Raw genomic sequence first — 123,554 nt, 5'->3', positions numbered from 1 at the left:
AATTCAGTTACAAAGACTCATTCAGAATTACAAAATATTACAACTCAGATTGCAAAAATGAGCCATAAAGAAACACTTCCATGTGACAGCAAGAAGTTTTAAGCCCATCATCAAAAATTCAATTGTGTAACATAGGGACAGAAGCTGGTTGCAGGTGTAGCTCTGTCATTGGATGACTCATTTCATTGACTCATTTTAATTATTTTAATGACTCATTGTGATGATTCCAGCAACATAAATTCAGTTTGTTTTGTCAGCAACACACAGATATCAGCTAAATGCTCCAGAGAGAATCAAATAACATAATCAGTTAAAATTAAATAAAAAACAAATCTTATTTTTTCAGGGTATTAGCATTGATGTCACATGCATGCAAACATTTTTCTTTACAGTACTCCTTATTTGCTTGTGGCATTCCTCCCAGAAGACTGGCTGTTGACCTGTTAAATGATGTTTCGCAGACCATACTTCTGCATATCTGTTGACCTTGATTTATGAAGGCAAAGCTCACAAAGCCCTTGGCCATCACCGTTTAGCTACTACAACTCTCAGCATGTAATGTCAAAGCATTTGTTACAACTGGTGTGTTTATGCTAGTAAACTTGTTCCTTGACTGAATGCACTAATCAACCTCTCTCTTTGGGAGGGGGGTGGTGAGACAAAGCGGAAGAAGAAATTGTCACCCATCTCCTCCCTTCTGCAGACTTGCCATGGAAGCCGACAGATATGCACAATTTTCTTGAACTACCTGGGTCTGCAGCATCTAGTCTCCATAATGGGTTAGTAAAACCCCAAACCAAGCTGTGTCATCATTTCATGATGGAGCTGAGAACTTCTAAGACAGGAAGTATTACAGTCATGTACCAGTTTAATGCAGCTTTTTGAGTGGCATAGCAGGAGGACACACACCTTGTTCCCTCAACTGCTGGTGCTTGCAAAGGTTCCCCATAAGAGAGGTCCCCCTGACTGCCAGAAGAAAGATGGTTCCCATGCTTAAGACACAAAGAACTATTTCCTAAATAACATGTGGGCTACCAGGCAAGTTGGGCATCTACACAATTTCAGCCATAGCTACCAATAAGCTACAACTTTACAAATAAAATAATTAACCACATTAAACCTTCTATTTAGCTCAGAGGCAAAAAGAAATGTGCCCCAAATGCCTTCAACTAAGTGGGTCTTATGGCCCTCAGCCATATACCGTCCTCTTTTAAATTTTCAGCACCCAAAGTTTCAGCAAATATCACTTTTAATTATGCCATTACAAAGTAGGACAGTTGGTGTATTCTTAGACATGCATCATGCCAGAGATTATCTGTTATCCATTTTACCAAAATCACTGATGAGGATGATATGCTTATTCTAATTTATTATTATGATATCTGAAACAATATGCAAAACCTTTTATCATATCAAAAAGTCATTATGTTTACGGTACTGGTGAAGAAAACAGTAATCTGTGAAATATATCTCTTGTTTTTGTTTTTCCCCATGACATTTAACAATTCTAGAGTTCTTATGCTGTTAATGTGAACTACTTCTTTTTTCAAATTGCTTTTTTTTTTTTTTTTTTTGGTCAGATGGTGATTCTTGCTATTCCTCATTAACTTTTTTCCATCTCAGGGGAGAAAATATTTAACAGTAAAGCAGGCTTCCTCAATAAATAACTGACTATTTGAGTACTAACTTTTTGGTCTGATCTGTTTTCCTTTACTTTCAATATTTTTACATAGTAGTTTTACTGCAGGTCTGTGGGTAACACATCTAAAGAGTATCACATAGCAGTTTGTGGTAGAGACAAGAATCCGAGCAAAAAGAAAAACTCTTCAGGCCAGCACACTGCAAACTGTCATGCAAAATGGTGTGTTGCAAAGACAGTTCTGGAAAATCAGATCAAAATGCATGACACAGTTTCACTGCTGAAACCCCATCACTTTGATGTGAAAGCAATTCCCAGTCTGATGAGGAGGAGTTACAGGAAATAAAAGTAACAAAACACACACGGCTCTGAAAGTTAGTATGAGAGGTGCTGGTTTTTTTTCCTAGTACTAAACACATTGATGCCTGACTCTGCTAAAACCATTACTGTCCAGACTGCTTTAGTATACATCACAGTAATTTCATTTAAACAGCAATTCAATTGCATGATCTATTAATTTTAGTTCAAACATTGCACCCCCAATTCCTGACACCAGCTGTCCCATGTGCCCTACTCAGTAGATAGAAAGAAAGAAAAAATAAAAAAAAAGGCATCAGAAGGACAGGACACTCCACCTTTGTCCAGTAACAAAAAAAACCCAACTGTTTCCAAGGGATAGAAATTATTTTCAGTATTACTGGTATAGTATTGATTGATTGATCTATGAAGATTTTATCTTTCATTACCATTGGGGTGCATGGGGTCTACTTGGACCTACAAATACCTTATTGATTTGCTACTCAGTCACTAAGTTGTCATATCACTAATTTAACTTCTACTTATATGGGCAGCAGAGTACTACGAAAGCCAAAGGCTCTGCCATAAAATGCTTTTGTAAAACTTCTTTTCCCTTTTTTAATTGTAAATTGAAAAAGGCATAGCCATCACATGAGGATTAAATGCTGTGAGTGCACTGGGAACACTATCCAGATAGATTTCTTTTCCCATCTTTTCATCATTACAGTCACAAAGCTACTGAAAAGTTGCATACAATTCAAGATGAGTCCACATCTTCCAGGAATGGAATGAATCAGTGTAAAAAATTTCATGACTGACCTTAAACCTCATTACCGCCAGCTATTCTTGGCAAACAATTTCTTGATGGATTCATGTGCACTCTGGATTTTTAGTCAGATTTCCTTGATAAAAATGCATCTCTGCATTTTCTGTGCTTGTCTGTCCATAAAAATATGTCAGATGACCAAAAGTATTTAAATATAAATTTGTTGATATCAGACACTTTAGAATCTTCATGGTCTTGTTATATGTAGAAAATAAAATTATATCTCACATCCAAGTCAAACTATCTTTTGTTTTATATTCTCTGTTTTCTTCCGTTGCCAGATCAGGTTAATAACATTAAATGTTTCATTTCACCAAATAAACAGTGTCCTAGCCCTATTACAGAAAACATTCTGATGCCTCCTCCCAACTCCACTAAGAGGGACAATACAAAGATGTCCTCCCAGGAGAACCCTGAAAGCAACTGCACAGTTAGTCACATCCAGCTTCTTTAGTACTGTTCACTGGGTGCACTTTTCACATCTTCAGTATGGAGCTCTACATCAGCAGAGGAGTCTCTAAGGAGCAGCAGAGGAGGTAACACCCTGGTCTAATCCAGTTTTTGCAACAACAAGGCAAAATAAACCTTTGGTCTTTCTGATTTGGTACCATGATGGGTTTTATAGACAGAGAATTTCCAATACTTTGTTTTGGTTTTTGTTTTTCTTGAATATACATGTATGGTTAGGAAGATAATTTTTGTGAAGGATTTATCATTCTTAGAACCTCTTGCTTTGTGTACATTTACCACAGCATGAGACCAGAGCGCTGTTGGTATGGGGTAACAACGTTATGAATGGTAGCTAGACTTTAAAAATAAAGGTTTAGCTTACCATGAATAAGCAGTCTGGGTTGCTGGGCATATAAACCACATAGTCTCCCACCAACTTTAAGAATTGCATCCTTTGAAATAAAAGAATTTATTCTATTTTGCAATACCCTTAGCTGAGGTCAGCACTTTCACCTGCTGCTGCAGTAGGCTGAACATTATGACAGTATGTGGTGAGATTGCAGGTGATTTTATTTATTTATTTATTTATTTATTTTGGTGGTTGTGTTGTGTTTTTTGTTTGTTTGTGTGTTTAAGCTCTGGCCTTGCCCACTGATACTTGCTGTCGAGGACTGTACTATAGTGCAGAGGTAGGTTTTTAATGAATAAGACCAGACCTGGCATGTTTGACTTCAGGAGGGAAATATTTGCTAACTTCAAAGCATGAAGTAGGAGCAATTCATATCTGCTTTCTAAATTTACAGCTAACAATTCTGATGTAGGACATTATTCTGGGGACAAGAAATCAACACAATTGCAATGAGAGCAGAACAAATGATTTAGAAACCCTAAACTTTTTTTACTTCATCAGTCAAATAAAAGTAAAGCACGTTTATGTGCATTAATGACAGCAAAATGCTTAAGTTTTCAAAGCACGAAATGCACTGAAAAGTTGCAGTCCTATTGCTTGTGCTGTATCTACTGATGACCTCTAGCAATCACCAAACTGGGGTTAGGGGGAGGCCTTCAGAAACAAGACACTTTTTTAAAACTTCTTTGAGATTACGTTTAAACTTAAAGAGAATTAAAACAAAACTTTAAAGTGGTTTCATCAGAAAGAATTTTGAACAAGCCCTTCAGAAAGAGCAAATCATGTGTAAACTAACATATTTATGTCCTAAAGATCATGAGTAAGTCCAGCCCATATTAGCACTGGCCAAAAAACATAATGGTATGGGAAATTTGATGTTCAATTCATTTTCCAAGAAACATAGCAGAGAAATGGTGTAGATTTTGGCACAGACAGTAGAAAGTCAAAGAGGAAACAGTTCCTACAGTCCTTTGAGGCCAAGAGCTGATGGCATTGTGCCAGCCTTCACCCATGCTCCTCCGATAATGTGGAGGAAGCCTGCAAAATTCTACCATGCTCACTAAGTAGACAGCAGCCTCCAGAATTCAGAGCTTCCTTTTTGTTATTTTTTCCACATCAGAGTTAAAATATATTTTTACATTGAACACAGGGAGTAGTAGAGCAAGGTGTGTGTGGACTCAATTTGGAAGAGACTGGTTTGCTTTGCAAACACTGAAAAAGCTCAGACATTGAGGTATACTTACCTACAAAAGCTAAGAAAAGGTCATCAACCTGTAGACAATTTCCTGGAGATTTTACAACAATCAGGTCAGGTAAGATCATTTTCTCAATTTAACATTTGGAAAACTGAGGCAGAAGATACCCTACAAATCTCTCTGATTTATATAATATACATCTCTACTGGGAAATTTTGCTCTCTTATTTCCAAGCTGACTTCATCATCCAACAAATTCTTTGAAAAGGCAACAAGAAGTTAAACTAAAAAATGTTGAGAATAAAATTTAATTTATTGATGAGGTAACCAATACAGAAGTTTCACCAAAAGAATAAATATTCAAAGAATATTTGAATAGTAGTTTTAAAACAAGAGTCCACTGGCATACAGTAAACAGATTTTTGCAGTACCAAGCCAAATAGCATTAGAGATAGCAGTTAAAACCCACTCTATTCTGTTCATTTTTAGTCTATGGAAAAGGAGTTTTTCCAAAACTGCAAAAAATGTAGTATTTTTGCACATTTCTGTTCTATTACTACTTTTTCTAGCAATTAGGATAAGGAAAGTCTTTAAAGAGTGCAATCTTAAGAATTTCCTTATGATAAATAACTGAAAGCCTCCCATACAGAAGGAAACACTTTTTATATGTCAATTTAGTCAGTTCAGCCATTAATCTGAAGTGTGTAATTGCTTCAGCCAGAGAACTAAGAAGCTTCTACCAATGAAGACTATGGCAGCAAATTACCCAGTTTATTATGATTTGTAGGGGAGATAAAGAAATTGAAATACTGAAGGATTGCCTGGTAAAGGCTATCTTTTCAACCAAGTGCAAGAACAAAATCTCAGCTGGAATCACTCTGTCTAAACTTGCTTTAATCATTCACACTGCATTTTTTTTTCTCTAAATCATAATTTCCTGTTTGTTTTTTGTTTTTTTTTTTCACTTGTACATAAAAAACAGACAGTATTTCTGAAGATTAGCCCTGCCTCCAAAGCAACAATTCTGGATTACAGTGTCAACAAATATTCAAATTTCCTTAAAAGAACAGGTTAAGGTGGTTAGGAGTGGGAGGATTATGTTTCCAACAGCAACCAAAAAAAAAAATATCCAATAACAAAAGAAAAGTGTTTCTCATTCAATTAAGGTTATGTAACTGAATTTTAAACTGATCTGTGTGCTACTACTATAACTGAAAAACATTTCAATCAGAACTAACTGAGGCTTAATTTTAGCCTTTGTATAAACATAAGGAAGTCTTAAATCACTGTCTATTTAAAGGTAAACCACAAACCCATGAGCTTCTGGAAAGCCATCTGCAGTGCCCAGAAGGTAATAATTAGTTTGACTCTTGCTGTTTTGTCAGTCCATTTGTAAATCACAAGACTTAAGCATCAGATCTGCATTACATGTACAGAAGAGTACAGTCCCACAGAAATACTTTATCACAGTAAGAAAACAGGCCGACAGCTAAGAAAGGATATTAAACACTTCATTCAACAGCAGTGTAGGCTGTATTTTAGGTCTCAAACAATTATACAATTATTTACACTTTTTTTTTTTTAAGTTAAGCTTAATTTGCTAGTAGTTTTGCTACTATTTTTGGAACAGGTTGCTCTGTGTTAATGGTTGGAGGCAGCTTAAAAGAATTTCTCTGAGCATTTTTATGTATATCATTAAGTCCTTTAGATTTTTCATAGCCACTAACCCATATTGATTCATCAGTGCATTTTATTTGTATAACCTTGTCTAACATCTAGGTAGAATTACACCTATGTGGAAAAAAAAAAAAAAAGTCCATTTAGATGTTTTGCCTTACAAGACTCTTGTGGTCTAAAAGACATTGTAGTAGAATACACAGAGAAACCAGAACATCACTGCCACACACCCACATTTTAACAGCGCCACTGGTAATGTTACACTGTTACACTGGTACACAGCAGTAGCTTGTGTGAATGACAGAAGCCACCTGTAACTTCATCAAAACAAAAGAATACTGATTGTGCAGAAGTAAAATCTTCAAGTTACTTCAAGTTTTTACTTGAAGTAAAGTAAAGTGCCAATTGTAAGCACCACTGGTCAGATTATATCCACCCTGGAGAAAAGCTTACAGGAATGGGGAAAATGATGCTTAAAACTTCTTAGGATTTTTCATGGTCTTTTCTCCAAAAGTTCCCCTGAATGCACATTACTGTAAGGGATGAAGCTTCCCCATCCAGCTCAATTATCTTCACCTGTAATAGCAGCTAATCCCAAGGCTACCCACAAGTCCTCACCCACAGCTTTCTCAGTTTGACTCACACTATCCCATCAGCCTGAGCTGGGCTGCTGGTTGCAAACCAATGCCTGGTTGCAGTCTTGCAGTTTTCCTCTCCCTTTCTTGACTGATGATCTGAGAACATTTGGCTTATGTCAGTTCACTGGGTAGAAATAAACTTAACCTATGTCATTACTGCCTGGAACCTTACAGAATCAAACCTGCGTTTGCCTGAAAGTACTGAATATACCACTACTGATGTACCATTACTCTAGCTGGCCCAAGACTGACTCTGAAGTCAAAACAATACATTTGATGAACATGTAGTTGCTGTAATTTTCACACAAAGTCATTTCAAAATGCCGTAAGAGCTAGGGGAAAGGAAAGGAAAGGAAAGGAAAGGAAAGGAAAGGAAAGGAAAGGAAAGGAAAGGAAAGGAAAGGAAAGGAAAGGAAAGGAAAGGAAAGGAAAGGAAAGGAAAGGAAAGGAAAGGAAAGGAAAGGAAAGGAAAGGAAAGGAAAGGAAAGGAAAGGAAAGGAAAGGAAAGGAAAGGAAAGGAAAGGAAAGGAAAGGAAAGGAAGGAAAGGAAAGGAAAGGAAAACATCTGTTTTAATTTACTCTTTTAAACTATTTCCTTTTTTTTTTTTTTTTTTTTTTTTTAAGGATGCTAAAAGGAGAAAATAGTTTCCTCTATAAAATGTTTCATACTGAACTGTTTCCAAAGAAAATGTGGCACATGTTTGGATACCTGAGAAAAAATATGTTTCCACCTCTATTTTTTTTTCAGATATTTTCACACTTTTAAAACACCACTAGACCTCATACTTCCAGATGACCAGTTGCTTTTGTGGCCACAGTATCACTGTAACACAAGCAAGAAAAAGCTCTATAATGTACTGTTGCAACTGCAGGTTTGGAGGCCAGACTTTGCCCAGTGTCCAGCACTCTAAGGTTTAAAGATTTCCTGATCCAGATATTATATTGATATCTTCATATAAAGATTTATCTTATTGAAGTAAGCAACACAATTTTACTATGCTTTTGGGAAAAAAATAAAAATAAAAATGTTACTATCTTTTGTTTTGCATTTGCTGCCTAGTAATTCCACTTGGTTGTCTTTTTTGTATTAATCAAGACAAACGGTGAGTAATCACTCCCTGTATATAACTGTATGTATGACTCATGTTTCAGACACAGAACATGGATTGCTGAGAACAGCTTTCTCCTACAGTGAAAGAATGAAGAAATAATTTAAAACAACCTGATGTATTCTAAAAAAAAAATACACATCAGACACCTCAGATACACATATTAGATATACACATATCAGATACACGTATACACAGATACTTTGAAAGAGGAGGAAAACACTGCCAGACACATACCCGATCCCTCCACTGCAACTATTAAACAAAAATAAGCAGTATAGGCTGAACTGTCATTGGAAATAAATATCACAGCCCTGGGGCATGAAGGATGGTGTGCAGTTGTGCTGTGGCAGAGTGACAGAACTTCTGCCCATCCCAGCTGGGACCTCATCTAGCCTCCATTTCAGCTGCCTTGAGGTCATAAAGGGGATCGTCAACTGGTGTCATTGCTTGCCAGGTGTCACACCAGCTTCAAGTAGCTCTTGCTTCTGGGCACCTGAGCCCCTGGTCATACACTGCAGCTTCACCTAAGGAAATAAGATCTCATCCACTTTACAATTTTTTTCACTCCTTTGCTGTCCAGGTCTCATTTCCTCTTTTTGAATCCAAAACTCTGCTTGGCACCGTGAATTTTGTCCTTGAACTTCTCTCCCCAAGCCCTAGGCCCTCCCATGGACCTGGCCACCTTGGCAAGTGTCTGAATTTCAGGAAAAAAATCAAAGTTAACTCACTGGGACAAAATGATAGCAAAATCATGAATTAATATATGGTTGCAGACTGCAATCAGTAGGGCTGCAGGCTGGACCAGGAACCTGTAATCACTGTGGATGTTAACACTGCTCTGAAAAATATTGGTTTTGATTGATGGTTGTGTTTTTTTTCAAAAGAAAACATGAATCTCATAACCAACCAACAGCATGGCAAGTCTGTGGGTGTGTTGTAACACAGAAATGGAGCTGGCGGCACTAGAGTGAAGCACTGACCAGCAACGTACTAGCCACCAGGCAACATGTAGTTCATCAATGACCAGTAGGAAGTGAAGGAGGAGGAGAGCAAGAATTGTCAACTATCGTGAGAGTCCTCTGTAGTCCCAAAGTTCAGAAAACATGAAATTGGGTTCTCATGTAAAAATTGTCAGACTTGGCCCAACTAGGATGGACCCCTGACAGCTTATGACTCTGTTGTGCTTGGACATTCAGGCTATCAGGGTTTCAGAGCAAGTAAATTAAGTCTTTGTATGCCTTTGCATTCAGTTGAAACAACTCTCTAAAAGCTTTGCAAAACAGACAGTGCAGGTACACTGTAGGATATCTAGAGTGAGGGATACGATTTCCTACTTCCAAGACCTGTATCTCCAGACAGCAATTCATAACCCTACAACAGCTGGAGCAGTCCAAGGCCTCTCGATCTCCTGAGGAGCACAAAAAGATAGCTCTGTTTAGTCTCCAAGGCAGTCACAATCCCTTCATGGTTTTACTTAACTGCTGTTTATATTTTAAAGCAAATAATAAAAGCTCTTTTATACAACCTAGTCAACAGGGATAAACTCTGACGCAGAACAATGAACAAGCACTCCCTGACACACCACTGTATTTCGTAATAAAGATACTATTTACCATTTCCTGAATTGGAGGCCTCCAGATCAACAACAAGGTGATTGTAGCTTCTCAATACCATATTTAAAAACCATGGAAGTAAAGGTCATGCAATAGTTTTATAACTGGTTTTCCCGTAACTGGTGATCTGTAGTCATCTAACACTATGTTGATAATATAACGTGTGACACTATTTATAGTGTTTATCCGATGTTGGGAAACTAGGGGGCAAATTTTCCTTACAGAATTTAAAACAGTTATAGGAGGAGGAAAGAGTATGAAAATTTATTTCTGCATCACATTTTATAATAGTTTCTTCTCAGAAACACGAGTGTTTCATTCATGATGGAGGCCTGCAAACTCTCCTGCTTGCTTTGTCCCTCTTAGCACCACAAGTATCCTTTCTCTGAGTTCTTCTTGCTAAGTTTGTCAGTGATGAAATAGAGATTACCTCACACCTCTGTTCTACTCAAGGCTGTGTGTTGCTCATAACCCCAATTAAAGAGAATGCTCTTACTCTGCCTTAGAAGTTTCTACAAATTTACTAATTTTCAGTGTACTGTTTACATGTTCCTCCTGCCATAGACAGTCCTGAATGTCAGTGACAAAAAGAGACGGACAAACATAGGCAGTCTCAGAGAAACACTGAGGATAATCAAACTTGAAAATAAAACTTGATCATATGAAGTGAGACTGCAAAAAATAGCCTTAAAAAGGAGGAGAACAGTTGGTGTTGTGATGAAAACATACAAAGTAACTGTTATGGAAATAACCAGTGCTCCAGAAATTGTAGACAAATTTCTGTGCTCCTTCCCTGTTAACACAGGAACAAAGTAGACTTCAATAGCTGCTTCAGTCCATGTACAATTAAAGCATAGATATGCTGCCACAAAAAGCTGTCAGAAAATCTGCAAAGTTTGCTGAAAGAACAGTCATTTCTGTGGATGACAAGAACATCCACAGAATCGTAATTCATTGCAACTGATTCACTGCAAGAGACATTAAATCCCAGTCCTTGGGATTTAAGATAATTTCAAATGATTACAACTCAGTATAAGCCTACAAATGTCTGTGGAGGAACAAAGGCCATGTAATCCCATTTTCTTCTGAAGTATACAACGCTAATCATTACTGAAGAAATGGTATGGGGTTAGGTGGATTTGGGACGTAAACCAGGATGGCATTTCCTATATGCCTGCTCAGTGCTACTTTTAGCTTTTCTGTTAACCCACTTCAAGGTGGCCAGAAGAAAAGCAGCTTTTGCACACTGCCTGCATTTGAGTTCACAAGATGTTCACAAAAACCTCCCAAAGTTGCAGTACCTCAGATAAGGGTCAGGAAATAAATCTTTCTCCCTGAGGAAGAACATGCTATTAAAATGCCCCCTAATTTCCGTAATTTTGAACAATGCCAAGGGAGAAGCCAACACTCAGGGAAAACTGTTGTTTCTGTGTTGTTTCCCCATCTTTTTCATGCTGGACTTGGAGGGCAAGGGCACAGATCCCTAGCCAACTCTGGCAGAGTCAGGAAGCTTAGTCTTGAAATCCATCAGGATTTGAGAAACCTAGGGAGAACCACAACTGGCTATTCCTAGCATTTCGGTACTTTGGAACAGATCTCAAAGCATCACGATAGGTTTAGAAAGATAAGAATTAAATAAATAAATAAATAAAATAAAATAAAATAAAAGACAATTAACATTCAATTTATTTCTCTTATGAAATTAAAAGATTTAGTCAAGCTGCTTTTTCAAATTTATGCATACACATAAAGCTTTAAATTCCATAGTTCAAGATTTAGGAAAAAAAAAAAATCACAAGATTAAAAAGGTTGGGAGTTCTCAGTTCTAATGCCACTATAAAACACCCAGCATACCATTTTTTTTCCCTTTTCTTCTCTGCTCTGATCAAGCTGTGAAAAAAAAAAAAAATGAAAAACCAGGGTAAACTCCTGATATCAAATAAAAAATTCCTATTTGATCTCCTGGAGACAGACTTTCATCTCATGAATTGCTATAATACATCTAAGAATTATACCCAGACATTGTCCAACTAATCCAACATCTACTTGATAGCAAACCTATGAGATCCAGTGTAAATCATCATCTACAGCTATGAAAGGATTCTTGGAAAACCCTTAAGTCATCAACTCCATCAACTCTGTTATAAATAAAGAATGTGATTAAAGAGAACAAAAACATAAACATAATATCGTACATTTCTTCCTGGAGCTTTTTCTTTATTGTTCCAAATAAAACGATTTACTTGATGCTTTTTTTTTTTTCCTGTTTTGCACTCCCTGTTTGCAAGCACATATTGCATCTGTTGTCTCTTCCAATTTCCTTGCTGCCTCTGGAGCTGCTGAAGATTCATCTTGGTCTCTGATATTTCTTGACTACTGGTATACTTCACACGTGATTTTTTTGCAATAACAGATGTTGTTGCTTGAGGAAGACAACAGTCTGCATGCTTAGGCTAGTAAGTGCAGAAAAAGCAGTTAGAGCTAGTTTCTGCTTTTTCTCAGTAGGTGTTTCAAAAATATCAGTTCCCTAAATAAAATATATTTTCAGTGCATATGTTCAAAGTTTACAAAGCATAGAGAACTGCAGTGGGTCTAGATCAGTTTTGCTGCTCAAGAAGGCAAAAGGCAGCATCTTCTTCATATATATATATATATATATATATACACGTATATAAAAGGCTTTAGCCCTGAAGGTGTCGTTAATTGCATTCAATTAACTTCAAAACAATTATTTGATTTTGAACAAGATATTAATATGTGATGCATCAAAAGAATATCAAAAGAAGATATTAATATATGATGCAGTGCTTGTTGGGCTACAGACACTGTATCAAAAGAAGTATGTCCAGCAGGACAAGGGAGGTGATACTCCCTCTACTCTGCTCTTGTGAGATCCCAGCTGGAGTGATGTGTTCAGCTCTGGGGCCCCCAGCACAAGAAGGACGTGGACCTGTCAGAATGAGTCCAGAAGAGGGCCACGAGGATGAACAGAGAGCTGGAGCACCTCTCCTGTGAAGACAGGCTGAGAGAGTTGGGGTTGTTCAGCCCAGAGAAAAGAAGGCTACGGGGTCACCTTTCAGTGGCCTCCCAGTACCTAAAGAGGGCCTACAGGAAAGCTGGGGAGCAACTCTTTGTCAGGAAGTGTAGTGATAGGACAAGGAGGAATGGCTTTAAATTAAAAGAGGGGTAGATTTAAATTAGACATTAGGAAGCAATTCTTTAGGTGGTGAAACATTGGAACAGGTTGCCCAGAGAAGCTGTGGATGTCCCATCCCTGGAGGTGTTCAAGGCCAGGTTGGATGGGGCTTTGGGCAACGTGGTCTAGTAGAAAGTGTCTGGGGGGGTGGAACTAGGTGATCTTTAATATCCCTTCCAACTGAAACCATTCTATGATTCTTATGTATTGATGCTTACTGATTTAATTAATGCAATTCTGCTCTATTCTTTTATATTCTGTTTTTGTGCCTTCTTGCTCACTAGCCTACTGCATCATTTAGCAACAAAATATTTCAGAACAGAGACAGAGAGAGGTTTCAACAGACTTTCAGCAATCCTGCCAGAAGCACTCAGAGATTGCCATTCTGCTCATAATCATTATTTTAATGTATTAAATGGGTGTGTTTCCTTTCCTGAATTTCATATGCCATTGTAACACAATCCATATATTTTTCTTCAACACAACCACAGGTTTGTCCTATATGAAGTCATAAGTGCTGCTAAAGTGACATGACCATGCTAGAAGCTGGCACACACATTTCAGTTCAGTCAGGAAGCGAGGGCTCTGAGCGGGCCTGCAGTTTCCCTCACACATTCAAAAATGTGCATCTGATACACATCATGTCTGCAGACATGTATGTCTTGAACCAGGGGACCCAGAAGAGGACATGCTATCACAGCCTCAGCTATGCCAAGGATGCAAAACAAAACCTTTTTGACAGCCATGCTTCTCTTAAAGTAAACCAGCATAGGGTTTACCTTACTAGTGATGAGAGACCACTGTTGCCTCATATTTAGTTTGGTGTCTGCTGTAATGTCTGTTCTTTTTTAGCAGAGCTGCTGTTCAGCTTGTTGTGCTACAGACGCTACTGATACTTGGGGTTATATCTCTGGGGGAGCAGATTTTGCATGTCTCCCTGCTGAAACTCATTAGGTTTCTATTAGCTCGAGCTTCGCTTTTCTCAAGATCCCTCCTCATTCAGCGTCACTTACAAATTTGTTGAGGGTGTGCTCTGCCTCAGCACATAGGTCCATCACCTTCCCAGGAAAGGAGGTGAAGCAGCCTATAGCTCCCCTAATTCTGCGTTTGCCCTTCCCATCCAAGTTCCCTGGTGCATCACTGGATGGTTCTCAAACCTGTAAAATGTTTTCCTTATGCCCCTTACTACTCTTAGCTCCAGTGGGGCTTTGGTCTTTCCAATTTCACATCTACACGCCCAAGCAATGTTTTTATGCAACACCTCTGCAGCCTGTTGTTGTTTCTCCGTTTTATTTTCTCTCCTTTTTCATTCTAGTTGATTGAAAAGCTCATCTCTTAGCCAAGTAGACCTTTTGCCAGAATTATCAATCATCTTTTATAACTGGTTTATGTACTCCCAAGCTTTCAGAGCATTTTCTTTGAAAATCAGCTGCTTGCCTAGGTGCTATAGCAGCTTCTCATTAGTTTTGCCTGGCCATCTCCTAAACAAGCCAAAGATTGCTGAGGCTCATCTGGCTGTCATTCTAACACCCCTTTAAGAGAGCAAAGAACTGCCCCTGCCTTTGCGATATCACGAAGTATATTATATGCCCTTTCATAACATTAGATTTCCTGAGTTTTATGTTGACACAAGAGAAGTTCCTCACATACCACTGTGCTCCATTTGCTGCTTTATGTTTGTATCTTTCCCTTTATGTATCTTCTTTCCAAAATAGACATCCCATTTTTCTTTTCCATTCTTGTTGACCCACCTCAAAAACACTAATACCTTTTCCTCCTGTAGCCTTGATCATCCTCACAATGCTATGTGGAACTGCCCTCATATCCTACAGAAAAGTACAAAAAACTGCTCTTTATCCAACTATTTCCCCACTGGCACCTTATATAATGATTGTTGGCAAAATACTAGGAAGTGTATTACCGGGAGAGATGTGGCATTTCTTGTAGTGACCACCATGCAGCATTTCCTGATATTCAGCCTGTGTGGATCAGGGGCAGAGCTGCCCGTGCTACAATGCACTGCCCAGTGCAGTCGTACCATACCTGCTGCCGAGGGTTTGCTCTGCAGTGCAGTGCAGGGGAGCACTGAATCCTTGCTCTCCCCAGGTATGCTTTTGGCTGTTGGAAGACATTGTTCAGTCTCCTGCTCCAGATACACCCCAGCTGCTTCTTGGATGGCTCTGCACATTAAACAGAAGATTTTATTACATGGCCCACAGACAAAGGCCATCTGTCTCTTAAGTAGGGATGTTAAAATAATATAAACAATAGAAATGTAGTAAAATACTTTTTAAGACTTCCTTAGAAGTAAATGTCTGTAATCCTTTGGCTTTATTATCTCATTTTCTTAGAACTTTGCTGTTTGCCACTAGAACTTGGGTGCACTTGGAAAAAACTAACTGTTTGCCCACTTGTGTTTATTCAACAGCTATAATAAGAACTTCCTGAATTTCTGTACTCCTTATGTGGAAAAGGTGTCACAGCACTCAACTGAAAATATTTTTAGATGGTTGTGATTTTTTTCCCTTTATAGAATCTTGCTGATTTTCTAATCTATCACATTTTGAAGGCTGCAAGTTGTTTCCCATAATACATTTTGCAAGATATTCCCCCCCATCCATGACTTCTCTAACTCATTCTGCTAACTATGCATTTTTAAGAACATTGTTTCAGCTTTATCCTCACTGGTCTCCTCTGTTTACTATTAAGCCTACTTTCTCCTATGTGTTAATTCTTGCTGTTCTGCTGCAGCACTTTTTTTTTTTTTTTTTTTTTATTGCCCACGTTTGGGTAATAATCCTTCCAATGTCATTTGCTTATCCCTTCCAACTTCAGGAAGAAAGGATAAAAAAACTGGGAAAGATACAAGAGAATGACTAAAGTTATGCACACAGTTCTTCTTGGCAGAAGGTAATTTGTCTCCAAACTCTTGATATTACTATTTTAAATCTGCTCAGTGCATACTATATTTACACAACGCCTTAAAGTCAGATCATATCTATTTTGTATTCACTTATGAGGACTATCATTTTTCTAGGAGATAATTGTTTTTGAGTTGTTAAACAAGGCCAATAATTTTCATGATAAACATATACAAAATGTATAATCAATATATATTTATGTTGTATCCACTTGCTACTTACTCATTTGTAATTTAGTCTTACATTTTTTGAACAATCCTGAAAGTCAGACAGTGAATCCATAAAAAAACATTATGCCATCCACTGAAAACACATCCTCACTCTCGTAGCACTGGAAAAGCTGCATCTTTCGCCTTAAAATGGTAACGCAATAGAAACACAATACTGCTCTCTGTTGCCAAACTCTCATTGCTCTCAGCAGAGCCCAGACCTGTTCTCAGTTACAATATAGCACAGATATCTAATACAACAAAATCCTATATTAGTCAAATATTTTATAAATACAGGTCACATCTGTGCTATGATGAACTTTTCTAATGCACTGTGATGCACTTGTCTCTAATGTGATAAAACTATCAAAGTTTCTTGCAGACAGTTTACATTTTGTGATGACGTTCTTTTGAATCTTAAGCATGGCAGCATTTCTTGTTTGTGGGCTTAGAGCTCTCCTCTGGGAATGGAAACATTAGCTACTGATGAAAATATTCATGAACTCTTTGTCATGCTATTTTTATGGAAGGAAATTCCATCTATATCATGATCATGAACTGACAAGTAAACTAATCTTTGCTCTTATGTATTAGTCATATTTTCCCTCTTGTTCTTTGCAGAACAAGTGGCACGTGTGTATTTAATTTAATTTGTGCATACATATTCAACAGGGCCTTTATCATATCACCTTGATAGCTCCTTTGGGCTAGTAGATTTTTAGCCTTGAAGTCAGAAAAAGAATCAATTTTTTACAATTAATACAACAGCATGTGATGCTTAACAGCACTCAGCCTTGCAGAAGCGGGTCCTGAATTAAGAATAAAAAATCCTAAATATGAATGTCTTATTAAGGAACTGATCGATGACAATTGGAAACTCCACTTTATTGTTAACTTTCTGCTACGGTATTCATTGATTTATTGGCAGTTTTTCCTCATTACTGAGTGTAACCGTTATTCAAAGAAGCTTTCAAGAGATGATACACAAATACATTGAATTCTCCAGTTAGCATGGCAATTGTTTTTCTGTACATTGCTGAATGGTTGACAGGGTAGAGTATACAGTATGGATATATCCTGTATATGATGGTGATAATTATTTAATATTCAGAACAACTTTTTTGTGACATAAGGAAAATGGAACAAAACCTATTAGGTTCACAACCATATTACCTACAGACCAGTCTCTGCAACTTTCTTAAGGGATGTGTGTTTCCTGCTCACCAGAGACCTGTGGGAAATTTTCATATCTGTTTTGCCTTTTATATATTGCAGAAGGAGCTCTCCATACTCTTCATCAATGGAACACATTTGTGCACCACAACGAACATTACATTTGCTGTTAACAGTGCAGGGCAAACACCTTCACTGCATGTAGCTGCACAGCCTTCCTAGGAAGGGATGGCGGGGGGGGGAAGCTTCCTACCTAGCTCGGCTCTTCTTTACAGGATTACCCCAGCTAGTGCTCTGCCCCCTCGAAATGCAATACCTAACAGGCCTGGAAGGGGACGTAGTCATGACCATGCAGCTACACTAACTGCATGTTGGATGGGGCACAGAGAAGCAGCCTAGAAGCTCTGTGCATGAAGCTGAAATCCCTGGCTCTGCTCCTGCTTACCATTGCCAATATTACATCATTCCACAATGAAAGCCAAACCAGTATTCAGACTGCCATTGAACTGGAAGAAAACGGGATTTATCTTTTCCACCTGTGCTGTTTATATTCAAGATTTTTAGCAGAAAGTATATTACACACCAATCTATTTCTGACCCAAACATATGCTGAAAGGCAGCCTACAGTTATGTACAGACTAGATATACAGTGGGATGTAGGAAGGAAAATATTCTTACGTGAGCTCCAGCATCACTTACACTGTAATACCAATTGAATTTGCCCTACAAGCCAATGCTGGGTAGTTCAGAGTTATCAAAAGTGAGTTCAGCCATCTGAGGAATGCGCCTGGGCAGTCGATTTCTGTGATTCTGCTCCCCGATGCCTTTCTTACGTGGGAAGATGCTCTAGCTGTTTAACTTCATCTCACTGGAATGTGTTTTGCAAATGTTTTAATAAGTTATGACCCTACTTGTCTATGTAATGCAGTTCCTCAAATACTTCAGCTGTGCTCTTCTCCTCTCAGCTGTTTAAGCTGCAAATTCCTTAATGCCTGGGATGTTTAGGAAAAAGGGAAGTTTATACCTTGCTAAATAGGGTTGTTGTTGCCCCAATGATAAATTCTCTGGCAAGATGAATATCTAAGACGACTTAAAAAAAAAATCCATATGTTTATTATCCTTTATGACTCCTGGGAACCCTTCAGGCTGTGTTGGACGTTTCCCACCTCCTACAGTGCGACTGTCTCAGGAGATGTAACCTGCCTGCAGATCTCTCCAAGTCTGGCAGCTGGAGCAGCTGCAGACATGCAGATGGAGAAGAGCACAGGATCTCCCCTTTAGCTGCTCCTTCCCAGCACTGGCTTTACACCCTGCTTAGGAACAAAACCCAAGGCATGGGAAGCCCTGCCCTTTGTCAGCTATCAAGGTGCCTCTCCTTCTGCAGTAGCTGTCAGAAGTGTACCAAGTGTGTTTGAGACCTGATGTTGCCATATGTGGTAGTTTTACTCGGGTGGGCAGCTGAGTTCCACCACGGCCGCTTTCTCACTCCCCCTTCTCAATGGGGAAGTGAGAGAAAATGTGATGCAAAGGGCTCAAGGGCTGTGATAAGGACAGGGAGATTGCTCAACAATTATCGTGATGGGCAAAACAGACTCAAGAGTACAGAGACAGTAAGATTTATTCCCTACTAGTAGCAAGCTAGAGAAGTGAGAAACAAAGGAAAGAAACCAAAATCAACTTCCCTTCATTCACGCCCTTCCACCTCCTCCCCCCAAGTGGGGAAGGGAACAGGGAACAGGGGCTGCGGTCAGTCCCTGATGCTTCGTCTCCGCCGCTCCCTCACGGTCACTCTCTGCCTCTGCTCCGCGTGGGGTCCCTCCCACGGGATGCCGTCCTTCCCAAACTGAGCCTGTGGTGACGTGCGGAAAACGGACTCCACAATCAGCAAGATTGTAAAGTAGGTATGTTTATTCAGCGCTGGGCAGCACGGGGGGGGGGTAGCCCCTCCAATGGCAATTTGCCATGGTTATATGCAGCAAAGAGTTACATATGCATGAAGTTTCACAATACACCTGTACATATTCATAACCTGTCCCCGCTTCATATTAAAATTAGTTCCAATGAGTCATTTCCATAAACTCCTCCCATCTGCGCTTGCGCAGTGTATTCTGGTGGTGGTCTTCGGGGGCCGTGGGGAGGAAGATTGATGACTCTTCCTCGTCACCGCTAGTTGACCTCTTGTCTCTGCATAGACTCAGATGCTTCTTGGATCTTGTCCATCCGCAGGACCAGTTTCTACCAGTTTCTTAAGATAGGCTCACACTCTTATTAAGAGACTGACCTTGGTAAAGGGGCCCAAGGCTTCTTGCTTTAATTAATTTGCACAAGCACCATAGTTAGTAAAGACACTAAGTAGGATCCTAGTTTCATGCCGTCAGCACTCTCTGCTCGATAAGATTCCCCTAACTCCCTCTCTCAGTCCCCCCTTTTCTAAAAGGTTAGTAAATAATTTTCTAAAAAGTTAGTAAGTTCTTTTCTAAAAAGTTAGTAAATTATTGTATTCTCCTAACTCCCTCTCTCAGCGGGGGTTGCCCACAGGCAGCAGCTCTTCAAGAACTGCTCCCACATGGCTCCGTACCACGGGGTCCATCCCCCAGGAGCAAACTGCTCCAGCACGGGTCCCCCACGGGCGGCAGCTCCCCCCAGACCCCCTGCTCCTGCGTGGGCTCCTCTCCACGGGCTGCAGCTCCGGCCCGGGGCCTGCTCCTGCGGGGGCTCTCCATGGGCCGCAGCCTCCTCCAGGCCACATCCACCTGCTCCACCGGGGGCTCCTCCACGGGCTGCAGCGTGGAGATCTGCTCCGTGTGGGACCCATGGGCTGCAGGGGGACAGCCTGCTCCACCAGGGGCCTCTCCACAGGCCGCAGGGGACGTCTGCTCCAGCGCCTGGAGCACCTCTCCCCCTCCTTCTTCACTGACCTTGGCGCCTGCAAGGCTGTTTCTCATTTCCTCTCTCTCTCTCCCAGCTGCTGTTCCCTAGCAGTTTTTTTTGTTTGTTTGTTTTTGTTTTTCCCTTTCTTAAATCTGCTCTCCCAGAGGTGCAAACAATATCACTTATTGGCTCGGCTCTGGCCAGCGGTGGGGCCCTTGTCTTACATGGGGCAGCTTCTGGATTCTTCTCACAGAAGCCACCCCTATGGCCCCCCCACTACCAAAACTGTGCTGCTACACCATACTGTCAAAATGCTTGGGTAATCATTTTGTTGTAACAAATGCAGAGCAGATAAAGATCAAAAGCTAAAAGGGGCTTCATACCAACTTAAGGAAAAACAAATTAAAAAAAAAAATATATGCCCATCTCATTTTGAGAAGGCCAGCCTGAAGACAACATCAAATACTATTTTGAAGGAGCCTGCAAAGAGGAAATCAAATCAGATTTTGGTTGCTGAGCCAACAGTAACAAATGGCTTTGAAGACCTATTATGATGACTTGAATACTAAGAGTATAAGTTGAGAAGCGATACTTTTCACTACCTATTACTGCCTTGATTGTTTTGATCCTGCTTACCCCTTGGTTAGGCAATGAGAATCTTCATGAACTGCTTTTTATATGATTTTAAAATTTATATTACCATCTCTTTCAACGAGACTAAGCCAGGACCTCATGACCATAACGAAAGACTGAACTTTGGTCTTTGCAGCTTTTGGGTAGCAGAAGTCAGTCCACCCAGTTAGTGGAGACCTGATTTTCACAGTGCTTCACTGAATAGAAACATCAGCACGGGACATGGAAGCAAGATTTGTCAGTAGGAGCTAGATTCTCAAAATTATTTTGTTCATGCTAAGCATCTGGCAACATGAATAATACTAAGGACAGCCAAAGAGGTAGGTATAAGATAAAATAAATTCACTGAAGCCAGCTCATGGGGTTAAGGTCCAAACACATCCAGAAAGAGAAGTGGAGGAAAAGCATGAGGAGTCTTGGGGAACTAGGTTTTCTTTAGGCAACACACAGCTGGGCAAACCTGGGGTCCCTCCTAATGACTCACATAACCAACTAGTCATCCTGACACCCACAGAACTGGGACTAAAACAAATAACTGTTCATAAAACAGCTGTGAAAGGAAATGCCACTTACCCTCTTCCTGTATAGAGGTTTATATCACAGGCCTGGGTAACAGGAGATGTGAAGTCAGCTCCTTCTGGGCCTGAGGAGACCTGAGCAACGTTTCTGATAAAATGCTTATTTACTGAAAATAACCTAGCATTTCTTTGAGAAGGAAGGCCATCACAGGCCTGCAGCTGACAGAATAGAAAGGAGATTGCGTCCATGAACAAGCCTGGAGATAAATCAAACTGTTGGCCAATTTAGGCTATGAAAAATACAATGTAATATAAAAATTCAGGTCCAAAGTCCTGTTTTATAACAATTAGACTCCAAAACAAATGGGAAAACTGAATTTCTGTCCCTGCTTGAGGGGATCTGACTCCACCTCTTCCACCATTTAGAGCATGTTTTGCTATTACATCTAACTGATGTCTCCTGGGAGGTTTGTCAATCACCTTTGTATATCCCTGTGTACTGACAACCACAGCACTTCATTCAATCATGTAAAATATTACCTTTCTCATGAAAAGTGCTGCTGTATGAGGCAACAGCTCTCTGTGAAATCTTGTCCCTGATACCAGGCCCACAGATTACTGCAAAAAGACAAAGTCTACCTATTGCCTCTTATAAAGTACAGGTTTTTACGGAGAATAGGAAACAGATTAAGTGTCAATTCAAGCTGAGGCTTACAGTCCTCGAGAGGAAATTTGTTCCATGGATCAATAACAGAGCTCTAATCTTGTTAGTTTATAGTTGGCTGTTCTGCAGCTGTTTTAATAGCAATTTCTATAGTAACAAAGAGAACTCTGCAGAGATCAGCAGTGCCTAATACCAGATATCAGGTTTAGGAAAGCAGAATTTTTTTTTTTTTTTTTTTTTTCCCCCAAACTGTCAAGGAGATAGGAGAGATTTTCTTTGGGACAGTATGCTACTTCAACAATACATGTATGACATGCAATGTCTAGCTTATTGTCAAAAGTTAGCTCACTGTATACCTCATACAAAACAGCAAGGATACGTACTAAGAAGAAAAGTGCAATTTAATTAATTAAATTGTAAAATATGGGTGGGGAAAATAAAAAAAAAAAGAAAAGAAAAGAAAAGAAAAACTACTAAAAAAAAACAGAAAATGCATAGCTGATCTGAATGGAGATATAGGCCGTTTTTGTTCTTGTTTTTTAAAGAGATCACAATTGTCATTTTGGACCTAATAGTGCCATATTAAATAAGTTGCTGTACAACCTATATTAGCAAAGCTAGGAAAAAATCATTTGTATAGGACAGGTATTGTTACAGCCAGCAGAGCTTTTTTTCAGTCTTCTGAAATGTGTCCCTTGTAAATTGGTATTTAACTTGCACAACACACTGGTTTTGGTTTACACTTTTATGTTTATTAGGGACTAATTCTAAACATTTGACATATTGACATATTTCTAAATACATATTTCAGTGTAACATCTACACTTCCAACACAAGAGAGCACCTTCAGCTATTTCCTCCCCTGGCACTGAGCCAATGCAAAGATGTCCTACAGACAATGAAATATCCACCCTCAGGTTGTCAGTCTGCTCTGGGATTTCTAGTCACAGAGCTAGAGGCTGGACAAACACCAAGAAACACATTCACAGATATACACAGCAGACACAGTAACAGGACCATGCGCTCCCTCATTAGCGATGTGGAGTCTTTGCCCTTGGAGGTAGCCCTGATTAGGGCTGTCAGTCTGAGTGGTAGCTATTCACAAAGAATCACAGAATTGTAGGGGTTGGAAGGGACCTCAAGAGATCATCGGGTCCAACCCCCTGCCAAAGCAGGTTCCTTAGAGCAGGCTGCCCAGGTAGGTGTCCAGACGGGTCTTGAATATCTCCAGAGAAGGAGACTCCACAACCTCCCTGGGTAGCCTGTTCCAGTGCTCCGTCACCCTCACCATGAAGAAGTTCTTTCGCATGGTGGTGTGGAACTTCCTGTGATCCATTTTGTGGCCACTGCCCCTTGTCCTGTCCCCACAAACCACTGAAAAATGTACCTCAGATCCCTCCCTGCTGCTCTCCCAGTTAGAAAAAAGAACCTCATAAAGACCTGTTGTGGTTTAACCCGGCCGGCAGCCAGGACAAGACTTCAAGAGGTCAATCTATGTGGTCAGTCAAGAAGAAAAAGAAGATGTAAGCATCTTCAAGAGGGAAGATGCTTTTCTGCTTCACATAGCCCAACAAACACAGCGTGGTCACTCAAATAATTCTGCATACTACAACTCCCCTTGGACACTGTCTAACGTGCCCTGGGCCACAGACCAGCAGAGCTAGACAAAGGGCTGGAAACTGAATTCAGGCCCATCATTTTTGTTCTTATTTTTAGAAAGCAATTTTAATCACTGTAACAAATAGTGAGGTGTTACTTACAGTCTTGACACCAAGATCAAGTGTCATTGTGGAAGACAGGTTCATGATTTAAGTCATTGTTATTTAGGCAGGTTATTATGTTTGATTCAGTCCAAATGAGGAAAAATATGATGATCTTTAATATGCCAAAGTAAGGTCAAACTAAGCAATCTAATCATCTGACTTAAGAACTTTAAAATCAGAAAAACAAACAAACAAACATGAAAACACTCATTAGGACAACAGCAGGAAAAGTCATCACCAGAATTTCTGGCAGATGGAGGAATTGATTATACTGGCTCAATGTCCACTCATTTTAAAGCCTTCAGCACTGTAAAAACAGATCAGATGGTCTAAACAAAAGTTATTTACTTTTTAAAGAGGATCATCTAATGAATCATGTAAAATAAATCCATATTTGTCCATGAACAACATACTTCATCACCATGAAATTACTCTAAGAACATACTTTCTAGTTAAAGTTTATAGCTTAAAAGAACTTCAAGCTATTTAGCTTGGAGTGAACGACCACTCTAAAGCAGTAACTTCCCAGAATACTTACCTAGATGGATAAGTTTATTATAATTAACATACATTTGTTTAGTCTCAGTACAATGCCGAGAGATTTACAATATGTTCATTTGAGTTTTCCCAAGATAAATCAAAAACAGACAAACAACAACAACAACAAACTTATGCTTTCTTCAAGAATACTTGTACTTTCCTCAGTCATTGGAGGTGTAGAGGAAATGTTTGGCTTAAACCTGGGGGGGGGGGGGGGGGGGGGGGAAGTTTAGGTGAGATTAGATGTTTTTGTTTGTTTGTTTTTGGTTTTGAAAAAAAGAAAAAAGAAAAAACAAGCATTAAATTAGATAGAACAGATATTGGGAGCTCTATCTCATACATGATTAAAAACATTCCTTTAAACTGGTATACCTCTAATAGAATCCCAGAAGGCAGCCCTTCTCATGAACTGTTATTTTATTTTGGCACATGCATTTTCTTGCAGATGGTTGCTGGCTACTTCATTATTTTTAAAGAAAAATGCTAGAGAGAGGCAACAACTATATTTTTCTGACCAAGCTAACCACTGCATGATCCCGCAACATGTGTGCTTTATATCAAGAACTGTTTGAATTCTTGCAGAACACTCCATATTAGTTAACAGAATACCTTGTTCATGGCATTGCATGTGTTAGAGGAGTCAAAGGTTCCTCTCAGCAAGATGCTATTAAAAAACATTCTTACTAAAGATAAGGCTTCTAGTGAATAACGGAAAAAGAAATCAAAGGAGAATTCATCAGTTGTCTTTTGGTTTATATTTCCTGTCACAGATGACTTTTTCCTAGTCTGGGAAAGAAAAAAAGGAAAGAAAGAATACTTCAAAGCAACAGTAGGTTTTTGATTATTTTGATAACTTCATAGGAATTTACCACTCTTATAGCTGTGATAATCAAGGATTCAAAGTACTGAAAGATATCTGCTTTGCTCACTGATACCCATCCAATTACCATTGCTTTCACTAGCAGAAAAATCTCTATCCTGTTCTTCTGCCAATGGAGAAACTCAGTTACAAATTCCATCGTGGCTTTCTGCTACAGGAAAAACAAACAAAACAAACTCTGCCTCCTAAAATTTGGCAAAAATAGTTCAAAATTCCAAATGGTTAGAGTCCACTAAATTAAGTTTATAGGTGATTTGTTGTTGTCTGGACTTGTGGGTCTTCCTTTAAATAGAAGTGCTCTGCTATCAGGAGGCATTACATTCATTTCATCCAGCACCACATGACCTCAGAGAGAAGGAAAAAAAAAAAAAAAAAGTTGCTTTTCTCCACCAGGATGGAAGACTGGCATTTTTAATTCACTGCTCTGTGTATCTTGAAGTAACGTAATCCTCCTACTTGCCGCTCTCTGAAGATAACTTTATTTTCTTAAAAGGTTATCTTGTTTGTAAACACAGTTATCAGAAAGCACCACCTTTCTCCCTGCACACACAAAGCATCATTCTTCTGCCGCATCATCAGATGCTGGCATCCTAAAGAACCACGGATTTTTTCCTGTTGATGTTTTTAATCAGTCTGTTTTGATATTTGTACCTGTCTGTATTCCTTTAACACTGGTTTCTAACATGGTTATTCTGGGTTCTCTGTTAAACACAAAGTTAGCCTGTAACATTACAGCAAAGCCTTAACAAGAAGAATGTTTTAAGAAATCAAGGGTAAAGGTGTAAGGCAAGTGCCTGTTTTTCCCCCGTGCAACACAAACTAGTCAAGCTAACTTTGATCTGTCTTTAGCCACCAGCTTGGGCTCTTTTGCTTGTCTGTATTTTTAGCATATACAACAAAGCCTTGAGTGTTTCCTGACAGGAGTACATCTAGCCAAGTCTTTATGAAAACGCCTTCTCAAATTTTTGAACTGGTCAGACGCTTATGTATTTTTTCATGAATATGTTAATGTAACGTGAGGGATCATCGTTCCGGTCCAGAATGAAATAGGCATGAAGGATCAGATGTCTTTCATTAAATACTTCACATATTTACATAATTAACTGTGAGGATTATGGAAACTTTTTTTTTTTTTCATGCTAGAAAACTAAGATACTGGGAAAAACAGGATCCATAGACGTCTTTAGTGAAGCACACAGTAGCCTTCAGAAAACATCCATAATCTTCAGCAGAAGCCAAGAAGCACAACGGAACCTGGAACTCAGGAGGCTCCATCTGAACACCAGGAGGCACTTCTTTACTCTGTAGGTGGCGGAGCACCGGCACAGGCTGCCGAGAGAGTCTATGGATCTCCCTCCTTGGAGATCTTCAAAAGCCACCTGGACACGGTCCTGGGCAGCCTGCTCAGGGTGGCCTCTGCCTGAGCAGGGGTTTGGACCAGATGGTCTCCAGAGGTCCTTTCCCACCTCTGATAGTTATTCATTGAACTTGCACTGAGCCATTATAGGGCTGTGTATTTAGCTGATGGTACCAGCACATAATTCTCTCACCAGGGTGGAATGACACATTAGCAGATCTCTCTGGCGATGTCGCACCAGCAGGACATTGTCTTCAGGAGCTTGATGGCTTTCCTCAGGGTTGCAGTCACTGCTCCACTGCTAGGCTTGCTCCTCCCAGAGGTCTCAGCCAGCAGTCCTGCATCCTTTTGGCTGAGGCAATAGCTAGAAATTGCCTTCCCCCATTCAAAGCCAACAGCTGTTTCTATTATGAGACCATGAACTTTTGGTATTATTCTAGGAACTATGTTGCATTTCTAGTTTCCACCTCAAAAATGAATTACATCATTTTCACTCAGTTATTACTTACAGGCACTGAACCTTTTTCAAGCAGCTAATACCACGAATAATCAATTTTCACTCTTACCCTGAGGACAGCAGAATTTTTCTTGCCTCTTCATAGCTTTAATATCTTCCTGAAATGGAGCAGCCATTTCCTCCTTAAAATTGCCTTAAAACTTAAAAGAGTCTTAAAAACTTAAAATTGCCTTAAAAGAGTCACTCAGAAGTTGTGAAGTCTTCAGGTCAGAAGCAAGCTATTGAGAGCTCAATTGAGAGTAGTCAGATGAGCTTCAGCTGTCTGGTGCCACCCTGCTCCTTCTGTTCTTCCATAGTTCAAGACTTTTGAGAAGTAAATGATATAATCTCAAGAGAAAAAAAATCTATACGTTGTCCCACAGTACCTAATAATGGAGATGAGAAATCAGGAGACAAGGAAAGGAAGGAGGGCTAGATGTACAATGGAAACTGGAAAACCTTACAGATGGGACAAAAAGAATAAGATGTAGAGCAGCTGGAGGTTGTAAGGCTTAGTCTATGTGAAACATGGACCTGGAGAAGCAGCTCAGCCAAGATGTTTATTTCCATCTACCAAAGTGTTATACAGAGAAGTGAATAGAATTACAAGTAACCACTAATGCTAAGAATCAGTGGCACTACAATATAGTAATATTATTTATAAATATCATTTATTATTATTTATAAAATTATTAAGAATACAAGTTCTCCACCAAGTTACTTTTTAGTCCAATAGTCAGGAAGTTAATTTACCCATTAGCTGTAGCCCTTCTTTTCTTTATGATTTGTTCTAGATCTACATTATTTTCTTCTATTTTCTTCCTCCAAAGCATAAATGTAGTCTGTATAGTCCCATGCTTCTTTGATACATATATATATTTTTTAAAACGGGAGTTACATTCATTCAAAAAACAAAAGTAGAACTTGGTGGAAAGACAGGAAACAGGCTATTTAAACTAATGCTTTGCAGGATTTTATTTTATTTTTTGATGTCTTTCTTCAAAATGTGCAACTTTTTAAAAGCAGTCCTAGAGGAAGTTCTTCTAGTGAAAAGTCTAATCTTGAATCGGACAAACAGGCAGCAGAACTACCAGCTTTACGTTATGCCCATTCAGAAATGTCACACATGTATAGCTACACACATAGCAACACTGCTTTCATGCTACATAACCTCTACACAAACATAGGCTAGAAGCAGGGTGTGAACACATCTCAGGTTTACTGCCTTAGTCACAACAATTTCCTAAAGGATGAAACACGGCAGGAAGAAAGCAAGTAATTTTATTGTAGCTGTTAGCATATTGTTTATTGCCTGCTTTTATTGTTCATGAAATAAACACACATGAAAAGGGTCTAAAAACCAGAAAACACCTGTTTAAATATCCTGCATACATAATAACATGTGGTTCAATAAGAAAACTGTAATTTAATTCCAGTTTTAAAATATGAAAGCATCTAATTCTTTTTCTTTAAAAATAGATTTAAACATTACTTATGTCAAAAAATTGTATGAGACTAATAGTTTGCTTTCTTTCTCTTCATTGAAGTAACCCACGGATTTTGTGTTATAAAAAGGCTCCTGAATTACAGGGACACGCTTGAAATAGCAACTTATTGAGAGCCATTTTATGACTTAGAAAACCTAATAATTAGTCCTCTTCTGCACTGGAATTTCAGCAGGTTTTTTTTTTTTTTTTTTTTTCTCATTTTAAATCTATTCTGTATGTGAAAATACGAACCAAATCAACTAGTTTGACTTTCATATTCTAATCATATGCTTGTTTTAACAGGAACAACTATGCGTGCAGAAATGGAAGTGCTACTATTGCTCTGTCATTTACCTAATAACTGTGTTCATAGACTTAAAAATATTCCCTCAGAAAGAACCCAAAGGAGGTTATGCAACAGAGACATCATCACCCTGTAGAAAATATTTGTTCATTTGGAAGAAGCTAGAAGTGTGGAGAGCAGTTTCTGGAGATGTATTAAAGATACGTAAATGCCACATCTGCAAGTAGGTGGGACTCTGTGAGTAGTAACAGATTTTTTTTGTTTGTTTGTTTTTAATTTTTGCATGTTAATGAATCACTACCTCTTGCAGCACCACACTGTATAGGAAAGGACATAAGTTTCAAACACTGTCCTGTTGTGGCTTTTTTTGTTGGTGGTGTTTTGTTTGTTTGGTTTGGAGAACAACAGTGCAAGAACTGCCTTACCATTGATTCTATAGACTGCAACCCACAGCGCGGATCTACCTGGAGCACTCAGTTGAAGGATGAAATTAAACTTCAAGAAAAGTTCCAGAAATTCCGCCTTCTGTTCCTTGTACATACATTCAGAGGTCAGTGCAACCACAGCAACCTGCCTCACAGCATCCTAAAGCCCCTGCCTGTTGATCCTGCATCACATGCATGGTCAGAGGCCAATGACACGGCTCTGGTCTCTGCACAGCCTGTCGCTCTGCAGCACATACTCAAATACCTGCTCCCTACTTTGCTCCTTTAAACTGGCTCAGTCGTCCGAAAGAGCTTACAATGACATGGATGGGACTCATAGTATAGAAACAAAACAAATTCCAGAAGCAATGAAGCAGGATTTGGTAAGCAGGTCAGAGGGCTAAAGAATCATATGGGAAAGAGCATTTCATTAGAAACAAATATTTAATTCACCACAATGCTAACAAAAGTGATAGGATAATTGCAGCATGAAACAGGCAACCTTAATATTAAACTTATAACCTTCTGTGAAAACACATCAAACAAGTTACTTGGGCAGCAGAACTGGCCATGAAAGGCACGTGCATTGCTCCTGGGGATGTGTACAAGGTGCCTTTGATGAGGAAAACTAAAGCACTTTAAAACCAGTGCAGAGCAGCAAGAGAGCTGAGAACATTCTGCTGGCGCTTTTCATTACAACCCAGCCCAAAGCCATTGCACTTGGTCTGCAGCAAAACAGTGCTGCCATTAGCTTGCCATCTGTAAATTCAACAAGAGGATTACAGTACTGAAGATAAAAAAGGTACGAGCATAAAAGAAAATAGCATACAGCCTGTAGCAAAATGATTTCAATTTCTTCTGCAGAAAACCCCTATAGCAAACTCAAAATCCCACCAACCCACAGAAATAATGAAAATAAAGTTAAATATAACAAATATGGAGCAACTGAAAACATGAAGGGAGGGTGAAGAATATTTATGGAGCCTGGTGGAAAGTCTGCAACATGTAGAAAGGAAAAGGCCATTCCTTGGGCCATTTCTTCCCTAGTTTTCCCTTTTTGTTGTTGTTGTAGTAGCACTGCATACACATGGATACTGAACAAAGTCACTTTAACCTCTTTTCCTTCTCGTAATTTCTTGATATAGCTATTAAAATAGTTGGTTATGAGAATGCCTTGTAGGTAGGAGAGGAACTGGGGGCACTGATAAGTCTGGCTAATAAACAGCTATTCCATTTCATTGATGGTGTTGCAGTTTTTGTGTTTAATTCTTGTAATCAGCTCAGGGAAAAAAAAAAAAAAAAAGAAGTGTGGGTCCCCTCCAGAGGTCTATTTAATCAATGGCCTAGTAGAAACACAACAAGGTGGCTTAACAGCAAACCCCTCCCTCCATGCCATATTACACTGTGGCATATCTGCTCCAATGTTAATAAGAAAAGTTTCCTAAATGTTAGATGTACTTCTATGGGACATTTCAAGTATGGAGAAGTTGGCATTTTACAAAAAAAAAAAAAAAAAAACCTGCTAAAAACTTACAACTAGAGCCAGTGTACAAAAGCTTACGTGCTATTCTTTGTCACCATAGGATAGGTTAAGCTACATACATACAATGGAAATTATGATTCATCTACACGAGGCAAAAACATTTGCTTCATTCTGCCATACAGGGATAAAGACAACGAACTTCGGTTATGAACAATTAAGTTTCTCTTTCCAAACTCATTGAAGAAGAGGAGAGTGAAGAGACTAAAAACAAAACAAAAAAAGATAATCGTAAAGAGTCAAAAGGTACCATTTAAAAATTAAGGCTTATCCTAAGTTTCCTATGCAGTAAGGAGTCAGAAGTTCAACATTTTACAAGATTATTGCAAAGGAACTATATCCATAGAAAGACTAAAGTTTCAAAATTACTCTTGTAGATTAGGAAAAAAATAATTAATTTGGCAGATGGAGAAGTACTGAGATGAAAAAAGATAAAGAAGGAAAAAAAAACACAGGAAAATGCACAAGATTCCAGTAGGCAGAAATTGAAACCTACAAAACTCAGCTGAAAATAAATTACAGATCTTTAATCAACCATTCTAAAATTGAATTTCCTCCTGCGTGTATAATCTCAGAGAAATTCTAAGCAAGTTTTGTGTGATTTGCTACAAAACATCAGGGTACAATCGCATGGCTCCCATTGTACTGGATTAGAGCAAGAACTGGCTCTCAACATGCAGGCTTTCAACACAACAGCTTGCAGGGGTTCCTGACAGCAGAGTCAGAAACATCAGAGGCCACAGATTCACAGCTGCAGTTTTTTGTCCTGGTACTTTGTTCCTTTGCACACATTGTTTTACCTTCTAATCGCATTTTCTCTCTTACATAACAAAGCACAAACAGCAAGAACACGGTATTTTGAAGCTATAAACTACAATGCTCTGAAACAGTCCACGTGCCTCAATTTGGTCACCTTGGTTTTCAGGTACCAGGTATAAATGGAAACTAAGAAAACTGGAGACTCTCATTTCTTACCTACGAGGCACATAGCAAGTATTCTACTTGAAAATTGTCAACATAAAAAGGACAGGAATGTAATCATACATTTAAGACAAGGTTTTAATGTAGAACTGTGAGAAAAGATGTGAAAGAGAAGAGCAGGAAAATAAGAACTAATTAAAATGTGCATCCTCACGCATATGAAAGGAGTTTAAAAGTTTGTCAAGCAGTCAAATTGAAATTTCCTAATTTTTCAGAGCTTTAAAACTAACATTGCAAAAATCTAAGTGCATTCCATCAGACTACATGCACACAAGGCAAACATACATAAGTCTAACGAGATCTGGTATTCTGGACTGCGGTCACAAATCAAGCGTGTAACTATATGCACTTACATTTTAATGTCATTTAACAATTTTTACAAACTCTACAGTACGTTGTTAGAAGGTCAACACAAGCATATTTAACTGCATGCATCATGTTTGGATAATTATTTGTGCTTACAGAAGTTCACTTATATCCAAGAGCTACAAACAAAAATTATAAATACAATGAGCATGACAGGGTCTAGACTTAAAAGAGGGCATTTTACTTCTTATCCATTTTCTTAAATACTTTTACAGGTACAATCTCTGAAAAAGTTATTTTAGCTTGATTCAAGAAAGATTAGTATTAAACCAAGAAAGGTTATTTCCAGTTTAAAGCCTTTTAGGCACGTTCAATTTAAACAATCCTTTTTCTTTTTCTTTTTTTCCTGTGTAATTACATAAAATAAAGCTCTATCACAAAGTTTAAAAAAAAAAAAACAGTCTTCTACAGCAATATAAGAAACTTCTTTGTCAAATTTAGTATTCATCATAAACTGTTTCTACAATTTCAGTCTGAAAATACCCCCCCTCATGAGAGTCATGGCAGTCAATTTATGCTGAACGGTCCCCTGTGAGAAGCAACACTCAGCAGTCTTCTGATTACCATTGCAATTACATTAGATATTTTATATGCTTATGTTTCAGTTGCTTAAATTAATACAGGCTCAGAGATGAAATGGTTATTCAAATACTTTAAATCAACTTATTCTCCTTAAGTGTCCAGGATCTTTAGGTCACCTTTGTTCTTCCTCAATATTTTCTCTGCAGAGACTGTTGAAAGGATGAGCTGCCAAGTGGTAAACTCCAACAGAACAGAAATCCTTCAGCAATAGAAACACATAGGTCCTATTTCTGTAGTTAATCTTCGCACAAAAATCTTGAGAGGATATATTTTTATTTTTTTTTCCTCCAGACCTCTGATACTCCCCATGCAGGTAAACGGGACCAAAATATAGCAAGTAGGTCAGTATCACTCAAGCATTTGTTGCACACATGTTCAGACTAGATAGATCTCACGCAGAGATCTGGGGCAGAAACAGGTTTTATTACTTTATATGAATGTGTCAACCTAACTCCTAACACCCCCGTGGTGAACTTTACAAGTTCTTGATTATAAGACACCTTCAAAACTGCTCCTATTACAGAAACATCAGCTTCTTACACAATATTTTTCCTATTTTTTCTTTTCCAGTACAAGTTTTTCAGTACAAGGTGAAAGCAGTGCCTTAGGAAAAGTCCCAAGATAAATAGGTAAAAGGCAAAATTTAAGTCCAACAAGCAAAAGGTCGGGAAGGAAAAGAAAAGCAAGGCTGCCACCCAGGAGCAGTTTCACAGGATTAAAACAAGAATACGGAGCAGAATATTCAGCATATTCAGACTATTCAGCACTGCAGTGGCAAGCCATATGTTTATGGCTTGAAATATACTACAACTATGAAACAGAATTAACATATAGGGCAAAAAATTATTGTATTTGCTGGGAGCAGCCGTAGAAATATTAATTGGCAGCCAAGTTTGTTTTACTTAAGAAAAAAATATTGTAAAACAAAAACATGCTAAAAGCCAGTATTTACCTATGATGATTTTCTTTTTTTTGAGGGGAAACGTAGAAAACTTTAAAATTACCCAAATTATACCATCAGTTTCAATCCAGCTTTCAAAACAAAGGAAATAAATTGAACATTTTGAGTTTGTTCAATTGAACAAATTAGTTTTAATCTCAAATCCTCTGGTGAAAATGTCCCTGCAATTCTGCCTGAGCAGGGGTTTGGACAGGCTGACCTTGAGAGATCCCTTCCAAACCTTAACTGTCCTGCGATTCTGACACCACTTGAGCATGTTAACACTGAATTGAATTCTTTGCCAGTAGCTACTTGGAATACAGGACTAGACTTTCCCTTACTCCTCAGTATTATATATGGATGTTGTTAATACAAGTGATTTAATTACACTGAGTGCTAAAGGAAGTAACTGTTTAACATTTCTAATTTATCATCATTGCTTTAGGACTGTGGAATGGCTTGTAAAGTGATATTAAGACACTGTGACCTTAAAACACAGCACCGAGATAGCTTACTGAAGTTTAATAGCCAAATCTAACTTGAAAAGGGAACAGGTCTTGTGTGGTGAATGCTCCATTTCTAAAATTACTAAAATTAACCTTTGTACAATATGAAAAAGTAACTCCCTGTATTACAGCTTATTAATGAAAAATCTACCAGAATGAGTAAGCACTACAAACTACTATTCAATTTTTGCTGTTTACAGCCAACGTGGTTTCCAGCTGAAACTCCACAGAAAAAGAAGGGCTGGAATATTGGGTATGGAGGAAGTCTTGTACTACAAAACAGCACAGAATAATTTTGCAGAGCGAAGGGCATACTTTCCAGTCCTGCTATACAACATATGTAACGGCAGCTATATTTAGGGAAACACGTATACTTCTGTGTATGCTTAATCAGTCTTACTCATGCTTAATCAGTCTTACTCATTGGCCATCTTAAGATTCAAATGAACCACAAATGAATTCTTAACAGCACAAGCGCCTGACTGGAGACGTACAGCAGCAGAGGTGCAAAAGCCACGTAACTCTCAGAGCACTCAAACAGATACAGACTTCCAAGATTTTTTTTTTTAAAGTCATTTTAAATTATCACCTCCTTTCTGTTTAAGTCTACAGGATAAGATTTGCTCTTAATCAACTTTATCCACTCTTCATGTTACTTTTTGCACTTCAAAATATAGTTGCTATTGTTAAAAGCCAGACTTACAGACTAAATATATATTAGCAGTAGCACAAGAGGGTTTGTTTTTAAAAAAGTCAAATACATTTCCAACACACAGCCACACACAAAACAATGAAAGAAATCTCTCATGACCTAACTAATTCCCGGCCTTCCCCTACCACTTCTGAATATGCTGTTCCTCCAAATTATATAGCTATATACAAAGTTTTATTATGGAGCAAGATGAAACACATAGGTGGTGCATAACAAGCATAGTTTCAAGAACCAGTAAGGCTGTGACATACAAAAAATATGTAAACTAAATTTTTTTCAATGACTGTTCAGAATCATTACTGAATATGTTAGGAGTTTGTTTGACAGACTTTCCATTTTGAATATACATAGATTATAAAATGAAACACATGACAAATATTCCTAAAAACCAAAGCCATTGCTAGTTATTTATATTTTAGAAGTATGATGTCATGTAAAAATAACAGCTATATCCTGGTATTCTTTTAAGTGGCAGATATCAGCAGGGAAGGACTTTTTTCTGCCCTCATGGTTTGCATTACAGTACTTTATTTTAATCAAAGTATTTAGGCTAAACACAAGTTCACACTCAGAAATTGCTTGTGTGTTTCTTGGTTCTATAAGCATCAGTCACGTTTTTGTCTATGATAAGATAGAAATCAGAAGGAAATCAAGCAAACTTTTGTAGCACCATGCATCACTACTGCTACTGTCCACATAAAAGTTACATATAATTTCAATCTGCACAAACAACTTTGACTAATTTCAAATGAAAGCACAGACTTTTAAGACAAAGATAAAATGATTTTATTTTGTTAAAAAATTCCCAGTATGGAGTTGTACACTCAGGAAGATAATCCAAGCAGCTGAAATGACCTAATGTCATCCAAAATGTAGCAAGATAGAGACCTTGGTGCTGTCTTAAAGGTTGGAGTACCAGAAACACAATTTAATTTTTGAATGCCCTAAAAGTAGAGTTTTGTAGGTGCATAGTTCTGTAAGCCCGTAATAAAGTTGACAGTTTTATCCAATCTAGAACTTCACAAACACATCCTTCTCTCCATGAAGGATCTGGGGAACCTTTTACTTATCTTTGAAGTAGGCAATTCAATAATGGCAGAGTGGGATTTACATTGTAGTGCTGAACTACACACTATTATGCAGATCCATTGCTACTCAAGGAGTAACCATTCTCCTAGAAATAGAAGGACTCTGTCTCATAGCTAGGCCTAGTGGCTTCTAGGAGATGAGTCCCTAAAAGACAAATAAGGCTCAAAGGAGTAGGAAGATTATCTAAGGACTGGAGAAATTTTTTCAGTGGAGTAAAAGTATCAAGGCAACTGAACACACAGCTTATTAGAAGGAATGAATAGTGCTATGTGTGTACCTTCGCAAACCACTTGACCCAACTGACTACAGGACCTTTAAACTTGCTTTATAGATTAATGTTATTTACATATTTGACACTGGGTAATGCTCAAGTATGGTAATATTGTTCCTGAAGAACAAGGAACTTTTTTTTTTTAAACTAAGTAGCTTTAAAAAAGTCCATCCATCAACTAGCAAATTTAAGAGTCAGGTTGGAAAGACACTTGGCGAAATGCCATCCTATTTTCCAGAGATTAACTTAGTTTTATTTTAATCAAAGGTGAGATACAATTCCAAGTCTACGCATTTCCCAATTTAAAAAAATAAAAATCTGAATTTAATTTTTGTTTGTTTGCTTGTTTTAAAGTAAATCAGACACAGGATTTTCTGGGTATTCAAGTGAACTAGCTAGTCTGAAGAAATAATATTTTCAACATACGGGCAGAAGCATCGACATTTTCATGTGATCATTTCTTTATCTTTTCTTTTCCTCAACTTTATACCTTCCAAAGACAACTGATATAATTATGTAACGATAATTTAAGTCCTAGACATAAGCTTATTGTTGAATCCAGAATTTCTCTTTCAGCTGGTTACTCATTTGTGGTGCGTCTTCTTATAGTATTATTGAAAAAATAAAACAGAATAAAGTAGACTATATTTTTAAAATGTAGCCAGTATAATTGTTTTTAAAAATGTCACATTATCAGTCTTATTTGCTAACAAAATTAGCATCTACCTACTTAAGCTCTTTTTATTATTACAAGGCAATTACTGAATGTTGTTGAACACTAACTCCTTCTGGTGAAAACGTAGTTGTAATGAAACTTTTTTTGAGTAATCAGCTAAAAGCTGCAACAGATTAACATGAAATAAACATTATAGAAAGTTAATATTTAAAAGGCACACAAATACTTCAAACATACAGTTTCAAATCTTTATTGTTTTAAAATTCTACATGTCTTTTACAATTACAATAATTTGTTACTTAAATGACTCTTGTATGGGTTAATGTACAATGAGTTTTTTCCTGAAACTCAACCATGAAATACAATTTCATCAATATGATTTTTCTAAATAGATTAATACAAGATTTCTGGTTTGTTGGGAAGAACAAGCACTTCACTTTGAATAAACAGCACGTGAGTCTTCCCTTCAGAATCTGTGTGATCAATCCATCGAAAGTGCTTTTGAAGATTGCAGATCTAACTGTGACTGATTTCCAAAATCAGTCCATCAAATTACTTTTTTTTTTAAACATTAAAGAACATTTTCATGTAATGAAACAAGTTGCAGTAGTTATTTTTATTCATCTACTGAGGCAAACTCATGTTGAAGAAAAATTATATGATTATCTGCATGCAATGAACACTCCTCTTTAAATAGTTGATGAATTTTACACATATAAAGAATCTGTTAAAGAGTGCAAGTACTTTGATAATGATTTCACAAAAGGACATATGCTGGTAATAATGGTAACTAACATTTAACACCTAAATACAAGCTAATGTATATTTAACAGGCAATTAACATGGCTAGCAAACCATGTTGCATGTGGTTGCCCTTTCAGAAAATGAACTCATTTGGTCCACACTCCTAAAGTTATCTGGGTAAAAAAATTGAACAGGGCCAGAGATTCTGATGAAATTCTTGTTTCTAAAATGTGACCTGTTAAAAAGTAAAAGCAGTACATCAGTGAAGTATCTTGTCACATGACCTCAGTATAAAAACATGGCCTGGTATTCGGAGCGATGAACAAGCACTGAAGGACAAGTCAAAAAAGAATGGAGACAAAATGAACTGAAATTCTGTTGCATTATACTTTCTTGTTCCACGGTACTGCCTTCACTCTGTAGAATTTTGTACCCAAAGGAACTTTAAATCTGTTTTGTGCCTACAAAAAAAAAAAAAGCACATCAGAAATGTAATCAGAGGATTATTTTTGTTTTTTGTTTTAAATAAAAACTGACTCCCATCCCTCTAAGTTTGCCAGACCCGGGCAAGGTTCCTCTGTATCTCTTCATACTAAAGTATTGCCTTATCTGGGTCTCCAAAGATACCTCATCATTTTCCCTGATTCCAGTAAAATTCTGATGGTTTCAAGGTACCAAAATCTTACTAGGAACTGAACGGAAGTTTAGGAATTGTACCCTACAGATCATTGAAATATTATTACACAGGGTTGATGGAAATAGTCACTAGGATCCAAACATAAATATAAAGTTTAATCACACAGGCAGGTTTTCCAGAGGCAAACCTACCCAAGCCACTTGCTCACTTACTCTTTTTTTCTACTTCCCCTTCTCTTGCTATTCACTGACTCAAAAAATATAGCAAGAATGGCAGAACCCTGGACAATCTCTATACTGAAGTACTCATTATGTGAAGAGTATAGTTTTTATAATTGGTACAAACATTTCATCTGTTTTTCTTCTCTATTAATGTAATCAGATGATGTTTCTATTCCAATTTGCTTACCTTTTTTGCCTGGCAATATTCCTTTTCCATAACTTTTCCTAGCACCCAAGGTCTCCTAGATGCACCTGAAGCTAAAGAGACAATATGTTTATTATTTTGGATAGTCAGCTACAGACAACAGGACATTATATTAACTATAGTTAAATATTATTTGTTAACATTCTCCTTGAAAACATGAATTGTCCAAAAACCATATAAAAAAGTTAAAGCCATGAAAAAATAAGAAATTCAAAGGTGTCAAAATGGGGTTACTGGCATTTTCAAATAAAAACGTTTCAGTTCAAACTTTATTTGAAAAATTAAAATCAGCAAGGAGGAAACCAAATCAAAATTGAAAATTTAATGACTCAGAATTATTCTAGTCAACCTTGTTTGACCTTTTAGTCAGATTTAGGGTGAGAATTTCTTGATGTATTTCAAAAGATTTAAAGTCTTCCATATAAAACTTTCAGCATTTATAGATTCCAGTAAGAGTAAGGACGTGTACTTGTCTATTATTCCAAGAAATTATATATATTTTATCAATGATCATGGCATGAATAAAGTATCAAAAACAGACTGAAGGAACATGCTCTGCATAATCAGTGCTTTCTAAACACATCTATGAAAAGCTGGATCTAGTAACTAGAACATAAGTCACTCAAGAACCGGTGTTTGAAGTTTTAATCTTACTCTTCAAAATTAATTTGGCTATTAATAATAAAGCAGATTCCATTCTGCTCAAAGCTCCTACATATCAGTAGAACGTATTCATATCTGACCTGAACGCTGTACAACAATATATTGTGATTTAAATACTAGATGATTTTTTTTTGAATTTGCTTGTCTTGTGGACTTCATTAAATTCACATAAATTAGAAAGATGCCATCCATTCCTGAAATTTGCAAATTAAAACTTCCATATCCAGACAATGTGTGACAAAACAAATCCTGCAGTCTTCCAACCAATTTCAGCATCATCCTAACATTCTAAGTGTTCTTAATGGAGGACTATGACAGCCTAAGTCCCTGCCACTTAATGTTGTAGAGATCTATACAAAAATATTAACAATTTATACGTGTTGGTACCAAAGGTCAGATTTATGTTGTTTTTGGCAGACCTCAAAGCAATAATTTGTAGTACCTAGGTCCACACCAATTCTGATCTGTCACAAATAATACTGAAGTAACCTTTATTTCATTTTCCCTACTTTTCTGATACAGAAATAGAATCAAGACACTGTTTCTTGAAATACTGAGCTAGAAATAAATGTGTTCCAAAGGTAAGTCTTCATGGTTGTTTTACGTGCAGTTTTCTCAAGCTTAACACTACCTCTGGTTAGCAAGTGGTAAGGACGGAACAAACTAAGTCTGTTCAAAAACAGAGTTCAGTGAATTGCATACTCAGAATAATATACAAACTGAAATGGCGGTTACCTTGTGTATGTAAACCAACAGTAAGAAAGTCAGTCATATTTCACAGTTACATATGCAATGCTAATGCCATTGTTAGACTGTATTTGAGACTGTATTATATCTGTAAGATAGGAATTCTGCCCAGACATGTAAGAGAAAACATACAGCACAGATTCTTCAATAGTTTCTGAATTCAGTTAGAACTTCGTGGTCTTATCTTTCATTGTAACTGAAATACATAACGAGGTCTGCTGCTTGAGTATAAATTAACAGCTTCTGACAAGCAACAGCAGATATACATTTTCACTGATAAGTCAGAATTAATAAAGTTCCTTTTGATGCATGTTCTTAGATATTTCTGCAACAAAGATTTTTGAGTATGGTGGGATGGGGAGGTTTGCAAAACATAATTAGGTGTGATAGATTAAAGACATTTACATGAATCTATTTAATTTAGCACAGTTTATTGTAATGCACTAAACATTGTTATTTTTCCTGATATCTGAAAGATTAATACTTCAATTTAGTTAAGTTTACGTAGCTGCCAAAAATTGCCAATGAATAACCTGAAGATTAAACAAAGGAAAAAGCAAATGTACCACCAACCTGGACATAAACAAAAGGTATAGAAACTACTCTCTGAAGAATAACGAGTCCTGCTAAACACCACGTAAATACAGTGGAAAAAAATTATCAGCAAAAAAATTGCTTACAAATCCCCCTATACTAGAGCTTACATTTTATTATAGACACATATTTAGGGCCGTGAATACATGAACCTAAATTCAAGTCACTTCACAGAAGATGAGTTAGAAAGACAACACATTTTATCCAAAGACAATCTTTAAAGAGATTCATAAAGTCACATATTAAAAATAAGAACTGAGTACGCAAAGTTTTGACAGAAATGTTACAATGAGATTTCCATCATTTATCGGCAGTCCTGGCTATCGGGGGAGGTCCCAGTTGACTGGCGGCTAGCCAATGTAACGCCCATCTATAAGAAGGGCCAGAGGGCAGACCCGGGGAACTATAGGCCTGTCAGTTTGACCTCAGTGCCAGGAAAGCTCATGGAGCAGATTATCTTGAGGGTCATCACGTGGCACTTGCAGGGCAAGCAGGCGATCAGGCCCAGTCAGCATGGGTTTATGAAAGGCAGGTCCTGCTTGACAAACCTGATCTCCTTCTATGACCAAGTGACGCGCTTGGTGGATGAGGGAAAGGCTGTGGATGTGGTTTACCTTGACCTGAGTAAGGCTTTTGACACAGTTCCCCACAACATTCTCCTCAAGAAACTGGCTGCTCGGGGCTTGGACTGGCGTACGCTTCGCTGGGTTAGAAACTGGCTGGATAGCCAGGCCCAGAGAGTTGTGATGAATGGAGTCAAATCCAGTTGGAGGCCGGTCACTAGTGGCATCCCCCAGGGCTCGGTACTGGGGCCGGTCCTCTTTAATATCTTTATCGATGATCTGGATGAGGGGATCAAGTGCACCCTCAGTAAGTTTGCAGATGACACCAAGCTAAGTGCGTGTGTCGATCTGCTCGAGGGTAGGAAGGCTCTGCAGGAGGATCTGGATAGGCTGGAGCAATGAGCTGAGGTCAACTGTATGAAGTTCAACAAGGCCAAGTGCCGGGTCCTGCACCTGGGGCGCAACAACCCCAAGCAGAGCTACAGGCTGGGAGATGAGTGGCTGGAAAGCTGCCTGGCCGAGAAGGACCTGGGAGTATTGGTTGATAGTCGGCTGAATATGAGCCAGCAGTGTGCTCAGGTGGCCAAGAAGGCCAACAGCATCCTGCCTTGCATAAGAAACAGTGTGGCCAGCAGGTCTAGGGAAGTGATTGTGCCCCTGTACTCGGCTCTGGTGAGGCCGCACCTCGAGTACTGTGTTCAGTTTTGGGCCCCTCGCTACAGGAAGGACATGGACGTGCTCGAGCGAGTCCAGAGAAGGGCGACCAAGCTGGTGAGGGGTCTGGAGAACAAGTCTTACGAGGAGCAGCTGAGGGAGCTGGGCTTGTTCAGCCTGGAGAAGAGGAGGCTCAGGGGCAACCTTATCGCTCTCTATAGGTACACTAAAGGAGGCTGTAGAGAGGTGGGGGTTGGTCTGTTCTCCCACGTGCCTGGTGACAGGACGAGGGGGAATGGGAGAAAGTTGCGACAGGGGAGTTTTAGGTTGGATGTTAGGAAGTACTTCTTTACCGAAAGGGTTGTTAAGCATTGGAACGGGCTGCCCAGGGAGGTGGTGGAGTCACCATCCCTGGAGGTCTTTAAAAGACGTTTAGATGTAGAGCTTAGCGATATGGTTTAGTGGAGTACTTAGTGTTAGGTCGGAGGTTGGACTTGATGATCTTGAGGTCTCTTCCAACCTAGAAATCTGTGATACTGTGATAATGGGTTTTGCATTTGCTATCCTCATCAAATAAAAAAGAAACTGAAAACAAATTCCACATAATAATAGGCCTGAGACCTACACGATTACACACTGTTGTTGCTGATACTGAATAGCTAAGTGGCCTGATAGAATGTTTTCCCTAAATGATCAAAAGATTGGCGAAGCTGCCCTATGAGGAAAGGCTGTAGGCAGGTCTTTTGACCCTGAAGAACAGAAGGCTTGGGCAGACCTCACAGTATTACGGTACTTAAAGGGCAGCTGCAAAGAGGACAGAGGATCTCTTCACAAACAGCTACATGGAGAATGCAAGGGGCAATGGGTACAAGCTGCACTGGAAGAGGTTTGTCTTGATATAAGAAAAATGTTTTACAGTGAGAAGAATCAATCACTGGAGTCCACAGAGACGTGGTAGAATTCCCCATCACTACAGGTTTTCAAGATGCAACCATACAGGGTACTAGACAATCTCATCCAGGCTCCTTTATTCTACAAAAGGTTGGATGTGATGTTATTTTGAGGTCCCCTCCAACCTCGGCTGTTCTATGATTCTATGTTAATATACACTGGCTGTGCATAAAATTGGCATTTATTTATTACAGCTTGAAGATACAGATATTCTTTTCTATTTTTCAGAGATATCAATACCTACATAAAATTTTGATTTGAAGTGTTCTGTGTTGAAAAACATTTAGTATCAAATAGCAAAAGCTACAAAGAAAGCTAGTAGCTATTTATGTTACACACTTGTTGTATTTACCACATACGTATTTATATCACTTACTGTTAGAAATTTACGCGTTATTTGTAGGAAGACAAATATTGAAAATAATTTGACACTTACCACACTCACCTGGTCTGAGATCCAGTGCAGCAAGAGATTCTGAGTGCAAGAAATACAAGGTTGGACTAACAGTAAATAATACATAGTTGTCATGTCTTTCATCCAAGATTATTAGAACCAAATCGCCAACCTGAAAACTAGAGATATTAAGGAATTTAGTGAAAAAAGCACGAAAATTTAAGACTACATAAATTACACGAAATATTTTTCCACATACTGCGCAGGATGAGATTAAGCTGCAAAGCAACACAGAATTTTTTACTTGTTATGCCAATTCATATACATTTTGTATATTCTGGAGTCAACAAAAACTCTACTGTTTAAAAAGTATGTTTTTGAAATGTTTTTCTATATCCATCAGCTCTTACTATTTTTTTCCAAAAGAACTGACAGCTTTGCTTTAAAATATAAACAAGAATACCTAACAAAATACTAAGGTCTTTTTTTAAATTGACTTATATTCACCCATACTTATGATGATGACGACTGTACCACAGTATTTACAAACAGCCTTTTGATGTTTTAAACTGTAGCTAATTTGATCACATATAAATACACATTTGATCACATATAAAAATACTGCAAAGCATTTACGTAGATATCTTAAAATTTTAGGCACACAGGACAAAGAAGGGATGAAATATTCATCTGACTCTGACCAAAGGGATAAAAACAAAAATACTTTGGTGACTACATAAAAAGTTTCAAAAAGTCTCCTTCACAGCAGGTTAACACAAGCCACAAAGTTTTTCAGCCAAGTGACAGAAGTCAGAGAATTTCTGTCTCCAAGTTGTTTCACGGTGCAAATGTGTTGGAAGTGATTTAATTACCCATGAATGAAATGAAGTCTGAAATGGCTACAAATTAAGCATTAAACCATGAGAACACTAAGAATAAATACTATTATACTATTACTATTATACTGAATGTGGGGGAGGAAGTGTCAAAGAAAGGGGGGAAACACTTCTTGGGGGGGGGGGCGGGGGGGAAGGGCACAAAGATACTCAGGTATAGACAAGTATATCTGGAGAGAAATATAGCTCATATGCTTGAATGCACACTTTCAGATTAAGTAACACTTCCAGCTTTTCTCTCTGTTCTGATTATGATGACAGACTATGATGACAGACTATGACTCAAAAGATATTTCTCTTGGACAGGTGAATTCTTCTTTCATAATATTTTTCTTCCCAGAGAATACCATGAGAACTGCCATAATATTCAGATGCTCAAAGGAAAGGTTGATTCTGTACATACTGCCCTTGTTACAGTAAAAATGCAATTTGGTGCAGTTCAGAAAACATTATAGGAATAATCTGTATTTTTTTTTTCCAAAAAATCACTTCTGATGTTCCTCAAACTGAAATATTACTTGAAAACAACTGTCTGTAGCTTTTGAATTTTTCAACAATTGACACACGCACACACACACACAAGCAACAACTTCACATGTTAACAGTTCCATAATACCTAATATTTGAGTTAATTTCATTCTCTCAAGGTAAGTGGAAAGATTTTAGGAAAGTAGAATTCTACTGAAATACAATGGAGCACTATACAGATTCAGGATTAATAGCATTCCTTCTACTTTTTCTCAGCATGATTTCAGAAAGATAACAGCTAAACAAAAAGTAAATCTAAAAGAAAATACTGGATGCATTCTAGAAATCCCATGAAATACTAGCCTTATGAACAGCATAAAGAAAGGCAGGGAAATAAAGAAATCAAAAATTCAATAATGAATTCAGAAAGGCCTTTTTAAAAAGAAATGTTTATAAATTTTGATTTATGCTGAACTGGCATGGTTCAATAGCTGATGTGTGAGCTATAAAGATGATCTATACACCTTTTCATCAAAGAGAATGGACAGAAGAACTGTGACATTCTTTAACAACTTATTACTGAAGGCACATCCAACTATAGGAAAACAAATATGTACTTACTCTCTAATTGCTATTTTTTCAGAATGTCTTGAGGATACCGAAGACATGCTCTGGGACATCTATAAAAAAACAAAAAAGCTATAAAGAATTGGCAAACTATGATGAAATGTAAACAGCAGGCAACAATATGGTTGAAATAAATCATTTGTTTTCAAACCTGCCTGCTCTTGTAGATCATGTTCACTCAAGAGTATCTTTCTTTCAGCTTGTTCTGTAGCAGCTTTTTTTAAATAACTACCTTTATGAAATAGCTGATATCTCCTTTGTTATTAACGAGTGCTTTACAGATCAGTGCTACTGAAAATTTGTTCTGGGTATACAGAAGATCTATGATATAGCTACACACCAACACAGAATCCACTGGCATTCTAAGAAGTCTGATGGTAAAATAGTAGAAGTTAAACTCTGAATGTTATATTTGTCTAACAGCCATAAATTCAGTATGTGGATCTTGGATTTACAGAGGATTGTCACGCAATCCAAAGTTTATTGTATTAAAGCAAGATCCCCTGGAGTAAAATTGTAGTTAGATGTACTAAGACCAAACAAAGGCTTAATTGTGAGAGTTTTTGCACATCATTCTCATCTCCTATAAATGCAGTATTCGCCTTTAATTCAGTTTAAATTCCTCTAATACTGACACACAAACCAACTGTAACAAAGTAAATTAGATGCAAAAATGACCACGTGTACATACACTATCAGCAGTAACCATGATATAATAAGAAATGAAAATGGGTAAAGCTACTGCTCTGTATTTACAAAGATATACCAACCCATATACAAGCAACTAGAAAGAGAAGCTAATCTGATGTAAATTTATGCAATTGTCTACACTTTGATAAGTGTCCTGTAGAAACTCTGATTAAAGGTTCAGTAGTTTTTCCATTGGTTCCTACTTTCTGGATCATTTATGTATAAATGGCTAGACAAATCAAGGTTACTGAATCCAGCACAACACAAAAAGCTCCTGACTTCCTGACTTTTGATGACCCTCTCAGCAGTTTTCTTTATGTAGTCCGATTGCAGATTCTTTTTTTCTTAGATTCATTTGACTCGCATAGTAATTCTCTTACTTGAAGAGTTGCATCTAACAAGAAAAGTTGTCACCTGCTTATCATGTACTTAGATTTTTCTCTAAAAATATCTGAGAGTTTTCTTCAGATGTTAAGACTAAAGTTTTTCATTTAATTGGACTGTTAAATTTAAATTAAAATGCAAGCTAGCTTGTACCTTTTCATTAATTTCTAACTTAAAGAAAAAGCACAGAACAAATGAGAGCATTAAATACATTTGTACTACAACTAGGCAAAGCTTAAGAATACTCTAACTAGAGTTCAAATAGCTTAAATTGTGATGGTTTTCCTCGGGTGGGCAGCTGAACCCCACCACAACCACTCTCTCCCCTTCCTCAAAGGGAAACGGGGAGAAAACACGATGGCAAGGGCTCAAGGGTTGCGATAAGAATGGGGAGATCACTAATTATTATCCAGGGCAAAACAGACTCAACATATGGAAATTAATACAATTTATTGCCTATTACTAACAATCTAGAGGAGTGAGAAAAACTAAAACCACCTTCCTCCTGTAGGAGGTAGAAGAGGGTACCTCCTCCCGCCAGGCAGCACAGGGGAACAGGGGAATGGGGGCTGCGGTCAGTCCCTGACACTTCGTCTCCACTGCTCCTTCACGGTCCCTCTCTGCCCCTGCTCCCCGTGGGGTCCCTCCCACGGGATGCCGTCCTTCCCGAACTGAGCCTGCGGGGGCTGCCCACAGGCAGCAGCTCTTCAACAACTGCTCCCACACGGCTCCGTACCACGGGGTCCATCCCCCAGGAGCAAACTGCTCCAGCACGGGGCCCCCACGGGCGGCAGCTCCCCCCAGACCCCCTGCTCCTGCGTGGGCTCCTCTCCACGGGCTGCAGCTCCGGCCCGGGGCCTGCTCCTGCGGGGGCTCTCCATGGGCCGCAGCCTCCTCCAGGCCACATCCACCTGCTCCGTTTTTCCTCCTTTCTTAAATCTGCTCTCAGAGGCAGAAACATCATTTATTGGCTCAGCTCTGACCAGCTGCGGGTTCCTTTTGGAGCTGGCTGAAACTGGCCCTTATATAAAATGGGGCAGCTTCTAGACTCTTCTCATAGAGGCCACCCTGAAGCTGCCCCACTACCAAAACCTTGCCATGTAAACCAAACACACAAATAGACGTTTTTTCAAGCTCATATAAAGTAATGAAAATCCTGTAACAACATTCCTGTCATTAAAAGAAGCTCCTTTTTATCTTGTATTGCTAAAAGAGGTAACCCAAAAACTTTACTGCAAAATCCAGTCACCTGTGAAGATTCTTTTATTATGCAGTACACCTTCTGGGTTCCTTATCTGAGGTAGCTGGATATAAATAAATATTGATATGTTAACGTTGATGTATGTTTTAGCTTTAGAAGAGTATTGGGAAGGGGGTGAGAAAAAGGAGGAGGAAGAGACGACAAAATATTTTATTTTTGAAACAGCTGACCTACATGTAAGGAACTGAGAAGTTATGTTCTCATGCCCATTTAGAAATTAATTTTGAATAGATTTAGACACCAATGATCTGCTAATTTCTCCTATACAGCTTGTTATTAATTACACTAACAAAAATAATTTTGTATTTATCTTGTACAACACCAGACTTCCTTCAATTTAATTTTACTCTTAGATGACAAAAGATCCAGAATTTAATTCAGGATACTACAGAGAAGTTTGGCAGACTGTCCAGTGCATTTGTTATACAGAAATGCCTTGTGTGCACTTTATTAGCATTCTGAATAAACAAGTATGAGGAAATGCTTTAAAAGGTGTGCAATCATTTATGATCTGCAACAGAAGGATTTTTAAGGACATGTTTTAATGTGGAATGGAAAGCTTTTGGAAAAAAAATCATTTGATACCTGAATGTGTAACAGGAGAACAGGAGGAAATTCTAAACCAAATTTCAATAGTATCCCAGAGAGAAAACTGACTGCTGTTATGTAACTGAAGAAATTTAAACACTTTTGCTATGACATGTAACTTCATCCAACCACGCAGATACCAGTTCTTACAAAATTCCTAGATATATGTCAATATTTAAATAAATGGATATCTCCATGGCCAGTCCAACCACTCAACTGCCGTAAAACTAACAATTTCCTGTGTAAACTTTTTTTTAAATTAAGGTTAAGATCTGCTAGCAATACTATGCTGTAGCTAAATAAATCGAGGAGGATTCATAGCTCATGAATTAAAGGAACTCTGTCAGCATATTCTCTATCCTTCCTTAGGCATTGACTAATATTTCAGCATATAAGTTAAAAATGATGACTTAGTATTTTCAGTAGCTAAGCAAAATTAAAGTTTCACATTTGATAAAAATACAGATGCAGGTGGAAGGGACTCTGAGTATTCTGAATGCTTTATTAGGATAATTAGATTTTTGGCTTATAACTTAAAAGCACTTTGTAACAGAAATGTGACAGAGCCAACAGCACTGTTGGATTCTAATGTGCTGCATCCCTATTTTGAAAATTAAAAACAAAAAATCCTCTAAAAACAAAAAATCCTCTAAAATGCTAACATCAAAAAACAGTTTTCCAAAAACAATCTCCAGGTCATTGCTAAATATGCTTAATGTGCAGGCATATATATAAACTTGTAAACTGGCTTTCAATCTACTGTTCTCAAAGACCTTGGTGACACTGAAATTTAGTCCCCCCACACCAAGGCTGGAGAGTCTGTGCTTTTGGGAAGAAGTCTCTCCAATCATATTCATCTGTTCTATGGGAAAACTGCTAAACTGAGGTAACTCAAAGGTTATCAGATCACCAATTTGCCACTTGCATTACCATTTAAAACACTTTTGTAGTTAATAAACCACATTTTTATATTTGAACGAATTTTAACAAATTTAAAATTTGTAATCTTTTTAAGGTACTTAAAAGATGTGCATTGCACAAACACTTACCAATCTTTGATTTAATCTCTTATTTTCCTCTTCTTTCAACTGCAAAGTCTGAAAAAAAAATCTTACCTGATTAACTAATACAACTTGTACAGTATACACATCTTAAATAATGTTGACACTACCAGTTCCAGAGTAGTTGCACAATAGAAATCTTTACTTGCTTCAGTTTTAAAACAGTATCAAAACATATTTTGAATGAAGACTTGTGCAAAGATCAAAGGCCAGCAATTACTACTGTTAAACTATGCTTATCTCCACATACATTCTCCTTAACTTGAAAACATGCCATTGATAAAACAGAAAAAAATATATATTACTATTTTGTGGCTGCTAGCTACTAACCATGACAAATCCTTCGCAAGCAGAATACAGAATAAAACGTGCAAGTAGTCCTAATCAGAAACATCCAGTCACTCGCATTATGTGGTTCAACATTCAAGTTCTCCTGATGATCACAGAATTCAGTCTAAGTGATCCTAAAAAACTGAAGGCTAAAGACTGAAACTCGAGTTTCAATTTTGAAGAGGCAAAAAAAAAAGGCAACTAGAGAGGAGTTAAATATGACTAGATTGTTAAAAATGACCAGAACCTGAAAGATTTCAGTTTAATCACTGAGGATTAATTTAACTGTTTGCGAATAAGTAAAAAGCTTATTTCAAACAGGTTCCATAGTTTAATGTATGCTGAAAGTTACATTCAAAATAAAAGGTGTAACAGAAGTAAAAATTAATATATATTATTTGGGAGAGGCAGGGAAGCAAGTCTTAGGTTTAAACTTACAAACCTAACCTGCACGTTAAATAAATAATGTAGGAGCATTACTGTAAAGTCAGAAAATTGTAATATGAACATTCAAAACAGGTGTTATCTCACTTTTTACAGAAGCAAAATTAGGATTATAATGCATCCCAGGTAGAACTAAAATCATTTAAGTAGTAACAGTCTAAGAGTAGAAGTAACCTGTTTCCAAAGGAAACGCATAAAACCAACCTTGATTCACGTCCAACTGTTTTGGGATGCCTTGATTTGAAAATGCAAACTATTTTTTCCATGGTAAAAAATTCCCTAGATCAATGAACTGTTACTCCAAAAGAAGAAATACTACACATGACTCATTTATCCCAAAATCTATATAAACAGAATGAAGTATAAATGAGCATTAAGTTAGGCCTCGTATACAGTGTATTAATACTTACTTTGAATGACTTCACTTATACCAATCTGAAATCATACAAACAGAAAGCGTTCCTCGAAATGATATTTATAAGCTTTGCTGATGCTATATTGCACCAGAATACATAACAGACATTTATAATAATTAGCTGTAATTCTTAATCTCACTAATAATCTACTCACTCTTTCTAACAACATGATCCTCTGTTTTTCTTCAGACATATGGACATTTTCACTAAAAGAGAAAAAAGAAAATGAGTACATTAAAAGCAGTATTTTTCCCCACACACTCTAAAGTGCTTCCCCCCCCTTCTCATTCACACACAGATGAATGCTGTCATTCTGCTAGCATGATAAGTAGCTTACCTCAGAGTTTACAGAATATTTTGGTACTAGCATTCCTAGTATATAGGCAGGGTATATATTTAGGAAAGAAAGAATCAGGAAAGAGAAGAATCGGGAAAGTAGCTGACAAGCTGGGGGAGAAAAAACAAAACTACAGCACAGAAAGGTAGTTTAAGAATCAGCACTGATATTTCTGGCAGAACCTTTGAAAAAAAGGAAAAAGATTTTTTCCCCCTTCTATAATCCAGTGAATTTTCAGTTACTGATAAATAATAAGTTTGCAGTCATTTAAGAAGAATGGGGCCATTTCTGAATATTTCACAGGATTCAGCCCAAGATTTAGCTTAATTTCTACCAAGGGCAGGTATGTCCACTTCCCACTCATACATGAACACAGTTATGCAATCTACAGCAGTCACATGCTCAACCAACCATGAAGTTTCTTGTGTCTGATATGAGTCAGCCACTGTTCAAAAGATATGCCAAAAAATGCAAACACTCTACTAGCTCATCCTAGGTCAATTACAATTACTCTTAGCAATTAGAATTGTTGCTCTTCCACTTGATTTATATTTCATACACCTAGATGTAGTTTTTTACCTTATAATTGCAAGGCCCTTAAGGGTGTCTACTTCAAAGCCATCAAAACCACGCATTTCTGATGACTGTGATGCCACAATTGTATGTGTACATTTAAAAGAAAATTCTTAGTAATAATATCAAAGGTGGAGGGAGTGTTAAACATGCTCATTTGTACATTAGAACACCCAACAGCGCACACAAAGAATGAGAGCATGCTTCGTGCAATTCTACTACTATGCCCCATACTTACTGCACAGCCATCATACTGGTTTCCATTGTGGAATCCATTCTCCCTTCAGCTGCAATGTCAGAAGCCAATCTATCTGTGTCAGCAGGAATATCAGCTGCACATGCTCCACAAGCTTCTGAAGCTGCTGCTAAGTAGGTTGACGGAGAAAGATTACTACTTCTCAGCTTATTAACTTGTTCTTCAAGCTTTTTCTTTTCTTCAAGTAAACGAGCTCGATCTTCAGAAAGTGTTTCAATCAAATCTATGACACAAATAAATCAAAATTCCTTTAATAATAGCAGAACTAAGGAGCAAAACCAACCTGAAGCAAATGGAATTGTCCTAATAGAAAAGAAATACTTTCACAGTATGCTTACCCTTATCTTTTTCTTGCTGTTGTGTTAGCATTTTTAATTTATCACTAAGATCATTAATTATATTTTCTTTCTTCATTTTTTCTCTTGCCAAAACAGTGTTAAAGTTGGTCTGAAAACATAAAAAAGGATTACTGAAGTAGGAAATGTATGAGACAAGTAGAGCAAGAGAAGAGAGAAATGTAAAACAAAGGCCCAAGCAAGAAATAAGCTATTTGTTTTGATGCCATACTGAGGAAATTTTAGGCATTGGAATGGGTTGCCCAGGGAGGTGATGAAGTCACTGTCCCCAGCGGTGTTCAAGGAAAGGTTGGATGTGGTGCTTAGGGACATGGTTTGGTGGGTGATAATGGTGGTAGAGGGATGGTTGGACCAGATGGTCTTAGAGGTCTTATCCAACCTTAATGATTCTATGATATGAATCCCTCTACTAACCATTACACCCTCATACCTCTTACTTTTAGGGCTGTGGTGATGGGAAACAAAAAATTAACAACCATCTATTAAGAGGATATTTTAAATCACAATTGCACTCAGGTGAATTTTAGGAGCCAGTCATGACCTTGATTAGCTTTAGATTCTCTATTTCTATTTTTTCTATTTTTTTTTCTATGCCTACTCATCTCTCTTAAATCACAATTTACTTAACTGGTTATAGAACTTATATAGTGCATTGCAGACTTTACTAAATGTCTGTCTAATAAAACTCACATGACATAACACATCACAAGCATAAGCATAAGTAAAAACTTAAGTAACATTGCTAAGGTGAAAATGACATCAAGTATGAGGTTAAATACACAGAGAAATCGGCAATCATTGGAGGCAATGTAAGTCTTGTAAGTTTTCAGCACTGGTGGATATGTTTATTTATTTTTAATTAGGTTCTGTATTTCATTGGAATTTGATGTTAATGCTTTCCCTACCACGCTCTGCTGCATGAATGAAGATTATTAGATAATGAGGAAAATGGCATACTAAGGCAGATTCCAGCACAAAAAGAAATCTTAAAATTATCAAAGTAATCTATAAAACATCCCTATTAACTATGTATGGCTCACTTCAGTATTAATGTCTGCAGTCCAAAAATTTCAAAAATACTCTTTTCCTTATAACTGTCTGATTTTCTGCTCTCTGTACCAAGTGATTCAAAGTTCATTCACCAAGCTGATTGATTACTACACTCTCTGACCTTATTTGATCCTATTATAACTAAAGTAAGTAGAGGTGCTTAAAACAGAAAAACCTTTCTTAGTGGTTAAACGCTAAGCTGTAGATAATAGCTGTTACTAAGAGATTTAATTTCAGAACTGAGCACCTCTACAAAATCAGAGATTCACGACATTTTAAAAAGAAAAATGCACCATTAAAGATATTCTAATAATTAAATCAGTGTAGTATGAGTTTGTATCAAGGTGAGGAATACATAGAGTTGTTTAATATAGGTTTAGAAAGAAGTAAAAGATCACATTTGCTTTGAACCTCAAACACCATCTGCCCAGGCTAATAAAGGATAAAAGCCATTAAGTAGCATTCCAAATCAATTAGTATTTCAAAGCTTTAATCATGTATTGCACAGAATAACACTGTTAACTTAAACTGCACTTAAGTGACATCTTTCTGGAGTTCAATATATTAACAGATACAATTTACAGAACTAGCATAACAACACAAGCAAAAGTGACGGAAGAACAGTACTTGAATCTGGATTGCACATTTCACAGATAGTTAAGCAATTAACAAACAAACCATGGAGTGCTGAATTTCATTAACACATCATATGACTCCACAAAACAGTACAAATTCTGAATGTGTGTTACATAGCAAAAAAGAAGTCCGTATTTTCAAAACAGCAAAAGAACACATTCTCACAGGAGGGAAAGTAACAAAGAATCAACTTTACCTGCTGCTCTGCAGTTAGCGATGTTCTGATGTTCTGCATTTCTTCATTCTTTCTTCTCTCTTGTTCTTCAAGTTGCTCCAAGAATTTCATTTTTTCTTCCTGAAGCTTTTCTTGAAGTTCAGCAACCAAGCTTGATTCAGCAGATGATTCAGTGGGAGGACTTAAAAGAAAATGTTTAGGCTTTAAATTTATGTCATATACAGAGTCCCAGAATATATGGAAAGAAGGAAACACACAAATCAGAAGTCAGTTTTGAGACAGTTTTCTCTGAAATGTTTAACAAATACTGTAACTGTATTCCAATTAAGTCATTATTAATACTCCATTCTATTTTTAATCACGTACATCTCAACATATTCACACTCTTGGGCATTCTGTTTTCTAGTGCACTACAGTGACTATACTTTTGAAATTTTCTTGAGGGAGGGACTTTTTCCTTTTTGAACACAAAGGTATGGGAAGTGGTGAAACAAGAAACAATGACAGATCAATTCCATTGAGATTTTTAGCATGTCAAAATGCAAAGTCTACAGTACTGTTACAAAAATAAGCAATTCAGCAATAATTCAAAGGAATGCAGATGTAAAAGACAACACTGGCTTGCAGAATCTGAAGAACAGCAGTAATGATCATAAAGAAAAGAAAGCATTAACTGCCACTCAGGCAGAAAGATTAATAACAACATTAAACAGCTCTTGAAACAGTTTGGTTATACCACCATTGTGTACAGTATTGGGACAGAAATCCCTTTTGTTCAGCAACTTTTGTGAAAACTTGTATTATTTTAAGTTTCAATTGTTCCACTACTCCAGTTATATTTTATATAAATTAAATTTCCCCAAACCTATCTACATACATGTGTCATTTTTAAATTTTTTTTCCCCCGGTCTCAGCAGCCTGCAGGGACAGTCTCCTGACATTAGGTAGACTGTGCTGAAATCAAAACACTGTGTGCGCTAATATACCAACTCCCAGAAGCACATCTAATCTAAAAATGCTTCAAGAATTCTTCACTGTATCATCCAGCACAAACTCACCTGTTTCTGCCATCAATTCTCCCTATCCAGTTAAGAGAGCTATGTAAAAGGTTGGCTGGGAAGCGTAAGGAGGTATGCCTGCATCTTACAATACAAACAAAAAATCATTACTCGTGTTATTCCAGGTTGCCTGAGTGCCAATCTAATGCACCAACCTAAACCCAAGACTGTTAGCTGCACCAAACCAAAGGAGGTGTCATCTGCCTCGCAGATGAACTGAATGAACTCTCAACTCTTTGGAAAATGACACTCAAGTTCATTGTTATTCTAAGGATGCTCAGTACCTATGGCACTAGTTACAATGCCTACCTAACCTTTATTTTTCTTTCAGATACGAAAAGCACCTTTCTTCAGGGACTGGGGTTCCTCTCGCAAGTAAGCAGTGTACTACCGTACTTTAAGTCGACAAAGGACATATTTAGGAACACTGCCACTGCTCTACCACATGGGCATATACTGAAGATACAAAATATGATGCAGTAGCTAAGCACTCAGAAAGCCTGTCAGAAGATGTAAATACAAAGGCCCTGAAAGAACTAAGTGCACACAGTGACAAAACAACCTTTTGAGATTTCAGAAGTCAGAGGGAAAACGAGCAGAGAACAAAATAAGTTGTGAGACACCCAGGCAAGTCTTTTTTTTTTTAATGCCAGAGAAAGCATTTTTGTGCTGGATTAAATTTAAATTTGTTTTTAAATAAATTAAAACCATCTGTAAGATACGACATGCATGCTTTATGGAAAAGCTTCACCACTGAGCTGGAAAATCCCAAGGCTGGAAGATATCAAATCGGTAATTCAGTTTTAAAACCAGTCAAAAGTCCTACTACACTTTTAATATTTTTTCAAAGTTATAAGTCTTTTAGCTAAACAAATTGCTTAATGACAGTAATTATAAAAATTGCATTGTTCAATTAATCTCTGTTAATCTAAGTTGGGAACAGTACATACTACATACATAAGAAAAATGAAATAGTTATGAATGCTTTGTACATATATTCTCTCTCCTAATCACAACGACTTGAGCTCCAGGCACTTTATAAACAAAATGCATTAATTTTCATGTCTTAGTAATGCATGGACCATAAACATTTCTTTCTAGCTTCTAAATATTTTTGTTCACTTTCATGAAAGTTCAAAAAATTAAGTTTCTGATACCAGTGCCACACTCAGATCAAATTCAACAATGCAAGTCCTATCAGTGACTTCTGGAATGCTAGTGTAACATTGATCTTGAAGAAAAAAGCATTTATCTGACAAGCATTTAAGCAGGTGCCAAATAAAAGTTGTTTTCTACTGTTAAAAATTAACGGCTAAACAACAACCAAGTGAGGGTAACAAGTCAACTCAAGTTACTGACATAGCTTGGGTTTTAGGTACTTGAAAACCAAACAGCTAGACAGTGACTTTGAAATATTAAGACACATTCACATAACATATGTGCCCTCTGGAGACGAAACACGTTGTGTCTTTATTCCTAAAGAAAAAGCCTAACAGCAGATTAAAGGCATAAAGAGCGGCCTTATTTTAACATCGCACTTTGAAAATTAAATCACTTGATAGAACGCATAACAAACTACTAACATGTCTTCAGACTGAAGCAGATAACATTTCTTTGAAATATATTGCTCTCCACTTCATCCAGTTTGTATAGTAATGCACACAGCTGTGTTCAGTTGTTCACATTTAAATGTCGGTCTATTTTTTAAATAAGTCTGATGACATAGCTACATCTTTTTCCTGTTGAGTCATATTTCTATAACTTCTACATGCATCAATACAAACAAAAGGAAAAGAACATAGTGCTTGATTTATTCATTTTTTTTTCCTCCTCATTTCAGTGTATTTCATTAAATTTAAAGAATATTTAAAAACAGAAGTTTTAATTTAATTGTATCCCGATCACTGAACCTTAATTCAGGAAGCACACTCATTTTGACCTTTTTAGTACATGGACACACAAAACACAGACAGTAATACAACACAATGACAGATATTAGCATATCAAAATCCTTAGGTAATGGGGATGAAGTGGATATTTCAAGTGAAGCGGATGTTTCTATTTCTCTACACAGAAGTGAACTGTGTACTGGATTCTCTGCATAAACTCTCCCCATTTTTATTTTTTTTTAAAAACATTACCTTGATATTTAAAAGGTGAATGCCAACTTAAGTTTGTGTTTGCGTTCTGCACTGTTCTTTTTATGTATATTCTGCTAATTTTATCACGGTTTTCACATTTCACGTACTTGATATATCATAATACCTAGAACAAAATGCTTCAATTGGGTATTGTACAAACAAGAATTATCTCCAGAGCTCCAAGACTCTACAGGAAGGTTAACAACAAGTTCTAGCATTTCAAACTAGAATATTGTTTCTAAGCCACAGTCGCATAGAAAAAGTCTAGTATTTCCATTATACAATATACAAATGTCTACTCTGTTGACAGGCATTATGAACTAGTAGGTAGATTAGAAATGGGAAGTCAGGAGAAGTAACGAGGATTTTATGGCAAGGATTTTTTTTCCCCAATTGGAAAAATACTGCAAAAATTAACAACGAAAAACAATTATGTTAGGATGTCCTTTAAAAGGAGATTGCCCAATAATGTTTCACCATAAAGCTCAAATGGAGGATCCTAGACTGTATAAACGAGGCAGCTAAAGTCCAGTTTTCAGTTGACCATGTATTCTCACACATTTTTTTCATGGCAGCATTAGCATCACCATGAGAGTACAACTAGCCAATATACGAAAGTTACTAGCCTAAAAGCCATCCACTTCAAGCTCATACAGTGCTAGCGCCAGAGCAAAGGACAGGACAGTAGAGAGGCTGAGACCATCAAATCCTGAATTTCAAGCAACTGTGGAAGTGCTCCTTCAACAAAGCATTACAAGACTGAAATAAGAAATCTTCATTGCTGTCTGAAAATCATACTGTATAAAGTATGTTACAGTCTTTTAGACTAAATGCAGACACAGGAACATCACTACCTATAAAACAGAAATAACTTGAAACCTGAATAAAAACAAATCAGACAAACACTACTACAAACATGTAGAAATTTCACCTACTGCATAATGCATCACGAATATACCAGATTAATTACTTTAGAATACTAAGACAACACAGCAACTTAATTCTTACAGTACCTCTGATTTACTTGCATCTCAAGTTGTTGTATTTTTTCCAAAAGCCCTTTTTCAGCAGCTTCTCTCTGTAATTCAAACTCTTTACAAGCAGTTTGCACTGCATCCTCTTTTTCAGAATTGAGCTTCTGAATGAGCAACTGCCTGTCTTGCTCTTGGTTAGATACTAACAGTTCTTTCTCTTCCTTAAGCTTATGGATAATAGCTTCATATTTTTCCTGCTGCTCACAGAGTGCCATTTTTTCTGTTTTTTCCTTTTCTAAGGCATTCACTTCCAACTCTAACTTACTTTGTAGTTCTGTTATTTGCTCTGAAAGTCTTTTTTCTGCTTCACAAGTTTTTTGATGCAGAACTGTTACTTTGTTTAGTTCAGTTCTAAGCAAATTTGATTCTTCTTCATATCTGTCTACCAGCTCAGAAATGCACTGATCTTTCTCAATTGTCATTAGAGTTCTCAGTTCTGACAAGCCCACTTGATATTCATCACTGCTGATTTGTATCTTACTGTTTAATTTATCAATCTCTTTTTTTAAGTTTTCAGTTTCCTTATCAATCTGAGATTTTAAGGTCTCTTGTTGCTGGTTCCTGCTTTCTTCCAAGAGAAGCTTCATTTCATCAGTTTCTGCTTCTTTCAGGGCAAGTTCAACTTCTAATTTGCACCTCAAATCTGACAGATCTGAAACTTTCAGTTTTAACTCTTCTACCTGTTGTTGTTTCTCTTGTACAACTGCTGCATGAGATTCCTGCATTTGTTCAAGTCTATGCTGGTTCTCTTTTTTTAATTTATCTAAACAGTCCTTGTGCTCAGCTAGCACTTTCTCAAATTCCTGTAAATGTCTAGCTTGTAGGTTGTTTTCCAGTTCTTTTAAATGGCTTTGTTCTGAACTCTGCATTTCTGCCCTCAGGAGTTGTAGTTTTTCATCATTTTCAATATGAAGTTTTTTCAAGTCTTCAAGAACTATCTCACGTGACTGTCTCAGTTCCTTAATTTCACAATTTTGTGTCTCCATTTGGCATTCTAATTCATGTAATTTCTGATCTTTTTCATTCTGAAGGCAAACTACAGCTTCTTTTTCATTTTTCACCATCGCAAATTCATTGTTTTTATTCTGAAGTACTTCCTCAAGGCCTAACAAGTCACCTTTTAACTTTGTAATCTTTTTTTGGCTTTCTTCACCATCCTCCAGTAATTTATTAATTTTAGTTTCATATTCACTTTTCAAAGACTGTAGTTCTTTTTGATGTTTATCTTTTAGTGTTTTTTCAAGTGAAAGTTTTACCTTCTCAATAGTATTTACTATTTCTAATGAAGTGCATTTTAAAGAATTAGAAAAGTCACACTGTTCTCTTTGTACAAGTGTTCTAAAGTGGCAAAGATCTTCTTTTATACCTCTTAAATGTACCTTTGAATCTTGAGCAATAATCCTACACTTCTCCATGCAAACACTGAGAGGTGCATTTTCTACTGAAACGTCCTTTACACAAGAATTTGTGTCTTGCATGCGTCTACTGTCTATTGCATTGATAACTGAAGAATAAAGAGATTCCACCATCATTTCAGGACTTTGTGGATCACTTATTACATTAGGAGATACTGGATTTTCTTCTATTACAAATTCATTTACTGCTGACATAAAGTCAGATTCTGGACTTTCTGCTAATGAATCCAAGTCTAATGATCCTTGTTTAAGAGCTTGCTCCAGGTTCGGATGGGCAATAGTTTCAAAATCAAATGTATGAGCATCAATGCTGTCTGGTGACAATTCCTCTAATGGAGCTGGGGGACACACAGGAGGACAAAGGGGACCCTGAAGACTGAGCGATGGAGGAGTTTTTGAAGAGGTAGCAACTGTGGTTCCTGTTGTACTTTCCATCCTTGGTGTAGCAGCAGATTGTGGCGATGCTTGACTATTGGAGGCCTAGAATTTAAAGAACACAAAAAAGTATTTAAAGAGATTGGCAGAAGCAATGACAAATATTTTTGAATTGATCAATAATTACCAGGAAAAACTAGAATGAAGAAGTCAGCCTTATCTGTAAGGATCCGAAATAACTAAGACTGCAATTTAACTAAAAATTGCAGAAATTGCAAGTGATAATTTTTAAAAAAATTGAAAATTGATCAAACAAATATTAAATGTCCACCTATATAGAAATCCTACATAAATCACGTATGATTGTGTTTGAGAAGTCTGAAACAATTTTGGATGAAAAATGAAGGAACTGGTCAGAAATAGATACCCTTTGTTTTCCAACAATCTGCTGAAATTGTTTTTCCTTAATAATTTTAAGTTATTTCTAATTTATTCTTGTTAATACTGCCGTTAAGATTTAGTTTAATTCAGATACTATTAATGAATATTAAATTAAAGAGATTTACACAAACTTTACCAAGACAAAATGTTGTCTTCTAACGTAAGTATCAAAAACTTGCAATGAGAATTGTTCTACTTCTGAGATCAGTAAGTGCAAGTGTAAAAGACTACTAATATAATAAAGAGCACCTTCTTATTAAAGGCAAAATTCTTACTTTTCAGAAGTCAGGACATAGCAGTTGGAGTGGATTTATTTCCCCATGTTGCTTCCAACACCAACATTTGTCATTTTGCCTAGAGACACTGGATAGCACTAAACCTGATTCTGTAACTCCAAACACTTGAGTCTTCAACTGAAAGGCTAAGGATTAGAACACCTCTCCACAATCACCCCTGAATAACAGCAGTTTGTAACCCAGCACAAGTATTATGCAAGCTTCTTCACCTTTGTGGAATTATTTCCAAAAAAACTCTGATCACAGTGCTTTTGATATTTAAAAGGCTAAAGACTACCTCTCATCTATTTTCCAATTAACTGAGATTAGATAACATGTTTAAATCTCATCACTATTACCTCTTGTTCAGCACTGAGGATTATAAAGCAAGAGTTCAAATTCTGCAAACTCTACTGTGAAGTTCATGTACAGTGTTTGAAAACAAATCTGAAGTAATTTCAAAGACAGGTGCTACAGTAAATTTCAGAAGTGTAAATGCTTTTCTATACTGCCATGGAAAATATACTTTAAGTGAATTCAGTTGAAGGACATCTTCCAGAATGATGCTCAGTTCCAAAAAGCCAACAACCTCCTCCAGCTAATGATCCTGTGCACACCTCTTTTCCAAAATATACCTGCTGTCTCCATGCATTTAAATAGTGTGTCTAGTCTTCTCCAGGATATTAATTTTTACTGAAGAAACTTTTGTTATCTGTTTAATTCAGCTACTTAAATGACATGAGTTAGTAGAGCAGGGCAATAAATGGTCAGCAACAGAACGCCAAAACCAGACAAAAGTGGCAGACACCAGACTGCTGTTGCATAAATACCTATTTTTTTTGTTTTGTTTTGTTTTCTCAATCTTTTTACAAATAGCTGCTACCCAAAAAGGGACCTTATCCTTCTCTGTATTAGGTATATGTTTTCTTCATGGAGATGTAACATTACTAATATGAGTAAGAAATGAATACTAAACTAAGATTTAGGAATAACTTATTTCCAGTTGTGACACTCACCTAAACAGCAGACTTGCATATATACCTTACCTCCATTAGCCTTTTCATTTCTATGAAAGTAAATCATACAGTAATTTTTAAATTTGATGATCAAAACCCGCTGCAAAAAGCTTTATATTATTCTTTCAAAATACTGTCTTTAGCCATCAAAAATGAATACAGGACACAAGAGACAAAAAACATAAATGGAACAATTCCTTTTTTAAAAATACTATCAGTCCAGATTTCAACATGTTTCCCTTGTGATTAATTTCAGCTTGCTGTTTATCTAAGAAAATTGAGAAAAAGAAATGTTGAAAGATATTCTATATGTTGATAAATGCCTGGACTCAAACCACATGCTTTAACTGACAAGCATTTAATATTGATAAACCAGAGCTTTAACAGTAATAAAAGCTAGCATCACAGATAAAAGCAAGCACATGAAAAATGACTTTGAAGACTGAATATTAGAAAGCCCTACAGAAAGCCACATGCAAAGGAAAGATGGTATCAATTTTTGACACTCCTGGAGGATCATACTAGAAAGTGTAGAGTAAGAATACAGCATAAAGAAGAGGAAAATAAACCACAACTTTTCACTGCGTAGAGAAATACTCTGAAGTGAACTTCATTTTTTTTTACACAGTTCTGAGGGAAACCGAAACAAGGCTGTAACAAATTCAATGTCTTTGCAGTGGCTGCTGTGAACTAGGGTGGAACTCTGGTTGAATTACTACATTATTTCCTAGTGAAGAGTAAAACCTCACATTTTGAGGAACTGAAACTAGATGGAAGACTTTGTTTACTTCTGCTTATTTCCCTGAAAACTTGATGTCCGCTATGTAGTCCATTTACAAAGTATATGCAGTAATGCATGCATATGTCATATGCTGTAATTTCTGTGACAAAGTCCAGAGCAAACAAGGAAAACTAGAAATCAGAAGTAATTGTAATGCTCTGAGCTGTTACTGGATTACATGCCTTGTTCTAGTTAGATCAGTAGATAAAATCATAGGCAAGGAACTGTGCAACTCTTTGAAGGATTATAAACAGCAATGGATTTTGAACTCAACTAGAACAAATGATAGATACCTAATCTCATTTGAAAAGCCTTCTCTTACACTAGGACCTTTTAACACCACAGGATTGCACATGTTAATTACCTACTAACCATGGAGAAGACACCTTAATCCTCTTACCTCACTCCTATGGGCATCTTAACTTTCTCCTAGGTATCTTTAACCCAATCACTAATCAGATTAAACTTTGTATTATAGAAATGAAAGAACACATCAATCTGTGTGAGACCATTAAATGAAACAGAAAAAGCAGTAAGCATTACAAAGAAAAACACATTTCAAAATAGCAACAAATTAAACAAAAACAAACAACATTATTCTTTAAATACTTTGATGTAATACTAAAAAAAAGAAACCTCAGATAAAGATGCATACTATCCGTGTCATCAAAGCTGGACTGATAAGAATTAATGGGACACTTAGAATATATATTACTAGCTTTCCCGATCAGTTACTGGATTCCCTCTGACTTGCTCTTTGTTCATTTGGCTGCAGACAGATTTCCTCTCCTGCCTAAAGCAGCTATCAAAAGACGATCCTCCTGCATCAACCACAGAAGCTGAACTCCTGCCTGATGCAGAAAAAGCTGAACTGCTGCACTATTAATAAGCCTGAAAAACTATCACAGTCCAACTTGGAGAACCAGGCTTCTGCTGCTACCTGTGTGGAAATGGAGGCTGGGGTCAAGTGTGCCTCCCTGGGCAAATACTATATGGGCTACATGAGCAACATTCAGAGTCTGCACAATCATCAACATCCTGGGAAGATATCTGACAGTTCACAAACCATGAAAAATAGTAATATTCAGGATTATTATTAAATATGTATTTATCCTGCAAATTATATTGTGTAAATTCACAGAATGACAGAATGGGCATGGTTGGAAGGGACCTCTTATGATCATCTAGTCCAACGCCCCTGCCAAGCAGGATCACCTAGAGGATGTTGCGCAGGATGGCGTCCAGGTGGATTGTGAATACCTCCAGAGAAGGAGACTCCACAACCTCTCTGGGTAGCCTGTCCCAGTGCTCCGTCACCCTCACAGTAAACAAGTGCCCCCTCATAATCAGCAGGAACTTCCTGTGCTTCAAGTCTGTGCCCATTGCCTCTCATCCTGTTGCTGGACAGAACTGGAAAGAGACCAGCTCCATCCTCTCTACACCCTCCCCTCGGATATTTATGTACATTAATGAGGTCTGCCCTCAGTCTTCTCTTTTCCAGGCTAAACAGGCCCAGTTCTTTCAGCCTGTCCTCGTACGACAGGTGTTCCAGTCCTCTAATCATCTTTGTAGCCCTCCTCTGGACTCGCTCCAGCAGTTCTATATCCCTCTTGTGCTGGGGAGCCCAGAACTGACACAATGCTCCAGGTGTGGCCTTACCATGGCTGAGTAGAGGGGGAGGATTGCCTCCCTTGGCCTGCTGGCAACACTCTTCAAAATGCACCCCAAGATACCACTGGCCTTCTTGGCCACAAGGGCACATTGCTGGCTCATGGTTAGAAATACCTAGCAATACTGACGATAAGAGGTCATTTTCATATTATCTCAATCATTTTAAATAAAAACAGAAGAGCATATGCAAAGAGGGATGTAGATCTGTTAGAGCAGGTCCAGAGGAGGGACATGAGGATGATCAGAGGGCTGAAACACCTCTGAAGAAAGGCTGAGAGCGCTGGGGATGTTCAGCCTACAGAAGAGAAGGCTCCGGGGTGACCTCACTGAGACCTTTCACTACTTAAAGGGGGGGTTCAAGTACTTAAAGAGGGTTTATAAAAAAGATGGAGAGCAACTTTTTGCTCGGGCAGATAATGATGGACAAAGGGAAACGGTTTTAAACTAGAAGAGGGGAGATTTAGATTAGAGGTTAGGAGGAAATTCTTCATTCAGAGGGTGGTGAGGCAATTAGAACAGGTTGCCAAGAGAAGCTGTGGATGCCCCATCTCTGGAGATGTTCAAGACTAGGTTGGATGGGGCCCAGGGCAACCTGATCTAGTGGCTGGCATCCCTGCCCGTGGCAGGTGGGTTGGAACTAGATGATCTTTAAGGTCCTTTCCAACCTAAGCCTTTCTTTGATTATATGTTCTATGATTTAAAGCAAAACAACCAAAAAATACTGCTAGATCATTTGCAAAACAAAGTGACAAATAGAAAGGGCCCAATTTTCTATCAGGTGATAACAAGAATACTGACAAAGAAAAATCTCTTCAGACCTATTTGCTTCAGTTAAAAAGATGTTCAAATGAATCATTGAAATGACATACAGAGACAGGCATTTTCAAGATGACATCACGAGTTGCCCAACTCTGATTGTGTAATTTAATTTACTTAAAGGGAAGAGAGAATTATCCAAATCTGTCTAACCATTTCACATTTTTGAGTCAGCCAAGAATCCAAACTGATCAAAGAACAGCAAAAAAAAATGTGGATAGAACATTCTCCTGATTTGGCACGCATTTTTTGTAAAGCCTGATACAGATACAGATTTCTCAGATAAACAAGTCTGAACCAATATTTAGGTGGACTTTCAGAGCAATAGAAACCATCCCTTCTATGACCAAGTAACCAACCTGGTAGATAAGGGAAAGCCTGTTGATGTAGCCTACCTAGACTTCAGCAAGGCCTTTGACACGGTCCCACAGTACGCTCCGGGAGAAGCTGGCAGCCCATGGCATGGACAGGTGCACACTTTCCTCGGTTAGAAACTGTCTGGACGGCCAGGCCCAGAGAGTGGTGGTGAATAGAGTGAAATCCAGCTGGCGACCGGGTCACCTGTGGTGTTCCCCAGGGGTTGGTGTTGGGACCCATCCTCTTTAATATCTTTATTGTTGACTTGGATGAGGGAATTGAGTGCACCCTCAGTAAGTTTGCAGATGACACCAAGTTGGGGGGAAGTATCGAGCTGCCGGAGGGGGTAGGATGGCCCTGTAAAGGGACCTGGACAGGATGGGTGGATGGGCAGAGGCCAATGAGATGAAGTTCAACATGGCTAAGTGCCGGGTCCTGCACTTTGGCCACAACCATCCCATGCAGCGCTACGGCTTGAGCCAGAGTGGCTTGAAAGCTCTGCAGAGGAAAAGGATCTGGGGGTACTGATTGATGCTCACTTGAACACGAGCACCTTGGCCCAGGTAGCCAAGAAGGCCAATGGCATCCTGGCTTGTATCAGCAGCGTAGCCTGCAGGCCCAGGGAGGTGATCATCCCCTTGTACTCTGCTCTGGTGAGTCCGCACCTCAAGTACTGTGTTCAGTTTTGGGCCCCTCACTACAAGAAGGACATCGAGGCCCCAGAACGTGTCCAGAGAAGGGCTATGACGATGGTGAAGGGCCTGGAACACAAGTGCTATGAAGAGCGGCTGAGGGAATTGTGGTTGTTTAGTCTGGAGAAGAGGAGGCTCAGGGGAGACCTCATTGCTCTCTACAGCTACCTGAAAGGAAGTGGTGGGGAGCTGGGGGTTGGCCTCTTCTCACACGTAACTAGTGATAGGACTAGAGGGAATGGCCTCAAGTTGCTCCAGGGGAGGTTTAGGTTGGAAATGAGGAGACATTTATTCTCAGAAAGAGTAGTCAGGCATTGGAACGGGTTGCCCAGAGAGGTGGTAGAGTCACCATCCCTGGGGGTGTTTAAGGAAAGGTTGGACATGGTACTTAGGGACATGGTTTAGTGGGACAGTTGGATCAGATATCTTAGAGGTCTTTTCCAACCTTAACAATTCTATGATTCTACGATCAAGACTGAACAAGGCACCTTTCCTGTTTCTTGTTCTACTATTATATATATTTTGGATTAAAAGTTATTCTTTTGATTTATTTCACACTATCCTGACACTCCAAGCTTCAGTGATATTAAGAATTCCCTAGAACCCCTGTCACTGCCTTGGTTTCTTACAAGATAAATCTCAGTATGCTCCAAGATGGGGGTGGACTTCTACATACCATAGCGTGGCATGTTAGAAGAGTATATTCAGAAAAATCCCACACTTCACAGAAGTTACACTACTCCTAGCCATTCCATTGTCTAATACAGCAATCGGGCCCTAACTCTCGTTCACAATGGCTGTTCATAAAGAAAGCAACCTTCATAAAGAGAAAAGAGCTAAGCTGACAAATGGCACACCATTTTCATATTTCAGAACAAAGAATAGCCCAGATCTCATTTTATACAAAGACTACCAGTAAATATCTTGTTCGAGTTTCAAAGGAGTAAAAAGACAGAGGACTTCATGCATGTAGTTTAAGCAGGAATTTTCTAATTCAAAATTGAACATGCACATGATCTTGAGGATAAAATAGTTAACAACCTATTTGAAGAGTATACCTCAAATTTCAGTGGAACTAGGACAGGCTCAGTATAAAGACAGTTACAAAAATTGCTTCTAGTCAGCATCAAAATGTATCTGAACACTCACACTGTAGATAGCATGGAGTCCTGCAAAAATTCTATACTACAACTACTAGAGAAGCCCAATATGAAGCAGTCAACTTTAAGCTATGTTTGAACTTTTGCTTGAAGTCAACAGGACAGGTTACAGTCACAAGCTAAAATGACTCCATTTGGCATACTATGAAAGAGGCAGAATGTGTAGAATCAAAAGTGATTGACAGGAATAGAGTTTCTAGGGCAAAGTATCTGCTTAACAGTAGAGCGAAATGAGGAAGAAATTTTTCCCATCTATTTCTTCTATACTCAAAGAACTGCACATATTACTTCCCTTCCCCAAGAAACAGGACTGCAACAAAAGGAGTAGATGACACACCAATATGCAGATTAATGGGGACAATCAATCAAGGTCCTGAATTCTCCCTTACCTGTTTGTGCCAGAAAGACTTAAAAAAAATCAATGCAAGTATCTACAGGAAGAACAAACTAAAATACAAGCTAAAGCAACATTGGCAAAATATACACATTGCACACACAAAAGCTCACAAAGGCAGAAAAATATTCAGAATAATTCTATTAGACTCTCTAATTTATTTTCCTAATTTTAAAAATTCTGTAAAATATAAACATCTGATAAACGTTTAATATCTTTAGATTGCTTTCTAAATAGGCTCATTTTACTCAACAGAAAAGAAACAATTACTATGCAGTTGTGAGATAACCTAATCTTCATGTCTGGAACAGTTTTTTTCAGTTAAAACAATATTATGAAGATACACAACTCTTTTCCAATACTCTATTTTCTTGGTAAAAAAAAGCACATACCTTTTGTTCATTCAGCAGGTCTGTAATGGTTTGTGACATTTCATCCAAACTCTGTGCTGCTTTTACCAGGTTATGTAGAGCACGTACATGCTGGTGAAGAGGTTCGAAGTCGCAAAGTATGGGAACCCTTAAAAACAGTGCAAGATTAACTCTTTTCCCCTTACTGTTACATCTAATATTCAAACATATTAAAGTGTTATATAGGTATTCCAATAAGGCTAAGCTTCTCTCTGTATAAAGTTTATATTTTCTTCGTTTCATCTATTTTACATGGAAAATCCACAAAAACACCTGGTATTTATGCTTTAAAATAAGAACTCAAGAGCTCTTAAGGACTAAATAATAATAAACACAGTAATGGGGAAGTAATATATCAGAGTCTTTCCTTCTGAGAAAAAGATTTACCACTAGTACCTAGAGTTACAACAACACTAACAGAAGAGAATTGATGGTGATTCGATTTGTAATTGAAGCACTTATGACTCAATTATTCTCTTGGATTTTCTCCAATCCAGCTCTTCCTTTGAAACAACAATTAATTCTCAATTATGCTTTCTCAATGATAAGTAGCCTAAATTAAAAGGCTGAATAATGTGTTGTGATCATATTGCAAGTTTTGCACTGTAAGATTTCAATTGCAAGTTTCCTAAACCTCCAGGAAAGTAATATTTATTCCATTTTTCTTGAGAGCCTGTACTTCCAGAATATTTATCTGGAATTACTTCACTGAAGTCATGAAACTGAAGTTAATTTAGACTAACAACATAATAAAAGCAGATTATATTTCACTGTATTTTGCATTCTCTAATCAAAATATTATGTACTAGATAATAGTATATATACTAGAAGCATCATTTTAATTATGCAGCTCAGGGTGGTGATAGGTAAGGATTCTGTGCTAAGTTTCAGCTTGCTAGTTTGCTGATTTTCTTTTTAGATGTTAAATGAAAATACCAGACAAAGCACTGCTCTGAAGTTTGTTCTGAAGCTCAGAGTGTACCAACATGTGGGGCAACTCAGCCCACTCAAGTTACAAGTCCTCCACTGTCATCAACATTGCCACCAAACGTAAACACGAAACAGAGTGAACATGACATAATTCCACCTCTATTGCCATCAAGTGGAAAGCTCTATCATTACATCAGTAATCCGCAACAGTTTAGTTACTGATGATTTCCCGACAACAGAAAAACAAAATTCTTCCTGAACTCAATCTGAACTTCCTAGGAAGGCTGTAAAATTCACAGCAAATATCAGCAATACATATCATGATAGTTTGCTTTTTATCTCCACAGTGACTGAGATGCAAACTTAACAGTGTAACGAGGAAATCAGAATGGTTTATCAGTTGCATTGCGATCTATGGCAAATTCACTCTCAAGCAAACTAAACTCACTATACTTATTGTTAATGTCAGTAGCCATAGCACCAGGAGGATTTCCAGGACTTCTGAATTAAAAAGAATGCCATTACAACATAAAGGTGAAAAATGCAGTCAATTCAGCTCCTGCACTGTGGACTAGTAACAGGTTGCAGGTTGGTACTGTTGATGAACCTGACAAATGACAGTGGAGAAACTCCTTTTTACATTATCAATCCTTTGTGGGATTGTGGCCTTAGAGCTAGAAAATGAAATCTGAGAAAATCTCTAAATACAGTGACATTTGTTAGAACGGAGAATGCAGATACCTGTAGCATCTGATTACAGTGATACAGATAGACCTCTTCCTAGACAGCACCTTACAGAGGACTTGCTCCTGCCTATTTTGTGCTTGCCCAATTTTTACAGGTTTAAGACACATGAATTGAAAGTTCACTAACCATAAGAGCAATGTCCAACATCCTTTACATCTCCATACAGAATACATAGGGCATACATGTGTTCAGGTCATCTGAGCTTGTTTATAAGCATTTAAGTAACATATATCTGCACTAAGTCAGCAAAAGAGCATTGCTTAAGAATATCAGTTTAACAAAAATATCCTTGTCTGTTCCTTATGCAAAATAAATTGGAAGTGGAAGCACGACAGAAAGGGAAGTTACCTCCATATTGCACAAAGTTTAAAAAGGTGATTTACCTGAGTAATGGCTGTACTTCTGAAGGACAAAATGACTGCAAAAACTGCAAGTCACTTAATGAGATATCTGGAAGCTCACTGTCAAACCTGCGAGGTTTTCGTGTCTGTATTAAGAAGAAATTAGTTTACATTGTTATAAAGGTGATATCAAGATGACTAAGGAACGATTCAAAAAAGGAGCCTAATTCATAATGGAGAAGTTTAACAAACTGATCTCTCAAAAGAATTCATTATCTTTTTAAAGAAACTGTGTCTGGCTACATCCTCACCCATACAACCCTAAAAAGTTAATTTACATTTACAGTCATTATCCATAGTGCCTCTGGCATCAGTACTTCCTCCCTATTACCAAGCTTTGTAAGCATTAATGATTTAAGTAGTTAAGGGATAAGAGATGGCACTGAAACTTTACTTATTGTGCTACTAAACAAATATTTAAGTATCAATCCGATTCAGTATTTAAAATAGAAAAGTAGCATTTTTATTTCTTCCCAGCATCTTTTCAAAAAAAAAATGCTGCAAAAGAGAAGCTGCAAAGGGTAAACAAGGCAAAATAAGATGGCAACATTAGAATCACAGAGATAGATCTTACTTGAATTAACCAGTCTGTGCGAAATTAAATTTAATAGACAATACTTGATTATAGCTACACTTTTTCACCATCATGTTATCAACCAATGAAGAGATGAAAACTCTGCTCCGCTCATCTAGTAATTACAGGAAAACACGAAAACCTTTTACTTGTTTTTGCAGCATGAATAATCTAATGGCTGTATTATTCAAAATATTGGATTAGTTAGGCAAATTATCCCTCCTGGCCTCTGCTTTCCGATCAACAGCTTTTTTTATTCAATTCCAGAGGCTCCTTCTTAAAACAGAGTATCAAACTGATATTTCCTCTCCCACTGCAACGCAAGTTAGGAACCAGTGTTAATACACATCACTTTAAATAGCAAAAAATAGTAGTTTCTAGTTGTTTCTTTTGTGTCAGCAATGTGACAGGCATACAACATTAATTAAGCCTAGTTTAATTTACAGTACTGTTTACAAACATGAAAGAAACAAAGATGCTGAGTACATACACAAAATGATGGAGGCCAGGAATCAAGTCCTCTGAACAAGCGATTCCTTAGAAAAGACTTCCCTGGGCAAAGAAAAAAAGTGGTTATTTAAAAGAAATAAATGCAACATACAAACAATGCCCCATGAGAAACACTTTAACAACTGAACCAAATTTGAAGGTGTTACCAACTATGCTATTTCTTAACAAAAACTGGAACTTTTTGCATGGAACTTCATGCAAAACCCACCATGAAAAATACAACTTCGCACTCCATTTGAGATTGTTCCCTTAGTGCTTATCTCTTAAAATCCTCAAGTCGTTTTTCAAATTTTCTTCTTCATAATCTTGCAAATCTCCTTTCCAAAATTTTGATAACCTTTTACTCAATTTTCTTATTTTAGTAGTTCATTTAGAACATAGGATACAAATTTAGTAGGAAAAATCCAGTTTCTCTGATTTCTTTTTTTTACTCAAACTTCATACTTTTTTTTTTTAAACCTCTGGTCAAGTGTTATACACGTGCAACTTTAGTTTTTGTCTTTCCTGAAGAAATATCAATGAAACTGTACCAATACCCAAATATTCGGTAATGGTTTCACAAGTGTTATTTAATGGAATAGTAAAGCTTGTAGAACATGTTCAAGAAGAAACTCCATTCAAGTGTAGTAATTACGATTTTTTTTTCTTTCAGAACCATTAAACTAATTAGAACTTTCACAATATTTTGGATAAACTATATGGAATAGATTAAATCGTAACATGATTTAGTAGCAAAATTTGTTCATAACAGGACCTCCTGGCACACCGTATGTTCTCTATTTAAGCAACAAAAAACAACATGCAGGTATTTAAATTACAACATAATGAAAATATTTTAACTACCCTTAAAGACAAAAGTCATACTAAACCATAGCTCTGATTTCACAGAAGAGAAAGTACTTACTAAACAGTTTACCAAAAGATTCTCTTTTTGCTCTTTCAGCTTCATATAGGTGTTTCCCATCTTTTATTAAAGCACCCGCCCACTGCAGAAAGGAAAATGCATAATTAGTAGTTAATTTATACGTTGACAAACTGTCAAGACCAAACCTTTGTATTTACTTACCTCCCTGTAGTGTTTTATGAACATTTTTCTCCTTACAACCTCAACGACAGCTAGACAGTACATTTGAGGAACAGTGCTGAGAGCCTCTACAACCTTGACCCTTTCTAGAAGCTCTGTTACAAGACGAAGCAAAGCTTGCAGTTTCTCTCCATCTTGGTCAGCATGAAGCATTACAAAACAACACCACCTACAAAAGCAGGTTACGATTTAGAAGATAGCAACTTAGTCATCTCTTCTGCATTTTAATTTATCCAAAATTAGCAACATCTTTGGATCAGCTAAACAATATTATTTTACACAGGTCAACAACAGGTTATCTGGAAGTACCAAGTAATTCAGAATTCAGTAGTTGTCTTCTCTATTAACTTCTCAGAGTAAAAAATCCACATAAACGTTCAAAGTAACACTCACCAACATTTAAGTTAAGGTATTGTTTTTGGTAAGTAATACTCTTAGCATAGATAACCTTATAATGTAATTTTCTCTAGAAGAATTTACAAAGAAGTTCGTACATCCAGAGCAAAGACGACACTAGTCTTTGTTTATAAATCTTAAAAATATGGAAAAGCATTAGCCAGAAATATCAGGGGTGGGGATACCGTCAAAGAGAAGATCTAAAGACTGCCTAGGAAGTTCACACCATCTACTTGCTCACTACAAATAACCGCCCTGCTAGCATACAAATTTTCATTTTATGTAACCACACATCCAACTATCTTATTGAAAATATACACATGCATTCCTTGGTCAATATAGTAATTTCAAACACAGACACCAAAATAATTAAATCACAGCTTAACTACTAAAAAGGTGATAACCTGGTGTCTCAGTGGAAACATTACAGCAACTTTTCCAAAGAAGTCATAGCACCCTTGCAGTAACAAAAAATCTTTTTGTTGACAGAAGTGAAGTAAAAGTGACAAATACAATGAAGCCAACATTAAACTAGGAGGAACATATGCCAACAGAGAAGACAAACATACACTTTTAACTTTCTCACAGTAATGAGTAGCAACAAATAAACAGAGAGCATTACACAAAGCCAACAAGTGGCCAGTTCAAGCACAAAAGGAAGGACTTTTTCCACAGAAGAGTTGCACGGCTGAACTTACAAAAGCCAGGAAGAGTTCGTGGATTCAAAAGAAGTAGTTAAAGTAATTACCCAGCAGTTAAACCCAGAACTACTTCAATATGTAAATATTCTTAGAGGAAAATATGTATTTTCCTCATTCCTGTTACAGTCATTTGCTACTAGCTGCTGCTAAAGACAATCTAGAACCACCTTTGGTTTGACACACAAAAGTTGTTTTTTTTTTTTTAATCTATGCTTTATTCTTCTCAAGATCTATCCTCCTTGCATTCATTCTCTGTGCCTCACTTTCTCCTTCCAAAGGGATGCAATTCTTTTCCTCTAGTAACTTGTGAATTAGGTACATAGCTACACCAGTACTTCAGCATATAGGAAATCAAAGGGATGTTTATGGTAAGCTAACTTCTACATACTAACCCTCTCTGCTTTTGAAAAATGGTGAAAAAACAAAAAATACATCTTTTCAGAAGGGTAAGAGTAGGTGCATGGGCACTGAAGAGAAACAAATTCCTATTCTGATTTCCCTAGCAATAATTCATCTTACAAACACAGAATCTGTCATTACTGCACTGCTGATTCTGCTTTACTTTTCCCTGCATCCTTAAACTACATTTTTTATACAAACTGTAATCTTGTCAAGAAGAAAAAATATCTCCTTGATGAATAACCAATCCAGTGTGCAAGTTTAACAGCGTCAGTGTTCATAGAACCACAAAATATCCCGAGTTGGACAGGACCCACACGGATCATCAGGTCCCAGCACCTGGCTCCACATAGGACCACCCAAAAATCAGACCATGTGTCTGAGAGCATTGTCCAAATGCTTCTCGAACTCGAACAGGCTCAGTGCCGTGACCCCTGCCCTGGGGAGCCTGTCCCAGTGCCCGACCACCCTATGGGTGCAGAACCTTTCCCTAACACCCAGCCTGACCCTCCCCTGTCCCAGCCCCATGCCGTTCCCTCGGGTCCTGTCGCTGTCCCCAGAGAGCAGAGCTCAGCGCCTGCCCCTCCGCTCCCCTCGTGAGGGAGCTGCAGGCCGCCATGAGGCCTCCCCTCAGCCTGCTCTGCTCTGGACTGAACAAACCAAGGGACCTCAGCCACTACTCATACTTCTTGCCCTCTACACCCTTCACTAATGTTGCCTAATTATTAACAGCTAGTATAAACATAACCCGTTCTGAAGGAATGATCTAAGTCTGTACACTTTCCCTATGTATCTGACATAACATTAAATAAAGCTTAAGGATTAGGTTTAATAGTGGAAAGAACACTTTTTCCATTTAGCAATACAGACTACTTACTGCCTTCTATGGCATACGGCAAGGACACTTACATGAAAAAATGACATTTTCACTGTCAGTAGATGTAATTATTTTTCATTAACTGCAAGTAAATAACAAACTAATGTAATGCTTTCCTGCTTTGATATGATCACAAGCTACTGAAGAATGTTTTACTTATATTTATTACACTCTTTTGAAAATATCAATATAATTGCCAGATTTTAAATACGATATTGATGGCTTTCAAGGTTGATGACAGGAGAGGGGATTGTAGGTTCAAGAATATTGTTTTATTAATTTGAAGGTCATTAAGAGATTTTTTTTCTTACAGCTTAAGTAATATTTTGTTTCTTACTTACAGATGACTTGATAAACAACCTCAACTGATCCAACTTTTATTTTCTCTTCCATTGAGAAAAGCCTCTGTGCATTACTGAAGATTTCCTTATGACACTTTTTCTTTTAAGAATATCAATACAAGTGGAATTTGCAATGCCAAGTTGAGAAGTTGTAACTTACTTTAGTCTGACTTGAAGATTATTTGCAAGCTCCTGTTTGGCAGTGGTGCACTTCTGTTTAATATCTAACAGTTTTCTGTGATTAGTTAACATAATCATCAGCTGATTTGCATGACTCAAGCACAAGTCAGGCAGCACAGAAGGATCTTTCAAGTTCTCAGCTCTCTTCTGATTAGCCAAAAATCCCTATAGGAGAAAAGACATTTGTTACACAAGCTTTGTAACGATCAAAAAGCACTGAAGTAATCATCTTCTCTGTAAGCATGCAAGACTTTTAATAAAATTCCTGTAACTATTAAAGGGTATAACAGAATCCTACATAGAGAAATCAAGTGTCAAGCTCACATTACTTCCATTCTCTAATCCAATACCAAATAAATCTCAGATGAGATTTTAATCTCCAAACATTACCAACATAACCTTTTAAGAACTTCCCACAACTAACCAGCACAAGTGAAAGATTTTAAATTTAATGCAGCAGAAAGAAGTAGATACTAATTCTAAGGCAATCAACCATCATTCTAATTCCTGCAAACAGCTTTTTAAATTCTGGCATATCCAAGACTTAACATTATAGCATATCCAGTATTATTACTGTGGGCGAAAGAATCTACCTCTTAAACAATTAAATTCATATATGAAAATAACTTTTCCCCCTCCTTCCTAGAATGAATGTATGTACAAATTTAAACATCATCTTCATTCGTTATCTGCCAATTAGGAAGTAGATCATAATTGTCACTAAATTTTCAGCCATGCAAGTCCTACCTAAGACAAATTATTGAACTTCTTTATGCAGTATGGAATGTATAACCTTTAAAACACAGCAAAATAAATACATGCAGTGACAATTAAGGATGCCTGATACTCCTTATTAGAAGCATCAATTTTCACTTAGTCTTCATTATTCCAAGATGTAATTGTCTGTCATTAGCTCTTCCATTGTCTACTTGTATAAGACTGTTCCTCACAAATTTCCTCTGAAAAGTCAAATACTGAACCATTAAAAATATAAACTGAGGAACATTAAGTGCTTTTGCAATATGTTAAAATTCTTATAATTGTTTTTACTCGGAAGTATTAACTTTCCTATTATGGGGCAGGAATTAGGAATTTGCTCTGGGCCTCTACAGTGTAAGAAAATGCAATGAAAGAGAGAAGGACAAAAGAGCATTATGACCAGGATTTTCTGTGGAATCTAGACCGCAACACAGACTCTCTGAAACGGTTGTCCATTTTACCAATTGTAGAGCTGAGAATACTGCAAACACTATCAGTAATACATTTTTCTTCTTTTATTCCTGTAAAGGGCGCTGGCTTTGCATAACAACCAAATAGAAAGTTTTGTTGGCAAACATCCTATTAATACCGTATGTGAGGGTGGAGGAAGTTTCATGAATGGAAATTCTCCCCACCAACTTCTCTTCAGTAATCCAGAAAGATACAAAAATATTTTAAAAGCTGAAGTAGCTAAGTCAAGGGTTACAAAACACCTGGCATAAAGCAATAGGGTCTCTTTATCCATATGCATCATGGTGGGGAGGGCTGACAAGTCTCTCCAATTGTGAACACTTGCTCTAAACTCTTCTCGTTTCTGATGAGCCAGTGGAACAAGAGGAAGTAGGCAGAGAAAGCAACTTCAGCGAGACAACAAGAATGGAAAAGTGCAGCCAGACATTTATTTGCAAGTTGGAGATTGGGCAGGGCAAGGAATTACTTGTTATGTTGTGGATGACAACAGGCAACCCCGTAAAAGGGTCAGGGGGCAAAACAGGAAAGTTGGACCATCTTAGACATGTCTTAGATTGATGATTACAGAAGGTAACATATGTAGACATACGCAGAAGAGGCAGCAAAGGCAGGGACAGGGAAGCATCCCGACATAAGAACTGCTGTGCCGGGCCATTGTCTCCTTTGTCACATTCAACAGGTGAGACAAAATACTGCTGGAGGCAGTGTGGTTCTTTGCATATGATTTTGCTCATTGATTTTGTCCACTTCCATGTTGCATCTGACACATTGCTTGAACACAGCGGACACTACATTTGTACTTCCATAAACTTGTTTATTAACCCTTTGTTTTCTTAATAAAGAAATAAAAGACAGACATTAGTTCAAAGCGTTTCTTTTTGATGTTGAAGTCAATGAGAACAGTAAGCCATACAGAATTACATATACCAGGTGACAAATGAAATTACTGTCATTGCTGGTTTAATATTGAAAGCGAAGAGGTCTTGACATCAAATACTATAAAGCTTATTCGCAAAGCCTGCAATAAGTATTTGTATCCTAGTGAGAAAAGCACAGAAATCAGAAAGTAAAGTATCATAAAAGTAGTTTAAGTGTAACGAAAAGAAAATGAAAGATGCACACAGCAGATGGAAGAGAATACTGAAGAGCTATGCAGTTACTGAACTCTGTGCAACTTCCGCATTGAATGAGGGAGGACCTTTTGGCAAACAAAAGCAGGTTTCCAGCATTTTAACTGCCTTATTCAGCCCAAGTGAATGGAAACTAGAAAAGGTGAGAAGAATTGTTAGAGATGATTGAGATGAAGAGTCTCACCAAAAGAACTTGAATTGTTTAGCTATGGAAGACATTGAACATGCTGTGGTAATCATTACGGAATTGCCAAGTACCAAAATCAAAGACAGGATTAGGCATGAGAAAATACAGATTTGAACTAGACAAGAATACATGCAGATCTGAGATGAAAGGATGTTTATACATTTTAGGATAATCAGATTGTATAAAACTGTAACATGTACAGAGAAGTCAAGAAAATAATTGCTTTTAAATTGCATCTCAGTAAGCTTTTTAAATTGGTCACGTGGTGTGGAGCTTGCAATTACACAAAACTGGATACATTGAGCTAGGAAATTCCTTCCAGCTTTACTCTCAGTTCCAAAAGGCTATCCATAAGTTTGAATATCTTTTGAGGTTTCTGTATCTGTGAATCCATCTTTAAAATAAATTTCGAACTAAAATTCTCATAGCACGCAGATCAGAAATAAAATTCTCAGCATACTAGAAAAAAACAATGTCATTGTTTTGGCTGGGATAGAGTTAGTAGAGGCTTGCATAATGCTGTGGTTTGGATTTTTTTATGAGACTAGTAGTGATAACAGACCAATGTTTTAGCTGTTGCAGAGCAGTGCTCACACAAAGCCAAGGCCTTTCCAGCTCCTGGTGCTGCCCTGCCAGCGAGGAGGCTGGGGGTGCACCAGGAGCTGGGAGGGGACACAGCCAGGGCAGCTGGCCCAGGCTGGCAAGAGGGATGTCCCATACCACAGAGCGTCATGCCCAGCAATAAAAGCTGGGGTAAAGAAGGAGAAGGGGGGGGATGTTCAGAGCGATGGTGTTCGTCTTCCCAAGAAACCATTGTGATTAGCCTTAATCTCCTGGAAGGGGCTGAACCCCTGCCTGCCAATGGGAAGCAGTGAATGAACTCCTGGTTTGGCTCTGCCTGTGCACATGGCTTTTGCTTTACCCAGTAAACTGTCTTTCTCAACTCATGATTTCTCACACTTTTACCTTTCTGGTTCTCTCCCCCATCCCACCTGGGGAGAGTGAGCAAGCAGCTGTATGGCACTGAGCTGCCTGCTGGGGTTAAACTACAACAGCTAGTTAAGAAAAACTACAGTAAAATAAAAAAAGCAAGGAAAACAATAAATGTTGGAGAAATCCAAGACGTAAAGTAATCAATTGTACCAACAAGTCCTTGCCTTTTTAGCCCTGAGAAATGGGAAGGGTTGACATGAGCATCACAGGTAAACTAAGAAGAGCCCTGAAAATAAACAGGTACGCTAGTGCTTTCGTTGATTTTCGCAGTGACTATTTCTAAATCAAAAAAAAAAAAGAAAATATTTAACACTTTAGACTTAAATTCAAATAGTCAACAGGGAAAGGTGGCAGTCAGTGGGGTAATTAACAGCTGAGAAGACCTAGAAGCATGATAAATCCCCCCCCAAAAAACAAAATAAGATTTCCCTAATGTCAATAAGTGGAAGGGATATAAAAGCACAAAATATGACACTGACAATATGGATAACACTCCCCGTTTAATTAAAGTTCTTTTCTCATTAACTTTATGAGAAGCAGAACAATCCCAGAAACAAGAAAGCCATCTGAAAATCTGTGTGTTGGCTATGGTTAACAGAACTAACAGAAGACTAACACTTCTATGAATCTAGTTTGTAGAAGTGAATTTTGATGTAACAATGTTTTAAAAAGCTACACTATTAATTGAGAAAATTTGGAAAAAAAATCAAATACAAAAAAATGCTGTAAAGGACAAGCTACTGGACAGAATCATACTGAAAGATTAAAGAGGCTCCAAATTTTCTATGTGAGTACACTTATTACATAATGCCACCTACTGACCATAGTTATATATGCTTATGCTACAAATCCTAGCTTCCACAGAGAAAAACAGTTTTTGAATTTAACAAAGCAGCTTTCCATTGCTCCAGCAGATGGAGATTAACTACTCAAGTACATAAATCAAAAAGTATTTTTTCATGTAAAAGGCTGTTTAAGGGTCAGTTCATTGAAAAGGCTAACCAGAGACAAAATAACTCTTAAGACAGTCCAAGGGACAAACAAATTATCTAAGCAACGAGGCCTTCTAGCAGCAGATGACTGTTCTGTGGGCTAAGTTTGTTCTGAATTTCAGTAACAGAACTTAAGTGGGAATAGAAAGTCAAGTCACATTCTAGATGGAACATAAGCTTTTTCCAGCCTGGGAAAGACAAGTATACAGCTTCCAATACATATACTGCTGCTGGAATTACCATTTAGATGTTCCTTACTCTTGTTCCATAAAATACATCCACTTGCTATTTCTTTATGAACAGAAATAGTTCACTGCTGAAAAATGTGATATAAAGGAAAAGTTAGTTTTCTTCTAGTAACACCAAATATCAACAGTTATCAAAAAAATTTAAGCACTCCCTTTAAAAATACCCAAGTCTTTGCCTATATTTTTGAATATTGCACATAGCTATCCTTTTTAAGATTTCTATGCAGACTATCATTCGATTAACATGATAGTAGCTCTAATCTCACATTAAGCATCTAGTTTTTTCAAACGGTATCTAAACAACTACATTAAATGTAGTAGATGAAATCATACAAGCATATGAAATGAAAAATGATGTACGATGTCTTCCTAGATCTGATTAGAAAATGCTTCCTGAGGCTTTTCCATCATATATGCAGCACATACAGAAATGCTTCCATATAAAACGAAGGAATAAAGCTATCTAGGAGTACACTTAGTACTTAATCACAAGCATTCAATTCACTACGGAAGAAAAAAACGTTGTCCTATCTAGGGTATAAGATAAGGCATACTCTTCATGATGAGGGTGGTGAGGCACTGAAACTGGTTGCCCATAGAGGCTGTGGAACCCTGGAAGTGCTCAGGCTGGATGTGGCTTTGGAAAACCTGATCTAATGGAAGGCGTCCTTGTCCACGGTAGGGAGGTCAGAATAAGACGATATTCAAGGTGCCTTCCAATCCAAACCATTCTATGATTCCATCTCACTATTCTTAAAACAAAACAAAAAACTTGTGTCTTTTATGATACACATACAAAAGGAACAGCCGATTTACAAAAAAAGACAAGGCAAAGATGAAGATTTGAAAGTCTGAAGTCTGATAAATCTTCAAAAAGGCACATAATCAAAATGTACAGAGGTATTTAAAAAAGGTACCAAGTATCTTTCCTTGACTTTCCATGACTTTTAGGCATGTCACTCAAGTAGAATTGGTAAACTTGAGGTACATTCCTCATTCAAGTGGAGAGGGAGAACACAGCTAAGACCACAACAGCACTGGGCAACCAAGTAGGGAGATGTAAGAATAGCTTTCTCCATCATGCTAAATTTCTCTTGGATTTAGCACCTGCCTACAACATAAACATGTATGCAAGACATACAAAAAAAACCATTTAACATTAAAAAACATTTAACAAAAACTTATGCCTGGACTTACTCATTGAAATTACTGGAGAACAGTCTCCACTTTTAAGTAATGCTGCCAGAAGAACTAGTAGCACCCACCTTTACACACCAGCCAGAGGATGCAGCTGGAAACCTGGGTCCTACATGACTGCCAGTCCAATTCTTCCCTAGGACTTGAAAGGGGCCCCTAACCACCCAGCTGACCAGCAAGATAGGGAAGAATGCTGCTCAATTATTCCCACTAATGATACACCACACCAAGCAGAAATGAGTAACTCGTTTGTTTCCTTATGGTCCCCATTCTGACACAATGGTGAAAGTCTACACAACTATTACATCAGGTAATGATCGCATACAGGTCTTAATATACTTCTAGTTTCAAAAAGACAATCGGGTATAAAATTAACTGAAGCTCTTCACAGAAGCTGCATTTAATAAAGAAGCTTTACTACAGCACTATACTATTTAAAATGTACAGCTCGTGTGTTTGTGTATTTTAATATTTAGAAAAGCTTTAAATCAAATTTCTTACCACTTCAAATGACAGGCACACTACATTTTCTCCTCACTACAAGCTTGGTGATCAACCATTAAGCACATTACCTCTTCTCAGGTACTTTTATAGAGTGGCAGTTACCAAGGGCTAAGTATTTGCCTTCAAAAACAAAAATTAATCTGTCTTTTTCTTATTCTGTATCTCAATCAAGCTCTGATTTTTTTTTCCCCTAGTTCTAGACAACAAGGATAACAATAAATCCCTCCATGACTGAAACCTGAAGGTGAACAGACTTTCTCTTACTCCTGAAGTATACAACAGTGGTAACTCCTCTTTTCAGATCAAAAGAGGAAAGAACACTTTGAAGTATTCAAAAGAATATGGTAATCAGCTGTGCACTGAAAACATAACGTAAAAATAATATTTAACTGTCCAATTATTATAAATATAGCGCTTTACTGTAACACATTGAAAACTATCTTGCATTAAGACATGCAACTGTTTCATTATAATCTTTAACAGCATACACATATCAAAAGTCTACCATCTTCCAACGTCACACAAATATACATTTGTATTACCTGAGCAAGTTCTTTTTGTTCATTCACCAGTCTGCTGCAACTTGCTATCATCTGATCCAATGCATAGAGCCTATCCTCAAGGCCTTTAATAGCCTTCATGTTCTGATTATCTAGTTTGGCAATAGTTTGTCGACATTCTGCCAAAAAGGGCTGAATGATCCTTGGATCGAGCTAGAAATAAAATAACGGAAAAAATTAGCACTTGATGTATTCAAAGGTAACATGAAATAGCTACATGAATTTTTATAACCTTAATATTTTTCCTTCACTATTCTGTCATTTCTAGTACTATTTCCACTAAGTATTTTCTTTGAATCAAAGGCGTGCCTACATCTTTCATTTGTTTCAGAATCCTGAATTAATTAGATTGTGGATTTTTGATCAACGCATCAGCTTCTTTTAAGTTTTCCAACCAGATCATCGTACAAATCAGGTCCTTGCAAGGGGAAGGGACAAAGAGGGGACAGTGAGAATTAAAGCTAATGGACAGAGCGTACACTAGAACAGAGTCTATACAGCCATAATCAGAACAAACGACAAATGTGACTCAGTGGGAAGTGCAATAGGGAGGGTGGTAGGAAAGAGCTGCAAGACTCATTAGCACTTTCCCACTAAATGAAAGTGTTTAATTTATGGCGTCATATATAAGGCAGATCAGTACTAGTAACTGGTATACAAGCTACAGAAAAATAGTATATTTCTAATACTTTTCACTATTATTTTTGATAACACATTGTTAATAAAATTGTTTCATCATACTCCTTTGTGACCCATCATCCAGGAAAAAATAAAAAAACTGTGAAACATTAAGAAGCTACAACACCCACAGACAGTAAGGGTAACCCTTCAAGTTTCATTAAAGAAGCAGCAAAACAAACTAAAAGCATTAAGTGAGAATCTAATGAAAAGTATACAAGTACAAAGTCATACAAGCTGTCATAACACTGACTTCTTCCACTAATATGCAGGTTTTACATCAACCCACACCAAAAAGAATACTTACACCTTCCTAAAGATACACTTACATGTATCAATATTAACATAAAAAACCTATTTTCCCCAATCTAGTATTTGACTGTATAAAAGCTTTCCTATGCAGTACTTTCATTCTGTTACAAATCTCATACAGACACGTTACACTTCAATGAAAGTCTTACCTGAATTCAGAGTTTCAAATAAGAATTGCAATTATAAGCCATTTGTATGGTTCATATTTCCAAGAAGGAAAGGGCAGGGGAAGAATGGCGAAGAACAGTAACAAAAAATGATTGACTTTTGTATTCTCACATTGAAGTGTTCTCTTAATATTTACTTGAGATGACAACTGTGTTGTGAGATACTTATTTGGTTGATTTTCCTTTTCAGCTACACACTAATTCTGTTTTCTAATTCTAAATCAATGGCAAACAAAGATTGAATCCTTTGTCTGTGCTACATTGAAGAGAGTAAATTAATGTTTTCCTAGGAGCTACCATATTGAAGCTTTTGAGTTTTTGTGAGAACTAAATCAAAATTGATCACTTATAGTTGGTCTGGTGGTAGCCAGAATAGATGGAGTATCTACCTGTCAATTATGGTAGGAAAAAAAATTGCAGGGGCAATTTCATTTCCCAACCCCCCCCACAAAAAACCAACTAGATAAGAAAAGCAAGGACAGAAAAGTACACAGTTACAATATAACCTACTCAAAACATGTGACATTGGTAAATAAGACTTCAAGCTAATCTAAAAAAGGTACAACAACTAACTAAAATGTTTTTTTCTTCAGCATCACTACATTTATTTTGAAGCAACTCTTTAATTCCTGTCTCTCAAAATATTGATAGATATAGGGATATAATACAGGACAACTTTAACTAGTATGAACAAAATGAATTTATTCTCTCTCAAATTGAACTACAGGGCTTTGTTACTTGCTTAAAACTATCAGAAAGCACCTTGTAGCATTACCGAAGAAACAAAACAGAGGATTGTCTCAGACTTCGGCAAAGTTTTTCAGAGACAGCACTGAACATACTTGGTTTTGGTAAAGGAAAGTAAAACTGTCACAACTTGGAAAGCTCAGTCATTCGCTCAGCCTTTTCTGTACTACTAAAATTGAGACAGCTCAAAACCTTGGGCAGGCCTTAATATTAAGCCCAATTCTCCACTTACTTTTAATGCAGAATTGAAAAAAAAGCAAAACTGATCACATGGTAACACGCCTTGTAACAGATTATGCTTAGACATAATTGAGAGTCTTCCATTCTTACCTTAATTAGAATAAAGTGTCCAAGAGAATATAAATTATTATTTTCTTTGTTCCAGGTACATTGAGTTATATTAAAACAACACATATGCAAACAAGGTTACACAACATAAGAAATATAAGCTACAGAAAAAGGCACAAGCAAGAAAGAAGGAAATCTCAATGTAAAAGGTTACAACGTTAATTGGCTAAAGCAGTGATTTACAAAGAACATAAGCATGTACCAGTTAATAAAGAATCAAGAAATATCATGATTAACTACATGAATTTGATCTGTCTTTCAATAAATATTCAGTATTTTTAAGCACAGACTAACAGTGAATTTGGTCCAGGAAAATTTTAGTTTCATTATAAGCACAAAAACACAATCAACTGAGAGCAGAAGCTGCTTTGATAAAAGAAATTATTGGCTTTCCAGGAGGAGTAGCTACTTTTGAAAAAAAAAGGCAGCAGAACCCCAAAACAACAACAAAACCTCCAAGATAATGAACATTCATTGTGAAATTATAAATTTTCTCAGAGGTCAAATTCTTAAAACTCAAGAACTCATTCACAAAATATTTCCCCCACCCCCACTCTGTTTTGATCTCCCTTCAGAAAGTTATTTGAGAAACAACAAGCTATAGAAAGTTGAATCACTTCTAAAGAACCGTCATCTGGAAAATAAAACTATCCCAAAGCAAATTTTCAATATAATTTGAGTGAGAAAAAAAAATTGTTAACTTACCCGGCTCATAGAATCAAAACATTTTCTGACCAGCGATTCAACATCGTTAGGTCTATCTTGAACGTTTATCCAGTCTAACAAAGACACATTGAATGAAGGTTGATCATCATCTTTCAATTCTACTGATGCTTCATTGTCCTGGACAGTAGCATTTTGATCAGACTCCTTATCATCTTTTACATTTTCAGGATTTGTGCCTTCCAAAGCTGAATGTTCAACTGACTTGCAAAATGATGCTAACATTGATTTATTGTTCATTTTAGATACATCAGAATAAAGCACCAGTTCAGGAGATTTCCCATCCTCAGTTTCTTCACTTTCTGCCCCTCCATGCTCAGCTGAAGAATCCAGTCTTCCTAAACACTCCCTGTAACTATGTCTTGTTAGGCACTCCAGCAGTGGTATCTTGGCCATGATAGAAACAGCAGAACCCAAGCTTTTTTAAAAAGGGTGAAAAAAAAGCCATCAGTATCCAGAAGCCAATTGCATAACAACTTTGACACAAGCCACTCATAATTAAAGTGCCATTTGTATGTTTTAGAACTGAAACAGACTTCAAAATGAATTTGGTTATTACCCTTTCAAAGCACTGCGTTCAGTAACAACATCATGAGAGCACAGAAAGTAATTTTTGCTCTCTTCCACTGCTGAATATAAACTCTTCTAAACTTCAGGGTAAGCTTATATGTCAAATAAGCTTATATGTCAATATTATATGGCATAATGCAATGACAAAAACATGAAAAAACATGGCAGTTTGATAACTGAGACACGTCCATATTTTAAACACACAACTGGGACTTTTATGTTTGCATTCTGCATAGGTACACACCAATGCTTATTAGCAAAGATTGAGTGCCCTCTGGCTGACTACTTTTGCAGAGCTTGAATGCTCTCTACGTATTTGGTAAAAACTATGAAGTTCAACTTTTTTTTTGTTTTATTAAAAAAAGGTAAACCATATTTCTGCTTGATTTCTTTAAGTACCTGAAATTCGATTAGGCACTTCACTCACAGAAATACCACAATAGTACGTCTCCAGAAAGACGTCAAAAAAATATTTTCCTTCAAGCAACATCCAGAGTTCGCAAGGCTGTAAGTATACATTTATACACACACACACCCAAAGATGTATATATACACCAAGATTCTGTGTTATAAGTAGCTTCAAATTTGCAACATAGATCATCATTCTTAATATGTAAGTGTATTCAGAAGTATATAATTCAGAAGTGCAAATATGTATTTAAAATACTATTTAATGTCTAAATTTATTATCTAGATGTTTCTAGTGTACATTTGGAAGGACTCCAGCTCTTAAACAGTTCACATTAGTGAGCATAATCTTCCAGATAATTCAATACAGGTTTCTGTGTGCTGATGAATGCAATGAAAAAGTCAATTAAAAAATAACTAGCATAGAAGAGAAAGAATGTTTTCAGTGACATAAAAATCAAATACATGCCTGATTAATTAAAACTAGCAAGAGATATACAACAAAAAATGTAAATAAGCTCTGGAGATTGAGACTGAAGTTAAATTGCAAACCTACTGTGTAAGTTTCAACTTGATATCATCTATGGACTGCAAATAGCTTGAATATACATTTTCAAACTTGAAAAGTAGCTTTTGGTAAGAGTATGTACAATCTTCCAAGTTGGCCATTATGGCAGCCCAGCCTTGATGCTGAAGATGTTCATCATGTACAAGACCTTCACAGAATGAGCAAAGCTTCTTGGCAACTTCATACATTTCCTGGAAAAAAAAATCCAACAAAAAAAGTGAAACTCTCTTAGCCAGACTTGTGATGTTTTATATAGCTACCATAGAAAAGTGAGACACTTAGAAAATATTAAGATAAAAAGTGTTAAACTGTGACAGCTAAAGCTGCACATCTCTTAAAACTTCAACCAAAAATAACTTCCTTTACTCTTAAGAAAATCAGTTAGAGGATGAAAAAATTATAGAGCATTTACTGAATTATTTTTCTTCTAAACAGGCAGATGAAAAGCTGCAGTTCAAAAGAAAAACTCATATACCTGAATTCTGCTAATATAAAATATTCAGTGCACACGTGAATAATAATGCTTGTACAAATCTAGCAGAAGGAGCTAGCAAACAAGGTAGATTAAAGAGAAAACTACTGAAGAGCCAAGCAGAAACTCAGAGTAAGACAAAGAATTGCAGTATCCATCGATAGAAACACACGTACATCAGATGCAGGGAGAGATGCATAGTGTAAATAGGAGGGCAGATACTTAACTGAAGTCTTCTAGCAATTAATAAACCAGAGAAGCAGTGCAGAGAGCATACAAAACTCTAAAACACCCTGAAACTTGGTGCACGCAAATCAACAGTTTTTTTGTTAAATAATCGTATGACACAAACATTTAACCACCATAAGAAGGTGAAAATTTCATTACCACCCAGCATGGCAGAGATAAAACAGAGACCTAGATATGGCAAGTACCAAATCCTATTAGAAATGCACTAATAGCAATGCCTTATTCTATTCAATTCCAAAATTTTAACTATTAGTAGAAAATCTGTTTAAAGTATACTAACAAACTGCATCTCCCCTACTACCCCCAAGGTGCCTACTTCCCAAACACCCAAATGAGAAAATAATATAGAAGTCACACTTAATCCTTCAGCTCAACACTTTATAACATACTACATTAGAAATAGTCTCCTCAGAATACCTGGATGTTTGGTTTTAGTGTTTGCCTGCCCACCAAGGAAAAAAATCCTACAACTTTTTGCATGTTGTTCATAGCATTGAACTAAACAAAGCATATCTTTCCTTTGTTATAGTGCACATGAGAAAAGCATACATGGAGAAACAAGTTTACATTATTTAATTACAGTGAAAAAGCAGTAAAAACCTCAACATATTATAAAATACATTCACTTCTGACCACATGGTTTACAGCACATATGCATACACAAAATTTTCAAACAATAACACTTATCTTCCCAAAATAAATCACAAAACTGCAGAGCATCTTATCTGAAGATTTCAGAATTAATCTTGACAAAGCCTAAGTTACAAACTCCCTTTAAAAACAAACAAACAAAAACAACAAAAAAGTCCAAGTATTGTCTCCAGCAGCATCACAAAATTCCATCGTCTTTCAAATTACTGGTATCTAACTTATCAGCATGCAAACAATGAATATATAACTACTTATATGTGAAACCCAAGGAAATCAAAAGCTATTACAAATTTCTACCATTTCATAGTACAGGCACTGGTTTGCCTTTAGTACGTCTTTGCAACTTGGTCTTGTTTTCTGAACTTTGTTCACCTTCTGGGCACACAACAGGAAGAATTTCTACTTTGAAAAGAACAGTTATTTTATTTGCATCATGAGCTCTCGCTTCCCAAGTCAAAACTAGCAACACAACTTGGACAGCATCCAGGTTGTTCTGACACCTTCAAGTCATTACCTTAATACTAGATCCAGTCCCTCTGTACAACTTAAAAATACACATGTAAACTAACGCAATACTGACAACTTGAAGAATTTTTATTATTCATTCTCGAATACAAATTGCTCAAACAAATTCTGCAGCAGATGAAAAAAAGAACTGCTGCTTTCTCAATTATACTGAAAACCAGAACAGACTTTTTTACCCTAAAGTATACTAAAAGATATACCAAAAATATAAAGCTGAAAGGCAACTAAACATCTCCATTGTGTTCTAATGTATGCCCTGTGAAAGTAAATGAGCATTCTGCTTTCAACCCACAAACACTACTCCCTTCCCAAAGTCAACCTTCCCCCATCCTATTGGCAAGAATCCTATAAATGACAGCATATGGAAACCACACATTAGTTTGAAGACTAAAACAATTTAAGCTATCTACAAAATCTAAACTGATCTCAAAGTCTTTTTATGCAGCAGTATCTTCAAGTGAGTACCATCACTGTGTACTGAGGAAAATAAAGACTGAATTTGTCCCACCACCTAACTAAAATGTTTCTTTGAAAGACCTGGGCATAGAGGACTTAGTTCTATTTTCCTTTGGACAAACTGACTTAGTATTGCACAGATCAACTACTAGGCTTGATAAGAACAGATGCTGTGCCCTGAGACATACTCTCAACTCAGGCCACTTTTTTTTTTTTTAAGCTAGATCTATTTACTGAGTTCAAAATAGGAGTCAGAAGCTGCAAAGTTAGTTTTGTTCTATTAAGTTTTGTGTGTCATCTTTGATACTCCCTGGAGAATTTAAGTGTTGTCAACTTAAGACATTAATTCTGTCAAGGTTGTCACAACACTTTCAAACTCAAAATAAAAACTGCAAGTTATCAAATTTTACTAGGAAAACAACATTACAGCTGAAATTGCTTGTTATACTACAGATGACCAGCACTGACACTTTTTACCTAGGAGTCTGACCTGCCATGATTTACCCAAACTTATCCGAGTCAGAAACTTGTGTCCCAGAAAAGTGAAAGGGTAAAGAACAGTATTTCCCATAGAGGCAAATTAATACTTTTTAGAAACCACATAACAGAAGGGCATTCTAGTAACTGTCAAGATTTGTCATGTAACAGAGGCAGACCCAAAGAAACTGCTATATAAATACACCCCAGTGCCATGTAACTATTCAACCAGTTTCATCTTCAGTGTGAAATGAGCTACAGCCCTTTAGTGTTGTACATACACACAGAAGACATGAACACAAAGAAAAAATCTCATTCTGAAAGCAACCATACATAAGATACTGAGACAAAAAGATATTTTATATGTAGCTCAGAAGTGGTTCAATTAAAATCTGCACAGGTGCATCTTTCTTATCATTCCATCACTACTGAATGTAGCTTCAAGTGATTGGGCTTGTTTTTCCTGCCTTTTCTATAAGCAATGTTAAAGGGGAGGCATCCTCAAGCTACTTTAGAAGATCAACACCAATCTATTTTACACAATCAGTATTGCTGCATGAATAAAAGAATTAAGCAGTTCCCTTCCAAACGAGTAACATCTAAAACCGCAGACATATAAATAAAGGCCTGCAGTTCAACATGTTTTAACACTCCTCAGTAAAGCTCCAGCACAGAACATGAAGCCTGCCTAACAACAGGTATGCTTTTGTCATTGATTTTTCCACAGATCAGTTTCAGAGTAATTTGCAGACAACCAATGGTTCACAGAACATAAAAATTAAAAACTGGATGACTTGCACAGCTACATTCATTTTACTCAAATATACCGATATACCTAGAACACTGAGTTTCACCATACCACTGGAATGTGGACCTCAAGAAGTACTACTACAAGACTAGACAAACCCAACTTGCCCATTTATGTTGAAGAGGAAATAAAGGCATCTTGACTTTTTAGTTAGTCCAAAAATCCACAGGCTCACCAGAAAGATTCTTTATCTCCATCTAGATGTTTTAACAGAATGTTTACTTGAATTATTTTATTCTATCAGCATGACTTCACCATAGGTTATTCTTCTGATTATAATTATTTCAATTTAGTAAGTTGCAACCAAAATCAGTAGAAGCAACAAAGTACATTTTATCTGAAACAAGAATTAACTGGTAAAGTGCTTCCCATTAATTTCAAGACTTCGCACTTGCATCCTAACACCCTAATTTTGCTCATCTAAATGGGGAAAAAATCATGGGAAGGTCCATTTGTCTTAAGTGCTTTTTTGGACTTACCTCTAAAGAACAAAAGTTCTCAGGAAATGCAGGGTTCTTTCCATTCTCTACAACCCTGTGGTAAAAGGAAACAAGGCATCAAAGTCCTCTATTGCCATGTGTCTGAAATTCTGTTAAAGGACTCCTTACAGGTTTGAGTCACCCTAAACAAAAAAGTAATCAACCTCAGGCCACCAAAAAGGATCTCTGAAAGTGAAGTTACACACACCACACACTACACTAGAGGATAAACACTTCCACAAAAGGTAACCAATATCTTGGTTACCAATACCAGAAACTAAGACCAATATCCCTTTTTTAACACCTCAACTGAAAACAACAGTAATGTTACTATATTAACCACTTCTGAGGATTTCAGCTTTTAAAACCTGAAGCTGGAACAGTTAACTTGACTGTGAGGGAGGCTTGAGATTTCATGATAATTTCTCGTCTTTCATTAGACAGCTGATTATTCCATTTTCCTTTAATATTGATCAATTTTGGTGACTGTCCTTTGAACATTTGTCCACACAGTTCATGACTTACTACATATTTATTAAGTATTTATTTCATCAGCGTGATACAGAGCCAAGCTATTCATAGCTTAGTGACTTTTTCTTCAGTCCTGTTTTCACTAGCTCTTGGCTGAGATCCTAAAAGCAAGCTAAGAGAAGTCAAGTGACAGAATTTACCACCAAAAAGGACACTGAGAAGCTGATATAAAACACCCAGCCAATGAATCAAAGCAGGGTATGAGGTAAGTGATAATTTTCACTAGCTTTTCCAAGCCATCCAAGTCTTTTTTTTTTTTTTTTAAAAAACACTCCCAGTGAATTTTCCAAAAGCTTAACCTAACGATTTTGGTCGCAAAGGCCAACCAAAAAACATTTAATCATAAAAGCTAGTCTATTTTAACCCTGACCAGCTCAAAGACATTCAAAGATGATGAGATTGATGATTGATGCAAGTTAAAGAAGTCTGGACTTCTGTGGAAGAGCTAGAAGTGTTTCCTGCTATTATTTAGTAAAAATGGATGAATAATAGCAATTTCATCACACAATTGCTAGAATCATTACAAATGCTTTAAGAACACAACATTTCTTAGTAATTGTTTTCCACTGGGTCTCAAAGTAGCTTTCTAGTCAAAGTGAAAGTGTACATATTTAAACAGTAGTTACATCGCTTTCAGGAAGCATGATTATACATCTTCACTAGGGTTGGAAGCATTTGGAACTGAACCAAGAATGATGTAGGTACTACAACTACAGACATGGTTTTACGTAGCCTTATGAAACAACCACACAGTTTCTCATTGCCATCCCTATCTCTAAAAGAAAATATGACTGGAATTGACAGTTTGATTATGTCAGCAACAGTATTACATGAAATATGAAATATATCCACTAACCAAAAGTGCAAGTCTCCAATAACCTTCTTCTGCAACTTCAGTTAAAATCAGGGAATTTCAATCACTTAAAAATAACTAAGTAAATCCTGTTCTAAAAGATAAGCTATCAGATTTTTTTAGCAGTAGTGTTAAAAAAACAAAAGATTAGACAAGATTCATAGAACAGAGTTCATTGCGCAATGCATTGTGTAGAGAACAGCTTGTTTTCTCCTAAGCTGATATGTACGCAACTTTTTGCAAACACTCTGTGCACCTCATTGTCCACATTCCGCAGCTCAAGGCCAAAACTGATGAACTGGAAGAGAAGTAGGAAAGTAGGGTAGCTGTAGAAAAGCACGCTGTAACACTTAAGGCACTTACATCTCAACAGTAAATTTTTAGCCAGAGGGCAACCAGGATACTTGGACATAAAATGAAAATAGGCTTAGAAAGTTGCTTTAACTGCTATTTAAAAGCCAGACAGTAGAAGAAACAAACACTGAACAAGGAAAAGATGATTAAAAAACGTTTAAAACACTAAGACATCACCACATTTGACAAAAGCTATGGGAAGTATTTCAGTTTAATCAGCAAAAGAGCAAATTGTGGTAACAGATACAGCTTCTTTAAAGTTTTTATACTGTGAATTTTATGTAATGATATCTCCAGTTAAAAAAAAAACACACATACACCTTAAGGAAATTTGTTTAAGTGTTAAATTCAGGAAACGAAAAAGAAAATAATTTATCTTGATATGGGTAGTTATAGTACAGTGGAAAACCAAACAGGTGGCAATAAGCTTGACACAGGAAGGACTTTTGGTTAGGAGGTATTAAAACCTAAAAAAAGACTAAATGTAAGTTAATGAAATTAGCTCCAATCAGAAAATAAGAAAATTAACATCTCTATACCATGTGGATAAAAAGTTACAAGAATGCAAACATTCCGTAGGACTTTTAAAGTTCCTTGTTCAAGCAAAATCTATATTTGTAAGTGGAATTAACTTGGCTCATTCAAGTCATAAAAGCAGTTGAGCTATTCATGTGACAATGGCTCATTAACGTAGGTGAGAGCAACATCTGAAAGAGAAAAATGCAGGCCATGAAAAACAAACAGTCTTCCATGAATATTACTGAAAAATGTTACAGTTCTGCATATTTTTTCCCTCCCGATGATTCTAAATTACTGACCTGGAAGAAAAAAAACAAGTCATGAAGTAGCAAAGGTTACGCAGATTTCTTAAGAAACTCTTTAACAATAATTCCAACTATAATTATGCTGCTATAACTACGTTCCTGAAGAAATGCACAGAATATGACTATTTACCCAACTCAGAATATTTGAGCTATCTGTAAGGCAGGAAAAAAACAGGGCCTCCATTGTGAACTAAAAGATAACTTTTGTTTTACCTGAACAGTAACCAAGGATGTCAGAAAATTATGACAAAAAACAGAAATCTAAATCAGTGGTGGTCAGCTCTAGCTGCCCATCTAACAAAGGAAAGATGGGAAACAAGATTTTAGGCAGGCAAAAAAAACAACAACGAGGAAGAAAATAAATACACAGACTAAGAGAAATACTTGTTAAAGGAAAATGTAGAACTACTTTTTACTGCAAACAAGTTTTTAAAACATCATATCCAGAAAGTGAATCAGATATCTGTCAGCTTTCTCTACAGTACAAATAAAGTTCAAAATACGGTAAGATAAAAAAATACCTTTTCATACTGTTTTACAGCATAATACAACCCATGGAAAAACTGATCAAATTCAAAAGTTTTCAGGAAGACTTAAAACAAGGGAAAACTAAGATGACAACAAAATCCATTACACCCTGAAACGTATATAACACTCCATACAAGAAAAGTTTGCCTATTACTAAATTAGAAGCAGGCCATGTGCTACAAGAGATAACCAAGAATAGTTACTGTACTCCTGCATGGTAAATTAGAAGTCATCTTCTAAGCAATTTTTGTTATTTCACATACTGTCTTACTATTTCTTATAAAATCTGATTTTAAAGTTATACTGCATATCTTCTGGGCAGAAGAGATAGTAAATTAAATGTAAACTGGCAGATATCTAATTCTCCTCTACTTTTAAGTAGTTGCACATCACTGTTTCTTATTATTGACAATAAGATTCTGTAATCATAAGCAACAATTTAGATTGAGATATCTATTCTAATACAAAACATATTTAAATGTAATTAATACTTACTATTAATGCATGACAATTAATTTAAGTTCCCTAAACAATTACAACAGGCAAAACCACCATCAAGTACTGTAACTGTTTTTCTGGTAACACAAATTGTCTCTAAAATGAATTAAAAGATAAGCCTTCAATCATTATACTGCAGATTTTTCATGCCCATTTTGCATGAAATCTAGTGTACAGTATAGTCAGTGTGGTTTTGGATGCATCATTCTCACAACTACAGAGGTTCAGAGCCTCTCTTCCTCTCCCCAGATCTTAATTTTGAGAAGGACTAATATCCCATGTTCCATCTTCCTCCCAGACCAGAGGCTTACAATGAAGCTTGAAGAAGATTAATGATCTAACCACATTTCTAGCCTTTCTCTAATTTCTTCTGAATTACTGCTCAATGTGCTTCAAGTAAGCATCATGAAAGGCTGTAGTAACACTGCAATACTCCTTTATAAAGTCTTCACACCCTGGCATATCTCAAGTCAGGTTAGACTATTTACTCATCTTCTATGATACAGAGCTGTTTTCTTAGCATTCCCCTCAACTCTCAGAAAAGCACCCAAAGAATTTTCACAGTCAAATACAGAGCCCATGATTATGAAATATTTCAAATATTGGACAAAGCTAACTGATGGTATAAAGGCACATCAGATTTAAGAACATAACTAGATATTCAGTCTTTATTATTATTTTTTTTCAGAAAAAAATACTATAATTGTTGCCCTTTTACCAGCAGGGAAGAGCTGGAAGAAGTGTGGAACATAGGACAATCTTTTACAAGATCAATGTGCAGGCTAAAACAACAACTCCATTCCACTTAAGTGGATGTTTAAAGACCTTTAAAATACTAAATCCGCCCTCCTTCAACAATAATAACAGATTCCATCAAGCATAGAAAGATTTCTTTACTTGGAAATCAGTTCAGGATCAATCTCTACGTGAACTCCACAGTCTTAAGCTAAATGTTATAGCTCCAGTTGGCCAATAAATACTGTACTTCACATGGACTTTGAGAGTATTCCTGAAAAACGGGTTTCCCTGACAGAAGACTTGCCAACAGAACAAGTCAGTTAAGATATAAGTAATTTAAAAGCAGAAACACTTGAATAAACTTGCTTGCTCTGTGTATTAATACAGCCTTCAGAATTGAGGGGGAAGAGAAGGTAGCATTAACAATCCTTCTCAAGTAGAAGTATACATTAAAAAACATTCCTGGAATATAAAAACTTACTCCACAGGAATCAAATCTGTTTATCTGTCAATGTATAGTAACTTCACTGGGTCAAAACAAAAATCAGGAATCCCTGATGTGTTAATTTTTCCCCTTCAGAGATGGGGAAAACAAAGGAGAGAAAACATCAACAATTAGAAACACGAAACTCATTAATACCACCTTTTCAAGTAAAGTTCATACATAAATACCAGAACTCCCATTCATATCAAATCAATTAATATGTTAAGCATTTAACAGACACTAGTCTTACTGACTTTTATAAAATCCTTTTAACACCTCAGAAAAATCAGTATTTCAGTCTCAGCTGCTGAAAAAACAATCTTCACACTCCTCAAGTAAGGAGCACAAATGAAAACCTCCTACTCCTAGACGAATTCACATCTATATCTACTCTTTTCAGTCTGACAGTCATATGATTCACAGATCCCTAATTACTCAAGGTCTTATTTACTAAGTCAGCAATAACTGTCAACAGGTGGTAGATGGAAGAAGAGTGTTTATTGGACTTGATCCTTGCCTTAAATTAGACAGGATGTCAATGTTAGATTATTCAAGCTAACCTCCCCACTCCTGATATACCAAGGGGGAAAAAAGGCAAAAAGAAACTCTGTGCTATATGCATGACTTGGCACTTTTCTCTGAATTCTTCTGTACAATATTTAAAAAGTACATCATTTAAAATACAAAATACTCTTTTGGACTGCCTTAATGTTATTACTGAAACTTGCAAATGATTACCAAGACAACATGCTAAAAGCATGAATTACTATTCAGTCTGTGCTAAATGCTACACAACCACTAACCCACTCTTAACTGTTGGAAATCTAAATAATTATTAGAGACGGTTTTTTAAATAATTATTAGAGACTGTATTATTTAACGCATTTAGAATGTAAAATTTGAAAAGGAAAATGAGGACAGCATTTCGTAACACAAAGAAACGCAATTAGTTCAGCTACTGTGCACATCACATTCTAGAACATGCAGCCGTTCATACTGCTTGCACACTTGGTATTTTACTACCCTTGTTGCAGGGTAGCCCACTCCTCAAAGTAATATGAAATAATAAAATTGTAATTCTAACAAGTTTGCTTTCTATGCAAGTAGAAGCCAGCACTCAATAAGAAAACACGTGAAAGACATTTTGGGAAAATGAATCTTAGTTTTGCATGTCTACACAACTGGTGAGAAATCTATAAGAGGAAACAGGAGGTTGGAAAGGTACTTTGAAAAAGATCACACTGCAAGTTTTCTATCTGGGTTAATACTGTTTCTGAACTAACAAACTTTTCTGTCTTCAAGTTGAGACAGACTAAAGTCACTGAAAATGAGGCAGGGAATTGAGGCACGAGTCCAAAGAAACCAGATTTCTTTCATTTTGCCAGTGCTGGAAACATATGCATCCATAAAGCCATACTACAATTTGCTTTCTAAAGCAGCTTTGAAAATGCTACAGAAGCACATTTTAGTACCTATCTTGAAAATTACAGACAAAGGCTTCAAAGAATAGATCATTAATAGTATATCATTTTCACTGTCTTCTGACAAAACTCCTTCAAAATTTGCATCAAGTTACCGCTCTGACATAAAAAGGGTATTGTCCTTTTGTGCGCAAGTACACTACAAATCTACTTACCACAGCAAGTTGGGTCCGTGATGCTACCGTATGAAAAACTGCAGGCATCATTAGAGACTCTTCTACTTTCAATTCCATCTCATTCTCCGCTGAAAACGTAGTTTTCGGGATAGCTGGGGGACGCTCACACAAGATCATTTCTTTGTTGAATAAGAAAATTGGGTTGGTGTCCTACACTCAAGAAGAAAGTGAAACCACACATTTAATAAAGGTACCATTCAATCACCAGTTATTCCATCATATGGGTAATATGTCTTAAGACCATGTTAAAATCCACATGTATAAACTAAATAGATAAAAAAGGTTTCTCAAATGAAAGAAATTCAGCAAACATGATATACTGTAGAAAAATACTTAAAAATCCTTTACTAAAAGAGTTTTTTCTTCCCCTACCACAGCTTAAATGACAAATGCAGTATGCACTTACTGTTCCAGCACTGTAACTACACACTCTTCTGTCTGGTGCCATACACTCTCCTCCATTGACAACCAGTACCTGGTGCTGAATGGCAATCTTATACTTTGTTTGTATTGCATGTTTCAGATCAGCCACGCTGAAAAAAAAAAACGGGGGATAAGATGACAATAAAATCGTTTGTGTGTCTAATTTCACATGTTCCTGTAATATAGACAGGCAACTTGTCTGTTTCAAGGCAGGACTTGTTACATTTGCATTCTGCACAATGAAATATCTGTAAGTTCCTAATATGTTGTATTCTGGATATCCATCTAACAAGCTATCACCTAAAGGAGTAGAGCCTGTAGAACACTGGTATATCATCAGCAATCTTCTTCCAATAAGATCTGATAATGTGCTGAAATTCTAGATCAAATAAAGCATTTAGGATAACAACTGTAAAAGTCGTATTATGTTCTTTGAATGCTTACTTTATGAGCATACAAATGACTTCCTGAAATTCTATGATATGACAACACGAGTACTCAACACTTCATTAAGCCTAATTTAAGCACATTTCCACTTAATCAACTCTGATTGATTTACAGTACATGAAGCACAGTATAATGCTCAACTGACAGGAAATTCAATCAATGAATATGCAACAAACGAATATAAACATTGCAGACATGTTTAATGCAAAAACAGTAGACCAGTAAGCCACCCCTGCTTTCATTCAGCATCCTAGCAGCTTTAATTCCAGGTGATGACATCCTCATGACACTGCTTACTTTAACAATTCTAGACTTTGTCTCAAAGACACAAACAAAATAAAGAATTCGTGAATATGATACAGTAACTGACTAAAACTATAATACACAGTGGTGACAACTGAGCAAAGGCACTGAAAAGCTTCAGATTATCAAGTGAATAATCAACGTAAGCATCACTGTTTTTGATATTATTAGCAGGAATCAAAACAAAGTTACTGGCTATAAGGTACTTGAAAAAATAAAGATCTGTTACCTAATATAGCCTACAAACACCTCAAACACAGGCTAGTACTCACTAGCTGTGTTACAAAAAGAATTCACCTATCATCCCCGTGTTTATTGAGAAAACTGATTGGCACACATTCAAGGAGATAGGCAAAGAACCCAAGAAAAAGGTCTTGCTAAGAAGAGCAAGTGTCTACAGACATACAGAACACAAAGTTAAACTACTCAGCTGAATAGTTTTGTGTTTTGTCTCGTCCACCACTTTTTCCTCAAAAAATAACACACAGAGCAAAAAGTTGGCCCATGCCAGGCTATTAGATACCCTGTCTGGCAGTTCAAATGCTGCACCTCATCATGATTTAGGCGATTTTGAGATCTCAGTGTACTAGATGACACACAGAGGTACTGACGTCTGCAAATCACGGAATCATAGAATAACTTAGGTTGGCAAATATGCTTAAGATCATGAAGTCCAACCATCAACCTAAAACTTTCAAGTACACCACTAAACCATGTCCCTAAGCACCACATCCACACATCTTTTAAATACCTCCAGGGATGGTGACACGTCCCTGGCTAGCCTGTTCCAATACCTAACCACCCTCTCCTGATTTCTAATCTAAAGCTTCCCCAGCATAACCTGAGGCTATTTAATTGTGTCCTGACAGTTGTCACTTGAGAAAAGTGTCACATCCTCCTTGCTGCAATCTCCTTTCAGGTAGTTGTAGAAAGTGATGAGGTCTCCCCTCAGTATCTTCTTCTCCAGACTGAACAACCCCAGTTTCCTCAGTCACTCCTCAGATCTTATTTTCTAGTCCCTTCACCAGCTTCGTAACTCAGTAGATCCAAAATAGCTGTGGTATTTTATTTCATCCCCAATACTATCCTCAGTTAGCTTTGCAAAACAGCATACAAAATCATTCAATGCATACAGTGTTAGGGCTCTTCCAGCTCAAAAGTTTCAAAATCATGATTCAACAAGTGAATTTGGAAAGTTACAAACAGAAATTCAGGAGTATGGTAACAATGGACTTCATTACAAAAATCCATGGAAGTCTTTCAATCAGCATTATCTAGCACATGTAACAGCATGTACATGAATTACTTGCAACTCATTCACCACTAACAGAATATGAAGACAGCAGGTCAGGTTGGCTCTTGCTAGCTCCAAGGCTCATGGGCTATGATGATGTTACACAAGATTTATTGTATTAGATCAGAGTTCTACATGAGAACAAGGGTAGATGCTATAATACACTTAGTATATCTAGGTCTCTCTCAAGCATCATTAAGGTTGCAAGATGCATTTAATATGCAGTGGGGAAAAAAAAGTTGTAAAGTCGTTGGGATTTGACTGGTAATCTAACACACTGCTCACATTTCAAACAGTTCACAGTTTGGACGTTTATGTTTTATACAGAGAACGCTGTAAGATATGCTAGAGCCTTATAACATATGACAGAACCAAGTTTTTCCCATCCTGGAACATAAGACAAAAACCTATATGCCAGTTCTTCAGCATCTAGTCTAAAACATTACAGAACACATTTTCTTCAAGATGTATAAATACTGCGAGTAGAAAAAACAATCCGCAGAACTTATTTTATGATACCAATAAACAAAAATGCTGTTCAATAAAAGATCACAAAAGACCAGAAGTAAATCTGACAGTTTTTCCAAAATGTAATCCCAAGTATAACACCAGACAGAGCTAAGATCAAGTAAATAACACCTACATCCTATGTCACTACTGCAGAAAGTAACCTCCCTGCTCTTTCATGGGACCTCACAGAAGCACAACCACCTGCAAGACACTGAAAATGCTAATAAAAAAATCCCCAATTCACTGAAATACATGAAAACCTAGTGGGGGGGAACTATGTGGACATACTCAAAAAACAATTGAGTATCAACTCTCAAGAACTCATTATACAAAAAAACAAAGCATATACCACTTCTTTTATTTATTAAAAAAAAATCAAACAATACAAGACTAATTTACTTTCTTACTTTTGTACAGCAAGTTCTGTGTCAAAGGTTAGGGTAGTTCCAGTGTTGACCAGAAATACATATAGCTTCATGATGATTTCTTTAGGTCTCTGAAGTTTATAATTTCCACTCTTAAAATCATCTAGAAACTGAAAAAAAAGATTGAAGTGTATTTCACATATGAGTTATGAAAAAGTACGTACATGCTTTTGAAAGAAACACTTTTAGCTACGTAGTGGGTTAATATATCAGCTCTCATATTCTGCAGTTCTTTTGCTGCTAGTAAACATACAGATGCTTCTCTTACGAGAAACACGGGCACAGGAGGGCATTCTCATATGCGGATGGGCTAGAACGCATGAAATTATACACTGGGGAAAGACAGGAAGGAGAGGAGAAGACAACTTTCAGTTGCAGAGGCCATCATCTGGCATGATTACCTGGCTTTTGTCAGTTATGAAATATATTTTTAAATCCCCAGATAGTCATTTCTGGTTATCTTTTCTACACTTTACAAATAGCAGCATGGTCTAAGCTGTAAGTATTCATTCCCCAACCTAGATCAAAGTTTACCTATCCCTATGCATAATTTTTTTCCTCTCAGATATACAGAAACAGTATCAATAAAAAAAATTGCTGAAATTAGTTTTTTAAAAGCTATTAGGTAATTACAGACAGATAAAAAAATACAGATTTCCCTTTGTTTTCAGCACTGCTAAATCTGTAGCTACCTTCTTAGTCACTACTAGCCACTATGGAGCGATCAAAGAAACATTGGACATTTTCACTCATGTACCCTACAAGTTTCTGGATTAATGACTATAAGCAAGCACATGTTTTTCCAGAGTACATAATAGAAGAAAAACATTTAATTGCTTTGCAAGACATTCTCAGATTTGACATTCTACCCCTGAAATATTCCATACCTCCAGGCCTTTTTCTCCACACTAACAGAGTGGCTGCAAAAGTACACTGTCACTGCAGTCACTAATGCACTGCTGTTTTTTGTTTTTTTGTTTTTTTTTTTGATGTGAAAAGAGTGATGAAAAGTTAAGCTGGAGAAGTTTTAGACTCAGCAATATTCCTACGTCATTACAAGAATGACTTTTTGGATTAAATTACTTCACAGGAAGAATAAGTAGTCCTCCTTTCCCTGAAATAAGAGGAAAAGGCACAAGACCCACACAGCTATTTGTATTATTTTAAAATGAGTTTGAAAATGCATTTATCTTTGTCTACACAGACAAAAAAATCTGACAGACCACAAAGAAAAATAACAAAATAACCATTAAAGTGTGTGAGGGGTCGGAAGATAGTTCTACCAGAAGAACAATTCCAGAAAGTCATTAACAGCTTTTTTTCAAGAATGACTTTCTGCACACTTTTCAAGCATGAACATAAACTAGTCAAGACATGCATTTTAACAACAAGGCTTAGAAAGAGAACTGTGTCAAATAACAAAAGCCTTAGTAAGGAATATACTCTATTAAAAAACTTACTAGACATACAAGAATTCCTGAATCTCAAGAACATACTAGCAGTAATTCATTGATTATTTCTATAGCTTAGGCCAGTGAATTTAATAGTCTCATGAGCACAGAGAGACTTCATTTGCCAAAAGTGTGCTTCATTTGCAACTATGGTCCATATAAAATTAGAAATACACATGTTAGATACAACATTTAAAACAAGTACCACGGAGCACATAAAAGCTGCTGTTCTTGTCTTTCCCACCTAAGCAGAGTAAAATACTTGTATAGTATCTAGTTTTCACAGAAACATTACTTTGCAAGCCTGAGTGGTATTTAATAGACAATCTGTCCTGAAACATCATTTATTCATGTACACAAAGTGAAATTTTAATTGATACACCCCATTCTTAACACTGTGGCTAACCATTTAAAGCTTCTAAAGAAAAAACTGCATCAAGATCAGAAATATTTATGACAGCATCTGCCACACATGCATCAGTCTCAAACTTTTCAACTTCAAGCAAAGAAAGAATTACCTTCAGGCACTATACAAAGCTATCACCTTCTTCAAATACACAGGGAGAATAAATGCCTGCTCGCTTTACTTGATTTTGGCAACAGAGTAGCATGACTGTTCAAAACCAGAGAAGATCTGTAAAGAAAAGATACAGAATGTAATTACTGGTACCATTAAAACATCAGGATTTTATGGTTATCGCTGTATTTAACACTGAAGCCAAAGTATATGCCAACACTAGAAAGAATTATGTAGGTTTTTTTTTTTTAAATTAACAGTGACATCCAGTTGTAAGTCTACGCAAAGCTATTACACACCTTAGTACTTTTCCCCACAAGTTCAATTTAAAATCACTGCAACATTTTTCAGTATTTACAAGGAGGTAAAGTTAGTTCACTAAAAAGAACTGCTTGTATTTCCATTAACCGAAAGTGTTCTTCAGAACTGGTGCAAAATTCTGATACGATGCTAAGAGTAATGCTGATATGGTGCTAAGCTTCAAAACACAATGCAATTCATCTGAGAAAAAAGAGAGTAAAGAGGCATTTTCCTAAACTGAAGATGTTACCAGACCCAGCTGCTCATCACTGGCATCTTTGCCATGGGCTTCCTCTCCCAGAAATGCTGTTAAAAATACAACAATCAAAGTAAGCCAGATCAGCAAAAGTGGTCTTTTAAAGCCAATTTAGTTCATTTTAACTGCTATCAGTTTGGTAGCACGCTGAAGGAGAAGGAGCCCTTGGCAAGGAGGCGGTGACAAGCAGCAGGGCTCAGTAACTCGTTCAGTTCAACTGGTACAAAAGCAGTCAGGAAAGCGCACAATCAAACTGAAACAAACGTTATTTCTACCATGTTAATACCCTAGCAAGCTCTCTGAGAAGATGATCAGGCACTATAAAGGGTGATAATCCACTACTAAAAATAGGATTGCTGAAGCCCCAAAACCATTAGAACATGTAACTTGTTTTACGCAACTCATGCCTCTAACAGTAAATTGGAAACAAACTCTCTTCATCCTGAATTTGTAAACATTATGATCGAGAGGAAGATTACACAACTGCATTTTACGTGCACGGAACAGATGGCAGTTTGTCAGGCAGTTTGTTATTTGAACTTTTAAGTTATCTTTCTCCATTCCTGCACACTCCCTCTTTCCTCCCATTCAAAAGGCACATACATCACCTGGTCAGAAGTAAAGGTGCAGTATGACGAAAAAAGCAATGTGCTTAAGTATCACTATTGGGAAAAGTACTAACTGAAGCATCCTCCTTTGGCTATCAGCAGTTGTACTCAAGCAAAATAAATTTATGAATACTTGCTTTAGACTGAAGTAATGGGTGTTACCATAAATCATAAGAGACTACTTCTACCACAAAGAAGGACCCCAGTACTATAACCTCTATCCTTCTACTTCCTCTGAGACCATTCAGAAGTCAGAAACCAAGTATTGTTTCTTCCACCCAACACTTCACCAAACAAGCTAACAAACAATCCTGAAGTATGCTCAGACAAGCAGGACAAATTTTTATGTTCACACTGTTAGGTTACTATTTAAAGAAGAAGAAAAAAAAAAAGTAGAGTTTACCCACTCCCACTCCCAAGGTTGCCACAAAATTCATTAAGTACTTCCACGAACAGAGGAGTCACATGAAGCAAGATTTTAGAAAATATATGCTTTGAATGTTGAGTTTTCCCGCACGTTCCCTAAGGAATAAGGAAGGCAGGCTGCAGCCCTCCATCCAGCAGGGGCCATCATCTGAAGACAGGACCAAGGGTCTCCCAGGCTGCTTCTTTTCTCAACACTTGAAGAAACTTAACATTGAGAGCTCCCACTATTCTCGCATCTCTGGATAATGCCTGCCCGAGTTTGCCCAATAACATCCAAGATTAATCAAAGGGAGATAGATACACATGAAATTCAGTCACAGGTGCCTCAGTCTTTTTTCTTCAAAAAGGTTAAAGTAGGCTAACACAAGTGAGGTCAGCTCCATACCACAAATCAGCTTTTAGGTTTGTTCCTAGAATTCAAGAACATGATTCAGCAGTAACACAAGTTTTTAACATAAGCTTGGAGTGAAAATCAGGAACCATCAAGTTTCAACAGAACATACCCATAAACAAATACATTTTATTACTCTTCTGCTTGCATTACTTCAATAGTATGTTAAGAGAATTTCACAATGCGTTACATTGTTACATAGTATACAAGTGTTAGTTAGGATTTTTAGTGTTACGCTGATGAATTATTTCCAGCAACTTTAAAAGAGGTTGAAAAATTACAAAATTTGACAACTACTGAAGACAAAGCTGCTAACTATGTAATTAGAAGCTGTAATGAAATGACTCGTCCACCCAGATTTGTTGTCTGAACTGCATGACCTGCCTGCACCATTAGGTCAATGCTATCACAGAAATAAGATCTTTCAAGTCACGGGGTGGAAGCTTATATGATCAACACCCACGAATTATTGACAACGTCATTTAGAAGTGCCCAAAATTTGAAAAGAGGAATTGCTGTAGTAACTGCCGGAGCAGACAGAACATAGTACAAATGAGTATAAAAAATGACTAAGATGATAAAAAGTGAAGGTAAGAATAGCACAAAGCAGAAAAACCTTCAAGAAGTAACTCGGATGTGTATTTTGTTACATTAGCTAACGCCAAAAACAGCCAGGAATATGTTATGCTGACAATATAACATTTATTTCATTGCTCTATGTTGTGTTTACATTGCAATACAATTACATCTGCTTCACTTCACAAGAATATTGCAAGCTTGTCCTATCCAATATAAACTCTGAAACACAACTGTGAACTTCTGAAGTCTGTGTTGATCAATACTTTCAATGTATGCTGTTTAGAAATTTTAAAATGCAGCTTATTTAGTTCAGAATATGCTCATTATTTCTACATCTTTAAAAGGAAATGAATGTCTGTTTACAGACCTTCCCTTTTTGTAACTACAGCACAGACATCATGGGTTTCACAGCACTCCACAAATAATCCTATGGCTACATTAACCATCCACTTCTCCCACTAAGTGCAGAATCCCTGCTCCATCATCCCACCCCGCCCGTTCCACTGCTTCACAGTGCAATTCTTTCCAACTTCACTAACCCAAACACTAGAATACAGCATGCAGGGTAGGACAAAGACAGCAATCAATGTTTATTATTGCTGTTTGTGTTTAAAGGGGCATCATCAGCTTCACTTTAAATTTATCAGGTTTCCTCTACAATATTCTAGTATTTCAATTTGCACTTTTTTTTTCCTCCTCTCTCTCTCACCTTTGTGTGTTTCTTTGTGTGTTTTTTTTGGCATCTCATTTTCCATGCCTCCTTTATAAACTGGGTTGTTCAAGTTTCATCTGTAATCCAAGTTATTAATACATTTTTATTTAAGCACCTAGAACTTAAACGAAATTATGTCAAAGTCATGGCTTCCCTTAAAACCCACGGGTTCAAGAGGGAACAGCAATGCATGAGCAGTATAGGGTACCTTTCTTTTAGTGGGGAAGCGTTACTTCATATCTGCAAAATAAGTGCTTTACTCATCAGTGCTTCACCTCCAAGGTCAGAGTGGACCAAGGAGACTGAACTCCTTTCCCCCCGTGCTTATCTCCAGGTTGGAAGGAGCATGGCTCTAAAAACAGACAGAACTAGCTTTTAAGTACCTAAGCAGGGCAGTACCCTCGTTATTCACTCAAAAGCCTGCAATTTTCCACATTGCTAATGATTAGACATTGCAATAGCTCTTTATGAACATCATCTGTATAAGCTAATAAAGGATAGTTCTCTTCTCTTACTGAGGCTACGTTACAAGTAATAGATATTGCCCCCAACATGAGTCACAAATATTACCTGTGATTACAAGGGCCTGGTTTCTCACAGGGGATCAGTGTTGAATTCCTACCTGCCAAAAGGGCAATTCATCCGAGGTGAAGTCTGACAAGTCTGTCACATGCTAAAAAGACTTATATTGTATTCCTCTTTCACTGAACATCGTATGTGGATTACATCTTTCCTCAAGGAGAATATGCCTTCATTACCTCTGGGGATGGAGAACCAACTCTGGAGCACATTATCATTTTATTAAGCTGCCCTTCATGTCCATGCAGCAAAAATTTAAGTTTTGCCTTTGAGCTGCTGCAATTCCTGTGATCTCACCTTGCTCTCCTCTGAGCAGGATTTCCTGTTTCACTTCAACTTAGGCAACTCTATAATAGACGAAGTAGTAGACTAGCACAGAATGTTCCTTCCAATTCAATTTGCTTTCTTCTACAAATCTGTGTTCTACCTCTATTTTCCTTCCTTTTTTTCTGGTGCCCTTCTAAAAAAAAAAAAATCTCTTGATCTAGCTTCCACACCTCACTTCAGAAGCAAAGTGATTTAAATGTGATTTAAACATCACATTTCCTAATATCAAAGGAGAGGGAACATAGAGACTAAAGTTGAATTTAAGGAAAAAAACACCTTTCTTCATGCTGTAAGATCACCTCTAAAAGCAGATGTCAAGGAGCTTTCCTCATTATTGCCACCAATGCTTCTAACCAAAAATCTCTTAATTTTGCAAAAGACCACTGCAACCACCCAGAAAAAAAGACAGGATGACCTCACTACATTCTTCACTAATATTTTTAGCAACACAAACAGCTTCATTTCTAAAACACAATGCAAATGCATACCCTTATCTGGGCAACTGAAAGGAAACATGCTTTAAGAGGCACTTCAAAAAACAAATTCCAAACTTCTTCAATAAATCATGGAATGGTTTGGGTTGGAAGGGACCTTAAAGATCCCATGTTCCAACCTCCCTGCCATGGGCAAGGGCAATTCCCACTAGATCAGATTGCTCAGAGTCCCATCCAGCCTGGCCTTTGAACACCTCCAGGGATGGGGCATCCACAGCTTCTCTGGGCAGCCTGTGCCAGTGCCTCACCACCCTCATAGTAAAGAATTTCTTCCTTATATCTAACCTAAACCTACCCTCTTTTAGTTTAAAGCCACTTGTCCTGTCACTGCACCCCCTGACAAAGAGTCCCTCCCCAGCTTTCCTGTGGGCCCCCTTTAGGTACTGGAAGGACGCTACAAGGTCTCCCCAGCACCTTTTCTTCAGGCTGAGCATCCACAGCTCTCTCAGCCTGTCTTCATACGAGAGGTGCTCCAACCCTCTGATCACTTTCGTGGCCCTCCTCTGGACCTGCTCTAACAGCCCCACATCCTGCTTGTGCTGGGGGCCCCAGACCTGGACAGAGAACTCCAGGTGGGGCCTCACAAGGGCAGAGCAGAGGGGCACAATCACCTCCCTTGACCTGCTGACCACGCTGCTTTTAATACTGCCCATGATACGGCTGGTTGTGCTGCCTGACGGATCTACAACAGGACCTCTCCTGACCCAGATGCAGAGAGAAACCCCATCGCCCACCCCTTCAAAAAGTTTTAAACCAGGCCACACCTAATGACCAAGACGCATGTTACTCCAGGTGGAAATCCCATCTCCCACGGCCACCTTACAACAAGTCCTAAAAATCTCATGTTGAAGCCACAGTGTAGTAGTCTTCAAGAAAGGCTGTCAATCCCTGACATCTGCAAGGTGCCATCTGGAGCTCTATTTATACTGTGCTGAGATGTGCGTCAGGCACAGAAGCAGTTACTTAATTAAAGAGTCTCCGACAGTCCCTGCCTCGTTAGCAGCCCTCACAGCCACAGGCTGGTCAGCAAAGCAAGTCCCTTGCACTCTGAAGGCAGGAAAGGAGCTGCAATTTTGCACAGGAACCAGGAAACGTGCCAAGTCCCTACTTCCCAATTCACTAAAAGGGGAATTTCAAAACTCAGTAATTCAGAACGTAAGAGGCATTTTTTACTTTTATTTTCATTGGGCATTTTGGCACGATGCCAACTTTGTGCTTAGCTTTTCACAAAATAGGTGTTACGCATGACCATCGTACGTATGAATAAAGGAGCAACTCAGAATTATGTGGGAGCTAGTTCTGCTCTCCCTGCCAGCAGGGCAGGTGGAGCGAGACCCTCACAGGTCCCCAACACCACCAAGGGTGGAAGAGCACGAGACCAGAAGCGACTGCAGCCAGGCAGGTAAGAAAACATGGTGCCTCAAAGAGTAACTTTGAAACTGATGTGGCCCAAACAACGCAGCTTCTTTCAAGTTCAGACAGAACTTGTACCAGGAACTGTAAGAAAAGAATAGTTTCAAGCATGTTTATGAGGCAAAGAGCACATTATTAGACATTATGTCGCGATGCCGTATGTATATAATTATAAAACTTCAGTTCTGAGGGCTAGCATCTATTTACATGACTCTTTTCACTGTATTTGTGCCAAAACACAATCCACATAAAGAATCATGCAAAAGTTCTTCTCCAACAGTAAAAAAAAAAAAAAAAAAAAAGTTGACTGGCTTTTGCAAAACCCCACATCTCTTATCTGTCAGAAAGTGAAATTTCTGTGCCTTGGTTAACAAGTAGAAGTTGGAAAACAAATCAAGGTTTTCTGACATTCTTATTGCTAGGAAACAGCCCACAGCTTGTAAAAGTGCTTTTTCTTTTTTTCTTTTTTTTTTTAATTGATGGAAACAGTCTTTGCACAGCTGCCTGCAACTTTGTCTTTTGCAAAGTTAACTGAAGGTTTAGTCAGCTTTTTTTTTTTTAAAGTGTAATTTTGCCAGACTACACATCTCTCTCCAATTATGGAGATTAATACTTTGCAAAGAATGGTGCTTTTGGGTATGTAGAGCTTCAGGTGGTTTTATTCAAGTTACTGACTGACTCCATACTGGTGGGGAGGTTTCCCTGTAATAAGCTCTTTTAAAAATGATTAGCATGTAAAATTACGCAGTGTTTACAAACAATTCTGCAAGAAACAGCCAACAAAAATTCCTGTACTTCTTACATCAAAATCAGACAAGTCAACAGCAATGCCTCTCCTTCTTTACCACTCTCCCTCTGGCTAACCAAGACCACAAACACTGATTAGAGCATGAGCAGCAGCGTCCCCTCCTCAGCCAGTTGTCCTTCTGCTCCTCTCCCTGCATCAACTTTCAGTTGTGCAACTTTCCATAGTTAGATGCAGAAAACCAGATTACTTTGCTGTAGCAAATTTGAAACAACACTACCATAATCATGGCAAAATCTTCAAATAATCAGCAACTTCCAAAACAGTTTCAAACTACTTCTTCTTCATATGGATACTTATGAACATGCAGAGTTCATATCCTCCCTATGAACACATTTCAAAAAAAAAATCACATCTCGATTTTTGGCAAATCAGCTTACTGCTCTATTTGCATATTACATAATTACAAATCTACTTCAGGTCTCTATTGGAATCAATCTGAAAGATAACAGCAATGTATCAAGAAATGAGAAGTGCAGGATGGGTATGAAGAATATTATTAAACAGCTTCTTGAAGTTCGATTTTACTTTCTCTTCAACTAGCATCTTTACCTTTCTTGGCTAAATCTTTGGCAGTTTAAAACAACTAACAAAGTGCATCAATAAATCCTTCCATGGAATATCACCAACTTATGAAACAGACAACCTCAGACAAAAAAAAACAGACAACAAAACCCACAACTCTTTATGTATGACAACTGTACCCCCACCTTATTAAACTCTGGTTGTGTTGACAGAACATTAATGTGAAATTGCTTTGTTGTATCATATACCTATGAATTGAAAAAAAAGCATATTTTATCTTTGAGTCTTCCACATAAGACAAGTAAAGGCAAATTTACACACTCCACCCCCTCTTTTTGTTCAGACTGAGATGAGAAGTTTTCTAAGAGATACTTCAGGGTTTTTGTTTAAAGTGTTAATTCGGTTTACATCAAGTTTCTTCCAATTAGTAGGTAACAAGTATCTGTACAAGTATTTTTAATTACAATAGACAAATCATCTCGAGTTTACTAGTAAAATACTTGTAATGTAACAATAACATAAGCATTATATACTATAAAATAGCTCGTAGTCCAGTTACACAATATATTCTTACATAACAACCTTCATTTCATCTGAATTTAATAGAAATACACACACTGGAGGATGGAAAGAAAACTGTATCAATACAAGCACCATTTTATCAGTGTAAACTGCCTAACCCAAGCACAACTACACTAAGTAAGAAACAAATATCCATACTTTTGACATACCATTACAGCTAGTAGGCAGCGATGAACCCAAAATAAAATTTGAGATAAAACACTGACATTTATAATCCCCGCAATATCAGGAAAACACCGCCATTCAAAAGGAAAAAGAATGAAAATTGCTGCAGCCATTTCTGCAACATATGTAACAGACAAAAGAGCGTATTTTACAGAATGGGGCACAAACATTCAACCATATAAAAAGTGGAGATAAGTTACAAGATAAGATCAGTTACAAAACAGAATGTGAACACAAAATTTGGGAATTTAGAAGCAGCTATTTCAAACGTTCATAGAAATCAGGTCTCAGCAAAGTGCCATCCTGAACAGACTTTATATTGCAGCTTTGTTAAGAGAGGTCTGATCTGTGAATTCGTGATGAAAGTCTAACTTGCCCTTTAATTACTTCTCCAGTGCCACTTTCTACCTCAAAAATACACATTGCTTTCAATCTGTTCAAACTGAAAACACCATGCTGGCCTTTCAAACATATCTTCAAGAATAGTAATGAAGATTGCTGTGCTGTGTTTCTATCATACAGACACTAGTTTCAACTCATCTGTCCAAATAAAAAACGGGCAATTCAAATAACGAACACACTACTCCCACACACACACTACCAAAACTTTCCCAATCTCCAGAAAAAAAATAGCAGAAATAGTGTTTCAAAAATAATCCTTAGCAGGTAAGAAAAGCTATTCATAGCAAGAAAAGTTCTGAAGTCGGAGTGGCATAACACAGCCAGACATCTGGGACCCACCTAGCCAACAAAGCAGCTTTACTTTTCATTTTCAATCAACAGGTAATCAATACATATTGGAGAGAAATTCATGTAACACTTCAAGTCACAGAAAGCAGGCTACCACATTCTACAACAGCTGATTTTCTAGGTACACCAGCTACTAGAGATTTATATACAGCATTCTGTAATCATTTTACCTTGATGTGATAAAGGCAGCAGGCCCAGCTGCAAAATCTCTTCCCAGAAGAAACTGTCAGCATCTTGGATGCACATAAAAAAGCTCCACTAGCAACTGCCATTGGTTGCTTGAGCTCAGAACCCTGCTGGAGCAATGCAAACCCCAACAACAACAGGAAAATACACGCGGGGAGATGGACAGAGGACAAGCAAGAATTCTCCTGACACCCCAGGGGCTTCTCCTAGTCGTCCAAGAGCAACCAGCCCCACCTGAATCTCTGAGCAAAAGTATTTATATCAATAAATTTGTTTTGATATTTCTATCAACAAATATTAACAATCCAGAGATGTTAAAATCCCATTATCTTTAGAAAATATCAAAATATATCCACTTCCAACCCTGCTTACAAAGGGAAACAGCTGACACATGGCTAGTGTCCTCCAACTGAACTCAAAACTGAACTAAAAGCAGATCTGCAATATGAGTTAGCCCACAGAGGAGTGACTTTTGCAATAACCACCACAGAATCTCTAACTAGTTTCCCGAACAAGTTACTGTTAGTGATTTCTCTATCACCACCAATCACACTGCAAGCTTTTATGACAAAGAAATCATAAAAACTTGTACATGGAAATCATTACTCTGAAAAATTGGATACAAAATGCACACATGAACTCTACCAACTAGGTTAGTAATTTACATGTTATATATATGCATATATATATTTTTTTTGCTTGCTTGGTATCAGTGCATTCAACCAGGCCTTGCAGTATAACATAACATTATGTAAGCCTGCATCTTGTAATCAAGCTTTGCTTCTTCACAGATTACTACTTCTAAGGACCTCACTAACAGCTAATGCTCTGGTGCCAAGTTGGTAGGGTATTAGATTTTTTTTTCCCCTTTTCGGAAACTCCTCGTGTAGTATCACGGAGCTGCAGACCAACATCAGGAGCGTAACTGTTCTTGAGCAATACACACACGCAGAAGGAGAGGCATAGCAGCCTGGACACTGTCCAAATGACTCTGGAGCAGCTCGTGAGACAGCCTGGCATGCACGCTATACTTTTCAGAGTACCCACCTTACACAACAGTTTTCATTTTGACCTGGTTCATTTTACCGTAGTATGTGAGCAAACCCAAACTTTGCAATACAAGCCTCAAGATCCTCACAGAGCAGAGCCAGTCATCCACTAAAATTATTGCTTTACAAACAAAGGCTTAAGAACACACTGATAACAACCAACCCCACAGGATAACATAAGGAAAACTTTCCAACAATTCTACTCCAACTGTCACTCTCATATCAAAAGGAGCAGAAGGACACACACCATTCCTATCCTCCCACATAAACCTACCTCCAGTTTAACCAGAATAACTGAAATTCTAAGAAATTTACAAGTAGCTTAGAAACTGTGTTTTTCACTTCAAGTTTTGCAAAATTATGTATAACCTTAGCGAAGTTTGGAGTACACAGAGGGACAAACCATGTTTTAAACAGACAACACAAAAGACCTCAAAATAACCGCTGCCCTCTCCTCCAGTAGGCGCAAATCTGCTTGGTACACTTCTAATTATAAATATGGTAACATGACATGAGGAGAGAGCCAGCCCCTTGAGGAAGATCTCAGACACTACTAACCCAAATCTGTGCCGAGCAAAAGGCCAGATCAATAGATTACAGTGCAATATATAGTGGGGTTGGTTGGTTTTGTGATTTTTTTTTTTTAAACCTACAAAACATACAGCTATTTATACAAAGCATACAACGTTAACATACCTCCAAAGTGCAGTTACGTCTATCTTACACTAATCTATTATCCCAAAGGTTCCTGCTTCTATTTCTGGGTCCATAACTGGCACTGCTCAAGTCCTTTTCTCCACTTTCTCGGGTAAATTCTCTTCACTATTCCCCATAAAATAAAACCATTTGGAACTCTAGATGGCATTTAGAGTAAGTACAACTGTATCCTCTGCACACTTTTATTTAAACTAAACTTAATGATTTATACATCCAATTTCTTTCTTGCTAGTATTTGTTCTTTGGTGCTAAATTGTAAGGGAAAACATTAATTAACAGCGAAGTCCCTTCTTCATGTGCTTCATCTCCTAAAAACATCCCAAAGTGCTAGATATTAATTCATTTTAGGTCCACAACTTAAATATATCATAAGTGTGCACAAGCTTGCTTTATTGTTATGAAGTGTTTCTAGTACCTAGTACTCCTCATACTACTGCCAAGCCATATGAACTTCAACTCTAAGATGCACCTTTTTCCATCTGCATTATTTTTTCAACGCAGCTGAGATAACTTATACTGTGCAATCAACACATTGATTTCAGAAGCGTAGTTCTTCCAGAAAGCCTACTACGCCAACCACTTCTCACATTTACGTAGTGGTAGGAAAGACACCCGACCTGCTCATTCTCTCCCAAAGTGAAATACGGGCGCAACTTTAAGCATGAACGCATTGCTCGGCTCGCCAACAGAACTCACCACTTAATTACTTCAGGCATGAAACAGATGGTAGAGTAAAAACAACTACGGCTAAAAGAGGGCTAAACTAACACGTCAAGGTTACTGCTGAGTACCTTGGTTTCAGGCACGAGTTGTTTTTCTTTAATCTCTACATAAAGTAAAGAAAGACGGCGATGCCAGGCTCTGCTCATGCGATTCCCCCAGCACCCAGGTTAGCAGCCCTACCTCCACCCCGCAGTCAGACAAAACTTTAGGGTCACCGCAGAAGCAAAGCCAGCCCCGGCCGGCCCCGCAGCAAGGGTAAAGCAGGGTAAGGCTGGGCGCGGGGCACGGCTCCCTGGGGAGCAGAAAGAAGCCAAGAGCCGAGAGGGCTGCAGGTCAGCGCTGGCCAGCACGACGTTGCCCTGCCTGCCTGCCTGCCTGCCGCCGAGGGCGAGCAGGGAGGCGCAGGCCGGCTGAGTCATCCCTCGGAGCAACTTCGCTGCCAGGGCTCCGCCGTCAAGCCGCGGGCAGGGAGCGCCCCAACCCGCCCTCCCGGGGGTCCCCACCACCACCATCACTACCACCATCCCCCCCCCCCCCCGTACCCCGACTCCTCGCCTCCCAGCCCTCGCCGAGCCCCCTTGCGGCAAGGCGGTGGAGCCGGGCAGCCCCCCGCCGGCCTCCCCGCGGCTCCCTGCGATGGAACGGGGCGGCCGAGGGGCCCGCGCCCCCCCGCCCTTCCCAGCGCCACTCACCCCGGGGGCCGGCGGCGGCGGCCCCGCGCATCGTGCGGCGGGCGGGCGGCAGCGGCGCCCCCCGGGCCCGGCGGCTGGGCGGGGGCCCCCCGAGCGCTCAGGCAGGCGGGGAGCGGGCGGTGCGGGGCCGGGGGAGCCGGGGCGCAGCCGCCGCCGCTGTTTGTTATTGTCGTCAGCCGCTTCCGGAGCCGGGGAACGCCGGGAGGGGGCGGCCCCGGGGAGGAACCGGGCGACGGAAGCGGTGGGGCCGGGCCTCGCTTCTTCTCCTCGTAGCGCCGGCGCGGCGGCCGGGCTGATTTCAGCCCCTCCGACGCCTGGGAACGGCCCGCTCTGCCCTCCCCAGGCTGGGGGGATCCTCTCGCCGCTTCCCTGAGTTGGCTCATGAGTTTTTTGTGATTTGTTTTTTGGCACGAAGCAGCCCCTGAGTCTCCTCGGGGGCTGGCCCCTTGTTCCTATGCTGGGAAAGCGAAAATAAACTTTGTACGCCTCGCTTTCGGGTTTCTCTTTTATTTTTGGTTTCTCTAGTGGTCTAGTCACGTATGAAAGAGCAGGATAGCGGGCGGCGTGAGGGGGTTTGCCTCAGCTGCAGCTGGGGGTCACGGTGCTTGGGTTCAGGACATCCTTAGAAGAAGCAAGGCTCACTTATGTCATATCTTTTCCGTATCATATTCTTGTGTTATATTTTATGCGTATTGTTGGGTCTTATGTACTGCAGCACCGTGACCTCTCCTGTAACCTAAACCATAGGCAGCAGGTCAGGGAATAGAAGAAATTCAAAGCACAATGCTGCGGTCAGAATAGGAAGCAAGCGCATAAGAGGAGGGACGCAAAGTGAGAGCACAGGCATCTCATTTTCAGCCTGCAGGACAGATGCATTTAGTAAAATAAGTAGGGTCATTATAAAGAACATTTTCTTCCCCCTCACCTGAGGTTTCCTCTTAGGCCTGTTTAAATCTCATGTGCACAGCCCTTCACCCAATTTTATTTTTTCCTTAGTTCATCAGCCAAAAAAACACGCTTTCTCACAAGCTAGACCAGGCTTATGGTTTTCACAGTAAACCCTGAAGTAGTTATTTCTGTCAGGATGAAGAGCTTCCTGCCTGTCTGTCATGTTAAAGACAACAATGAACAGCCACAGCTTGTGCAGACAGGTATTTGTTCTTGGAAAACACTGCTGTGGGATTTGCAAGTAAATAAGGCCTCGTTACCCCCAGTTGCCACCTTGTGGTACCTGATACCGAGCGCTTTCTGACTCCTGCAGCTTGTAGGGAAACGTGGCCTAGTTACCCACATTCTGGAAGATGACTTTGGCACTTCAGAGTACAACCGTGACTGGAGCGGAGAAGGCATCGGTACCGAAATGAGCAGACATAATTTAATGGGAAATATGATCAGGGCAATTGAGCAATTCAGGGCAGCTTTGTGTAATTTAACTTTGATTACTCAGACACTGAAGTGGCAGTGCCAATGGGCTTGGTAGTTTCCTGACAAAGCACCTCTGCCATTCAGGCTTTCAGCAATTCCATAAAGGCTCTAGGCACTGAAGCGCTGTTGTCTTTGACGGCACGTATGGGACACCTTGATTTCAGAGGCAGCTCAGGAAGGACTGAAGCAGGAACAGGAGTAAGCAAAGCACTGCTAGCAGAGCAGGTTGGTCTGGCTTGATCCTGTAACATTTCATTATGTTGCTTCCTCTCGAAGTGATCCAGAGCCACTTCATGCCAAGCAACTAATTACAGTGGCTTTTTTTTTTTCCCACGAGCCTGTCTGAACAAAAACAAACAAAAGTTTAACATCATATCTAGCACTTCTGCCCTGAAAAGCTGTATTTTATGAAGACTATTTTGCTCCAGGATATGTATAAAAAAGCATTAATTTGGGGTTGCTGATAATTCTTCACATTTTCAAAGCGCTGTACCAAATTTAAGTTAGTATTCTTTCAACGTATTGTTCAGAATTCACCAGTACATTGTTTTCACATTCTGTACAACAGCCAAGGAGGTTGAAGGAGTTTTTCACTGTGTGCTTTTAATTTTGGGAGCTAAATTGGGTATACCAAGGAATGTGTCTCTTAAATTATGTGTTCATGCAGCTGTAGTTGGGGAGCAAAAAGAAAGGGGTGCTCTGCGAGGGCAGGCAAGCTGGCAGCCGAAGCTGACGGCGAGGTTGGCAGGGGCACTGTCATCATGAACAAAGAGTGCGGTCCCACTGTACCAGAAGGAGGTCTGGTGACGAAAACCTGGTTCAGCCACCAGGTCAGCAGCTGGGAGGCAAATCCATGGTGACAAGGCAGGCCTGGGGTTGAGCCAGCACAGTGCATCAGGATCCACGGGGTCACAGCTGCAGTGTACCTCAAGAAAAGGCCAAGGCCAAGGGCTGAAACGTAAATGCAGCTCCCGAGCAGAGGGGAAGCAGCCCCCCAGGGCCTCCCACACAGTCCTTTCACAGCAGCCTGACCAGGTCCCCATCACCACACCATGTCACAGCTGGCCTCGAGCAGGACAGCCAGCCCCTTGGAAGGGCTTGCAGAGCCTGTTTGGGCCATGAGAGCTGCCATAAGTGGGTATAGACACTGCAAATGTGATTTATATTTAAAAATTCCAGTTGCAAGCCAAAGCTATGTATTTAAAAAAATTGAAGCAAGGTTGGTTAGCTACTTACTACAAACTATGGGGGTTGTAATTTCATGAAGTCAAGAATGCTTTTTGAGTGAAAATGCTTTAGAGAAATATATATACATATATTGATTTAATTCAATTCCAAAAGAAAACTAGGAGACATGAATTAGTCTGAGTACTCCCAAAACAAATGGGACAAGACTGTGAAAACTCTTGTTTGATTTACAGTGTTTTAAGAAAGACATCCAGTGTCAATCTAAACTTTCAAGGATTACAGTGGTTAATTAGCATCATATTGTTACCTTAACTGGGCAGTTTCACTGTCAGCCATTTAATCGCTTACACGCTTCTCTTCTGGAGGTGTTTGTTCACATGTGATTCCATAGCACCTCTGAATTTTCTCCGTGACACCAAATAAGCTAACTCCTCGAGTTCTGCTCCTAAGTGTTTATTCCCATAGTGCATCCCTAACACTTCTGTCAGGCATACCCTTTAAACTGATAGCACCAGGTCCGCAGAATGATTTCAGTATCAAACACGGAAGTAGCATATCAATCTTTCTGTAGCTTCTTCATCTGCAGTTGTAACCTGCTTTGCCAGTAATGGACCAATACTGTTGGTATTTATTCAGTTCCAAATGTACTTGAAAAACCACATCTTCCTGTTTTCTTTAGCTCTTCTTGCCCATAACTGTCCCTGTGCACTTCTGCTTCCCTTACACTTGATATCTTTATCAACTTCCCTTCAATTTTGTCTTTTTTGAGGGGTGAGGGGTCAGGGGGTTAGGATAATGGACATTGCTGCTTTCCCTTCCCTGCTGAGCAAGGCTGATGTTTGAAACCTAAGTTCCTTGTCTCTCCATTCACACTCACTGAGTCTTTGTAGCATCTTTTAAAGAAATCTTGAACAAGTATTTGTTTTCAGTTTAAGTTTTCTTGCAACAAAACAAGTTAATCACTTTTTAAAATAGTGGGGTTTTTAAAGCACAAAGTAAATTACTGCTCTGAACTGGAGTGTACAAAGTGAATGCCAGCCTCCAACAACACAAGTTCTCCTCCATATTGGGCAGAGAGGCTTAAAGAACTTTGATTATCCCTTAATGGAGCCTGGCACTCCACAGTAAACACCAAGTACTGTCCCATCTCTTGCTTCTTTCTAGAGCACAGACTGGTCCATAAGCTCCCAGTAATTTGTTTTTGAATGGTCAGTGACTCAGGAGCAGCTGATGCCATTTTTGACAGCACACCACTCCCTCTGACCCTTTTATGGATCATTCCTAACTAGTGATTTTAACATCATGTGACTCTTCCCAATATATTTCTGTAATTCTGACTACATAGGTTTTGAATTCATAAGTGAATAACTTGATTTTTTTGTGCTCATTGCCTGAGCTCTGTGCAGGAAGCTAATTATTTAGCTTCAATTTAACATCTAGGTCATGCGATCAGGTTTTGGTCCTGGGCAGAAACATGCAAATGACATTTAAACCTCAGATAAAATAGTCAGAATGGACATACCTTCAGAAGTGGTTAAGAGCAGGAGCTTTGAAAGGAACACAGGCCACCTGAATAATCATATAAAAATTCTCTTTGCTCATTTTAATTTAGAGACATCGTTTGTGTGTAATGTAACAACCAAACCTTCCCGCACCACCTCCTCCCCACAACACATGGAGGATACTGAACACAAGGAAAAACAAGTAATGCACTAAACATTACACAGAACAGTAATAATAATTACAATTATATAAAGGCATTGCTGTATTAGTATTACTGAGTATTTCATGTTGCTGGGAATAGAATTGACTTTTTAATATGTAGCAGCTTTTTTTTTTCCTATTAAAGCACTTAAGTCACATTCACATATACAACTATAGTTTTAAATGTTAAGTCTAATTCCTACAGACAAGAAAATTAATTATATAAACAGATATTCGGGTTGAAGAAGTTATCCCAGGAATTCAGTTGGCCTAAGTTGCTAGAAAGCTGTGGAGACGCCTCTTGATTTTAGAGTTATGGCATGGGATACGCTGTCCCCATTTGCAAAACATCATTCTAAATACCTGGTGGTCTTTCTGTTCACAGATCTCATATTCCCATCCTCTCATGACTTGCATCAGTCACTGTCCCGGGTCAGTCACCATAAAGAAATAATTCACAAACGAAGGGGTGCAGGCTTACCTGTGAGACTGGAGCTCCTCTCAGCCTCAGCGGTGAACTTTACATCTCACTGTAACTCTACCACAGTACACAAAGCTACGTTCAAGTGGCATTATTCAGGGAAAAGGGATTTGGGATGTACTCGGCTGAAAACCCAGGCCACGAGCCAACCAATGTCCCAGCACCCAGCCTGGAGATGCCCCTCATCAGGCACTGCCCTGAGACAGCCTCATACACTTCTAGACCTTGTCCACTCCTATGTTTAGTTTTTAATGGACAGTCTATTTTTTAAAGGCTAGAAAAAGTATGATTACATATAATCTAAGTCAGTAACTTAGGCATTTTTTGTTTGTTTGTTTGTTTTCTTTTGTTGTTGTTAAAAAGGACTGCTTGGATTTTATATTAGCATATAACTTCCCCCCACCCACAAGCTTTGTATTAACACAAATTAGAAATTCAAGATGCAGAAACTCTTCATTTAATGTAATTTATTAATTATATTTAAATAAATTATTAAGAGCCTCAAACCAAATTTATAAAACCCACTTTGTGCTTAAATGAAGATGAATTGTGAAAAGAAAATATCACCTATTAACATATTGAATTATTTTTTCTCCTTTGGTCTTGTAGCTTATAGCATTCAGCGCTTTTTGTTTCATTTTTATTCATTTTTATTCCTGAATGGAAGGGAAACAAAACCATCATTTTCTTCTAGCTCACAGATTCTTAATGCAAAGAATTAGTCATTGACCTCAATTAACTGAATAAACTGAAGTGATGATTCTTTGTATCACCAGAAGAGGCTATACCCAAGTACCATTCCTAAGTACCTAGTTTAAGTATTTGTAAAAGATTATGTAGGAGTAGAATAATTTAAGCGAGATTTTAAATCATTTTCAAAAAATAAAAAATAAAAATCTGACTTCTGAGTGTACTTGCATTCATTACTCATTCTTAGAAGCTTTTTTATATTCATTGATGAGATCAGCTGTGGGTGCTGGCAGAATCCTCTTTCAGGGCTTTGCGGCTTTGGAATTTGCTCTGCATTTGAGCTTTGCAATGCAGCAACTCTGAAGTCTGCTGGTTTCATTGCATCATTTATGTTCCCTATGCATTTTAAAAGCATGTATAGATTGTTGAAGCCAACGCAGAGAGGGAATTGTTTAAAGAGATAGAGATCGTGGAAGGCTATTTTGCAGTTAAAAATACTCAAAGATCATAAAATGAATATTTTTCTAGAATGTATTTCTAAAATGATTGTGTTTGGTACATTTATGCATCAACACATGAAGGACACCAAAATGGAGACTAACAGGTAGAAATCTCTACTAAGAACAAATTACTGTTTTCTGCTGAAATAAGCAAATTAGCGATAATGCAGATCACTATCTGCATAAACATTTGGGCACGGAAAAGTAGGAAAAAATACGTCAAAACTGTAATCTCACCACCATCAAATTCTTAATAGGATTCTTTTCTTGAAGACTGGTTTGGGTTTTTGCTTTTCTTCATTTTTTACAGCATATATAGAAAATCAGGTTTGTGCATAGAGGTTTTCTGTGTTCATGATTTAACCGTGAAGAAATGAGCTTCAGTGAGTAGTATGTCTGTTGTTTCCTCTAATATATAACCTGAGTCAATGAAGCTTTACTGTTTTGGATGCATTTTCATGGAACCATTCTGAGCAGTATTAACGTTATTTTTAATCCTTTTAGCTGTATTAACTGAATTAAACCGTTGGCATCATGATGAAAAAGTGCTGTAGGTGTCACATCAAACTATAGGATATGGACACTATGGAACTATATGGAAGACTAGGCAAAAGGAATTGCCAAGTTTACCTATGCCCCCTTACCTGACCAAAGTACACCCATTTTGAATGAGACAAACTTTACTGGTGGTCACTAACCAGCCACACATTCCACTTGAATAATGTAGGTTTGTCTGCAGGACGATTTTTTTTTTTTTTTTTTTCCAGCTTGCTTATAAGAGGTAATTTTTGAAAGACAGAGGTGGAGAAAACGTCATAATTTTGTTCATTTAATATTTCTCCAAGTAGTAACTCCACTTTGCAGTTTACTTAGTTCATAGGAGCACAGAAGCCCAATCTGTCCCAAATGCTGCTTAAAGTCTGAGTGTGCTTATGATTGATTTTGCATTGTGTTCTCCAGAGACATATGGAAATTCAAGCATTTCTTGTGGTTATCTTAAATTCAGAAATACTCCAGATGACCATCTCAATAAGCCATTGCTTTTCACACCTTCCTAAGTTCATTGTCCCTCTTCATATTTTGTGAGGTACATTCCAGCACATGCCAGGGTGTTTTGTGATTTTGCTGCAGACAGCTCATCCCACAACTTGCACGCAGTGTTGGTGCTCTGTGTTGGATTTCAGATCGCAGATGTGGAGCAGAACTTGCATTAAGTGTTGCACATCTTTCATTGGTGATAGCACAGCTGAAGTATCACCTGCTCAGCTGTGGCTGCAAAACTGGTTTGTGAACTTGGGAAATTCACAGCTGGCTATCTCATCCTGAGCGCTATGTCCTTGCAGCTATGCCACCAGTAGTGCTGTGACCCATTGAGGGCTAGCAGAGTCGAACTTTTGACTGTAGGCTTTACGGTCACTTTTTCTCTAATGGCAGGATTACATTTCTGAAACTAAGCAATAGAAATCATCTCAAGTTGCAGATATAGATTGACTAGTGTATTGCATAGATGTACTCTAAAAAAAAATAAAAATCTATGTTTACACAGCAAATAGCAATGAATTGGAGGCAATTAAAGAAAATTATAGAAAACTCTTGCAGATACAAGCAGTAACTCAGCAGTGTGCTTAATATTGTCATTACAAAGGAAGAAAGAAATGCTAAGAAGAAAAGTGAGAGCAAGCCAGATCCCAAAGTGGAATTAGACATAGAAACACTGCACTCTTCAGTGCCTGCTGACCAGAGCAAACCCTGGAAGAACCCAGGAAGATGATTTTGTGATTTCAGTTCAGCTGTGTTTATGAAGGCCTCTGGAGTCCTCCTGTAAGATGCGCTAGGGTTCCACAGAGGATTTTGTTTAACCTTTTCAACCATCCTGCTGTGGCAACTTGTCCCTAAAGACAATTTTTTGTATTTCTCTGAAGCAGTTGGTATTTTCAATAGAACTGAATCGATCTCACTTCTCCAACAGATGCACCAGAGATCTGAAAGCAAGGTCTGGGCTGCGGGACTGAGGCCAAAGATTCTTGGCATATCTATGATGTTACTGAAGAGAAGTATTGTGTTCCCTCTCAAGCCCAAACAAGCAATTAATTTACATCCTAGTACTGTCTTTTTCTAACCATGTCTATGTATCTAGGCTCTTTCTGTTCAGGCTCATGGCTATTGAAGCCAATATGCAACAGGGGTATTTGTCTGTGTAGGGGACAGTAACAGCCTTATCCTTGCATGAAGGTTGTCTTAGAAAGCACTGCTGCTATATCCTTTCCCCTCAAAAGGTCTGTAGGATGCACAGCATAGCCAGCAACAGTATGAAATGTAATAGCCTCTCACTTGCTTTTGTTGTTGGGGTTTAATTCATTTTCTCCTGCTCCTCCTGTCTTGCCTGTCCTGGGCATACGAGCCAGATGGAGTGGCCTCTCAGCTGAGCCATTGTCCTTCTTCCCCACCCAGGCGCAAAGAAGAGCACAGAAAGTTTTTTTTTCCCACTATGGTCAGAAACAGGAGCTATCAATCCAAACAAATAGAGTTCCGTAAGTTTTTACTAGCTTTTAAGAGAAATAACAGAGTACTTCTTCTGGTGTTAGCTTTATTTAATAGAATAAGCATTTTTTCTTCTCTAAAAGATCCTCTTCTGCATTACACCACATAGTTTAATGCAGTCTAGAATTACCTATTTCATGGATGCCGTGGTTTATTGCTGGCAACACTATATTGCAA

General features: G+C 37.8%; 1 protein-coding gene across 4 annotated transcripts; it reads right to left on the bottom strand.

Annotated features, from left to right (window-relative positions):
• Window positions 1-37,190: 37,190 nt before the first annotated feature.
• RB1CC1 (RB1 inducible coiled-coil 1) lies at window positions 37,191-115,024 on the bottom strand. Of its 4 annotated transcripts, none has more exons than XM_083824827.1 (24): window positions 114,849-115,024; window positions 102,571-102,686; window positions 100,584-100,711; window positions 97,606-97,732; window positions 97,179-97,349; window positions 86,604-86,806; window positions 85,052-85,487; window positions 82,077-82,247; window positions 75,034-75,218; window positions 72,142-72,328; window positions 71,980-72,061; window positions 71,056-71,117; window positions 69,974-70,077; window positions 67,896-68,022; window positions 58,090-60,005; window positions 53,899-54,058; window positions 51,999-52,107; window positions 51,643-51,883; window positions 50,649-50,700; window positions 49,293-49,340; window positions 45,315-45,373; window positions 43,372-43,508; window positions 38,746-38,816; window positions 37,191-38,161 (listed from the first exon to the last, which is right to left on the bottom strand). In XM_083824827.1, the coding sequence occupies exons 3-24, from the start codon at window positions 100,652-100,654 to the stop codon at window positions 38,084-38,086; spliced, it is 4,797 nt and encodes a 1,598-aa protein (XP_083680953.1). In that variant the 5' UTR covers window positions 100,655-100,711; window positions 102,571-102,686; window positions 114,849-115,024; the 3' UTR covers window positions 37,191-38,083. The 4 variants fall into 4 exon arrangements, with proteins under 4 accessions (XP_083680953.1, XP_083680954.1, XP_083680956.1 ...); XM_083824828.1 differs by having other exon boundaries at window positions 43,381-43,508; XM_083824830.1 differs by lacking the exons at window positions 97,606-97,732; window positions 100,584-100,711; window positions 102,571-102,686; window positions 114,849-115,024 and adding an exon at window positions 90,733-90,787 and having other exon boundaries at window positions 97,179-97,303.
• Between the last annotated feature and the right edge of the window lie 8,530 nt (window positions 115,025-123,554).

Source organism: Anser anser (assembly GCF_964211835.1).
Source record: "Anser anser genome assembly, chromosome: 2".
Classification (NCBI taxonomy): Eukaryota; Metazoa; Chordata; class Aves; order Anseriformes; family Anatidae; genus Anser; species Anser anser.
This window is presented reverse-complemented; position numbering and strand designations above follow the sequence as displayed.

Coding starts and splice junctions, on each gene's coding strand:
- RB1CC1 (XM_083824827.1), bottom strand. CDS start 100,654: ATGAAGCTATATGTATTTCTGGTCAACACTGGAACTACCCTAACCTTT. Junction 72,329..75,033: donor AATCTTCAAGTCAGACTAAA/GTAAGTTACAAC, acceptor CTGCTTTTGTAG/GTGGTGTTGTTTTGTAATGC. Junction 43,509..45,314: donor GAAAAAATAGCAATTAGAGA/GTAAGTACATAT, acceptor TAATATCTCTAG/TTTTCAGGTTGGCGATTTGG.